Genomic DNA, 125,996 nt, shown 5'->3' with positions numbered 1-125,996 from the left:
GACATTATGATGAACACTTTAACATAAATTATTTCATTTATTCCTTACAGATATTTTTTTAAGGAATTATCATTATCTTTATTTTACAGATGAGGAAAATAAAGACTCAGATCAAGTTGTCCAAGATTATACCGCCAACAAATAGCGGAGTCAGAATTTGAAGTCAGACAGCCTAACTCAAGAGCCATGGTCTTCAGCACCCTATAACATCGCCTCTCAAAAAAATACTATTGTAAACAAAAGATGCCTTAGCCTGTTTTAAATCAAAGATTTCCACATCACATACCAACCAATTTTCAAAATTCCTTGCATTTTCACAGGTTTTTTTTACTTATATCTGAGTTACAGTGGATGTGCTATTTATTACATTGCTAGTTATATTACATTGTTACAATTTTCAGGGTCATTTGCATACCATGAAGTTTTACTGCAAGTATTAATATTCTTAACAGAGATAGTACTTTAAAATCACTTACTTCTGAAATGTTATACTAATTACTGCTGAATGTGGTATGTCCAACATTCCTGGAATTCAAACCATGTTAAAAATCAAATGAAACCTTGTGACAAATAGCCATCTCAGAAGACATTAGGTGGCTATGCAGATTTCCCCAGCAACCCACTCGATGTAACCTCTTCGAGGTCTTCTCTCATGAGCTCAATCTTTACTTAGCAACTATTTGGTATAGTATGGTCTCCACCATTGTTACTGTCTTCACTATTCAACTGGCATTAATCATTTGCCTTGTATTTTTATTTGCCACATATACATCTCCTATATCAACTATAACTTATATTTCATGGATGGACTGAAAGAATGGATTGGTATCTTATCATTCTTTGAATTATTTCTCACAATAACAAGCACAATGCTATTTGTATAAAACAAAGGAAGGAGAGAGGTTCCGGAAGATGGCGGCGTAGGAGGACGCGGGGCTCACAGCGCGTCCTGCCGATCACTTAGATTCCACCTACACCTGCCTAAAGAACCCAGAAAACCGCCAGAGGATTAGCAGAAGGGAGTCTCCGGAGTCAAGCGCAGACGAGAGGCCCACGGAAGAGGGTAGGAAGGGCGGCGAGGCGGTGCGCGCTCCACGGACTGGCGGGAGGGAGCCGGGGCGGAGGGGCGGCTCGCCGGCCAAGCGGAGCCCCCGAGTCTGGCTGGCAAAAGCGGAGGGGCCGGACGGACTGTGTTCCGACAGCAAGCGCGACTTAGCGTCTGGGAGGTCAGAAGTTAACAGCTCTGCTCGGAAAGCGGGAAGGCTGGAGGACAAAGGGAGGGAGAGCTGCTGAGCCCCCGGACGGCAGAGCTCAGCTTGGCGGGGAACAAAGGCGCTCGCCAGCGCCATCTCCCCCGCCCATCCCCCAGCCAAAATCCCAAAGGGAACCAGTTCCTGCCAGGGAACTTGCTCGCTCCGCGCAAACACCCAACTCTGTGCTTCTGCGGAGCCAAACCTCCGGCAGCGGATCTGACTCCCTCCCGCTGCCACAGGGCTCCTCCTGAAGTGGATCACCTAAGGAGAAGCGAGCTAAGCCTGCCCCTCCAGCCCCCGTGCACCTTGCCTACCCACCCCAGCTAATACGCCAGATCCCCAGCAACACAAGCCTGGCAGTGTGCAAGTAGCCCAGACGGGACACGCCACCCCACAGTGAATCCCGCCCCTAGGAGAGGGGAAGAGAAGGCACACACCAGTCTGACTGTGGCCCCAGCGGTGGGCTGGGGGCAGACATCGGGTCAGACTGCGGCCCCGCCCACTAACTCCAGTTATACACCACAGCACAGGGGAAGTGCACTGCAGGTCCTCACCACGCAAGGGACTCTCCAAAATGACCAAACGGAAGAATTCCCCTCAGAAGAATCTCCAGGAAATAACAACAGCTAATGAACTGATCAAAAAGGATTTAAATAATATAACAGAAAGTGAATTTAGAATAATAGTCATAAAATTAATCGCTGGGCTTGAAAACAGTATACAGGACAGCAGAGAATCTCTTGCCACAAAGATCGAGGGACTAAGGAACAGTCACGAGGAGTTGAAAAACGCTTTAAACGAAATGCAAAACAAAATGGAAACCACGATGGCTCGGCTTGAAGAGGCAGAGGAGAGAATAGGTGAACTAGAAGATAAAGTTATGGAGAAAGAGGAAGCTGAAAGAAAGAGAGATAAAAAAATCCAGGAGTATGAGGGGAAAATTAGAGAACTAAGTGATACACTAAAAAAAAATAATATACGCATAATTGGTATCCCAGAGGAGGAAGAGAGAGGGAAAGGTGCTGAAGGGGTACTTGAACAAATTATAGCTGAGAACTTCCCTGAACTGGGGAAGGAAAAAGGCATTGAAATCCAAGAGGCACAGAGAACTCCCTTCAGACGTAACTTGAATCGATCTTCTGCACGACATATCATAGTGAAACTGGCAAAATACAAGGATAAAGAGAAAATTCTGAAAGCAGCAAGGGATAAACGTGCCCTCACATATAAAGGGAGACCTATAAGACTCGTGACTGATCTCTCCTTTGAAACTTGGCAGGCCAGAAAGGCTTGGCACGATATCTACAGTGTGCTAAACAGAAAAAATATGCAGCCGAGAATCCTTTATCCAGCAAGTCTGTCATTTAGAATAGAAGGAGAGATAAAGGTCTTCCCAAACAAACAAAAACTGAAGGAATTTGTCACCACGAAACCAGCCCTACAAGAGATCCTAAGGGGGATCCTGTGAGACAAAGTACCAGAGACATCACTACAAGCATAAAACATACAGACATCACAATGACTCTAAACCCATATCTTTCTATAATAACACTGAATGTAAATGGATTAAATGCGCCAACTAAAAGACATAGGGTATCAGAATGGATAAAAAAGCAAGACCCATCTATTTGCTGTCTACAAGAGACTCATTTTAGAGCTGAGGACACCTTTAGATTGAGAGTGAGGGGATGGAGAACTATTTATCATGCTCCTGGAAGCCAAAAGAAAGCTGGAGTAGCCATACTTATATCAGACAAACTAGACTTTAAATTAAAGGCTGTAACAAGAGATGAAGAAGGGCATTATATAATAATCACAGGGTCTATCCACCAGGAAGAGCTAACTATTATAAATGTCTATGCGCCAAATACCCGAGCCCCCAGATATATAAAACAATTACTCATAAACATAAGCAACCTTATTGATAAGAATGTGGTCATTGCAGGGGACTTTAACACCCCACTTACAGAAATGGATAGATCATCTAGACACACAGTCAATAAAGAAACAAGGGCCCTGAATGATACATTGGATCAGATGGACTTGACAGATCTATTTAGAACTCTGCATCCCAAAGCAACAGAATATACTTTCTTCTCGAGTGCACATGGAACATTCTCCAAGATAGATCATATACTGGGTCACAAAACAGCCCTTCATAAGTTTACAAGAATTGAAATTATACCATGCATACTTTCAGACCACAATGCTATGAAGCTTGAAATCAACCACAGGAAAAAGTCTGGAAAACCTCCAAAAGCATGGAGGTTAAAGAACACCCTACTAACGAATGAGTGGGTCAACCAGGCAATTAGAGAAGAAATTAAAATATATATGGAAACAAGCGAAAATGAAAATACAACAATCCAAACGCTTTGGGACGCAGCGAAGGCAGTCCTGAGAGGAAAATACATTGCAATCCAGGCCTATCTCAAGAAACAAGAAAAATCCCAAATACAAAATCTAACAGCACACCTAAAGGAAATAGAAGCAGAACAGCAAAGGCAGCCTAAACCCAGCAGAAGAAGAGAAATCATAAAGATCAGAGCAGAAATAAACAATATAGAATCTAAAAAAACTGTAGAGCAGATCAACGAAACCAAGAGTTGGTTTTTTGAAAAAATAAACAAAATTGACAAACCTCTAGCCAGGCTTCTCAAAAAGAAAAGGGAGATGACCCAAATAGATAAAATCATGAATGAAAATGGAATGATTACAACCAATCCCTCAGAGATACAAACAATTATCAGGGAATACTATGAAAAATTATATGCCAGCAAATTGGACAACCTGGAAGAAATGGACAAATTCCTAAACACCCACACTCTTCCAAAACTCAATCAGGAGGAAATAGAAAGCTTGAACAGACCCATAACCAGCGAAGAAATCGAATCGGTTATCAAAAATCTCCCAACAAATAAGAGTCCAGGACCAGATGGCTTCCCAGTGGAGTTCTACCAGACATTTAAAGCAGAGATAATACCTATCCTTCTCAAGCTATTCCAAGAAATAGAAAGGGAAGGAAAACTTCCAGACTCATTCTATGAAGCCAGTATTACTTTGATTCCTAAACCAGACAGAGACCCAGTAAAAAAAGAGAACTACAGGCCAATATCCCTGATGAATATGGATGCAAAAATTCTTAATAAGATACTAGCAAATCGAATTCAACAGCATATAAAAAGAATTATTCACCATGATCAAGTGGGATTCATTCCTGGGATGCAGGGCTGGTTCAACATTCGCAAATCGATCAACGTGATACATCACATTAACAAAAAAAAAGAGAAGAACCATATGATCCTGTCAATCGATGCAGAAAAGGCCTTTGACAAAATCCAGCACCCTTTCTTAATAAAAACCCTCGAGAAAGTCGGGATAGAAGGAACATACTTAAAGATCATAAAGGCCATTTATGAAAAGCCCACAGCTAACATCATCCTCAACGGGGAAAAACTGAGAGCTTTTTCCCTGAGATCAGGAACACGACAGGGATGCCCACTGTCACCGCTGTTGTTTAACATAGTGCTGGAAGTTCTAGCATCAGCAATCAGACAACAAAGGAAATCAAAGGCATCAAAATTGGCAAAGATGAAGTCAAGCTTTCGCTTTTTGCAGATGACATGATATTATACATGGAAAATCCGATAGACTCCACCAAAAGTCTGCTAGAACTGATACATGAATTCAGCAAAGTTGCAGGATACAAAATCAATGTGCAGAAATCAGTTGCATTCTTATACACTAACAACGAAGCAACAGAAAGACAAATGAAGAAACTGATCCCATTCACAATTGCACCAAGAAGCATAAAATACCTAGGAATAAATCTAACCAAAGATGTAAAAGATCTGTATGCTGAAAACTATAGAAAGCTTATGCAGGTAATTGAAGAAGATATAAAGAAATGGAAAGACATTCCCTGCTCATGGATTGGAAGAATAAATATTGTCAAAATGTCAATACTACCCAAAGCTATCTACACATTCAATGCAATCCCAATCAAAATTGCACCAGCATTCTTCTCGAAACTAGAACAAGCAATCCTAAAATTCATATGGAACCACAAAAGGCCCCGAATAGCCAAAGTGATTTTAAAGAAGAAGACCAAAGCAGGAGGCATCACAATCCCAGACTTTAGCCTCTACTACAAAGCTGTCATCATCAAGACAGCATAGTATTGGCATAAAAACAGACACATAGACCAATGGAATAGAATAGAAACCCCAGAACTAGACCCACAAACGTATGGCCAACTCATCTTTGACAAAGCAGGAAAGAACATCCAATGGAAAAAAGACAGTCTCTTTAACAAATGGTGCTGGGAGAACTGGACAGCAACATGCAGAAGGTTGAAACTAGACCACTTTCTCACACCATTCACAAAAATAAACTCAAAATGGATAAAGGACCTGAATGTGAGACAGGAAACCATCAAAACCTTAGAGGAGAAAGCAGGAAAAGACCTCTCTGACCTCAGCCGTAGCAATCTCTTACTCGGCACATCCCCAAAGGCAAGGGAATTAAAAGCAAAAGTGAATTACTGGGACCTTATGAAGATAAAAAGCTTCTGCACAGCAAAGGAAACAACCAACAAAACTAAAAGGCAACCAACGGAATGGGAAAAGATATTTGCAAATGACACATCGGACAAAGGGCTAGTATCCAAAATCTATAAAGAGCTCACCAAACTCCACACCCGAAAAACAAATAACCCAGTGAAGAAATGGGCAGAAAACATGAATAGACACTTCTCTAAAGAAGACATCCGGATGGCCAACAGGCACATGAAAAGATGTTCAACGTCGCTCCTTATCAGGGAAATACAAATCAAAACCACACTGAGATACCACCTCACGCCAGTCAGACTGGCCAAAATGAAGAAATCAGGAGACTATAGATGCTGGAGAGGATGTGGAGAAACAGGAACCCTCTTGCACTGTTGGTGGGAATGCAAATTGGTGCAGCCGCTCTGGAAAGCAGTGTGGAGGTTCCTCAGAAAATTAAAAATAGACCTACCCTATGACCCAGCAATAGCACTGCTAGGAATTTATCCAAGGGATACAGGAGTACTGATGCATAGGGGCACCTGTACCCCAATGTTTATAGCGGCACTCTCAACAATAGCCAAATTATGGAAAGAGCCTAAATGTCCATCAACTGATGAATGGAGAAAGAAATTGTGGTTTATATACACAATGGAATACTACGTGGCAATGAGAAAAAATGAAATATGGCCTTTTGTAGCAACATGGATGGAACTGGAGAGTGTGATGCTAAGTGAAATAAGCCATACAGAGAAAGACAGATACCATATGGTTTCACTCTTATGTGGATCCTGAGAAACATCACAGAAACCCACGGGGGAGGGGAAGGGAAAAAAAAAAAAAAAAAAGAGGTTAGAGTGGGAGAGAGCCAAAGCATAAGAGACTGTTAAAAACTGAGAACAAACTGAGGGTTGATGGGGGGTGGGAGGGAGGGCAGGGTGGGTGATGGGTATTGAGGAGGGCACCTTTTGGGATGAGCACTGGGTGTTGTATGGAAACCAATTTGACAGTAAATTTCATATATTAAAAAATAAAAAAAATAAAAAAAAAAGAACTATGTAAAAAAAAAAAAAGAAGAATTTTAACAAAAGAAGTACAAAACTTATACTCTGGAGACTATAAACCATTATAGAAAGAAATTAAATAAGACCTAAATAAATGAAAAGACATCCTATGTTTATGGATTGGAAGACTTAATACTGTGAATGTGACAATATTCCCTAAACTGATCCATGGAGTCAATACATTCTTATAAAAAATTCCAGCTGGTTTGTTTGCAGAAACTGATGAGGTGGTCCTAATATTCATATGGTAAAGCTCAGGCTCCAAAAAGCAAAAATAATCTTAAAAAGGAAAAAGAAGTAGGGGACTCACACTTTTCAGTTTAAACTACAAAGTGACAGTAATCAAGACAGTGAGGTACTGGCATAAAACTAGATATATAGATTAATGGAATAGAATTTACAATCCAGAAATAAACCTTCCAATGTTTGGTCAGCTGATTTTTGACAAAGGTACTTGCACATTCAATGAAGAAAGAACAGTGTTTTTAATAAATGGTGCTGGGACAACTGGACAGTCACATGCAAAGAGAATATTCTTTTGGATCCCTATCTCACATTTTATACAAAAAGTAACTCAAAATGGATCAAAGACCTAATTATAAGTGTTAAAACTATAAAAATGTTGAAAGAAAACATAACTGTAAATTTTCTTAACCTTAGATTAGACGTTTTTTTAATATATGACACCCAAACACAAGCAACAAAAGAAAAAGTTATACCCTGGACATCATCAAAGTTAAAAATCTTTTGTGCATCAAGGAACACTGTCAAGAAAGTAAAAAGATAATTCACAGGACAGGAGAAAACTTTTGCAATCATGTATCTGATAAGGAACTTATATCTAGAAAATATAAGGGACTTGTATCTAGAATGTATAAAGAACTTCTACGATTCAATAATAAGAAGATAACCAAATTTAAAAACGGATGAGGGTTATGAGTGGATTTTTCTCCAAAGGAGGTATACGTTTAGCCAATATTCACATGAAAAGATGCTTAACATCATTAGCAATCAGGGTAATGCAAGTCGAAACCAGATAAGATACCACCTCATACCCACTAAGATATTATCAAAGGACAGAAGTAACAAGTGTTGACCAGGATGTGGAGGAACTGGGACTCTGATGCACCGCTGGTGGAAATGGAAAGTAATGCAGCCTCTTTGGAAAACAGCCTGCACTTCCTCAAAAGGTGAAACACAGAATTACCATATGACCCAACAATTTCTCTCTTAGGTATATACCCAAGACAAATGAAAATATATACCCATGTAAAAACTTGTACATGAACGTTCATAGGAGAATTATTCATAATAGCTAAAATGTGGAAACAATCCAAATGCGTATCAACCGATGAATGGATAAATAAAATGTGTTATATCCATAGAATAGCCTATTTTTCAGCAGTGAAAAGAAACAAAGTACAGTTGACTTTAGAAAAACAGAGGTTTGAACTGTGCAGGTCCATTTATACGTGGTTTTTTTTTTTATAGTATAGCACTGTAAATGTATTTCCTCTTCCTTAGGATTTTCTTAAATTATTTTTTTAATGTTGATTTAGTTTTGAGAGAGAGCTGTCAGCACAGATCCTGATGCAGGGCTCGAACCCACAAACCATGAGATCATGACCTGAGCTCAAGTCAGACGCTTAACTGACTGAGCCACCCAGGTGCCCCACCTTATGATTTTCTTATTAGCATTTTATTTTCTCTGGCTTACCTATTGTAAGAATAGGGTATATAATACATATAACAACAAAATGTATGTTAATTGACTTTATGTTATCAGTTAGGCTTCTTCTGGTCATCAGTAAGCAATTAGCAGTTAAGTTTTTGGAGAGTCAAAAGTTATACACAGATTTTTGACTGCACAGGGAGTCAGCGCTCTTTACCCCTGTGTTGTTCAAGCATCAACTGTATTAATACATAACAGGACAGAGATAAACCTGGAAAACATTATGTTAAGTGAAACTAGTCACTACGGACCACATATTATATGATTCTATTTATGTGGAATATCCAGAATAGGGAAACTGATGGAGACAGAAAATAGATTAGTGGTTGCCCAGGGCTGAGGGAGATGGAGAAATTGGGAGGTGACTGTTAATAGGTATGGAATATCTTTCTGGGATAATAAAAATGTTCTAAAATTGATTGTTGTGATGAATGTGGTGAATACATCAGAATTCACTTAATTGTATGCTATATTGGGTTACTTGTACAATATGTGGATGATAACTCAGTAGTACCATTATAAATATTTCACTTATGGGGTGCCTGGATGACTCAGGTGGCTAAGCGTCTGACTTCGGCTCAGGTCGTGATCTCGCAGTTTGTGAGTTTGAGCCTCGCGTCAGGCTCTGTGCTGACAACTCAGAGTCTGGAGCCTGCTTCGGATTCTGTGTCTCCCTCTCTCTCTCTGCCCCTCCCCTGCTCGTGCTCTATCACTCTGTGTCTCTCAAAAAAAAATAAACATTAAAAATTTTTTAAAAAATGTTTCACCTAAAATTTTCATCTTTATAGAACAGTGAAATTAAGGAAGAGAAGGCTTTTTCAATATGATAAGCTGGTCCCCTTGAGTGGGCCTACTGTACTGTACAAATATCTCTTTCCTTTCTTTTTAATTCTTTTATTTTTAATTTCTTCCATTGCCCGCTTATCCCTCTCTTTTTCCTTCTTATGGTATAAGCCCTGAAGGGTGACAGTAGACATTTGTTGGCTCTGATGGCAACTTACATCTGAGGAGTTGCTTGGCTTCTAAAATAAACTCTAAACGACACTTACTGTTTTAAGATGTAGCTTACATTTTAGTTTTTTAAAAATGTTCCATCATGTTTGAGAAGAAGTGAAAATTTTCATGCAGATCTGTAAAAATCTAATTTCCCTGGAAGCTCCCACAGACACTTGTATGACTCACCATCAATTGGCAGGATTTTCAGCAGCTTCTCTAGTTCCTTATCTGTGAGCTCAATTCCGAGATTTCCCAGAACATTTTTTAGCTCACTAGATTCAATCTTCTCACCTTTGAAAATAAGAAATTTGGTATACATCTTCATTTCAGATAGCGGTAATCATTTCTTTTTTTTTTAAAGTTTTTAAATGTTTTATCACTTATTTTTGAGAGAGAGAGCAAGTGGGCAAGGGGCAGAGAGAGAGGGAGACACAGAATCTGAAGCAGGCTCCAGGCCCTGAGCTGTCAGCACAGAGCCTGATGCGGGGCTTGAACTCACAAGCTGCGAGATCATGACCTGAGCTGAAGTCGGACGATTAACCGACTGAGCCACCCAGGCGCCTCCAGATAATAGTAATTATTTCTAATGAAAAAAGTTATTTTAGGATAATTAATACCATCTCCTTGTTTTCAGACTGAAAACTACAGTAATAAAAACAAACAAACATTTTCAACTACAGAATCAATGTAGATGATAGGTCAAATTTATTTTCTTAATGTGAACAAGAGAGTCTTCTAAAATCAGGACAGACTACTTTCAGATTGAAATTTGATCTATTAATTAAAAAAATAGATGCTTATATGAATTTTTCTTTGAAAAAGTATTTTAATTTAAAAAATAAGAATTATATGATAAATACAATAAATTCATTACTTCCATCAATTTTAGGCTTCACTCTCTAATTTGCTGTGCCATTCTATACTGTGGTTATTAAACACTGGCGAAGTGAATTACATTATTGGCATAAACAACAGAGATTGTAGAATTTGAAAGCAAGAAATCGTATGGTAATTTCATTGCAAAATCAGATAATTTTATATCAATACATGTAACACTAGAAGCAAATATTTCATTAATAAATATAGAGAAATGCCAGAATTTACAAGTCAGTGATGAAGTACCAGGAAATATTAGCAAAAACCAAAATTTAATGTAGATAATTGGAATCCTAATTTTATAGTAACTTTTCAGTCACCTGTAAAATCTGTGATGTTTTCCATCAGTGTTTCTAGAGGAATTTTCTCATCAACTATAAGAGAAGATAAAATCGCAGTATATTATAGATCCCATATATTATGGATCTCATATATTATATAGACTTCAAATATTACATTCTAGATATAATACAAAAGTTTGTGGGAAAACATGGGAAGAACTATAACAGTTGCACTTAACTATGTGTCAGGCCCCATCATAATTGCTAATATTTATTTAAACAAATATTTTTGAACACACTTTTTAGATTATTATTCTACTCAACTTTTATTCTAAGACAAGCATGAATAACAAGAAAATTCTAAACATGAAAACCACGCTATCGCAATGGTGCAGTTTGGCCTATAATATCTCAAATTTATTTGTGTTAGTAAGGGGAAGTTACTTAGAAGTGAATGTGTCTAAAGAATCTGCATTCTTGTATTCAAAACTGGAAAGACTCAACTACTAAACATGATACTTACAGAGAACATAAAAGTCATACATATCACACATATAAAAAACTGGTTTAATTTTGACTTTGTTAACTGGATACTCATAACCTCAAATGACATTCTCTGTGTTTTAGTCATTGATATGGTGTCTCACACTGCTCTTGGGCCTTCCCTTTTCCCTATGAAAAAGGGCATTCCCCCCCCCCCCACCCAAGTTTCTTGTAATTAACCTCTCTCTAGGGTTAACTAGTATATATGATAATATGCTTACCACCAACATGCATGTTTTCAGCCAGATCTTTAAGTTCCGTATCTGCAAGCTTTATCCCCAGGTTGTTCAGAACAGTGCCCAGGTTGTTCATATTGACCTTCCCACCTAAGAAAAGTGACAGTCCATAAAGAATATTAAATGACTTCAAAAGAGAAGTTCTTACACTTTTTTGATACACATATCCCATTGTGAATTTCTTAAGCAGTAGATCATTATTCACAAAATTTGCTTCGGACCAAACAGAAAATGTTTGCTCTAAAGTGAAAAAAATAAATTAATGTTCAACAATTTTAGCACAGAGACAAAATATTTTAAGCAGTCAATTACAAATTTAGAACTATGGCTACTTCCCTTGAGACTTGTCTTGGGGACCAGCCTACAGAAACACAAGGTTTTAAATGGCATTTAATACTGAAATTAGTTTGAGAATTAGGTACAGAAATATGGGCTCAGAGTACAGAAAAGTCTCTCAAGAAATGGATGAAAAAGGGAAGAAAGAGATTGAGTTGTGGCCAAAAAGGGGTGTGGAGAGTTCTAGTTTGCTTATTTTATAGGATGGTGTATGTTGAACATGTAAATGGGCTGAAGAGGTTGAAAATGGCCAGTGGGGCAAGGTCTTAAAAGATATGGGAGACAGTGGAGTCAAGGGCATCCTGGTAAGCTTTGAGGAGGAAGAGGGACTTCTCACTCATCCTTTATACTAACATGGGTGTGCTTAAAGATACCTGAATAGGGAGGGATTGAAGATGTAAAGCTGAGGGCTATCACTCTTGCCAGCCTCAATTTTCTTAATGAATTAAAAAAAATCTGGTTGAAAAAAATGATGTTCAATGAATGCTTAGGGAATTCTGGTACTGGAGGCAAACATTATGTAGTTCTAAACAATAGTAGGTTGACTTTTGATGAATGAACTTCCAATTTAGTTTTTTCTATTTATTAAGTTCTCTGAATCACTGCTAATCATTTATATTTTTTCCCATGTAAACATGAAATTTGATATTTCTCTTCCTGAAAATTTCGAATATGACAAGAAAGTGTGGTGCTTTACTTCCAAGATAGAACATCAGATTCAACTGCTAAAATAAAGATTGAGGTCCAAAAAAGCATACATTTGCAATCAGTACATATGACAGATGGCAGCATTCAAATTCATATCTTGGAAACAGTATAAAATGAAGATCTCATATTCATTTGTATTCTTATTATGTTTCTCACTCACCTTTAAGGGACTTCACACCATCTAGCAACCTGTTTTTAAAGACCTTGTTATCATCTATAATAAAGAACACAATTAAGGTCATAGAGAAATGATGTGGCTATTCACTAAAACTCTAGTAAAACTGAGATTTTCATGATTTGCCCTAGAAACTTCCCTCATTAAAATAAAGTTTGAGAGAAAATTAGGGAAAGTTTATAATATGGTAAGTCTATCTAAAATTTAGCATACAAGGCACTCTATAACATGCACAGCTTTTTTGGAAAATATCACCTCTGACCTTTTATCCCCTTCCGGTCTAACACCACTTCTTTCCCTTGGTTGCTTCCCACAACTGCCTATAGTTATCTAAAAAGGTAAGGGTAGCCTCAGAAATGTAGTCCCCTTGATGGCATGAGTCAGCATCATGGGGATGATTATTCCAAAACAGAGAGTTAAACTGCATAGATGGAAATTTCCCTCTACAATAAGTGAACATTTAAATTATTTTGTTTGGCATTTGCTTGTTTATTTACTGTTGCATCTTAGCAAATGGGGATAGTTTGAGTTTCTAAAAAAAAAAAAAAAAAAGCTTAAGAGGGGACAAAACAAACACGGGGTAAAAAAGAAAGGCAAACCAAGAAACAGACTCCTAACTATAGGGAACAAACTGATGGTCACCAGAGGGGAAGATGGTGAGGGAAGGGTGACACGGGTGATGGGGATGAAGGAGGGCACTTGTGATGAGCACAGGGTGATGTGTGGATGTGTTGAATCACCAAATTGTACACCTGAAACTAGTATTACACTGTATGTTAACTAACTGGAATTTAAATTAAAAAATCTTTAAAAGCTTCAAAGAACACTTTAAGGTCACATCAGTATATAAATGCCTACCATTGAAAGGCAGATTTTTCAGCAGCTTCAAACGTTCCTTATCTGTGAACTCTATTCCCATGTTTTTCAGAATAGCTTTCACATCTTTGACATCAACCTCCCCTCCTTAAAAAAATAGACATCATTACATATACGAATTTAAAGGATCATCTAATGACTCCAAACAGGGAAAATTAATCTATGGCTATATAGATTGAATCGGTACAGAATAAAGAGCATAGGCCAATGAGACCTCTCCAAATATACTGACGATGACTTTCACAGAAAAAGAATTTGATCTCTAAGTGCTAATAAAAGAAGTCACAGTCACAATGACAATGGCAAGGCAACTCTGAACCCTGTGAGATTTACATTATGTATCTGCTATTCAATTGGAATATTATAAATTACTTATTCAAATAAATGTATAAAATAAGGTAAGATCTGTTAGTCTCATTTTTTGTCAGTTATCTGTAGTCTTTATCAAAATTTTACTTCATATATTATTTCACTAGTACAGAGTTTGGCCATTCTAAAAAAGAGAAGAACAAAATAAAAAATATACCAGAAAACAAATGAGTTGCTAGTAATTTAATGAACCAAGAAATAAATGCCATAACTAATATGGCAATTGAGGAATAATGATGAAATGTAATTATTATAAATACTAAATGTTTTAGATTCATAATTTCTCTCTTACCTGTAGTAGCTTTTACTCCATCCATCACCTCTTTCAGACCAACCATTCCATTAGCTACAAGAAAAGGCACAATGAAAATAATGTCAGAAGCCCAGAAGACAAATTTAAGACATATATTTTAAGGAAACAATTCCATTAAAAATTCCTTACATCTTCATTTTACCTGAGACCATTTAGAAAATGCCTGGATCTCAGGGAGTTAAGATGATCTCCATCAATACAAAGGTCTCTTGTATACTAGAAACTGGGTCAGGAAAAGTGTGCTCTTCCTAGTATTTTGGATGCCATTATAAGCCATAGCTGAAGATACTATTGGAGTTGGCCAGGTATTCTGGTAACTTTACTTCATGTACCCACAAACAGCTGAGGAAGGGACCACTAATCCAGCTTGGTATGTTCTAAGATTGCTTCCTGCAGGAGATGTGTGTGAACTACATTAATGTATCAGAGCAGTTGATACGAAATATGGAAGGATGGAAGAGCCTTCACATGGAGGAGAAGTTGAGAAAAATGTCCAGGGACATCATGCTATGTGGGTAAAACTACAAGCAGCTCAACATGGCTGGAACAGTAGAAAAATGAGAGAAGATATGTCCACACAGGCAGATGGAGCTTGAAGGTCTCATGCACTATGATAAAAATCTTTGAACACGTTTTCGAATGAAGATTTCATTAGACAGGAGGATAGATAGAAGAATGGCTTGTTGACTTCTCTATAAATAGATTTTCAGATCCCTATTATTTTGCTTTCTTATTGTTTAGACTATTAGAGTCCTGACAGCACCCTCTGCAGTTTTTGGTATATTTACGGAGAGGTGATGCTGTTTTAGGTTAATTGTAATGAAGATCCAAGATTTATTCTGACTTTAAAATTGGGCTCTCCTCCAAGTGTCCATCAATAGATGAATGGATAAAGACGTAGAACATGTGTGTGTGTGTGTGTGTGTGTGTGTGTGTGTGTGTGTGTATGATGGAGTATTATTCAGCCTTAAAAAAGAATGGAATCTTGCCATTTGCAACAACATGGATGGAGCTAAAGAGTATAATGCTAAGAGAAATGTTAAAGACAAATACTATATGATTTCACTCATATGTGAAATTTAAGAAACAAAATGAGTAAACAAAGAAAAAAAAAAGAAGAGAGAGACAAACCAAGAAGTAGACTCTTAACTATAGAGAACAAACTGGTAGTTACCAGAGGGGAGGTGGGTGCGGGAATGGGTGAAACAGGTGATGGGGACTAAAGAGTATACTTATCACATATATATAGAATTGTTAATATATTATATACCTGAAATAATATAATTTTCTATGTTAACTATATTGGAATTAAAATTAAAGACTTCAGTAAAAAAAATAAAATTGGGCTCTCCTCCAAGCTTTCTAACATGTATCTGTCAATTAAATCTATTTTCAAACATATCAGATATAAAGGAAAAATTAAAAAACGGCCTGAGGTCATCTGTAGTGTTCACCATCAACTTGTAGATTTTTTGACAGCTTTGCAAGTTCCTCTTCCGTGAGCTCAAGTCCCAATTTTTTAAGGGTGTTGTCCAGGTTATTGACATGAACCTTTCCCCCTTAGGAAAGATAGAAGGTAGGAACATGAAAAAAAAGTGTATTATGCCAAAAGTCTGCATGCATATCAACTTTCTATTTATTTATTTATTATGTTTGTTTGTTTAAGGTGAAGTGATTTTTTCGTGCATAGAGAAGGGGTGTACAGAGTTGAAAAAAAATGCAAGTTCCATATGGAACTTCCTACAAGATAAAATATACGCTGTTATCAGTTAAAATGTGGGTAGACTGCAAGAATCATAAATAAGGAATGATACCAAAGTGAGGAGCCAGGATTCATAATTGGAATAAAATTGTCAAGTTGGGGAATGTCAGACAGTATGACTTTTAATTAGGTCTTACTCACCATTGAGAGATTTCACACCCTTTAGCAACCTGTTGTGATATACCTTTCCAGCAGCTGTAAGAAAAGCCATAATTCATGCAATGGGGAAATTAACATGAAATCGCAAAAATGGTGTGAAATAAATAATAATTTAAATAAACAATTTCAAAAATAACATTTTAAGAAGAGTTGTCTCTAATTTTTAGTTTATTTCATCTAATATAATGAAGGTTGGAAACAGAAACCTCTCTCCTTGTGACAAACCTCTTTATTCCAGTACCTGAGGAAGTCTCCTTGCTCAAACATGAGTATAGCTTCCCTTTGCTTTTAAATTTCTGCTTCCCATCTTTATTTTTTTTTCATGGATCTCCAATCTTTCTTTTTTTTTCTCTTCTCATGATATGAACAAATTAGTAGCTTGATAGGTAACAATATGTTTATCTGTTAATGTCAACTCTTGTCTAAAGGGTTATTTAACTTCCAATATAAATTCTAAGCGACAGTGACAGGTTGCTATATACTTATAACTCAATTTAATATTTTTTCTTTTATACTTTTGGGGAAAAATAAATAGAAACAAAGTTGAAAATATTTGCACAGACCTAAAGACCAACAAAAGACCTCCATGACACCTCTATCAATCTCACCATCAATTGGCAGTGTTTTCAGTAGCTTCTCTTTTTCCTGATCTGTGAGCTCAATCCCCAGGCTTCCCAGGAAAATTTTCAGGTTATTAGAATCAACCTTCTCATCTTTTAAGAGAGGGAACAATAGACATATAAGCTTTCGGAACTCTGGTATTATATCAAGTTGTAAAATATGTACTATGAAGTTTAATGATATCCTAATTTCAAGATGAGGTGTTAGGCGAAGATATTCTCAATTGCAGAACCCTTGAGCATATCTTATGGTAATAAAGCATATCTTTATGAGCGTATCTTATGGTATCTTATGGTAATAAAATACCACATTTATTATAAATTGAAGACCATTTTTCCTAAAGCTGGAAAAAAACAACTTTCAGAATAAAATCTGATGAGTGAATTAAGATAACGCAGATTCTTATATAAATTATTCTTCAAAAACATTTGCTTTGGTAAGAATTATTGATGATATCAGGAATACATTATCTTGATCATTTCTAAGCTTCACCATGCCATTTTCTATACATTTCTAGATATTTTTCATTTAAACATTTGTGACCCGAAGCATATTACTTGCACAAGTAACAGAAAACTTAGGATTTAAAATTGACATATAGTCTTGTATCCTAGTGTAGAAACTTTCCTAATGTCAATCCATGATTCATATATTTAAAAATAAAACATCAGAATTTATAAGATACCAGAAATACCACTGAAAAAAACTATTATAAAGGACTGAAACCCTAGATTTACATCAACTTCTCATTTACCTGTAAAAGTTTGCAGTTCCTTCATCGGTGTTTTAGGAGAAGTCCTCCTATCAACTGTAGAAGAAAATTAAAGTCATAATGAGATATAAAAGACTCATGAAATATTGTGAAAGACAATGTCGGAGTAAATATAATAAATCCTAACTTACTATGTGCCAGGCATTATCTTAAGTACTTTATATATGCTTACTTAAGAACTATTTACTGAAGAATATCTTTCTAGGCTATTAATTTATTCAGTTTTCATTGGCTTCATTAATACTAGAAAGAAAAGCCTAAACATAACAACATGCCATTTCAAAAATATTAATTTTACTTATAGTTCTATACTATTTCAAAGCTATATGCATTAGTAATGGGAAGAAATTCAGAAGTACTGTCATCTAAGTGGCCTGCATTTTTCTTTTTAAAATGTGGAAGACTGTCTTCTAGTGACCATAATATGGGTAAAGAACATAAAAGACATTCATACAAAGGGCAATGTTTTCACGGTGACTTGGTAGCTGGCTGCTTATATGCTCTTTACATGCTTTGCCCATATTTATAGCTTCTTACTATCAGTGTAGATTACCATTCCTAAGGGCCCTTTCCCCGCAACCTATATTGTCCAAGCTCTCCCAACATGGAACTATGGTATCTGGAAACTTGCTCACCATCACCAGGGAGATTTTGAGTCAGAGCCTCAAGTTCCTTATCTGAGAGCTTGATTCCCATATTATCCAGTATTGCGTTCAAGTCGTTGACATTGACTTTCCCATCTAAGGAAAGAGAGTCCATGAAGAAAATTATGTAACTTCAAAAAAGAGGTTCATAAACCTTTTAGAGACACATGCCCTGTTGTGAATTTCATGAGCTATATGCTAGTGTTCACAAAGATTACATATCATTTCAGGGGGGGTCATATATTCTCTAAAGCCTATTCACAGACCCCCCTTAGTAGTAAGGTTAATAATCCTTGTTCTAAAATGTGGAGAAAAAAAAACCACAGCAATTTTAGAACAAGAGACTAAGGACCTTATTATGCCTATAGAGAAAGTCAACTATGACATTAGAACGAAGGTCACTTCTCGTGAGATTTGTCTTGGGGATCAGACTACAAAATACAAAGTTTTAAATATCATTGAATAAATGCTAAGTGAATTCTAGTTCTGGAGGCAAACATTTTTTACTTCTAAACAATAGGTTTTGATGACTGAATTCCCAGTTTAGTATTTATCTGCAGCTGATTAAATTCCCTGAATCAGTACTAATTCTTGTCTGTCACATTTTGCTATGCAAACTTGAAATCTGGTATTTTTTCTCTTGAAAAGTTTGGAAGAATCTTGAGAAAGTAGAAGGCTTTCTTCCTAGATATAAAGTAAAAGATCAGCAGCTACCGTGAAGCTTGATCTTCAGTGGGAGCATAAATTTGCAATCAGTATATACGATCAGTATAGCAGCAACCACTAATACCTTGGAAACAGTATAAAAGCAAGGATCCCATATTGGTCTACACTCTCATTATGCCGCTCACGTACCTTTTAGAGACATCACAACTTCTAGCAACCTGTTTTGAAAGATCTTGTCATCATCTGTAAGAAAAGGCAGAATTTAAGTCACAGAGAAATGTGGAAAATCACAGAGAAATTAGGAAAAATGACTTTTCGAGAGTTTTCTCTTATTTTAATAAAATTTGAGAGAAAATTGGGTGAAATTTAGCACATCATGCACACCTCTGTTCTTCTTCCCAATCCTGCCTTTATTCACTTCCAATTATTAATCCTTTCTTCTTTCACAAATCCCAGTTTAACCTTTGTTTTTTCCTTTTTTGTTTTTCCCTATTGATAAAAAGACTCATCATAATGGAAATGCTGCTTCCTAATCTAAAAGTAAAACCACCTAGGGATTCATTTCAGGTATAAGTGGACTTTCTAAAAAAACATTTTTTTTTTTTTGAAATGGATTTTCTATATCCTAGAACTTAGGAAATGGAGGTAATTTTAGAGCTTCTCGCAGACGCAGAAATCTAAAACTTCTTTTTGGGGACAGCTGGGTGGCGCAGTTAATTAAGCATCCAACTCTTGGTTTTGGCTCAGGTCATATCTCACGGGTTGTGAGATCAAGCTCCGAGTCCAGCTCCGTGCTGACAGTGCGGAGCCTGCTTGGGATTCTCTCGCTCTCCCTCTCTCTCTGCTCCTCCCCAACTCACACATGCTCTCACCTTCTCAATATGAATAAATAAACTTAAAAAAAACCACTCTTTGAATACATCAATATTTAAAATGCTTACCCTTAAAAGGAAGAGTTTTCACCAGCTCCAAGCATTCTTTACCTTTGAGCTCGATCCCCATGTTTCCCAGAACAGCTTTAACGCTACTGACATCAACATTTTCTCCTTAACAAAAAGATCAAAACAATGACATACATGGAATTTAAGTACAATCAAATTATTGCAAATAATTAAACTAAATTATGATGCTAAAACAATAGGATTATGAGCTGGGGAAAGTAATGATCACTGAGCTCTGCCCAAATACATGGAGATAATGTCATTTATGGAAACATAATTGCCTTTTTTTAAAATAAGTTTATTTATTTTTGAGACAGAGAGAGACAGAGCATAAATGGGGGAGGGGCAGAGAGAGAGGGAGACACAGAATCAGAAGCAGGCTCCAGGCTCTGAGCCATCAGCCCAGAGCCCGACGCAGGGCTCGAACTCACGGACCATGAGATCGTGACCTGAGCTGAAGTCAGACGCTTAACCGATTGAGCCACCCAGGTGCCCCAGCTTTCTAAAGGCTAATAAGAGATGGCACTCTCACTCTTAAATACTGAGAACAATACTGAGGGGTGATCGGGGGTAGGGGAGAGGGGAAAGTGGGTGATGGGCATCAAGGAGGGCACCTGTTGGGATGAGCACTGGGTGTTGTATGGAAACCAATTTGACAATAAATTATACTTAATAAAAAAACAAGAGAGAGAGAGATGGCACTCTCAACGGCGGTCATGAGAATGTATCCACAGGAGTTCCAACTATGGAGAACATAATTAACCAAGGGCCCCACCTTCTGCTTTGAAATTAACCTGTGTTTTTTTGCACTAATGCCATATGTATCATTGGCACTGGCCAATCACAAGTGCAGCCAAGATACTAGGGGAGCCCTGTTCCTGGAAGATACAGAATGGTGATTCTAACCAGAGGATTCTTGAAAGCACTTTTGCCAGGCCCTCCTCAGACTGCATGACAATCTAGGATGCTTCCGCCCAAACATTTCTTCCTCTTTCCTTCACCTGGTGCCAGATTTGCCCTGCAGTCTGACAGCCTCCCAGCCTTTCAGGCATCCTCCTTATTTTCTCTTACGCAGGCATTTCCCCTAATAATGTCCTGGCATGTTTAACCCTGCCCCGGCTTTTGCTTCTTGGGAGGCTTGGACTAACATACTCAAAATGACAATGACACAAAGTGGGTATTATAGATCTCTTTTGTCAATTTTCAAGCTGCAGATGGCTTATCTTCATAATTCTATTGACATGAAGAATGTATCACCTCTCCTTTAAGTAATTACCAGGGTCTTTTCCAAAGATTCATTTCACCCTTTATTGTACGTTTTGGCTGTCTTAAAATAAGGAAAATGAAGCGTATTCGTGAAGAATACATCAGAAAATTCTCCAATTTCTGGGCTACTGGCTATGAAAACCTTAAACAAATAGGAGGTAAAAATGATAGAATTAGCCTAGCAATTAAGGCATGAAGAAAAACAGTACTGTAAAAATTAGGATCCTATGTTTACATTAACTTCTCAATCACCTGTGACAGCTTTCACGCCATCCATCACTTTATTCAGATCAACTTTTCCATTAGCTATGAAGAGAAGGGACAATTGAGACATGTAATCAATGTCATGAGCTCCAAAAAACATATACAAAGGATATATGTTGATGGAAAATTCCACATAAATTCCATTAATATCATAATTTTATACATACTTATATTAAATCTGTGAATTTCAAGGATTTAAGCTGATCTATTTTTCCAGTGTTTCTGGATCATTGGTATTTATCAGCTCTCTGGTAGCACTTCAGGTACTGCTGTGAGCCATGAGTGCCATAGCTCATATAGGAACCACTAATTCAAACTAGACTGTTAAATGTATACATCATAGAGTATGTAGTGCCTGGACAAGTTAAAATATCAGATTTTAACTAAAGGAAAGGGGAATGCATAGAAAGAGTCTTCTACATGGAAGAGGGGCTGAGAAATATAAAGTAAAACCACACCTGGGTACAACATATACAACATATACATATGCAGTGCATGGAGAACTATAGTCGGTTCAGCACTGCAGAAGAATAAAGTATGGATTTGGGAAAGGAAAGTTCATACAAGAGAGGTAGGTTGGACTCAGATTATTAAGGGATTTGTAAGTAATTTTAAGAAGCTTAGCCTTTATCTACTAGGTTATATAGAATCATTGAGTGGTTATAAGTTCAGGAATGATATGGACCAATTTGCATTTTATTTTAATTTTCTTTAACTTTAAATTATAATTAATTTTATTATTACAAAATTACATTTATATTGAAATATATAGAGAGTGATGTCATCAAGACGGTGACATAAGTTTTTCCTGACTTCAGTCCCCCTCACAAAAAGACCATCTTGCAAGTATCCACAGACAAGACACCATTGTGAAAATCCCAGGATATGGTTGTGAGGCTGATGAATCTCCCTGAACCACAGAGACTGAGAAGGACCACATTAGAAGGGTAAGACAATCAGCTATGCTCTGGCTGCACTGCCCCTCTCCCAGGCTAGTATAGTGCTGCACTGAGAGGGCTTCCCAGAGCTATGGTTTCTCTGGTGGGAAAAAGAGAGCCCAAGGTAGACATCCAGCTCCTCCAGAGTTGGGGGTTGCTTCCTGGAAGGCCCACCTGGGTCCTGTCCCATAGGTATTGGGGAGGGGGGGGGAGGTATCCGTGGGTCTTAACCATTTGAGATCAGAATGAGATGGAGAAGGGAAACATGGCTTACATTAACCAGCACGTGGATCTTGGCAGATTGTTTCTCCTAGCAGCAGTGCCTGAGTAGATATCTGACACAGTGGTTTTGCCCATCTGCAGAGCCAAGATGGTGGTCCCTCTGGCCAGGGAACCATTCTGCTTGAGTTGGGTCCCGAGCCAATAAGCCTTTCTGACCTTGGAGCCTCTTCTATCACCCCATCCAGATGAGGAAGCAAATTCATGGCTCCTGCCTATTGCTGAGTATAGATAGTCCTCTGTCCTGCCTGACCAGAAAACCTATTGAGAGCATCCCAGAGACTGTGTAGATTACCCTACAGCCCCTCTTACAGCAGTGCCTGAGTGAAGAGCCCACTCATTGGCTCTGCCTCTCTGCAGAACTGAGCTAGTGGCACTATCTGGCCAGGGATATTGACGGATACTCCTGCCTGACTCAGGTACCCAGCCAATAAGACTTATCAGCAAAGGAGCCTATGATATAGAGACTGGGCTGGGAAGGAAATTCAAAGTCCTGACCAGGGATGAATATAGCTTCCAGCCTTATCTGACCAAGAAGCCTAACCAGAACACCTGGGAAGTTGCATAGTCCATCCTACAGATCTGGTTATAATGGTGCCTGAGCAGAGACCCCAAAATTGACAACCTAGAAGAAACGGATAAATTATTCCTAGAAACATACAACTTACTGAGATTGAATCATGAAGAAACAGAAAATCTGAAGAGACCAAAAACAAGTAAGGATATTGAGTCAATAATCAAAATCTTCTTCCCCAAAAGTCCAGGACAAATGGTTTTATTGCTGAATTTTTACCATTTAATGAAGAATTAATACCAATCCTTCTCAAATTCTTCCCAGAAAATTTAAGAGAAGGGAACACTGCCAAACTCATTTACAAGGTAGCATTTACCCTGATACCAAAGCCAGACAAAGATACTACAAAAAAATTAAAACTATAGGCCAATGTCCCTGATGAATATAAATGCAAAAATTCTCAACAAAATTCTAGCAAACCAATTCAATAGCACATTAAAAGGATAATATAGCATGATTAAGTGGGATTCATCCCTAGGATGCAAAGGTATTTCAACATGTGCGAATCAATAAATGTGACATACTGCATTAATAGAATGAAAGATAAAAATCACATGATCATCTCAATTGATGCAGAAAAAGCATATGACAAAATTCAACATCCATTCATGATAAAAGCTGTCACTAAATTAGGTAGAGAAGGAAAGAATCTCAACATAATAAAGGCCATGTATGACAATACTCAATACTTAACATCATACTGTAACAGTGAAAGGTTGAAAGCTTTTCCTCTATAATCAGAAATAAGACAAGTGCTCACTCTTACCACTCCTATTCAGTATAGTACTAGAAGTGTTAGCTAGAACAATTAGGCAAGAAAAGAAATAAAAGTCACCAGAATCAGAAAGAAAGAAAGAAAGAAAGAAAGAAAGAAAGAAAGAAAGAAAGAAAGAAAGAAGGAAGTAAAAGTGTGTCTATTTGCAGATGACATTATTTTAAGTATAGAAAATCCTAAAGACTCAACCAAAAAAAAAAAAATAATAACTTGTTAAATTTAATGAATGAATTCAGTAAAGATCGAGGATACAAAATCAACATACAAAAATCAATGGTGTTTCTATATACTAACAATGAATTATCAGAAAAAGAAATGAAGAAAATAATCTCATTTACAACAGCATCACAAACTATAAAGTACTTAGGAGTAAATTTGGAAGAGACACAAATAGAAAGATATCCTGTGTTCATAGATTAGAAGAATTATTAACATTAAAATGTCCACACTAAGGCAATGCCATCTATAGATTCAATGTAATTCTTAAGATTCCAATGGCATTTTTTACACATGCATAAAATATAATCCTAAAATTCATTTGGAACCACAAAAGCTAAACCAATCCTCAAAAGAAGGGTAAAGCTGGACGATCACAATTTTTTACTTCAAACTATATTATAAAGCTATAGTAATCAAAACAGTATGGCACTGGCATAAAAACACACACTTGGACCAATGAAAGAGAATCAAGGGCTTAGATACAAACTCATACATATATGGCCAACTTCTATTTGACACAGAAGCCAACAATATTCAAGCAAGCCTAGAATACTCAATGGAGAAAAGAGTGTCTTCATTAAATGGTGTTAGGAAAATTGGATATTTACATGACAAAGAGTGAGATTAGACCACTGTCTTATACTGTTCACAAAAAATCAACTCAAAATGAATTAAAGAATTAAATGTAAGGCCTGAAATCATACATAAAACTCCCAAGGGAAACGTAGAAAAAAGCTCTTTGATGTTGCTCTTGGCAATGATTTTTTGGATGTGACTCCTATAAAGCACAAGCAACAACATAAAAAATAAACAAATAAGTAGGGCTACATCAAACTGAAAAGCTTCTCTGCATGGCAAAATAACCATAAGAGACCCTTAAACACAGAGAACAAACTGAGGTTGATGAGGTTTGGAGGGGAGGTAAATGGGTGACAGGCACTAAGGAGGGCACTTTTCAGGATGAGCACTGGGTGTCATATGTAAGAGATGAATCTCTGGGTTCTACTCTTGAAGGTAAGACTACACTGTATGTTAACTAACTTGAGAATAATAATAACTAAAAAAAGAATCAACAAAATGAAAAGACAGCCTATGTAATGGAAGAAAATATTTACAAACCATATATCTTATAAGAGGTTAATATCCAAACTATATAAGGAACTCATATACCTCAATAACAAAGAAACCAAATAACACAATTTAAAAATGGGTGAAATATCTGAAAAGACATTTTTCCAAAGAAGATATTCAAATGGCCAACAGGTCCATTAAAAGGTGGCCTATCCTCACTAATCATCAGGGAAATGTAAATCAAAACCACAATGAGGTATCACCCCACACCTGTTAGAATGGCTATCATCAAAAAGACAAGAGATAGAAAGTACTGGTAAGGATGTGGGGGAAAGGGAAGCCTCGTGCACTGCTGGTGAAGGTGTAAATTGGTGCAGCCAACGTGAAGAGTATGAAGGTTCCTCAAAAAATTAAAAATGGAACTACATATGATCCAGAAATTATGACTTGGGTATATATCCAAAGTAAACAAAATCTATGTCTTGAAGAGATAACTGCATCTTCACATCCATTATAGCATAATTTATAATAGCAAAGACATGGAAAAAACCTAAGCATCCATTGATGGAGGAATACATAAAGAAAATGTGGGGTATATATACAATGGGATATGAGGGTATATATGGGGTATGTATACAATGGGAATGAGTTTTGGAAGCGTGTGGGTGTTTAGGAATTTGTCCATTTCTTCCAGGTTGTCCAGTTTGCTGGCATATAATTTTTCATAGTATTCCCTGATAATTGCTTGTATCTCTGAGGGATTGGTTGTAATCATTCCATTTTCATTCATGATTTTATCTATTTGGGTCATCTCCCTTTTCTTTTTGAGAAGCCTGGCTAGAGGTTTATCAATTTTGTTTATTTTTTCAAAAAACCAACTCTTGGTTTCGTTGATCTGCTCTACAGTTTTTTTAGATTCTATATTGTTTATTTCTGCTCTGATCTTTTTTTTTTTTAATTTTTTTAACATTTATTTTTGAGACAGAGAGAGACAGAGCATGAACGGGGGAGGGGCAGAGAGAGAGGGAGACACAGAATTGGAAACAGGCTCCAGGCTCTGAGCCATCTGCCCAGAGCCTGACGCGGGGCTCAAACTCACGGACCGCAAGATCGTGACCTGAGCCGAAGTCGGACGCTTAACCGACTGTCTGCTCTGATCTTAATTATTTCTCTTCTTCTGCTGGGTTTAGGCTGTCTTTGCTGTTCTGCTTCTATTTCCTTTAGGTGTGCTGTTAGATTTTGTATTTGGGATTTTTCTTGTTTCTTGAGATAGGCCTGGATTGCAATGTATTTTCCTCTCAGGACTGCCTTCGCTGCATCCCAAAGCGTTTGGATTGTTGTATTTTCATTTTCGTTTGTTTCCATATATTTTTTAATTTCTTCTCTAATTGCCTGGTTGACCCATTCATTCTTCAGTAGGGTGTTCTTTAACCTCCATGCTTTTGGAGGTTTTCCAGACTTTTTCCTGTGGCTGATTTCAAGCTTCATAGCATTGTGGTCTGAAAGTATGCATGGTATGATTTCAATTCTTGTAAACTTATGAAGGGCTGTTTTGTGACCCAGTGTGTGATCTATCTTGGAGAATGTTCCATGTGCACTCGAGAAGAAAGTATATTCTGTTGCTTTGGGATGCAGAGTTCTAAATATATCTGTCAAGTCCATCTGATCCAATGAGTCATTCAGGACCCTTGTTTCTTTATTGACCGTGCGTGTGTCTAGAAGATCTATCCATTTCTGTGAGTGGAGTGTTAAAGTCCCCTGCAATTACCACATTCTTATCAATAAGGTTGCTTATGTTTGTGAGTATTTGTTTTATATATTTGGGGGCTCCTGTATTCAGCGCATAGACATTTATAATTGTTAGCTCTTCCTGATGGATAGACCCTGTAATTATTATATCATGCCCTTCTTCATCTCTTGTTACAGCCTTTAATTTACAGTCTAGTTTGTCTGATATAAGTATGGCTACTCCAGCTTTCTTTTGGCTTCCAGTAGCATGATAAATAGTTCTCCATCCCCTCACTCTCAATCTGAAGGTGTCCTCAGGTCTAAAATGAGTCTCTTGTAGACAGCAAATAGATGGGTCTTGTTTTTTTTATCCATTCTGATACCCTATGTCTTTTGGTTGGCACATTTAGTCCATTTACATTCAGTGTTATTATAGAAAGATATGGGTTTAGAGTCATTGTGATGTCTGTAGGTTTCATGCTTGTAGCGATGTCTCTGGTACTTTGTCTCACAGGATCCCCCTTAGGATCTCTTGTAGGGCTGGTTTAGTGGTGACGAATTCCTTCAGTTTTTGTTTGTTTGGGAAGACCTTTATCTCTCCTTCTATTCTAAATGACAGACTTGCTGGATAAAGAATTCTCGGCTGCATATTTTTCCTGTTCATCACATTGAAGATATCCTGCCATTCCTTTCTGGCCTGCCAAGTTTCAGAAGAGAGATCGATCACGAGTCTTATAGGTCTCCCTCTATATGTTAGAGCATGTTTATCCCTCGCTGCTTTCAGAATTTTCTCTTTATTCTTGTATTTTGCCAGTTTCACTATGATATGTCATGCAGAAGATCGATTCAAGTTACGTCTGAAGGGAGTTTTCTGTGCCTCTTGGATTTCTATGCCTTTTTCCTTCCCCAGATCAGGGAAGTTCTCAGCTATGATTTATTCAAGTACACCTTCAGCACCTTTCCCTCTCTCTTCCTCCTCTGGAATACCAATTATGCGTAGATTATTTCTCTTTAGTGCATCACTTAGTTCTCTAATTTTCCCCTCATACTCCTGGATTTTTTTTATCTTTTTCTCAGTTTCTTCTTTTTCCATAATTTTATCTTGTAGTTCACCTATTCTCTTCTCTGCCTCTTCAATCTGAAGCATGGTCATTTCCATTTTATTTTGCAGCTCATTTATCGCATTTTTTAGCTCCTCCTGACTATTCCTTAGTCCCTTGATCTCTGTAGCAATAGATTCTCTGCTGTACTCTATACTGTTTTCAAGCCCAGCGATTAATTTTATGACTATTATTGTAAATTCACTTTCTGTTATATTGTTTAAATGATCAGTTTAAACCTTTTTGATCAGTTCGTTAGCTGTCGTTATTTCCTGGAGATTCTTTTGAGGGGAATTCTTCCGTTTGGTCATTTTGGATAGTTCCTGGAGTGGTGCGGAACTGCAGGGCACTTCCCCTGTGCTGTCTTGAATAACTCGCGTTGGCGGGTGGGGCTGCAGTCAGACCTGATGTCTGCCCCCAGCCCACAGTCAGACTGGTGTGTGCCTTCTCTTTCGCTCTCCTAGGGGCAGGATTCACTGTGGGGTGGCGTGGCCCGTCTGGGCTACTTGCACACTGCCTGGCTTGTGGTGCTGGGGATCTGGCGTATTAGCTGGGGTAGATAGGCAAGGTGCATGGGGGCGGGAGGGGCAGGCTTAGCTCGCTTCTCCTTCTGTGATCCGCTTTGGGAGGGGCCCTGCGGCAGCTGGAGGGAGTCAGGTGCGCCGCCGGAGGTGTGGGTCCGCAGAAGCACAGCGTTGGGTGTTTGCGTGGTGCAAGCAAGTTCCCTGGCAGGAACTGGTTCCCTTTGGGATTTTGGCTGGGGGGTGGGCGAGGGAGATGGCGCTGGCGAGTGCCTTTCTTCCCTGCCAAACTGAGCTCTGTCGTTCCGGGGCTCAGCAACTCTCCCTCCCATTGTCCTCCAGCCCTCCCACTCTCTGAGCAGAGCTGTTAGCTTATAACCTTCCAGATGTCAAGTCCCGCTTGCTGTCGGAACACACTCCGTCTGGCCCTTCCGCTTCTGCCAGCCAGACTCGGGGGGGGGGCTCTGCGTGGCCGGCGGGCTGCCCCTCCGCCCCGACTCCCTCCCGCCAGTCCGTAGCACGCACCGCCTCTCTGCCCTTCCTACCCTCTTCTGTGGGCCTCTCGTCTGCGCTTGGCTCCGGAGACTCCATTCTGCTAGTCTTCTGGCAGTTTTCTGGGTTATTTAGGCAGGTGTAGGTGGAATCTAAGTGATCAGCAGGACACGGTGAGCCCAGCATCCTCCTACACCGCCATCTTCCTCTCCGTCCTAACTCTACTATTCACTGATTTAATACAGAATATTTTTCCCCAACATAGAAGAGGTGTCATATATTAATGTCAAATTAAAAAAAAAAGAATTTGCTACCAAGACACAGAATTGAAATTATTTATTCTTATTTATTATTTTGAAAGAGAAAGAGAGACAGAGAGAGAGAGAGAGAATGAGTGAGGGAGGGGCAGAGATAAAGAGAGGGACAGAAATCCCAAGCAGGCTCCATGTTTTCAGGGCAGAGCCCCATGTGGTGCTTGATCTCATGAACCTCAGACCATGACCCGAGGCAAAATCAAAAGTCGGCTGCTTAACCAACTGAGCCACCCAGGCACCCCAGAATTTAAATTTTATTACTAACATGTAGAGATTTAAAAGTCTAACTCTAAGAAATTAGATAAAAAGCGATCTATCAAATGAAGGATAAAATGGTAGAATAAGCAAAGAAATAAAAGTCTTTGAAATATAAATTTGAGTAAAACTTATATTCTTAGATTATATTAACTTCTCACCTGTAAGAGTTTTCACTCCATCCATCAATTTATCAAGATCAACCTTCCCATTATCTATAAAAAAAAAGGTAAAGATAAAAATAATAAAATGATGCAGACTCAGAAAAACAGAGTATGAAAACCTTATATTGTGAAAGTCGACTTCTCTTCGTTGTGCTCTATGTCAATCCTCAACTTATAAATCCATTTCTTCAGAAATTCTATGATAGAAGACGTGCCCTATTCCCTGTCAGAGGTGAGCCAACTATCGTCCATTGGCCAAATCCAGCCCACTGCCACGTATCTTTTTATTTTTTCACCACCTATTTTTATATGGCCCATGAGCTAAGAATCATTTTTACATTTTCAAATGATTGTAAAACCCAAAAGGATATTATTTGTGACACATAAAACTTACACAAATTTAAAATTTTAGTGTCCATAAATAAAATTTTATTGGAACACAGCCACACTGATTTGTTTACACATTGTTTATAGCTGCTTTTGTACTACAACAACATAATTGAGAAGTATGACATCATCCACAAAGCCTGAAATATTTATTATTTGCCCTTTATAGAAACATTGCTGACCCTGCCCTAGAAGATAGAGTCCACTCAGAGGCAATTTATACTCCTGAATTGTTTAGATTCACCCTACTTTATAAACCTGGAAGAAACTATTATTGATGTTGGCCATGTTCTATGACCCTGCTCAATTATGGTATATCCATAAAGCCTACCTATCATTGTATAATAAAAGGAAAAATGAAGTAATCTTTCATATATTCCCAATATAATTTTTTTAAAAAGCCTTTTCAATTACTATGATAATCATGGAATGGCTAGTGACATATGACTGGTGTATTTTTGAAGCAATTGTTAAAAAACTTCATTCATCTCATTATAGGCAAATTTCCCTTTTTTTTTTCTATTTTCCACTACTTTTATTTACTTAGTCATCATACATTAGTTACTGACAAGTGGTCAAGAAGTTCCTAAGAAGAGGTATGGTATTTAACAGGATCACAAAGATTGCCACTGAAACTGCTAGGTTGGCTCGTCACATTTCCACAGATTTTGATGGTAATGAGACAATGAGCCCAAATGGATTAAGATAGTTTATTACTTATACCCAAGAAGTAAGATCAGCATGGTGTTGGATCTCTGACACTTTAGTCCCAGAGTACAACACGGAACCAGCTGGACAGTGGACTGGTGGGACATACGATGAGTTGTTCTGCTGCTGGGGAGCTCACTCAAATGGTACGCAGCAAGTTTTATAGACTTATACAGAAATCTGCAGCTGTATCCTAAGGGAGGGAGGCGGAAAGTTGTGTTCAACTGAAACTAGGGAGATGAATGAGAAATGACCCTGTGACCGTCTCCTGTAGATAGGGAAACAGATGGAGATACTGCTTGGTGGCAGCTCTTCACAAGGCTGTCTACTTCCCCTTGTTCCAGGAGGAACTGTGACGCTTTCAAGAAAGACTTTGGTAAGACTGTGGTCAAGATATATTTATGTGGCCTAGGTGGAGATGTGCAAAGTTGTTAGAGAAGAACCATTTCCCTCAAATTACATATCTAATATTTGAAATATGCTAGGTCTTAAGGGTACAAAGATAATTAAAGTACACTTTCTACTTTCAAGGACTTCGGAGTTTGGAAAAACTGGTATGCTGAGTAAACAAAATTCAGAGATAGTGTACTTTTATGGAAGACTCTGATCAAATTGCCTGAAATTTTCCCATATACACCACATAGTAATTTTCCTTTTCCATAAATAACAAGTTAAATTAGGAGATTATTATCTATTATTGTCGAGCCAAGTATTTTATTTATTTATATATATTTTTAATATAATATACTGTCAAATTGGCTTACATACAACACTCAATACTCATCCCAACAAGTGCCCTCCTCAATGCCCATCACCCTCTTTCCCCTCTCCCCCACCCTCCATCAACCCTCAGTTTGTTCTCTGTATTTAAGTATCTGTTGTGGTTTGCCTCCCTCCCTCTCTGTTTGTAACTATTTCTTTTTTTTCCCCTTCCCATCTCCCATGGTCTTCTGTTAAGTTTCTCAAGATCCACATGAGTAAAAACATGTATCTGTCTTTCTCTGACTTATTTCACTTAGCATAATACCTTCTGGTTCCATCCACGTTGCTGCAAATGGCATGATTTTATTCTTTCTCATTGCCAAGTAGTATTCCATTGTATATATAAACCATATTTGCTCTATCCATTCATCAGTTGATGGACATTTTGGCTCTTTCCATAATTTGGCTATTGTTGAAAGTGCTGCTATAAATATTGGGGTACATGAGCCCCTATGCATCAGCACTCCTGTATCCCTTGGGTAAATTCCTAGCAGTGCTATTGCTGGGTCAGAGGATAGTTCTATTTTTAGTTTTCTGAGGAACCTCCACATTGTTTTCCAGAGCGGCTCTACCAGTTTGCATTCCCACCAACAGTGCAAGAGGGTTCCCATTTCTTCACATCCTGGCCAGCATCTATAATCACCTGATTTGTTCATTTTAGCCACTCTGACCACTCTGATCACTTGGTGTGACATGGTATCTCAGCGTGAGTGTGGCTTTGATTTGTATTTCCCTGATGATGAGTGATATCGAGCATCGTTTCATGTGTCCATTGGCCATCTGGATGTCTTCTTTGGAAAAGTGTCTATTCATGTCTTCTGCCCATTTCTTCACTGGATTATTTGTTTTTCAGGTGTGGAGTTTGCAAGTTCTTTATAGATTTTGGATACTAGCCCTTTATCCGATGTGTCATTTGCAAATATCTTCTCCCGTTCCGTTCCATCGGTTGCCTTTTAGTTTTGTTGATTGTTTCCTTTGTAGTGCAGAAGCTTTTTAACTTGATGAGGTCCCAATAGTTCATTTTTGCTTTTAATTTCCTTGCCTTTGGAGAGGTGTCGAGCAAGAAATTGCTGTGGCTGAGGTCAAAGAGGTTGTTGCCTTTAAGGAAAGTATTTTAAATATACATATGTCCTATTGTAAAAGATAGATTACAAACTGTAAGAAGAATATGAAAATCATCTAGGCCTGGAAATCGGCTAACTTGCTTTTTTTTCCTTATAATTTAGAATATTTATTTTATATCATTGAATGTTTAGAGTTAAACCGATTTTTTTTTTAATTTTTTTTTTTAACGTTTTATTTATTTTTGAGACAGAGAGAGACAGAGCATGAACGGGGCAGGGGCAGAGAGAGAGAGAGGGAGACACAGAATCGGAAGCAGGCTCCAGGCTCTGAGCCATCAGCCCAGAGCCCGACGCGGGGCTCGAACTCACGGACCGCGAGATCATGACCTGAGCTGAAGTCGGACGCTTAACCGGCTGAGCCACCCAGGCGCCCCAAGAGTTAAACCGATTTTTAAAATATCACTCTTATGCAGGGGCGCCTGGGTGGCTCAGTTGGTTGAGCGTCCGACTTCGGCTCAGGTCATGATCTCGCAGTCTGTGAGGTCAAGCCCCCCACCTCGGGCTCTATGCTGACGGCTCAGAGCCTGGAGCCTGCTTCCGATTCTGTGTCTCCCTCTCTCTCTGCCCCTTCCCTCCTTGTAGTCTCTCTCTCTCTCTCAAAAATAAATAAGAAACATTAAAAAAAATTAAAAATTAAAAAAAATTAAAATGTCATGCTTATGTAAACATAAAAATATGCGAGATAAACTTGCAATTACTATAATTTCATATTTAGAATCTAATTCTTTTAAATTGCCGTTCAGCTCTTCAACTCAGAATCACTGGTGTCTGCTTTTGTCTCCAAAATATTGTCCAGTGTGCTATCAACAGCACTGGTGACACAGCATTTCTTAGATGAGGGCTCCACTAGAGTTTTTTATTTAAAGCTAACAAGAAATTAAAAATGTTTTTTGAGAGTAGTTGACACATAAGGCTACATTGGTTTTAGGTGTACAACGCAGTCATCTGATAGGTTTTTACACGTGATGCCATAGCACCACAGGTCTAGCTACCATCTGTCACCATACAACGCTATTACAATATCATTGGCTATATTCCTTATACAGTGTCTTTTATTCCCACGACTTATTCATTCCATTACTGGAAGCCTGTATCTCCTACTCCTCTGCATCCATTTTGCTAATACTCACATCCCCACCTCTCTGGCAATCAGTTTGTTCTCTGTATTTACAGGTCTGATTGTTTTTTTGTTCGTTTATTGACTTTTTTTTAGATTCTACGTGTGAGTGAATTGATATATTTGTCTTTCTCTGACTTACTTCACTTAGCATAATACCCTCTAGGTCCATCCGTGTTGTCCCAAATGGCAAGATTTCATCTTTCTTGACAAATATGGCTGAGTAATATTCCAGTGTGTGTGTCTTCTTTGTCCATTCATCTATTGATAGGCACTTAGGATGCTTCCATATTGTGGCTATTATAAATAATGCTGCAATAAACATAGAGTGCATCTATCTTTTTGAATCAGTATTTTTGTTTTCTTTGGGTAAATACTCAGTAGTGGAATTATTGGATTATATGGTATTTCTAGTTTTAATTTCTTGAGGAACCTCCATACTGTTTTCCATAGTAGCTGTACCAATTTACATTCCCATCAGTAGTGCACAAGAGTTCTTTTCCTCTACATCCTCACCAACAATTGTTATCCTCACCAACACTTATTATTCTCATTGTTTTGATTTTAGCCAGTCTGACAGGTCTGAGTTGATATCTCATTGTGGTTTTTATTTGCACTTCTCTGATAATGAGCGATACTGAGCATCTTTTCATGTGTCTTTTGGCCATCTGTATGACTTCTTTGGAAAAGTGTCTATTCAGATCCTATGCTCATTTTAAAAATCAGATTTTGTTTTTGGTGTTGAGTTGTATAAGTTCTTTATATTTTTTGGATATTAACCCCTTATTGGATATATCATTTGCAAATATCTTCTCCCATTCAGTAGGTTGCCTTTTTGTTTTGTTGATAGTTTCCACCACTGTGCAAAAAGACTTTTATTTTGAGGTAGTCCCAATAGTTTACTTTTGCTTTTGTTTCCCTTGTGTTAGAAGACATATCTAGAAAAATGTTGCTACAGCTGATATCAAAGAAATTACTGCTTGTGTTCTCTTCTAGGACTTTTATGGTTTCAGGTCTCACATTTAGGTTTTTAATACATTTTGAATTTATTTTTGTGTATGGTATTAAAGAGTGGTCCAGTTTCATTATTTTATATGTAGCTGTCTAGTTTTCCGGACAAATGGTCCAACAATACCATTTGTTGAAGAAACTGTCTATTCTCTATTGTATATTCTTGCCTCTTTTGTCATAGATTAATTGACCATGTCATCACGGGTTTATTTCTGGGCTCTCTATTCTGTTCCTTTGATCCATGTGTCTATTTTTATGCCAGCATCATACTGTTTTGATTAGTATGGCTTTGAAGTAGATCTTGAAATATGGAATTGTGATATCTCCAACTTTGTTTTTCTTTCTCAAGATTACTTTGGCTATTTGGGGTCTTTTGCAGTTCCAAACAAATTTTAGGATTATTTTTTCTAGTTTTGTAGAACGCGCTTTTGGTAAATTGCACTGAATTGTAGGTTGCTTTGGATAGTATGGGCATTTTAACAATATTTGTTCTTCCAATCCCTAAGCATGGAATATCTTTCTATTTGTTTGTTGTGTCATCTTCAAATTCTTTCACCAATGTGTTATAGTTTTCAGAGCACAGATTTTTTTCCCTCTTTGGTTAAATTTATTCCCATTTCATTCTTTTTGGTGCAATTAAAGTTAACAAGAAATTTTGACAAGTTGATGTCTGATGTCCATCCTCATTGCTTTGAACTTTATTTTACCTTTGTGAGGGATTTGGCAGTTTCTTTTGCCTTCACTTACACTGTATGGTGTATCATAGGCAATTCTTTTGTGTATGCATCATTAACAACAGGTAGTATAGATTTTCTACTTGTGGGTTTCTTTCTTTCTTAGGTCCAAAAAGCATTTTGTTGTAGCTTTGCAATAAAATTTTGAAAAACAGAATTGTGGTCTTTCCTCCAATGGTGAGATGTTTTCTTCACTAATCATAAATTTATACTTTGCCACTGTTTCCATGCTTTTCCTGTAGACACAACTTTCCCTTCAATTCTTAATGACAGCGCAATTTTTTTGGAGAAGTTTTTAAACAGCAATTAAACTCCACACATGGGGTACCAACAATACACAACTTAAAGTGGTAACGTGCCACAGTGACAGGCTAAAACCAAATTCACAAATGCAGACTCAATGACAAGAATGTAATAACTCTACTATGTGATTGGTAACAATTATAAGATGCATCCTGATTCACATGCTAAAATGTGAAAGTATTATTTACATATATATATTTTTTAATTTTTTTTTAATTTTAAAGAATATATATTTTTTAAATAATGAAATATGAGGCTGATTCTGATTCTGCCATGGCCGTATCAGCTCTCTACAATCTATTTTTCCTGATGATTAGACTAAAAGTCTAAAGAAAACACAAAAAGCAACAACACTAGACTGTAGAAGAGAACCAAAACTTGCAGAAGTGACTGGCAAGGGGAGTGAGCCTTCTGTTTTTGTTTTCTCTTTTCCCTAATGTCTTTGTCCTGAGGGTGGGGCCCCAATCACAGAACTGCGAGGCAGAGCAGGAAGCTAAGATTGATAAAAACTCCATCTCTTTGACCAGGGAAACCTGGAAAAGAGGCCCCTTCAGGTTGGAAAATATGGCGTAATTCCAGAGAGGAGAGAACAATGGAGAAAGGGATCCCCTAATTCTGTGTATGAATCTGTAAAAGTCTTGGGCTCACTTTTGAGTTGTGCATGCATGAGACAGATACAAAGAAAGCATTCTTGCAACGGCTTTGAGAACTGAATTAAGATTTAAACCAGGGCCCAAGTCTCAGACTAACCCAAGTGGCACATGCAGACAGACCCACAGCAGTAAAACAAAGCTTTGTAGAATGAACTGAGACTGGAACCATCCAGAGAAATGGGAGATGGAATTTGTGTTCTGAATCTCAGAGTTGATTACCTGCTAAAACAAAACCCACCAGCATTGTTCAATGAATTTTAAAAGGACCCAGAGTCTACACAACAAAATAGTTGACAAAGTTGAGGATACAATTCAGAATTATTTAACATACAAAAAGTTAGGAAAATGAGATCAATTATCAAGTGAAAAGGCAATCAACACATGCCAATCCTTGGATGACTCAAGTGTTAGAATTATCAAAAAAAAAAAAAAAAAAAAAAAAAAGGCTCTAAAACAAATATTTTGGTCACAGAATCCCTTTACGCTGTTAGAAGTTTTTGGAGACTCCAAAGAGCGTCTGATTGTCTTGTATGCTAAATCGTAAAACAAGTGTTAACAAAATTCAAAGGACTGAAATCATGCAAAGTATGCTCGCTGACCACAACAGAGTTAAATTAGAAATGAACAACCAAAGGAAATCCGAGAAATTCAAATATTTTGAAATCAAACAACACATTTCAAAGTAATCCATGAGTCAAAGAAGAAATTACAAGAGAAATTAGAATGTATTTTTATCTGAATAAAAATTAAATACATGAGACACAGTGAAGGTGGCGCTTAAAGTAAAATTTATAGCCTTAAATAACTATGTTAGAGAAGAAGAGAGATCTCAAATCCATAATTAAGTCTTTATCTTCATCTAGGGAAGTAAGAGCAAGCCAAACCAAAGACAAGCAGAAGGAAGAAAATAATGAAGATTAGAGTGGATATGAGAACAATGACAGAGAAACTCAATGCAACCAAACATTTAGTCTTCGAAAACATCATCAAAATTGACTAGCCAAGAAAAAAAGAGAGAGGACACAGATGACTAAAATTAGTAATGAAAGAAAGGATTAACCTATTGAACTTAACAGTAATTTAAAGGCTAAAGAGGGAATACTGTGAACAACTTTATGCCAGAAATTAAACAACTTACATGAAATAGATTCCAAAATGGACACAAGCTGCCAAAATGGAATAAAAAAGAAACAGAAAATCTGAGTAGTGTTGTAACACACAAGAAAATTAAGCATTGGAAATTTTCTCAGAGAGAAGGGACTATGTCCAGATGGCTTCTTTGGTAAATTATTACAAATAATTAAAGAAATAATATCAGTCCTACATAAATTATTTCAGAAAACAGAAGTGGGAAAAAACACCAATTCATTCTATGAGGCTAGTGCTACCTTAATATGAAAGCTAGACAAAGACATCACAAGACAAACTCCAGTGGTGATGCCTTGTAATGATACTGGGAAGGAATGAGTTTTAGTAGAAAAATCAAGAGCTCAGACTAAGACAAGTTAAGTTACAAGTTATTTGAGCTATCCAAGTGGAGATTGCAAATAGGTAGTAAATAAGCCAAATAGAGATCCAAGGAGTGTTTTAGGTTAGGAATATCTATCAGTGATTCATTACCATACAGATAGAATTCAGAGCTCAAAAAGTAGGTAAGATCACTTAGAGAACCCATCAGAGCCTTGAGTTATTTCAACGTTTTGAAAGAAGGTACAGAAAAGTAGAAGAGGGGAAGATAAGATGGGGAGAAAAAAACCCCAACTAGTTTCATAGAAATGGATCATTCTGCCCACTGTGTGTAGAGTGGATTTAAAAGTAACAAAATTATAGGCAGAGAGAGAGAGAGTTATCTAGCAGTCTAAGAAGAGATAAAAAGAAATAGAAATAAGGGTAGTGATACAGGGCTAAAGAGTAGGAATGGATTTTAAAAATATTTAGGAGTTTAAATAGGCAGCAGCAAGTAATTAAGTGGACAGAGATTTCTGGCAGGGTCAGTGAAGGAGAAAAAAGGATGATCAGTTTAAAAAGATATGGAATATATTAGATTACGAATTTTATCCTTGAACAGCTATTTGGGGTGGACTAAATAGAAATGTCTCAGAAGATTTAGAATAAAATAGTTTGAAGACTGGGGAGAAGACTGGAAAGAATATAACTGATGGTTCAAACAGATGGTTAAAAGTAGGGGTTCATAAAATCACTCAGGGAGAACACATAAAGCAAAAAAGCAAATGGTTCAGATTGGAAGAACTAAGAAATGAAGCGTTAGCAAGCGTATGATCACTTTTAAATTTAATCCGTAGAAGTTTTATTCTACATTCTGACTATTCCTCAGATAAACATTCTGGCTTCTCTGGTTTCTATATGAAAACATGTTGATAACTTTACATTTTAAAAATGAGGCAGGATTTCTTTTTACTTTAGAATGGGTTCTACTCTAAGATACATTTCCTTTCAGCATCAAATAATCCTAATTTCAAAAATTCTCATATGCACATTCACAGGCAAAGCTCTGCAGAAACACAGAGTAATAACCACAGTGCTTACCGTTAACTGGTAGGTTATCTGTTAGACTTTGAAGCTCCTCTCCTGTGAGCACGATTCCCATGTTTTCTAGAACAGTATTGACCTTACTTCTTTCAACCTTCCCTCCTTAGGAAAGAGACACAAAGAATGACAAAAAATATTAAAATATGAAAGAACATTAAATACTAGAAATCTATCAGTGCTCTGTTACTATTATATTGAAAATGTTTTTACTATTAATATGAAAAAACTAGGAATAAGGAAAAATAGAATCCTTTTCAGTACTATTAATATTGCTTTGAAACATGAGTACCAAACTCTATTTTAACATTGTGTTAAAGAGCCTTAAGCTTTACCTTGATGAAACTATGGACAAGAAATAATTTATGAAGGGATTTTGCAACTTAAGCTAAAGACAACTAATTGAATTTGCAGTAGAGAAGGATTTTGAAAAAAAACTCTCAGTTGCCAAAAAACTTGTACTGCTTTCCACTGGAACCTGACAATTACTTTATGCCTGGTTTATCCATACTGTGAAACAGTTTATGAACACCGAGTTTTTGGTGAATATTTTAAGATAGAAAACTATTTGTATTAGTTAAAAAGAATAGATAATTATCTTGTAAACTACCTAGCATGGTAGTTTACAGAGGGCTTTAGTTAAAATGTTAAAAATTTAGTTAAAAATGTTCTGAAGCTGAAGCAGGAGCTGAGGCTCAGAGTGCATGGAAAGGAAAATTTATTATTAAAATTGTAAAACAGGAGGCCTAGAGACTAGAAAAACTAGATAGGTAGGGAAAGAGAACTACAGGGAGGCCGACAAGTATCTGGCTATCATTGTCTCATTGTTAAGGTGACGATTTAGTTGATAAAGACACATAGCAAGATGCTATCAAATGGGCAGCATGGTGGACAACTTCCACATTAAATTAAAAAATAATCCTGCTCCCACTCTTCTGGAGGGCCTAGGAGTGCGAAGAGGCACTCTTCTTTTGACAGGTGACTCCTCTCAATAGGTACCAAGTGGCAGAGCTTTTAAGTCATTTCTTCATTCTCTTTATGTTCTTCTCTTCTTTTGGACTAAGCACTAGGAGGGAAAGCAAAACCAAAACAAATCCTAGGCACAAGTTGGTACCTTTGCCTACATTTTTTTTTTTTGTCTTAACTGAATCTCACACTAAAAACACATTCTTTTTAGGGGAATTATAATGAACATTAATTTATGATTTGGATTCTATCAGGAAACAATGTCCAATATTTCTAACAATAGAAACTATTTTTATTTTCTTTGCTTAACTAATTTTCAGACTACCTACCATTCTCTTCATGTTTTGTTTTATCTACCTAGAATTCAATTTACACTTTCAAGATTAAGTTATGAAAAATACAAGAAAATGTGGGACCTACAAAGATTTAAAAAAACTCATCACAAAATACCTCTTTTAAAATAAAGAAACTACATTTAAAAATCAGCTCATAAAAGGATGGCTTGGGTAAAGCTCTAATGATATAAATTAAAATGTTAAATCTCAAACTGCTCATTAACTCACCTTTGAAAGACTTCAGACCATCCAACAATCTATTTTGATAGATCTTCCCAGAAGCTACAATGCAAATCACACTCTATGTCAGACAAAGCATTATATAGATGCTCAGAAACATAATACATATACTTCAGAATTTCAGGGAGGGTTTTCATTTACTGAGTAAATATGTTCTTATTCATCCTCTAATAACAACAAAAAAATGAGACGGGATACAATAGTGACAATTATGCCATTCTAAACCCCTGACAGAACACTTGACAGTCTCCCTATGCTGGTTTCTTTATCCTTTGATTTCTCTTGTCCAATTCTTCTAAAATTCTCTCCCCTAATCACATTCCTTCATTTTTTTTCTTATAGTTTTGTCATTGGCTAGAGGGCATGGCATGACAGCATTTATTTTGCCCCTGGTGGCCTGGGTTATATAGAGAGATAGAGATATATAGATTGATAGATATAACTTAAAATCTGCCTTTTCTAATTACTTTAAATATATATATATATTTTTAAATGCTAAAAGAGAAATAAAAAAAAATTAAGTTTATATATTTAGAGAGAGAGAGAGTGAGTGGGAGATGGGCGGAGAGAGCTAGGGAGAAAGAGAGAAAGAATCTCAAGCAGGCTCCATGCTGCCAGCACAGAGCCTGGAGCAGGGCTCAGTCTCACGAACTGTGAGATCATGACCTGAGCCAAAATCGAGATTTGGACGCTCAACCGACTGAGCCACCCAGGCGCCCCTAAGAGAGAACTTTTAAAACTTCTCCCATGGTATCATAAAGCTAAGTATTCTAGAAAGCTACTAAAGTATCTTTATGGCTCACCATCAACTGGAAGCTTCTTTAGCAGCCTCTTTTGTTCTTTATCTGTTAGCTCAATACCCATGTTCCTCACAAAATCTGATAGATGTTGCACATTAATGTTTTTTCCTTTGAAAATATGAAACGTGATCATTCAAGAATTTTATAGAATTATTTCAAGTAATAATTTAATACTGTTAAGCATGTTTCTTCCTAACTTGAGGAAGTTCAAAGATATAATAAGATATATACATCCATACAGAATTGAGAAGGGTCATATATCAAATTTGCTTAAAAATACTGAAAAGTATGATTTCTTAATCTGACAAGAAGTCAAAGTCGAAGAGAATAGATTTTACCTAAATAACTGTCTGATTAATGAAATATCAACATCAATTCATTTATACATCTTACCAGAGAATACTATATATTTAAATTTTTTTTTCTGAAATATGTTATTTGCTCTTGATACTGACAACAAATAAGCTTTTTTAAATGAATATAATCTATTGTCAAATTGGCTTACATACAACACCCAGTGCTCATCCCAACAAGTGCCCTCCTCAATGCCCATCACCCATTTTCCCCTCTCCCCCACCCCTCCATCCACCCTTAGTTTGCTCTCTGTATTTAAGAGGCTCTTGTGGTTTGCCTCCCTCTCTCTCTGTTTGTAACTATTTTCTTCCCTTCCCTCCCTCCATCATCTTCTGTTCAATTTCTCAAGATCCACATATGAGTGAAAACATATGATATCTGTCCTCCTCTGACTTATTTCACTCAGCATAATTCTTTCCAGTTCCAAGAATGGGAAAAAAAAGCTTTATTTTGCTGTTGCTTGATATACTCTGACTTGGGAATCTATTAATAATGTTGAAGTGAGTATTATTAGTATAAAAACTCCAGAAAGTTCAGAAGTTATTAGTAAATTATAGGCTTTTAATTACTATATATAAAGGTAAACTGGGGGACATTAGGAGCAAATGTTTCATTAGAAAAGGTTGAAAGCTACAATTTACAAACCAGCAATAGAATGGTAAAAAATATGATTTAAAACTATACTACTATATAAAGTCTGCAGATCTTGGTTTTATATAACTTCCCACTGACCTGTAAAAGCGTTTAATCCACTACACAACTTTTTCATTGTAGCTCTCCCATATACTGTAAGAAGAAATGCAAATAATAAGAAGAGACAGTGAAACACACAAGTAATAGGAGAGGAAAATATTCCAGCAACACTTCCGTACTAATAATATTCTCTACTTTTACCCTCTTCTTGAGAATGAGTGTAAAGAAGTTGAATATGAAAAATATAACGTCAACAGTACAACTATGACTTAATCCTTCTATAAAAAATCAAACCTACAATAGTCAAGGGATAAGATTCAAAAGCCATTTGCTGTCCAGGGTCTACTTTTTAGCTCTAAGACTTTGAAGAACTTTCTTATTTCTATCAGGCCATGACAACGGGGTTATGTTTGGTACATGCTATTCAAAAATGTTTAAACTTGGGTTTCAGCAGTGATTTTCTCAGGTAATGTGTTCTCATTCAATATTCCCTGATGTTTTAACAGACCCAGAAAGATTTATTTCCTCCATTTGGATTACAAGATAAATTATTAAGCACTTTGAAGACAAATCCTTTATATTAGCAATGGGGGGGGGGGGCAGTTATCACACTGATAGACTAACAGATTTTATTTCCAATTTAATATTTTTTTTGAAAATTTTATTTGGGTAATTGTAGATGCATATGAAGTTAGTAGAAAAAAATAGAGAGAGATGCCTTGTACATTTTTGCCCAGCTTCCCTTAATGATAAGACTTACAAAGCCATAGAATAATACCAAAAACAGAATACTGGCATTGAGACAATCCACCGATGTTATTTAGATTTCGTTAGTGTTACTTGTACTCATGTGTATGTCTCTGTATTATTAAATTCCAGACAATTTTATTACCTGTGTAGGTTCATGTATGCACTGCCACAGTCAAGATACTGAACAGTTCCAGTCCCACAAGGACCCTATTATAACCACATCCACCTCCTTCTGCCTCCACCAATCCCCTATCTCTAAATCCAGGCAAGCTCTAATCTGTCCTCCATTTCTAAAATTTTGTTATTTCAAAAATGATATGTAAAGATCTTACAGTATGTAAGCTCTGAGGTTGGCTTTTTTTAGCTCTGGATAATTATCTGGAAATTTGTCCAAGATGTTGCATGAATCAGATAGTGTACTTTTACTGATGAATAATAGTATTCCATAATATGTATGTACCACAAGTTTGTTTAGTCATTTACCTGTTGAAGGAGACTTGGGCTGATTCCAGTTTTTGGCTCTTACGTTCATGTACAGATTTTGTGCGAACATAAGTTTCAAATGTGTAATTGCTACGGTAGCTCTATGCTTAGTTTTGTAAGAAACTGGTACTTTTTCTATAGTGATTGTATCACTACATCCCCACTACCAAGTATGAGTGGTCCGGTTTCTCTAGCATCCTCATCAACATTTGGTGTTGTCATTATTTTTTATTTTAGCTATTCTGATAGGTATGCAGTGATATCTCACTGCAGTTTCAAATTGCACTTCCTTAATACCTAATGACGTCAAGCATCTCTTCATGTGTTTATCTGATACCTGTATATCCTCTTTGGTGCAATGTATTTTCATTCATATAGTTTCATATATTTTCCCCATCTTCTTATTGGTTTGTCTGTATTTTATATTGCTGAGGTTTTCTCAAATCAAAAAAAAAAAAACCCTTTTAATGTTTATTTATTTTTGAGAGAGAGAGAGAAAGACAGAGCACGAGAGGGGGAGGGGCAGAGAGAGAGGAAGACACAGAATCTGAAGCAGGCTCCGGGCTCTGAGCTGTCAGCATAGAGCCCAAGACGAGGCTCAGCCAAAGTCAGACGCTCAACTGACTGAACCACCAGATGCCCCTATATTGCTGAGTTTTGCCATAGATGCTGCTTCTTTGTCAGATGTATCATTTGCAAATATTTTCTCCCAGACTGTAGGTTGTCTTCCACCATCTCCACACAGCTTTCCAGAGTGAAAGCTTTTAATTTTAATGAAGTACAATTTATCAATTTTTTCCTTTTGTGAATCATGCTTTTCGCATAATATGTTTCTAAATCAATGTATTCTTACTAGGCAGCATAAGCATAAATTACATAACTCAAATGTTACCAATAAGAATACAGTGAAAAATATATCTCCTTTATAAACATCTCCATTGTCAGAATTCTCTTCCTTCTAAGGAACAAACATTGACATTTTTTGTGTATCTTTTTTAGAGATATTCTATGCATATGTTTGTATATAAGAATAGAGCTGACTGGTTCTTTTGATGGCTCCATATATTAAATTGACTAGATGTTCTGTAATTATGGAATCAATTTTAAAATGCATCAAAATGGGTATAAATTGCTTTTCCTTGCATTTTCAGATACCATTGTTTTAAGAGAATATATCTTGTTTGTTCAAATATTCTCTTCCCCTCTGTATCAAGTCTGTCTTATGGGAGGATTATATTTCTGTTCCCAATGATACCATGCAATTTGCTTTGTCAAATGAAATATTTGAGTCTCTTCTGAGTAGAAACTTTAAGAACTATCACATGGCTCCATCATCTCTCTTTTTCCTGTTACAAAAGTGACACTGTCCAGACAGGGACTGTTCTTGCATCCTATGCCCTATAGTAGAGAACAGATGGACAGCCAACCTATGGGCAGTATCTAATATTGAGTGTCATGCAAAAAAACTCTGTTGCCACTGAGATTTGGGGGTTGTTTGTTGCTACTGCGGCATAGCTAGCTGATAATAGGAACTGGAACCACAGGGCGCCTGGGTGGCTCAGTCGGTTGAGCGTCTGACTCTTGGTTTCAGCTCAGGTCATGATCTCACAGTTCATGAGTTCGAGCACAATGCTGGGCTCTGCACTGACACTGAGGAGCCTCCTTGGGTTTCTCTGTCTCTCTCTCTCTCCCTCTTACTCTGCCCCTCCCCTGCTTAGGCCATCTCTGTCTCTCTCAAAATAAAGAAACTTAAAAAAAAGGAACTGGAACCACAAGTGTGTTGCTGTCTTAGCAACAACAAAAGTAGTAGCAAAAACACCAAAACTATGTGGCATTGGCTCTGGTCCTGGAAGTGTTTGGTGAAGAAATTGTTACTGGAGCCTGGAATGAACCCATGCCTTGCAATGGTGTTGGTGAGTTTATCAATTTCAACAACTTAGAAGGCAGATAATGTACTGAATATGCTTGTACTTTAAAAGAAGAAGCTGGGTGGGGCGCCTGAGTAACTCAGTCATGTAAGCCTCCAATTCTTGGTTTTGGCTCAGGTCATGATCGCACAGTTTGTGGGTTCGAGCCCCACATCGGGCTCCATGCTGAAGCCTGCTTGGGATTCTCTCTTTCTCTCCCCCTCTCTGCATCCCTCCTCCACTCCCTCTCTCTCTTTCTCTCAAAAATAAATAAATAAACTTTAAAAAAAAGAAGAAGAAGCTAGGAAATACAGTGTTACTAGAGTATCTGGTTGATATTGGCAGCAACGGACAAGTTACTACAAAAAGAAATGAACCCAGAAAACAACTGGCTGGCTAGCAAGCAAGGATAAAGGAGAACAGAGAGAATCCAGAGAGTCTGGGTGTGACATGGCACAAAAAATGAACTAGTTCTCATCTTCTACAAATAGAAGATAACACCTGGAATTTCTTTTAGTGACCAAGGGCATTCAAAACTAAGGCTTCTGGCAAAGACAATATGAAGAGTGTGATCATCATTCCTTTTGTTGAAACCTCTGATTTGATTAACATGGTGCCTAGTAAATCCTCCAAATTTGAAAAAATAATTCAGGAACAAGCATCTTAGGTTGTGCTTCTCCTCAGGGTAGTCTGATAAAACTCAAGGGGTCTACAATTAAATCTAATGAGAAGCACATCTCAAAAAGAATTGTAGATGTAACTACTGGCACATTAAGCAAGTCGTAATCAATCAGATAAAAAGTCAACCCTATTTTAGTGTAAAACTTAAACTAAAAGGTACTCTGTTCATGACTTAAAGTGGGGTTCCTGCCCTCTACAAATAGGAAGTACACTAAGAAAGTTGCCCCAGCCCCCAAGAAGGGGTTATTCTTCAATGCCTTCTTCAGATGTGAGAAGAAGAATAATGGAAAAGGGTAGAACTTCTTCAATCCCATAACCAAGATCCATAGAGAACAATGAGCTGGGAATCTAATCATCATGGTAAGATTTTTCCCAAAGAACTTAAAAATATTTTCAATGCTCACCATCAGTGGGCAGGTTGCATTTGAGATCCTTAATTTCATCTTCTGTGAGTTTCCATCCCATGGTTTTCAAAACTGAATCAAGTTTATTGGCATTAACAATCCCTCCTTAGAAAAGCAAAATGGTCAAGAAATAGCCAAAGGAAAGAAAAATACAGTTTCTATATTTAAATAACCTATGGGCCCACATGGCTGTAGTGTAGGTGGAAATATAAAGGGTGTCCCCTGTCAGAAATATTTTTCTTTTGCAGGCAAGGGATCTTTTTCTAAAATTTTTGTTTGGGGGATTTTAGTTCTTAGAAATTTCCGTCTGCAGAAAAAAAAAAAACAAAACTGAAATCTTGAACTAATTGTCCAGAATGCATTTTATTATAGTCAATTAGCATGCTGTATAGTTTTTGGATTTAAATAACTTAAATAGGCTCATATATAGCATGACAGTTGACTTGTTTTAACAAATACATCAAATTGTTGACATATACTAATGTTATTTTCAGCAGGAACATCAAGTGTCTATAGTACAAAGAGGGTCAATAATAGATAATAATAGATAATAGCTCTTTAAAAAGAACCTCTTTCTTTAGTGGGATCATGGGGACAGGTTTACAAAGCATAAGCTTTAAAAGGGCCTGCATTACTATTTAATAATTCATAGTAATGAAAAACATTATTTTATCTTCTCACTAATAAGTGGGCTCATTTTTGTTTATTTTATTGATTGTCTCAACGCCTAACCAAATTCCCCAAATATTTTCCCTTTAATTTTACTGTTCTGACACAGACTTTATTTTCTCTTATGTAAAATATTATTTAAATTTCTATATGGAGATGATTTGCTCACAGGTCTATATCAGAAGCTAGGAATGATATCAGTATTTAAGGAGGTTAGTGAAGTTCACAATTGGATATCTAGGACATGGTATAATGTGTCTCTTAGAATCAACTGGCTTTGTATTATGCTTCTCACTTACCATTAAGAGACTTCAAACCATCCAGTAACCTATTCTTGTAGACTTTTCCTTTAGCTACGTGGAAACATAAATCAGGTCATACACAAGTAAGTGATGTGGAGATTCACCAAGGCAGCAAGTCATTATTTAATGTAAGGAGGATTTGTAATTTTCTCTAGAAAATTTCCAATTTACTTTCAAATTTTTAAAAATGATATAGCCACCAATGTATCCACTCTATTCAATTATTGACACTTAAGCATGTTAATCTTGTAATCTTAGTGCTTTTTTTTAAAATTCCTTTTCAGCTCTCTAATGTCCTTTTCTGTTCTCTCACCTAGTTAGTACCCAGTATAACTTTTACAATTCCCCATCTATAGAACCACAACTACAAAAGGTACTTCTTAGCCCTGATGGCAGGTTGTGAATAAAGCAGCAACTGATTTCCAACTAAAAATTAATGGAATTCCTTCTTAAAAATCTTCTCTTGAAATGTTTTTATTGTAAAGAATTTTAAATATATACAAAAGTAGAATAGAAACAATGAATCCCCACATACACTCAGCTTACAGTTACTGATGTTCTACCATTAGATAGCATCCTTTTAAGGTGAAAACGTACCATTCATTTTTTTAAAAAAATTATTTGCGTACATAAGTGTATAAATTGAACCATATCACAATGGCTGTACTTTTTCGGTCTTTGTTTTTGTTTAAGTGCCTTTTTCTATTTCTTCCTTCGGAGTCTATGGTGCAGCCACAAGTCCCTAGATGATTCATGTTAACAACCTAGAATATACCTACATATTATCTATCAGTATGTGAAGATACATAATTACATGAGTGAAATCATTCATACTAAGTAGTTTTTGAAAGCATTTTTTCTATGCTATCAGAAAGTATATAGAAGTTCCCATAAACAAAATAAGAAATGCGTGCTTCCTTCAAGACCATATTAATATTTTAAATGCTTACCATTAACTGGCAGGTTTTTTACGAGCTCTACACATTCCTTATCTGTGACAGTTACTCCCATGTTTTCCAGAACATCTCCTACATCACTGACATCAACCTCTCCCCCTTCAACATAACAAAATGGTCACAGATTAGTAGAGAGAAGGGCCTAACCACAGCCCCCCCCAAACCTGTTGACCCTTTGCAGCTTCAGCTACAATAGCTGAATGAGCAAACACACACAATATGTTAACTGTTCGCCACTGTCATTAATTGGGGGTAGAAATAGAATTTCTCTCTTACGCTTAGTAAAGTAATAGACATACTGATGCAGTTTATATAATACAAATTAGGACACTGTAGGCATAAGATCCATTTATTTTGTAAGGATATCATCTCTCCCCTAATCTCTTAACGATAACGGAATTTTATCTCTGTGAAAGTTTGCTGTATCATTAGCTATGCTAATTCAAATTTAGGCTTTCAAAATCAAGAATAGTGACTATTCTTGGCAAATATTCCAGAAACTAAGAAATTTGCTACTATAAATTCACACTGAAAAATTAGTGCTAAAATGCAAATGTTCTAATGTGTAATTCTGGGCAACTGTATGCAGATATTCATCAATATAGAAGAAAAATGGGTAGAATAGAATAAAAAAGGGAATGTGAAAATGATGGTTCTCTATAAAAATATAAATTAGCTAAAGAATAAAGACATTAGATTTATAGAAACTTCTAATTAACCTGTAATAGTTTCCACTGCTTCCATCAATTTTTTGAGCTCCGTCTTCCCATTAGCTGTAAGAAATATCATAATTTGGCAATATTATAAAAAGATAAAGGAGCTAAATTAAGAAATAGAGATTCTCCCCACAATTTAATCTCACCAGCCAAAAACTTCTATGCAATGGATTGATTGCAAAGAATTCATTCTATGGTAGATAGAGGGTTAACCCAAGAAAGCTTTCTCTGTCTTATGCTTGCAGGAATGTTACAGTAGGCTAAGTATGTTGTTTGGTCTCTGATAGCCCTTCTGATGCAAACGCAAGCTTCTTCCCATGGTTGATGTTGAAAACATTTTTCATGTTCTATCTTTTACTAATACTTTTCTTTAGTTATTTCAACTATTAACTTGGAATGGCTGGTTATGTGTTCTCAATCTTTTGTTACCAGCACATGCATAAAGTTTGGGTAAATGTTTCTACCTTTCTATGTTTGGGAAAAAAGAAATCATTAGCTAAAGCTAGAGAGTTATAGCAATATGGCATTGTTCCAATATCAGGAAGGATTGATCAACCCCCTAAGACCAGCTACTTTATTTACTGGGCCAAGTACAAAATGAAAACGTGGGACCCCTTGTTCAAAAATCAGGAAAAAAAGCTTTGCTTTTTTTTTTTCTTCCACAGTCTTGTTCCCAAACTGTCATGGTGGTGTTTTTGTTTTAGTTTTTGTTTATAAGTCAGCTGGTAAATGTTGCACTGTCACAGGCATGGCATCTTCTAGGGTTGAGTGCAGAACCTCACAGGCACCCTGGGTGGTCCCATTACTCAGCACGCACGAGGCTCACTAGCAGCAGACTTCCTTCCTTCCTCCTGCCGCCAGAACCACACATCTGAAAATTGAGTCACGTGTCTCACTTTCCTATGCACTGGTTGCCTCAACTCACTATGGACAGGCGACTCCCAAGAGTAATGCAGCCTTGACATGGGGACACACTAGATACCTGGAAGGGGATGAGGAACAGGCTTGACCCTGCCAGCCCAGAGTGGGGACTGCTGCTGCCATGTCTTGTCACAAGATGCCTTCAGGTACAGGTTGCCAATGCCAGCCCTCCCTGCAACCATGCCCAGGTCCCTGCTGGGGTCAGGGGATGCAGATGTTGCCAGGCATGGTGGTGAAAGGGAGGTTGGCCATACCAGAGGCTGTGGAGTGGTTGATCCAGAATACATCCTGGGGACTAAATGGCAGGGGCAGTAACATGCCTGAACCAGGGTGCCAAGCCCCAGCCATGCTCTAGTTTCCCATCAGACTTCAATTAGGAAACACAAATTCAAAGATAAAATTGTGAAGACTCTCTTGTGGCACTTGGGCAGCTCAGTCGGTTGGGCGGCCAACTTCGGCTCAGGTCACGATCTCACCACCCGTGGGTTCGAGCCCCGCGTCGGGCTCTGTGCTGACAGCTCGGAGCCTGGAGCCTACTTCAGATTCTGGGTCTCCCTCTCTCTCTGCCCCTCCCCTGCTCACGCTCTCTCTCAGTCTCCAAAATAAATAAACATTAAAAAATTTAAAAGCAAATTATGAAGACTCTCTTGATGGCCAAATCAGAGCACTAAACCCCAAGCATGGCACTCTTGAGATCACGGCTCTGTCCAACTAACCTCACTGGTTGCACACCACCATTCCTCAAAGCAAAATAAAGGAAGGCCTACAATTTCACAAATCTATAAACCAAAAGCCTCAAGAGGATAGCTGACTGCATAAACCATAACCCCTGTTCCTTAGGTCTTTCTAACATTTCTGAGTGATGTTTTAAAGCATAATGAGAAGGTAAGTGATTCGACTTGAAGAACATGAAGCTGGAATGGGCAGGTGACAGAGAAGCCAAGCGTGTGCAAGAGAAGCAAAGAAGCCTAAGACTACACCTTTTTTCTTTTCTTTTTTTTTTTTTTTTTAAATTTTTTTTTTCAACGTTTATTTTTTTATTTTTGGGACAGAGAGAGACAGAGCATGAACGGGGGAGGGACAGAGAGAGAGGGAGACACAGAATCGGAAACAGGCTCCAGGCTCCGAGCCATCAGCCCAGAGCCCGACGCGGGGCTCGAACTCACGGACCGTGAGATCGTGACCTGGCTGAAGTCGGACGCTTAACCGACTGCGCCACCCAGGCGCCCCGACTACACCTTTTTTCTATTAATGAGCCAGTTTCCCCATTGCGGAACTTAAGGCTTGTCTAAGTTGTGGTTGGTTGCAGGCTCCTTTAGGCATTAACAGTCCTCAGCTGGGGACAAAGCAAAACTATCTGCTGCAATCTGGTGTTGGGCTTGTTACCTGGAAATATATACTGTTAACCTCAATGAAGATGACTAGGAAACAGTGTTCCTTTATTGATTTATTTTGATTTGATTTAGTTTTATTTTATCTTCTTCAGTTCTAGTCTCACGGAGACTTTTTAGGGAAGGCCTCCTGGGCTTCAAATCACATGGTGCATGTATATTTGAGGCAACTGTCAATGAATACAAAACAAAACACAAAAAGCAGCCAACTACCTACCGATACTCTGATTTCCTCTCAGAGCGTAGAATCATAAATGGAAGTGGATGCCCAGATAGATACTACATCTCTACCGCCCCACCTCCGCCTCACATTTATTTAGGTGCAGCCACGTGACCGGTTCTCCACAAAGGGATGGCTAAGGAAATAACGTGTGCACTCTCTCTCCTTCATGCTCTCCTTTCCATTCCATTATTCGATAGAAACGATGACAAGGCCTTAAAAAGGAATCCAACAGGCAAGGAACCTGGATCCCTGTATCGCTGAATGGAGAAGAGCCACTGTCCGTTACCCAAAGATACTCTCGCCTTGGACTTTCACGGGGGAAAGAATTTAACTTCTGCTGCATTTAACCGGGACATAATTTCAGGTTTGTTTTTAAATAAAAATGTAGTTTACCCTAAATAATACGTGATCTGTTCTTAAATGAAGACTGTTCATCCCTATCTTTGCAAATGCTTCTAATTTCTTTTGGTATACCAAATATCACTAGTTAATATACATTCTCTTACACAAGCCCATAAATGTAAACTCCTAAGGCTCATTATTATCTACAATGCTTACCACTAAGTGGCAGATTTTCTGCCAGAGCTTCACGTTCCTTTTCAGTGAGTTCAATTCCCAGATTTTCCAGAACATTGTCTAGGTTATTGGCTTTAACCATTCCTAAGAAACAAACAGGAAGTAATCATAAAAAAAAATATTACGTGATTTCCAAAGATTATATATAATTTTTTTTCTCACATGCATTTTAGTATGATAAAAAAAACAAAGGAAAAGGTACAATTTATTTGTATTAGTGAACAGGCATATAAGGTTGACTCAGTAAATCACCTAAAATGATGTCAAGAACAACTTAGATAAAATGTTCTGAGGTTGGGGGTGCCTGGCTGGCTTAGTCAGTAGAATGTGTGACTCTTGATCTTGGCGTCGTGAGTTCAGGCCCCACATTGGGCATTTAGCCTACTTAAAAAATATTCTGAGGTTGAAGCATTACTGGGTGACAGGCTGTGATTATGTGTTTAAAGTTACTATTTGTAGTATTAAGTAATACTCATCTGTTAAAAGAGGGGCCAAAAGAATAGCAATGATAGGACTGTCCCCATGGGGAATACAGAGAGAATACTGTGCAGGTCTGTCCCCAAAACAAAGCCAAGGTATCAGCTGAGAGGGATAGTTCAAGATTCAGATCATCAATGTTCTGCTATTGCAATATACAAAAAGTATATTAAAGATGAAAAGACTATAAAAATGGACTCAATGCTCTCAAAGAGAAGTGTCACGAATAACACATTCACCACAAAATTCTCCAAGGAATGTTGCTGACTGGAATTATTCCAAGTATCTGGCATGTCAGGAGGCCAACTGCCACCTGCAAGAGGCTTCTCTCATTAAATAGCAGCAAACCTTCTACCCTTTTCCTCTTTCCCTTCCTACTTCCCCTTCTGGTCTCTTTTTCTAAGGACCTACAGGAAGAGGAAGTAAAAAAGCATTTTGGCCACAATACCATGCTTCTTTTCCACATTTGCTGTTGCTGCTATTGTTGTTAACTGGTCTTTAGGAAAGAATGTTTTATAGAAAATAACTTGAGGGGCGCCTGGGTGGCTCAGTTGGTTGGGCGTCCGACTTCGGCTCAGGTCATGATCTCACAGTTTGTGAGTTCGAGCCCCGCGTCGGGCTCTGTGCTCACAGCTCAGAGCCTGGAGCCTGCTTCCAGTTCTGTGTCTCCCTCTCTCTCTCTGCCCCATCCCCACTCATGCTCTGTCTCTCTTTGCCTTAAAAATAAATAAAATAAAAAAATAAATTAAAAAAATAAAAAATAAAATAACTTGATTTGTGCCATAAAATTATTAAAGATCACTCCAAAATCCTTTGTATTGTTGTTGGGCAAACACTCAGAAAAACTGCCTATGATATTCTGTATATTATGTGTTGTATAAATTAGATTTCAAATGATTCTTTGGGGGTGCTATTTAGAAATATTCTCCAAGAGTGAATGGATCCCTTGCAATACTATACCATGGGTGATTATGCAAAAGTACTTAACATAATGAAATAAAAAAAATCTAAATACAGGAATGTAGACATGACTCAAAACCTGGGGGTAAGATGTTTGTGTTGATATTTGTGTTGACATTTAGCAGACTTTTCTGCTAATCATGGTTCTTAAATACCTTTTACAGACTTCACACCATCCAACAATCTGTTCTTATACACCTTTCCAGTAGCTATTAAAAAAGAAAAACCATAATTTATATCCAAAGGAAAAGAACATGGACACACAGTTTTTGGGCAACTGGGTAATTCTAGGAGCAATCTTTTTTACTCTTTCCCTAGGAAATCTGTTCTATCTCCTCATCAAATAAAAATTATTTTAGGAAAAAAATTGTGACAAAAATGTACCCAGTGTTCAGCAACAAAGAAGACTGCTGGGAAGACTATACTGTGCAGGAAAAAAAAAAAAATCACTACTTCTTTATGTCCCCTCCCCCCTTTTTTTTTTAACCTGTGTCTCACTTCCCTCAGTTTCCTTCCTATCATGCAGGCCTCTCAGGGGCGTGACTGGGTAGTGTTATTACAACCTGCATCAACTCTGATGGCAATATGGTTATGGTTAAAGAGCTGGGTTGACAGGTTGAATCTGTACGTCAGCAAACTTAATTTGTTTTAAAAATTATTTTCAGTACTTTTTAGGAGATACAAAGAGACAACAATTTAGAACTGCTGACAATGACCCCCAAAACCAATGTCCCCGGAAAGGCTGTTCTGAGACTTATATGGCTCACCGTCGATAGGCACCGTCTGTCTCAGCCTCACTAGTTCCTTTTCAGGGAGCTCGATCCCCAGGGCTCCCAGGACCTTTAGCAGATCGTTGGCATCAATCTTTTTTCCTTTCAAAAGACAGGAACATCAGTGCGTGACAATTTGGAATCTAATGATTCCAGATAATGAAAAAATGATCACCTTCAGCTCGGAAGTAGCGAGCGAGTAAAAGGAAACACATACAACTACACAGAATCACAGGGAGGCCACAAATAGAACACAGGTCCTTAATCTCCTAAAAGGCATACTCTCTTAGTGATGGATCTGTGTGCACCTAATGCAGCAGAGGGTAGATTTGCTTTTAAGATTGGCCAGCAAATTAGAATGATGGAAATCATGGAAATTTATAATTTTGGCAGGGGAACTTAGAATTCTGGGGAGATCCTAAATTATGTGATTTTTCTCTTCATATATGCCTATCAAGGTATGGGATTATTTGAATATTAGTGAGGTAAGTGATATTATTGCTTTATTAAAAACATTTGGGCCAGATTTCTTACCAAGACACAGAATTTTCATTGTATTTTTAAAATTTAAGTTGTACAAATAAATACAGCATAAGATTCTGAAAACAAGTATTCAATGAGACATAATATAAAGACATATAAACAGTTTGGGGAAGTCGAGGAGATATTTTAAAAATAGTACAATTTTATAGTAACTTGCCACTCACCAGAAAACATTTTCAATGCATCCATTAACTTTTTCACTTTAACCTTCCCATTATCTGTTAAGAGAGCCATGTAAATCAAATACAAATATAACACCGGCACTCATTAGCAATATGGAATTTAAAAAAGAAAGCAATATATGTATACTCTAATATTTTATCCTATATTCATCTTGAGCCAGAAGTTCTAAAATATTACTAGAGCTTTGAGTCATTGAACTACAGAAAATTAAACCTCTGGTAGTTAAGGATGAGATATAAAATTAAGTCACCGTTTCCCACAGAGTCTGCTTCATGACTCCTATACGTTGGGAAACTCTCCACTGTTTACATCATGCACAAGGAACAGAATTTACAATTTTTGTGTGCTACATATTAATGTTTGTATCTGGCTCTTACAATTGATCTCCTTATGTAATAGGCTGGTACTTAGTAGTTCCTGACTTTTTTGTTTTTTTTTTTTTGACACAGAGTTTCTTACTCCTTTATTCCCTATGAGTAAATTAATGATCACTTCAGTGATTGGCTTGAGATAATTTTAAAAGGAGAGATTCTGTATATTTTTAAATCAATATTTAAAGACATTAACATGAAAGCATATTACAAAGATAGAAATTTGGGATTCTATAGGATCTCAGATTCATTTTTCCTTACTAGACCAAAAACAACTAAGACATTGCATTTGCACAAATTATTATTTTTTGTCTAATTTGTAGATGACAAATATGTAAATAGAAGCTTCATGTCATCTTTGTTCTTTATTATCTTCTGGCTCTAAAAGTACAGAGCAGGCCAATACTCATTTTTAAACAATTTATTGAGATATAATTTGCATACCAAACAAATTCATCCATTTCAAGTATACAAGTGAACAGTTTTAGGATATAGACTGAATTCTGCAACTATCACTGTAATCTAATTTTGGAACATTTTCATATTCCACAAAAGAAACCTCATTATCAAAAAAGAAACCTCATACCATTAATTTGCAGTTCCCATCTATAGCCCCAACCGCAGTCCTAGACAATCACTAATCTATCTGTGTCAGGGAAAGTGTCAGGACTAAGTGTCAGTATATTATATGAGGAAAAGATTTCTAAAAATCCAAATGGAAACATTAATATGTAGTACATACAGATCTGCTTATTCTGGACATTTCCTATAAATGGAATCATACAATACGCGCTCTTTTGTGACTGGCTTCTTTCACTTAGCATAATATTTTCATTGAACCACTGCATTTCAGCCCTAATTCAGCTTCAATTGTATTTCAGTGTTTCTAGTTCTCCAAGGGAGCTGCCTGAGAATGTGGCCTTTATTTAGATCATGGAATTTGAAATAGGAGTGGGATATTATGTAGCTTCAGAAAAAGGCAAAATTCCGTATGTTACAGCCTGAGTGTTTGCAGACCGCTCTGAGAAAATGAATGAGTGCTATCATACGGCTTTGGAATGTGCCTCTCATGTTTAATCTCCCACATTTTCTCTTTTATTTTCCTATTTTTTCTGTATCTCCTCTAGACCGTTTTTCATGTTATTTTCACCCCTAATTATTTATCTATTCCCTCACTTTTTGTAGTCCTAATCAAACAACTATGTTTTTAGCATTCCTTTGGATCCAGAATTAAAAAGATTGATGAAATATGTTAATAAAATGACAAGAAAGAATATTACTTTATTTTCTTTCTGAGCTCATTTTTAAGTTTTTACAAATATCTTCTTACTGGCAAACAAACTTCTTCAGAGATGATTTTATAGAAGCTCACAACTCAAGTTATATTCAGTGATGCAAAAATTTATATGCTTACTCACCATCAACAGGTAGGTTCTTTATCAAATCGCTATTTTCCATTCCTGTGAGATTCATTCCCATGTTTTGCAAAGCAGTGTCTAGGTTAGCAACATCAACAATCCCTCCTTGGAAGAAAGAGAAGAATGTAAGCAACATTGAATAACCTTAGAATGTGACAATAGCTATGAATTACTGTGTGTTATAGATATTGGTTTCACCTTAAAGAAAAAGGTCGAATGTATATTCGGTTGTATCTAAGAGTGTCAGTAATAAAGGTGGAATTAGAATTTCCTCCAATGAGTAATTGTGGGAATCCATTCATATAATTAGCTTTTAAAGACTGTGGCAGAACTTCAAGATGATTTACAGAAATACAGAAAACAAAATTCATATGCTTCTGCCAGTAGGAAAGTATTATTTTTGTTTGCTGAACAGTTTACATGGTTCTTTCCTCTGAATAAATTTTCCCAAAAATGTCTAATAATTTCTCTCATTTTGTGAGACTGAAATATATATATAGTAGAATATGCATGACATACATTTACCATTTTAACCATTTTTCAGGATAGAGTTCAGTGGCATGGAATATACTCACCTTGTTTTAGAACCATCACCCACTATCCATCCCAGAACCTTTTACCTTCCCAAATTAAAAGTCCGTACTCCTCAAACAATACTCCTCATTCCTCCCTACACCCAGCCTCTGTCTCTACGAATCTGACTGCTCCAGGTTATCTTACGTTAATAGAATCATACAGTATCTGTCTTTTTGTGATTGGCTTATTTCACTTAGCAAAATGTCTTCAATGTTCACCATGTTGTAGCCTGTGTCACAATTTCTTTCCATTTTAAGGTTGATGAACACACAGACTGAGCCCATCTCTTGGCTCTTTGAATAGTGCTGGATATACAAATTTGGATACGCACTACAAAAGTCTGAATGTCTGTGTGCCCCCCTACCCCCTGCCATTCATATATTGAAAGCCTAATTCTCAAATTGATGGTATTAAGAGATGGGTCCTAGGGGCGCCTGGGTGGCTCAGTCGGTTAAGCGGCCGACTTCGGCTCAGGTCATGATCTCCCGGTCTGTGGGTTCGAGCCCCGCGTCGGGCTCTGTGCTGACAGCTCAGAGCCTGGAGCCTGCTTCCGATTCTGTGTCTCCCCCTCTCTCTGACCCTCCCCCGTTCATGCTCTGTCTCTCTCTGTCTCAAAAATAAATAAATGTTAAAAAAAAAAAAAATTAAAAAAAAAAAAAAAAGAGATGGGTCCTTTGGGAGGTTATTAGGTCATGAGGGCAGAGCCCTTATGAATGAGATTAGTGTCTTTATAAAGGATAACCTGCAGAGATCCCTTGCCCCTCCCACCTTGAAATGATACAATGCGAAGTCACTGTACAAATACAACCCAAAGGAGGGCCCATGCTGGCATCCTGATCTTGGACTCTAGTCCCCAGAACTGTGAGAAATGAACTTCTGTTGTTTATAAGCCATCCAGTCCCTGGAAATTTATTATAGCAGCCTGAATGAACTAAGACACATGCCCAGAAATGGAATTGCTGAATCATGTAGTAATTTTAAGTTTTTGAGGAACTGCCATACTGGTTTTCATAGTGGCTGCACCATTTCACGCTTCCACCACCAGCGCACAAGTGTTCCAACTTCTCCACATTCTCACCAACACTTGTTATTTTCTGTTCCTTTTTGAAAAATTTTATTTTTTTAAATGTTTATTTTTGAGTGGGGGGAGTGGAGAAAGCATGAGCGGGGTGTAGTGGGGGGGGGCAGAGCAAGGATAGAGGATCCAAAGCACAGCGTGATGTGGGTCTCAAACTCACGAACTGTGAGATCATGACCTGAGCTGAAGTTGGATGCTTAACTGACTGACTGAGCCATGCAGGCGCTTCTGTCCCTTTTTATAAAATCGCCATCCTATGGGGTGTAAGGTGGCATCTCATTGTAGTCCACTATAAGTCTAATTGTTCATTTGTAGGTAGTCAGAATGCACTGTGGTTGCCCGTAGGGTTTTTTGTTTTGTTCTGTTTTGGTGTTCTGTGACTTCCTTACGATATGATTAACCAGAGACCTCTTAAGCAACATTTTAGGACTCATTACGTGCCCTGTGTTTTAGGACCCATGTCTTTGAACAATCACAAAAAATTACCAACTGTTAGGTCTTCAAATTAGCATTTTCTTTCTTTGTCTCTGTTAGCTCTTTTGTATGCTGTTGGATAAATTGGCAGATTTTTCACTCTGACCCTCAGGCCTCTTACTCCTCCTTCCTGTTTGTAACGTTTTTGTCTCTATGCTGGAATCTTGGTAATTTTTTCAGAGTTCTATTCCAGTAATCCAATTAATTCTTCATTTACATCTGCTAATAAAACCATTATGTTTTTAAATTTTTCAGGCTAGACGTTTCATTTCTAGAAATTTTGACTCCTTTCAAATCCATTTTTTCCTGTGCTAGTTTTTAAGAGTATTTCCATTTTCCTTTTGTGAATTTAGTCATTTAAAGCATACTTATTTTATGGACTATCTAAAATATTTGTATCATATGAAGTCTTTGGGGGTTCCATTTTTTATCGTATATATTGGCAAATTTTTTTTAAATATACTTTATTGTCAAATTTGTTTCCATACAACACCCGGTGCTCATCCCAACAAGTGCCCTCCTCACTGCCCATCACCCACTTTCCCCTCTCCCCCAACGCCCATCAACCCTCAGTTTGTTCTCAGGTTTTAAGAGTCTCTTCTGGTTTGCCTCCTTCCCTCTCTAACTTTTTTTTTTCCTCTTCCTCTCCCCCATGGTCTTCTGTTAAGTTTCTCAGGATCCACATAAGAGTGAAAGCATATGGTATCTGTCTTTCTCTGCCTGACTTATTTCACTTAGCATAATACCCTCCAGTTCCACCCACGTTGCTACAAAAGGCCAGATTTCATTCTTTCTCATTGCCAATGTAGTATTCCATTGCATATATAAACCACATCTTCTTTATCCATTCATCAGTTGATGGACAGTTAGGCTCTTTCCATAATTTGGCTATTGTTGAAAGCACTGCTATCAACATTGGGGTACATGTGCCCCAATGCATCAGCACTCCTGTATCCCTTGGGTAAATTCCTAACAGTGCTATTGCTGGGTCATAGGGTAGATCTATTTTTAATTTTTTGAGGAACCTCCACACTGTTTTCCAGAGCAGCTCTACCAGTTTGCATTCCCACCAACAGTGCAAGAGGGTTCCCATTTCTTCACATCCTGGCCAGCATCTATAATCACCTGATTTGTTCATTTTAGCCACTCTGACCACTCAGCGTGAGGTGGTATCTCAGTGTGGCTTTGATTTGTATTTCCCTGATGATGAGGGATGTTGAGCATCGTTTCATGTGTCTGTTGGCCATCTGGATGTCTTCTTTGGAAAAGTGCCTGTTCGTGTCTTCTGCCCATTTCTTCACGGGGTTATTTGTTTTTCAGGTGTGGAGTTTGCGAGTTCTTTATAGGTTTCGGATACTAGCCCTTTATCCAATATGTCGTTTGCAAATATCTTCTCCCATTCCGACGGTTGCCTTTTAGTTTTGTTGATTGTTTCCTTTGTAGTGCAGAAGCCTTTTATCTTGATGAGGTCCCAATCGTTCATTTTTGCTTTTAATTCCCTTTTGGCAAAATTTTTTCATCTTTTGTAATTTTCTGTTTCAAGTTCATTTTAAGAAAAGTTTTATAGGGAAAATTCTTCTGACCATGATGTGAGGATGAATTTCTTGAATACTAGAGTTACTACAATGCTGGTGCAAACTTTAAAAAAATTTTCTTTTAATATTTATTTCTGTTGAGAGAGAGAGAGAACGCACGTGCATGTGAGTGGGGGAGGTGCGGAGAGAGACTGAGACAGAGAACCCAAAGCAGGCTCTGCACTCTCAGCACAGAGCGTATCATGGGGCTCAAACCCACAAACCATGAGATCATGACCTGAGCCAAAGTCACACACTCAACTGACAGAGCCACCCAGGTGCCTCACTTTTTGTTAAATTTTTGTGAGTTCCTGGGCCATGCAGGGAGTGCAGATATGAATTGGAACCAACATGAACATAGGTCCATAGTCATGAATTTTCAAAGAAGACATTTCTTCATGATCTTAGAATCCATGACTATACACATAAACTTCCTTTTACCTACTTGTGCTGATTAGACATTTTTCTAGTTTACCATTTCCTTAAGGGTGAAGTTATTCAAGAGTTCTACTTTTATGTGGATTTTTGCTTCCATCTTAAGGTAAAAGAATGGTACAGGAGGCCATTTCGTAAAATAAATACAGAAAAGATCTTTGGAAAAAACATGAATGTAGTTTTACACACACATACACACACAGTGGTAAAGGCTTCTCATCTGCTTTTCAGATTCAGATTCATCTGCTTTTTTGCTATACCTGTCACTCACCTTTAAGGGTTTTTACACCATCCATCAACCTATTTTGGTACACCTTTCCAACAGCTGTAAGAAAGAAAGAAATCAGACCACACCCATGAGAGATTAAGTTAGGCATTTAGGAAAGACAGACATCATAATTTACCCCCAGAAAAGGCCTAATTTAATTGTAAATAACCAAGAAAACAATTAACAAGTAGAAAAAATTTTCAATATGGCTCCCTGGCTTCTGAGGGAGTTATTATGGGCACTCTACTATGCTGAAACACACACATCTTAATTCCCTAGGCCTCCCTTTAATTTCCCCATTTTCCCTTTCTGGTATTTTCTCACTCTTTTTACTTTCCTGTATGTCCCTGTTTATTCTTGAGGATGCCTTCTGACTAGAATCAAAAGTTAGAATAGACACTTCCTTGACTTAATACCAGGTTAGTGACTGAAGGGGCCAATGATTCTATAAATAAAGTGGCACTGCTGGGGTTACTTCTTAAACTGGAACTGCATAATTCCTTCTAAATCCTGTTCTTATCAAATGGAAATAATTCTAGAACTTCTCAAAAAATAAACACAAGTCTAAGTTCCTTAAAGGCTACATTGTTTTTTTTAAATACTCACCATTGACTGGCAGATATTTCTTTAGTTTTGAGCACTCCTTATCTGTGAGCTCTATCCCCATTTTTTCCAGAATACTTTGAATATCACTGACATTAACTTCTCCTCCTTCAAAGAAAGAAATGTAAGTAGATGAAAAGTTTGGATATGACCTAAAATCTCCAAAATATGAAAAAAAGAAGTCATTTATCTATTTAGCAGATCATGCAACAGCTATGAACAAAGTAGCATGAGACCTTTGCGCCATCAGACATCATGGAAACAGAATTGTTCCCTTTACTCAAAAAATTCAATATCTATAATTATGGAGTAAAGCAATTTTTTTTGAGTAAAGCAATTTAAGCAAGATATAAGTGGCTTGGGGGATTCCAAGTTATTTAAAATATCACAGATATTTAAAATTCAGTGTCTCTGTTATTACCTTAATTATGAGTGTTGTGTCTGGTTTTACTTCACTACTTAATATGTTAATTCAGCATAATGTGCATTTGCCTTTGAGAACATTTAATTCTATTACACAAGTGAAGTAAGTACATTAGTTCAAGTTTGTAGTTTACAAAACACGGGCTACATCTTTTAAGATGTTTTGCAGTACAGACAAGTAGTTAAGTAAAGGGTATGTAAGTGAGATAGAAGGGAATGAAAGAACTGAGCAATATTTAATACTCACGAGGCATTACATGCACATGGAGAACCTGTTCACTAAATATATGCTAGGCTAAATGTATAAGAAGCGTTAAATATTTGCGATACTCTAAAATTGCTTGAGGCACCAAATATTCAAGATGTGGAAAATATTTATGACACTTGTTCAAATGACTCTAATTTGGCAATCCATTGGTGACACCATTTTTAGGTCTTCTGTGTCCTCTGCTCAAGGAACACAAAACCTATGGCTCTTTGATGGCCTTAATGGCAAGCTACAACTATTAGCTACAGGTACTTGTCCTTGTGTCTTTCTTTTTTTGTTTTTGTTTTTTTTTTTAAGTTTATTTACTTTGAGATAGAGTGGGGAGAGGGGCAGAGAGATTGAGAGAGAGAGAGAGAGAGAGAGAGAGAGAGAGAGAGAGAGAATATCCCATAATGCAGGCTCTGTGCTGTCAGTGCAGAGCCTGACATGGGGCTTGATCTCACGAACTGTGAGATCATGACCTGATACAAAGTCAAGAGTCAGATGCTCAACTGACTGAGCCACCCAGGTGCCCCTAACCCTGAGTCTTTCTGAAAGAGTTTGTGTCACAGGCTAGAGCACTTTCCATCTGTGGTCCATCTGCTTGAATCTCAATTCTGGTCCTTATAACCACATCAGCAGCAGGGAAAACTAATGCTGCTGAACAGAGAGAGACACAAAACTTATTATGCACATCACACACCTTAGATTCAAGTAGTGTAGTCCTTCCATTCACTCTACCCTGAATTTGTTAATGTATTCCATATTTCTGCCCCATTTTTGCTGTGTGTTTTTATTTTATTTTGTTTTGTTTTGTTTTGCTGTGTGTTTTTAAATGATGTAATACTGTGTGACTCAAACATTTTAACTGGGTCCATGAGCCTTTCTGTCCTGCGCACTCTGGGCTAGTACTTTGAGGCTACGTTTGCAGAAAGTCAGTTTCCCTTCATGACACTCAGATTATGCATATCGAAGTACTGTTTGGAAGAAACCTCAGAGGATAAAGAATTTTTTATCAAGCATTGCACTTCAGTATATAGTGTAAATATCAAAAGTTAAAATTCCATACAATTTATCACATATACAAGGACTACTTGGAGTAAAAGAGGGTATTAAAAATAATTCGTTAAAATTAATCTCCCTCCGTGGTAAACCATAACAATCGAGGATGTAAGATCACTCTGAAGTTAAACTCTAGGCTAGGAGTCAGCCAACTTTTCTATAAAAGTTTATAAACAATAGGAAATATTCTAGGTTTTGTAGGACTTATGATCTCTGTCACAACTACTCAGCTCCACCTTTGTATGGTAAAAGCAGCCATAAATAATGCACAAACTAATGGGCTGGATGTGTTCCAATGAAATTGTTTACACAAACGGAAGCAGATTTGGCCCAAGGGTCAGAGTTTGCCAACCCGTAGTTTAGACAATTAAAGTAGAAACACTTCCCCAATAAAATGGTAAAATGGCAGAGTAAAAAGGTAGTGAGGGAGAGTTGGAATAGCATTAAAATATAACTTAATGTACGAATTAGGAGCTTAGAGTCACAGTAATTGTTCACTAACCTGTAACAGTGGCCACTGCATCCATCAATGTGCTGAGCTCAACCTTCCCATTAGCTACAAGGAAAGCCAAAATAAGGTAATAAGGCCAGAGAGCCATATATAAACAGACAAAAAATAGGGTAAATTGGGAAATAAGAGATCGAAGTTCATTAGCTCCACTGCTTTATCTGACTCAACTATAAGGATATAAACCCTGGATTTAAAGAATTAACTCCACATTAGTTGAGGGAGAGTCTTTATCTCTTGGACAAAATGGAGTCTTGAATGAACCTCTTGAATTTGAAGGCTGCTCTCCATCTTACTGGCAGGGTGAGAGGTCCCAGTGACTTATTTGGCTGTGTAGCAATTTATCAGCTTTGGTTCAGCCACATTTGTCAGAGGAGTCTTTGGGGACCACCTTTCTTGTCTTCTTACCTTTTCCCAATTTGTCTTTCTCTAGTTTCTTTGTCTATCACAACTGTCTTGGGATTTTTGATCACATAAATTGGTGACCTGTTTCTTCGATTAACACTATATACACTTGTGTGTAAAGATACGTATGTATTTCTCTTTAACCCTAAAAGATGGGTAGATATTTCAGAGAGTCTCCAAACTGAAAGGACTTGTGGTAACATAATAACTAGTTACAAAGGGGATTCAACAGTTCACTGAAAGCTAATGGGTTAATAAAAATTCTACGTGATGAGTCGAATGTGCAGACTTGCTCTCCTATGTCCTAAGGCTTCATGAAGTCCTTGTGTAACACTAGTAATTATTTTTTTTTTAAAAAAGGGTCATGAGTCATAAAAAAAGCAATAAACTTTAGAAGAATATTATGCCTTATTGGTAATAACTTGGAAGTAGGATGGTTCTGAGGGGGGGTTTCAAGAGAAGGCCAAGTTTGCACCCGTGTGCTAAGTATGAACAAGTATTCCCTTGTATACCAATGAAATTGGCCAGGATGTTGCTGGTTGTTTCAAAATGAGTATAATTTCTGCCAAACCTTCTTTGGAAAGCAGAAAACTGCATGACTGATGATTAGGCAATTGTCTTTTTGCTTTGATAACATTTATACCAATGATTTGGAGCCCTTTGGTTATGTACTGCTCAAATGAAGTGTTAGAAGGCCAGCCTATATTTGACGTTCCTCTTGAAGACTTTCTGTCACTTTGAATTATTTGTATTTTTCACTGTTTTTCATTTGTTTAGTCTAATTATTCCATCATTCCATTCATTCTTCAATATTTATTGCCTCTAAATATAAAATGATGTAGGTATGGTTTCTACTTACAAGAAAATCACAGTTCATAAACAAAGAAGAGTGACATAAAGACACTCACTTTTTATACAATATGCTGAGTATATAATAATATATGTGTGAATAGGATGAATTTTAAACTAAGAGGAAGAGTAAATAAAGTGAATTCCAGGGATCAGGGAGCTCTGGAAAAGGTAAACTTTGAGATTAATTTTATAGACAAGAATTGGCCTGGTGAAATATGCCTAAGTATTTTTGTTCTAGGAGTTGGAGAGTATGTGGAAAAGGACAATTGGATAATCAAATCAGATGCCATGGTACAAGCATTAAATAACAAAGAAGATCTGTATATTAACTGAAGAAAATTTCATGAATTATCTACTAAATTTCAGGCACCATATGAGGCACTAAAAATTAAAATATATTTAATAATAAATTTAATATAATTTCTGAACAAGTCAGTTTCTGGGGTGAGACGGACAAGTAAACATACTGTAATAGAGCAGTTGGGTTGATGTACAGCAAATGATAAAATCAGGAGATGCTCCCGCTAAAATTCATCCATTTATAGCTACTGCTTTGCAACAGGGTGGAGAGCCGACTATATAAGAATCTTGAACCCTGCCTATATCCAATACTATGGTTCAGACACTGAGGTGTTATAGGGCAATGTGGAAGCAGGAAATAATATAAGATAAAGCTAAAAGGAAAGCAAGGGTCAGATCACAGACGTATGAAATAGTCAGCACTCCTAATTGGTAGGACTTGGTATTCAATGAGATGTGGCACTAAGAAAAAGTTGCAGTGAAAAATACCAATTCGGGTTTTCTAAAAAATATTTATTTATTTTTTGAGAGAGAGAGAGAGAGAGAGAGAGAGAGAGAGAGAGAAAGAGAAAACGAACAATTGGGGGAGGGGCAGAGAGAGACACACACACAGAATCTGAAGCAGGCTGTAGGCTCTGAGCTGTCAGCACAGAGCCCAGCACGGGACTCGAACTCATGGACAGCGAGATCATGACCTAAACCAAAGTTGGAGGCTTAACCGACTGAGCCACCCAGGTGCCCTGAAAAATGTCAATTTTTAAATTTGTTTTACTGAGAACATGATGGTGCCACCAGCTGAGAAAGGGAATGTATAATTAGGAGATAGTTTTTGGTAGGTATTTTTAAATATAGTGAATTTAAGATCTGAGGCTTTGCTGAGCAAGAATGAATTTGGCAGATACAACCCAACAGGAATCTGGATGTGGTTTTACCCAACCCATATTTGGGGAGGAATTTGGGCTGCAGAAAAACATCTAGAAGTTTTCAGCATATAATGACAGTTGGAAATAGGAGTGTGGATAATACTGTCCACTGAAAATTGTAACACGGAATTGTAAAAGTTAGAGTGATTAATGGGGCTTAGGACACAACTATTTGAGGGATACTAATAATAGGGAAATTAGTCATATTTTTCTTCCTTCCTTTCTATTCTATAGCCTATGAGATTCATTTTGCTTCTTGTAAATTCATTACTGGGTCAGAAAGTAGTTATAATAGTTCTGTGTGTGATGCTTGGAATCCAAAAGAGAAGAGGTTAAAGATATGGGGCTTATAGAAATGAAGAGAAGGCTAGTTTCTTCTCTAAGCTTTGCAAAAATGTCATTTCGATACTAGGTAAAACTAATTATGGACACACTCATGTACAAGTGCAGAAAGTCTCCTGTAAGATACAGTAGTATGTGAAACACGCACCGGTAAGTGGTAGATTTTCTGTCACATCTTCGTGTTCCTTTTGTGTGAGCTTGATTCCCAAGTTTTCCAGGACAGTGTCCAGGTTATTCACCTTGACTTTGCCTCCTTAGGAAACATACAGGAATGAAACATGAAAAAAAATGAGTTTAAAATATTAGAAATATATTTTTGAATGTGAATTGTTATCTGAATATATAGACTTTGTCATTATTACAATAAAAAACAAAAGAGAAAATGTACTTATGTGATTATTACTTTTCTGTATGAACTCCCATTTAACATGTCTAAGAGCATTAAATAATCAACAGAAAAATCAGAATTAGTAATTCTTCCTTTAAACCTTGAATAGAAGCCTGTATTATAAACAGCTCATGAAGGGATAGGCTACATGATTTGATTATAACCAATATTAGAGAGAATAGGAATGAGCTTTGATGATAGGACCTCATTAATTTATTAACTAGCTAATATTAAAACAGAGTGAAGATCATAAGGTAACCTTAAAAACAAGCAGAATCTTAGCACATTTTTAGATAAAATTAATCATTTTAAAGTGAACACTTTAGTGGAATTTGGTACATATTCACAATGTTGTACAGATATCACTTCTAGTTCCAAAACATTTTCATCATCCCCAAAGGAGAGCCCATACATATTAAGTAGTCACTCCCTACTTCCCTCTCCACCCAGCCCCCCGCAACCCTAATCTACTTTTTGTTTCTATGGATTTGCCTTCGATCTTCCTTCATAACAAGTTTTCCTTACACAACTCCCTAAAAATTTGGTAATCCTTTTCTTCATAATTTGCTGTGTATGATTAGATTTTTTGGGTTGTGAGTATGGATTCCTAGAAAGATGTATTGAGACATTATAGCATAAAATATTATGATGATGAAAGTAACTAAGTAACTGGGGTGCCTAGGTGGCTCAGTCAGTTAAGCATCTGACTCTTGATTTCAGCTCAGGTCATGATCTCAGGGATGGTGAGTTCAAGCCCTGCGTCTGGCTCTGCACTGTCAGTGCAGGGCCTGCTTGGGATTCCCCTTCTCTCTCTCTCTCTCTGCACTCCCCCACTTACTATCTTTCTCTCTCAAAGTAAATAAATAAACTTAAAATAAAAGAAAGTAACTAAGTAATCTATACATAGGAAGCTAGACAGGACTCGTATCTAAATGATAAATGTGAACCTTGAAGATTTCAGATGTCTCTGCCTTTCTTATCAGGCTTTTAACCTACCCTTAGTGGATTTCACCCCATCCAACATTGCATTCTGAAATACGTTTCCAGCAGCTAGAGGAAAAGGAACAATTCATGTCAGAAGGGAAATGGTATGAACATTCACTTACTTACAACTTCAGTAAAACAACTGTAATTGAGTGGGAAATGTGTTCTGTCTCGGTATTAAATTTAAAAAGAAGTTATGGAAAAGAAAACTGTCTCAGTGTGACAAATATATGTATTTTCTGGCAAGTAGGCGACTGACAGCTGAGGGAAACACTATTATGTTGGAACAATCACACATCTTTCCTTTTTCGGTTGACTTCCCCTTTTATTTCTTTTCCTAGTCCCCTCCAGTTTCCTTCCTTTTCTTCCTTAGGATATAGGCTGATCAACTACCTGACACTCAGATGGCAAAGCTATGGCTGAAGGGTTTGGTAAACTGCAGACTAAATCCAAATGACAATGCCTTTTCCTAATCAATTTCAGGATTTTTCAGAAAGCCCTCGACAGGTAAAAATTTTAAATTGTTCACACGGGCCACAAAACCAAGTTCCCTGGAAAGTCTTTGTGGCTTCTGTATAGCTCACCATCCATTGGCAGAGTTTCCTGCAGCTTTTTAAGCTCCTCAGCTGTGAGCTCGATCCCCATGCTTCCCAGAACTCTCTCCAGATCACTGACATGAACCTTTTTTCCTTTGAAAATACAAGAACATTAATGTCTGAGAATAATCATTCCATGAAATGGTGAAAAATTCATTCTCATTATAATGCATCCCCCCCATCTGAGGAAATGGAAGGGGAAAAGGAAACACGTTTACACAGAATTATGGGGAAGTCACATAATAGAACATAACCCCTTAGTGTTTACAAAAGGAAGGTCTTTTATTTCTGGGAACAAGTCTGCCCTGCTGAGAACAAATTTGTTTTACAATTGGCCAGCAAATTAAGATACTAGATGGAAAACATATAAATTCAGCTATCATTTATTGTATTTATTCTTGTCTCTGAATAATGTGGCTTTTTTCTACATAATGACAATAATTTGATCCTGTCAAAGCTTTACAGTGTAACTGGAATAAGTGTGCAATGCACAATATAATGATTCCACAACTCTAGACATTAATCCGTGCTCATGATAACAAATGAACTCTTAATCCCATCAACTTATTTCACTCATCCCCTCACCGCCTCCCTTCTGGCAACAATGTGGTCTCTATAGTTAAGAGTCTAGTTTTTTTTTTGGCTTGTGTTTCTGTTTTGTTTTGTTTTGTTTTTTTAAATTTTTTTTTAATGTTTATTCATTTGTGTAGAAAGAGAGAAATACAAAGCGTGAGTGGGGGAGGGGCAGAGAAAGAGAGGGAGACACAGAAGCTGAAGCAGCTCCAGGCTCAGAGCTGTCAGCACAGAGCCCAATGAGGGGCTCAAACTCATGAACCATGAGATCATGACCTGAGTCGAAGTCGGATGCTTAATTGACTGAGCCACCCAGGCGCCCCATTCGTTTGTTTCTTAAATTCCACATGAGTGAAATCAAACGGCATTTGTCTTTTTCTGACTGATTTATTTCACTTAGCATTGTACCCTCTAGATCTACTTAAAAGTAATTTCTTATTGAAAGATTGAGCGACATTGGCAAAAACAGCTGAGCAGTGAGTGGGTTGCTTCATGAAACTATCCTTCCACCGAAACACTAAATGAGTGAGAAAGAACTACCAGAATCAGTTGATTCTGGAACTGATTAGAACTGATTAGAACTCTGGAAAAGAGTCCAAGTTTGGTACATCAACCAAGTGAAAGCAGAATTGAGAAAAAGGTGACTTATAGTAAGAGAGCTTTGTGGCATTTTGACCCCCTTCCCCAAACTGTTTTTGATCATCCATCCCTGTGAGCAAAATATTTTCCAGGACAAAAGTGACAGTCTCTTATTTACCTGTAAAAGGTTTCATTCCATCCATATGCGTTCTCATTTCAACCTTCCCATGAACTGTAAGAAAATGGAAATCAAATACACAGTGGTATTCACGGAGAAATGCAAAACAGGAAGCACAATGGCATTCATTGGCTACTGAATTTTATCCCCCACCTATCCCAAGGAGCACAAAAGGACATGGAAAATAATCATTCTACTTGTTACAAAGGTGCCTGTTTTAACAACTGCTTTCATCCATTGTCATATGGCAAAACTCTAAAGGTGTGAGATTCAAAAGTCACCTTTTCTCATCAGACTTTATTTTTAGCTTTAGACTTTGGAAAACCAAAGATGATTTGGGCCACACCAGGGAAAACAAAATTTAAAACTGGGATCTTATTCACCACTGTTTCAACTGGACTTTTGAAATTATCTCTTTCTTTACTGAGATTCTAATTACTATTTCCTTTCATGTTCACTGACCCAGGCAGACCAGTTTACTCTTGATTTGCATGACGTATGATTTGCTTGAGGGCAATATTCATTTTGAGCTTAACTTCCCAACTCTAATGATGTGCATAGTTTTCATAGTAGACACCCAATTGAATTTCATACAAATTAATATTTAAAAAGACATTAATATGTTAAAGAACAGAAATATCTCACAAATAGATGATTTTTGAGATCTATATTTTGCCAAGAAAGAAAAACGACCTAAAAAACTGTCACTGTTGGTAAGTTACTTGAAAAATTCCTGATTTTAGATTGTAAGTAATAAATTATAGTATACAATATCTAAAAACCCCTATACGGTGGAAAATTTACAAATGAAGGTCCTGGATAACTCAAAAATATTTACTGAAGTATTAGAAGTACGCAGTGACTCTTAGCAGAAGCTGTGTGACACTTACATGTACACAATAACAAGTATTAGAACAGGGAGCAGGATAAATATACATGTATTCATTGGTTGCTAAATCTAGGCTAACGAGAATCTTCCTTGTTTTTCTTCTGGATCTTTTGAGGCAGAATACTCCAAAAGTTATTTCTGTAGTAAAACCATTTAGTGAGGTCAGGAAAGCATGAAGATACATGTCAGTTTTATGGGGCCACTGGAAATTCTCAGAAACAAAGATGATAACACCTATTGGGTGTAAAACTTGCTATTTAACTTGGGTCCTACTTCAACTGAATCTTGCCCTCTCCAGTAAATTCATATCTCCGTCCTGACAGACACAGTATGAGAAAAGCTTTGCCCTAAATGGGGTCTTTCTGTCCCAAATGATATAATTGGGGCTCTATGCTTGAGCCTTAATCTTTCACAAAACTTCTTTTTAAGCTCAATACTGATGGTAACTCTTCAGATGAGCAGATCACCAATAAGCAATAACTTAAAAATTTTAACTCTGGGGGTGCCTGGGTGGCTCGGTCGGTTAAGCATCTGACTTCAGTTCAGGTCATAATCTCACGGTTCATGAGTTCAAGCCTGCATCAGGCTTGCTGCTGTCAGCACAGAGCCCACTTTGGATCCTCTGTCCACCCCCCTCTTTGTCCCAGCCCCCGCTTACGCTCTCTTCGTGTCTTTCAAAATAAATAAATTAACTTTAAAAAAATTCTAACTCTGACTTAAAGAAAAAAGGATTAATCATTCCACATGTCCATTTTATTTCATGTGTACTTTTTAATCTCACAATGATTTTCATTATGTTGGTTGATCTGAAATTATTATTTTAAAATAAGGAACAGAAATCAATGGCAATACCAGAGGATAGTTTCAAATAATAGCTATATTTCCACCCATAATTCTGCTTTTTTTAGCAATATTAAAAAAAATTCCACCATAATCTCAAATAGACAAAAAATAGTTTTCTATTATGAAAGCTGATTGTTCCATATCTAGTCTCATTCATGGATACACCATTGCAAGCAAAGAAAACAAGACAATGAAGACCACTTGCATGGTCCTTCTTGTATACTACTAGTGGTAAAAATTAGAGAATAAATTAAATGAATTAACAAAAATATTTTTAAGGGTACAGTGCTTATCTTACACAATGATGTGAATAAATGCGCCTTAATAAGATGAGCAAGTATTGATTCATCTAAGGTTATATGATAGTTAAGGAATGTTCCAGACAGATACTTCTTAGCCCTACTATAACGTTCTCAGGCTGATATTTAACATTTGCTTATTTAGCTTGAGAATTCTTTTAGCCCCAATTCAGAATGTACTAAACTTTAGACTTTGTCTCTAGCCCATCAAGGGAGATTAGAGCTTTGGGAACAGTCAGTCCTTGAACCATGGAATCCAGCTCAGAATGAGGGGATGTAAGCAGAGGCATAGGTGGGGGCCACTGAGCATTCAGGCATTCCACACATTCAGGCCTGAGTGGTTACTGTTCCTTTTCCCCTCAAGGGTATCTGGAAAACTTGGTCCTATTCCTTTGGTGCAGGAAATAGGTCCTACACTTCATATTCCTCCTTTATCACGCTTTTTTTTTTTATTTAAGAGAGAGAGAGTGAGCGCGCGTGTGCACGAGAGAGACAGACAGACAGAGAGAGAGAGAGAGAGAGAGAGAGAGAGAGACAGTCCAAAGCAGGCCACACTCTGCACAGAGTTGGATGCAGGGCTCGATCCCACATCCCTGGGACCATGACATGGGCCGAAATCAAGAGTTGGACGCTCAACAGACTGAACCGCCCAAACGCCCTTATTCTGGCTTTCTACATGTCCTTGAAAATGGTGAGGCGAAGACAGAAATGCTATTTTAATAACCTCCCACTTAGGGGTACCTGGCTGGCTCAGGTGGTAAAGCATGCAACTCTTGATCTCAGGTTGTGAACTGAGCTCCACCCTGGGCCTAGAGCTTACTTAAAAGAAATTAAAAATAATTTCCCACTTTGGGCTCTGCTCTCTTTTCTCTATAATTTTTAAAAATTTTTTCTGTGTTAAAGCTTCTTCTATTTAATGCACCCCACTCCCTTCCCTCCACAGCAGGGTCTCTCTCTAATTTTGTTCAGTTCTAATAGTGGCCTTGGCCTTGGCCATACTCCAAGTGGAAATGAAGTTATTGAAAATGTCAAGGGGCAAAACATGTTTACTTTCAGTCTGAGTCATCTTTCATGTTTTCCGTCTTCTTAATGCCAAAGTAGAGTTTTCAGAGATTCTTTTATAGAAGCTCAGATTAACCAATTCTAACCAATTCAAACATATCTTAAATACTCACCGTCAGCTGGTAGATCACGTGTCAGATCATTAATTTCCTCTTCTGAAAGGTTCATCCCCATAGTTTGCAAAGGAGAATCCATTTTATCGACATCAATAATCTCTCCTTGTGAAAAAGTAAAGAATATGGGGAAAACTCACTGATTCCAAAATGTGACCACTCGCATTACTCACAGTGCATTAATGATTATCAGTCTCATGAGGAAAACAAGATGTAATATAGTCTATTCACATATATCAAGGGGGTCAATAAGGATGTTAGACTTTGAATAGAAATCTTCCAGGTGAATGAGCAATTTTCAAATCTTTCACAGCAAATGGTAAAATCAAACTGTGGCTGACAATGAGGGTTTTTTTTTTTTTTTTCCTGAACTCCCAGATTAGATGCCTCAACTCCCGACAAAAATCTATAATCAAGTTCTGTTTCCATTTATGTGGAGGACGATGTTATTCAGACCAACCTTCCTCTGGAAACTGAAATCTTGGATAAAATGTAAAAAGCATCTCCTCAAAAGTACTAAAGAGCTGATAAGAGAGTAAGTTACTAGTGCAAAGTCTCATCAAAAGTAGGAACCTAGGGAGGTAAGCAGAGCCCTGTTACTGTTTCTGTTCTAATGATACTTGCTCCATCTGGATTTGAACTGTCATGTTGATGACCTCATGGAGTGTGGGTGATTCTGTCCAAGTGCCCAGCAGCAGCAAAGGCAAGTATTCCTTAGGAACATGCTTCCATCCTTAGCCTCAAAGGTTTCTTTCTATAATTTTCCAAGGAAAATAGCTCACGCTCAAAAGAACCAAACACAGAACGAAACAAGTTACCTGAGAGACAATAAGCAGAAATAACGGGCAGCAGCAACATGCTCATAAAAACTTTAGATTTAGAAGTTATCAGGCACAAATTACAAAACTATTGTGCTTCCTATGTGTAAAGCAATGGAAAACAAGCTAAAAGTATCTGCATCTGCAGGAGATAGGAAACAATACAAAATGACCCAGGATAGCCGAAAAAGAGAAAAAAAAATGTTTAGAAATGAAAAGAAGGGGGAAAGAGGAGGAAGGAGGGAGGAAGGAAACAAGACAGCTGTATGGGAACATGAAGGGGACCTTGAACCACGTGGAACTCATCCTCTACCCACTAGTGAATCTAGGGCTGTGGGAAAGTCCTTTGGGACAATCCTCGGTTTAGTGCCAAGTAGAGGTGGTGTGTCTTTCCCGAGCTTCCTAGTGGGCAGCTCACGGTGTCTACGGGGCACTCTTACTGGTGCACACCGTGCATATGGCATTGTCTGCACCCATGGAGGCCGGAGCTACAGCCAAGTGGGTACATCACCACGTGGTTAAATCTTGACTCACAATAACGCGGATCTGTATTGAATGTGGAAGATTTCGATGTTAAAGTTGAAAGGCTAGTCAGTATTTCTATACCACAGAAAACAAGAAATAAGGGTGCATGATATGCTTTCATATTTCTTCATTATGTTGGGATTTATTTATTTTTTTTTTTAATTTTTTTTTTTTAAACGTTTATTTATTTTTGAGACAGAGAGAGACAGAGCATGAATGGGGGAGGGTCAGAGAGAGGGAGACACAGAATTGAAACAGGCTCCGGGCTCTGAGCTGTCAGCACAGGGGCCCGATGCGGGGCTCGAACTCACGGACCGCGAGATCGTGACCTGAGCCGAAGTCGGCGCTCAACCGACTGAGCCACCCAGGCGCCCCTATGTTGGGATTTAAACTTGGCACAACAGTAAACACGTACATGTGATAAGTCCTCTCATAATATAAGTGGTTTTCAAACCCTAAGAAATCAATCTTCTCACCAGGAAATATGTCACACAGCAAGTGGAAAATGAAAGAAAAAAAACCAAGACAAATACACTCCTACTAAAAGTCACACAAAAAAGATGTTTCTATAAAGAACAGCCAGAACTGGGCGGGGTGGACAAGGGAGCGTGTGTGTGTGCGTGTGTGTGTGCGTACAAGGGCTGAGGAGTGAGGGGTTAGATCTACTCATAGCAAAAGATTATAAAGCTGTTATACTCAACACAATTTAGAGCATGAATAAGCAGACCAATAGAACAGAATGGAAATTCTCAAAATAGACAAGTGCACGTGGAAATCAAGTATATAGTTAGGATGGCATCTCAAATTCAAGGATGTGGTGACAGACTTTTAAATAAATGATTTGGGACAACTGTAGAGCCGTTTTCAAAAAGATAAACTAGATCTGTATTTCCCGATGGAATGCAATGTGAAATAAACGGTATTACTTATGAAGTATTCTTGTGAAAAAATGTTGAAGATGAAAATAACTAAGCCATCAGAGCTGACTCCTGGTTTATGAGGAATACGGACAACAGAGAAACAAGAGAGATGAGAAAACAGACAAAAACGGGTAAATTTAGTATATGGGAAATTTTTCTTTTTTTAGTATATAGAAATGCTACAAGACAATTGGCAACCCAGTTTCTTAAAAAAAAATCAGTGCCTAAAAAGAAAAGACGAAGAAGGTAGAGGAATAGCTGTAGAGTACATGAGATTTAAGTGTCATAATAGATGCAGTGTGTAAAGCTTGTTTGGTTCTTTATTTGAATAAGCTCACTGTAAAAAATATTTTAAAGAAGGGAAATTTAAAAATAAGCTGTATAATGGTATTGCAGTCATGTAAAAAAATCCATACTTTTAAGAAGATGTATACTGAAGTATATAAGGACTAAATGAAAATTTGCTTTGAAATATTTCAGTCAGAAATATAAAAAATAAATCAGAGGGGAGCCTGGGTGGCTCAGTCAGTTGAGCATTGGACTTCGGCTCAGGTCAGGATCTCGCGGTTTGTGAATTCAAGCCCCACGTCAGGCTCTGTGCTGACAGCTCAGAGCCTGGAGCCTGCTTTGGATTCTGTGTCTGCTTCTCTCTGCCCCTTCCCCGCTCATGCTCTGTCTCTGTCTGTCTCTCAAAAATGAATAAACGTTAAAATTTAAAAAATAAATAAATAAATAAGAAGCAAGTGAGATGAATCTTCATAACTGTTGAATCTAGGTTCATTCTATTATTCTTTATTCTTTATCATTCATTATATTATTCTTCCTACTTTGTATACATTTGGAAATGCTCATTATAGCCAAAAGGCAGAAAGAACCCAGATGCCCATCAAAGGATGAGTGAATAAACAAAACATATACACATACAACAGAATGTGTTATTAGGCAACAAAAAGGAATGAAATTGTATACCCATGTTCACAGAACATATTCACAATCACTAAAATGTGGAACCAACTCAAGTATCCACTGATGGATGAATGAACATATATACATATAGTAGAATATTATTCAGTCTTAAGAAGGAAGGAAATTTTGACATATGTTACAACCTGGATGAAACATGAGGACATTAGGGTAAGTAAAATAAACTAGTCACGAAAATAGACACTGCATGATTCCACTTATATAAAGTATTTAGATTAGTCAAAACCATACAGACAGAAAGTAGAATGGTGGTTGTCAGGGGCTCGTGGTAGGGGAGAATGGGAAGTGTTTGTTTAATGGATATAGAGGTTTTTTTTTTTTTAATTTTTTTTAACGTTTATTGATTTTTGAGACAGAGAGAGACAAAGCATGAACAGGGGAGGGGCAGAGAGAGAGGGAGACACAGAATCTGAAACAGGCTCCAGGCTCTGAGCTGTCAGCACAAAGCCCGACGCGGGGCTCGAACTCACGGACCGTGAGATCATGACCTGAGCCGAAGTCGGACGCCTAACTGACCAAGCCACCCAGGCATCCCTAATGGATACAGAGTTTTAATTTTACAAAATGAAAAGAATTCTGGAGACGGATGGTGGTAGTCATTGCACAAAAAATGTGAAGGTGCTTAATAACACTGAACTGGACACTTAAAAATGGTTAAGGTAATAAACTTTATGTTATGTGCCGTTTACCACCATAAATAAATTGGAAAAAAGGAAGAATCGAATATTGATACATGCTACAATATAGATGAACCTGAAACCATCATACTAAGTGAAAGAAGCTAATCATAAAGACTACATACTATCCCACTTATATGAAATGTCCAGAATAGGTAAATCTATAGGGACAGAAAATAGATTAGTAAGTTGCCTAGGGCTTGTAGGGTGGTGGGGAGAGAATAAAAGGGTGATAGCTAAAGGATATAGGGTTTCCTTTTGGGGTGTTCTGGGTATTCACAAAGTCCTTTGATAAAGCTACTAACTATAATGAAATTGTAATTAGTCCCAATAAAGTAAATGATAACCCAAAAAGGGACATTCAGTGACTCAGACTAGAAGGACATGGGGTAGAATGGGGAGATGACAAAGAAGAAATTGGAAGAAAATAAGAAGAGAAGTTTCGGTCTCTATCTCTGTATTGTCTATGAAACCACCTTTTTACCATGTCATTGAGAATTGAAGAGACTGCAATAGGTTACAAGGTTCCTTGAGCGGAGCACGTGGGTAGCTCAGTCACTTAAGCATCTGACTCGATTTTGGCTCAGGTCATGATCTCAGGGTTGTGGGATCGAGCTCCACGTTAGGCTGTGGGCTGACAGTGTGGAACCTGCTTGGGGTTCTCTCCCTCCCTCTTTCTCTGCCCCTCCCCCGCATGCTCGGTCTCTCTCTATCCAAATAAATAAATACAAAATAAATAAACAAGCTTCCCTCAGAATACAAGTTCCCAAACACAAACAAAATAGCAGTACTTCTTATAATGTCAGAAGACAATTGATTCTGTGTGGGATAACCAGGAGAGCGTCTCGGTACCAAAGAACAGTTGGTATAAGATTACTACAAAGGGTTTATTCAAGTACAAAAGTCAGCAAATATTTGAGGCATCTGTTAATATTGTACTATCACTCGCTAGGATTGCCATTCTTTTTATTTGTTGCTCTCATTTGGGGAAGAAACTCCTTTCATTTATTCTATTCATTAATCAAATATTTATTACATAGCGAATATGTAAAAGATACTTTGCTGGGTCGGGGGAGAAAGATTTACAATGAAGGATCAGGCAGGGTCTCTGACAAAAGAAGCTCACGTTTTATAAAAGGCAAGAGTGGTACTCATTTGTAATACAACTAGTTAAGTCAGAGTGAGGTGAGGAAAGGTCTCTCGGTGTTTTAGCTTATATTACTAGGGTAATAACGATAGTACCACAATTGTAAAAGAGTATAAAAACAGAGTTTTCTCAGCTACTGGAAGAGCCACTGGCATCTTCCTGAGGAATAATTCTTCATTGTGTTGAAAAGCCCGATGAATTGCACAGCACTGAGTATCCTTGACGCTCAGGGAATATGATGCTAAGAGCATCCACTTTTACAATCACTTGGTGACAACAGTTTGTAACAACCAGATATTCCCCCAACATATTTCTAAAAGCCCCATGTAGCTGCTTTGGTCAAATACCACAATGAAAACTATGAATTCAGTTTCTGACAAAATCTATGATGTCTGAAGGACAGTCATAGAAATGTCCTACGCAGCACCTGGGTGGCTCGGTTGGTTAAGTGTCTGACTCTTGATCTCAGCTCAGGTCATGATCTCATGGTTCGTGGAATTCAGTCCTGCGTTGGGCTCTGTGCTGACAGTGCAGAGCCTGCTTGGGATTCTCTCTCTCTCCTCGCTCTCTGACCCTCCCCCACTCTCTCTGTCTCTGTCTCTCAAAATAAACTTTAAAAAGAAAGAAGTGTCCTATAAAACTTATAACACACAATATTTGAGTGAGAAAATTGATCTGAAGATATAAATCTAAATATTTTGAGGATATAGGGATGATGGGAGAAAGGAAGTTTTTTCAGAGAGTGTTAAATGAAACAATGAACTACAAACAGAACTTCATTCTGCTCCCTGGAGTTTATAAAAATGAAGAAATAGGACTTTTACATTAGGAATTAATCCCTCCTTAAGATCTGCAAATATCTTCTGAGTGCTTTAGAAATTCTGGTATGCATGTTCACAAGCGCTAACTCCCTTCAAAGACACAGTTATTTCTAAAATCCTCACCATTAAGTAGCAGGTTTTCTGTCAGTTTTTTCTGTTCCTTTCCTGGGGGCTTAATCCTCATTTCCCCCAGAATGCTGTCCAAGTTACTCACATTAACCTTCCCACCTTAGGAAAGCAATAGGGATGGGAAATAAGAAAAATGGAATGTTTCCACAATATTAAAAATGCATTCGTTTCTGTGTATTATTAACTTAATCAGCCCGTGCTAATGATATGAAAAAAGAGAGAAAGTGTAATTTATGTCTTCATATTATCATTTAACATTTTAAATAGTAGTACCAAGACTCATTTGACTTTTCTAATTATCTGGAAAAATTTAATAGGATGGGTAAAACCAGAACCTGTCTCCTTTCACCTTATCTTGGGACAACTTGAGACAGCAAAAGGTGCTAAGGTATATTTTAGCACCTTAGGGCTATTAGACCACAGATCTCATTGCTGCAGACAAGAACAGGAGCCATTCTCATTTTCCTGAACTCCCAGGTCACTTCCACTGAACAATTGCCAGTCCTTCACTTCAGTGTCTGCGGTATAGACCTAGATTTGATTTTCCAATTTAAGATTTTTTTTCATCTTATTTCCATGCTCCCTGTCCCCCTGACTCTTCTCTGGCCTTTTGTGGCCTGTGGAAACCTCAGCATTACTTATGATTCACAGTGAAAGAAGTTGTTGATATAATAAACTTAATATAAGTTTTTAGGATAGCATTCATTTCTATTTAGAGATGTGTTCTGTGAGTTTTTAAAATGTCTTCTTAGTGCCAAATTAGTGGCTTTCGAGAGTCTTTCCATCACTTCATACGCCCAAGACTTCCCAAGTGGTTCAATGCTATATTAAATGCTCAGCATTAATTTGTAGATTCTGTCTCATATTTTTAGGTTCCTTTTCTGTAAGATTCAACCTCATGTTTTCCAGAACAGTGATTGTTGTTATATCAACATGATTGTTGATATCAATCATCCTCACCCCTAGGAAACTGAAAGAAATAACACCAAAATGTAGTCACTCTTAAATGTGACCAAAACTATTAATTCGTGTATAATATACAGTTACAAGTTCTAGCACAAAAAACATAGCTAAATACATTGTTCAAATATTTAAAATATGTTCAATAATAGAGTTAGAGTAAAATATCTTCCTTTGGTCAGTCCATAGAGCAGAAAGCTTTAAAGGTAATCGGTGAGCTTCTCAGTGAAATACACCAGTGGGGATAACAAATTTCATCCTTCCATCCAATAAGCATGATTTTTTTGTTGATGATACCCAGAGAAAAATTTCTTTTTCTGAGTAAATTTCCTTAACCATTACTAATTTTTTTGTTTATTATAATCACTTTTCAGACTAGACTTATGTTCTTCTTTGCCACAAATTGTAAACTTTTCAATAAATTATGGAACTCTATCCCCCAGGATAGAACATACATTGTCTGCAAAAGCACGGGCGGATTAAAAGAAGCATAAATATCTTATCAAAATATCTGAAAAGTGGCAAGTATCAAAATTTAACATCTTATGTATATTTTCATCTTTAAAGGCCTTCATTGCACAGCAAAGGAAACCATCAACAAAACAAAAAGGCAACTACTGAATGGGAGAAGATATTTGCAAATGATATATCCAGTAAGGGGTTAAAATCCAAAATATGCAAAGAACTCATACGACTGAACACCGAAAAATGACAAATAATCCAATTTAAAAATGGGCAGAGCACATGAATAGACTTTTCCAAAGAAGACATGTAGATGGCCCACAGACACATGAAAAGATGCTCAGTATCACTAATCATCAGGAAAATGCAAATCAAAACCCAATGAGATATCACTTCACACCAATCAGAATGGGTAGTATCAAAAAGATAAATAATAAGTCTTGGTGAAGGTGAGGAGAAAAGGGAGCCCTTGTGCACTATTGGTGGGAATGTAAATTGGTGCAGCCACTCTGGAAAATAGTAGGGAGGTTCCTCCAAAAACTAAAAATAGAAGTACCATGTGGTCTAGTAATTCCACTTCTGGGTATTTACAAGAAACAAATGGAAACGCTAATTTGGCAAGATACTATGCCATTTTGTTTGCTGCAGCATTACTTACAATAGCCAAGATGGGGAAGCAACCTAGGTGTCCATTAACAGATGAATGGATATAAAGAAGATGTGGTGCACATACACATAATGGAATACTACTCGGCCGTAAAAAAGAATGAAATCTTGCCATTAATGACAACATGGATGGACCTGGAGGCTATTATGATAAATGAAGTAAGTGAGACAGAGAAATACAAATATCGTATGATTTTGCTTACTTGTGGAATCTAAAAAGTAAAACAAACAAACAACAGACTCATAAATAGAGAGAACAGGTGGTTGCCAAAGTAGAGGTGGGTGGGGGATTAGGTGAAATAGAAGATTAAGAGGTGCAAACTTCTAGTTATAAAGAAAATAAGTCAGAGGGATGAAAAGTATAGCATAGGGAACAGAGTCAATAATGTAATAACTATGACCACAGAAGGCAACTACACTTCCCATGGTGTTTCATAATGTGTGTAATTGTTGAATCACTATGTTGTACACACGAAACTAATGTTATATGTCAGTTATCCTTTGGTTTAGAATAAATTAATGAAAAAGGCCTCCGTGCCAACCATCAGCCTATCCTGACAGATGTATCAGCTTTAAGAAGCATACAAATCAAAATCTCACCAAAATTCGTTATTAAGCAACAGAGAAGCCATCATTTCACAAAGTCAGATTTTACATTTCCATACAGTACAAATATACTCTCAATAATTTTTAAAAATATATGAAATGGAGAAAATAAGGCCACTCTTCATTCATTGGCACCTAAGGCAGTTATTGCTGGCCCTCTAACAGGCAGAACCCCTCCCATCCATTTATTCTTTGTAATTTCTCATTTATTTCCATTTCATACTTTTCAATGCCTTCCTTTTCCTCTTCTCATTTTAAAATTTCAGAATCACAGTGTATTCAAGAATAATAGCCAGGATTTCTCAACCATGGTCGCAGGATTTCTGACTAAAGCCACCTCATTCCCAACTAAGAATGAGATGACACCGTTGGTATTTCTTCGTAAGAGAAAACAGTCATTACCTTGTAAAAGATTTTTTTGGACAATCTTTTTCACTTAGATATGAAATAGAATTATTAGAGAAATTCTCACCATCGACTGGCAGATTGTTCACCAACTCTCCCTGTTTCTTATCTTTGAGTTCTATCCCCATGTTTCCTGGAACTTTTTTCATGTCATTGACCTCAACCTCTCCTTCAAAGCAAAAGAAGGGAGACTTCTGGTATTATTGTGAATGATGTCGTGATTCCACACAATTAAAAAAAAAAAATTGCCTTTGTAGCATTACAGCTAACTGCTGAATGAAAAGAGACCCAGCCTAAAAAAATAGGCCTTTGGGCCTACAGAGAAGGTTTCTCGTTATTTCTAGCATAATCTCTGAATGATAGGCAGGGCAACAGGGCATGCGATTTGAGTATAAACTTTGCAGTACATTAGAATGATACAGATTGCTGATCTAAATAGTTTTATCAGCACTTTTATTGCTTTGAGATCGCCTCTAACTTTACCAAAACTTTCCTTCACTTTTTACTGTGTTAAACTGGAATTTAGCTTTCCGCCATAAAAGAAGGTATGCTAATTATTGGCAGAGATTTCAGATAATGACTTGGGAAACAACAAAGAGCACTGAAGTTTTATTGCTAAGAGTTCTGATAATCTATTATCTAACTGTAGGCATTTATACATAAACATTTTTATAAGATGTGTAAGACAGATTTTAAAAGTCCATGCAATCATGATGTGGAAAGAGCATTATATTGTAATTTAGTGGAAATAATTTGGTTCTTAGATTTCTAGTAGCATCTTACTCTTAGTTGTTATTCTATTACCTGTTTTGGCTTTTATTCCACCCATTCCATCCATTAAGATACCAACATCAAAGTTCCCATTAGTTGTTAAAAAAAAAAAAAAAAAAAAAAAGACTTAGTTGGGATCCAGAAAATGATAGAGCTTTAGAATGAAAACATAAAGTACCCATACTGTAAAAAAACTTAAGGCAGAGTCCAGTATTTCCACTATTTTATTTGAGTCCATTTTTAATTTTTAATTTCAGGCTTTCTGGGGTTCAATTTGTATTTGCAAAATGGACTCGGAGTCTAGGAAAAACATTTTATGATGCCACACTAGTTCATAAACTCTACAGGACAGTTCATGCTCTCTGTGTTCATCTTTGTTCTGGCAGGGACAAGACTCATGCAGGTACCAAGAGTAAAAGAAGTAAAGGCCATAATTCTCATCTCATGTCTTTTACTAACATACTTTCTCCTCTTCTTTCTAATCACTGCGTCCATTTCAGTATGGCTGCTGACTAATTATTACTCTACCACTGCAGTAATTGCTATTAGTTCTTTATGACTCCAAACAATTATTATTTTTTCTTATTCTTTTCTGCTCTTTTCAGTTGATTCATCTTTCCATACTCATGGATTATTCATTTATCAATTCATACATAAAGGGAGACAGATATAAAGCCTCACTCCAAGGAACCACCAAACAGACCAAATAATGACAGTTCTTTGGCAATAAGGCTTTGAAAGAGCTCCAGTTCCCCTCTGCTCCCTCCAGTGGTTTCCAGGCTACTAGTTTTCACTGCAAATAGAAAATGTTATTTTTCAAGGCTATTATGGAGCTGTGAGACAGAGGATGGGAATAGGGCAAATTAAAATATCACAAAGCTCACTATTCTTACTGAGATTCAGTCTTTTTTCTCTTAAATCCTCCCCAGATTGCAGCAAACCTTTGGTTAATTTCCAGTTCTGAAAATGTTAATTTTGACAATTTTTGCCAGTTTGCTCATTGCTCTTATGGAGGAGAGAGTTTTTCGGTGGCTCCTATTCTGCCTTTTATCTGACATCGACAAGTGAGTTTCTGAAGCTAAAAATAACCTCTGGCAATTGTTGATAGTCCCACTTCATTATTTTTTCCAGATGTCCCAGGGAAACTTAAAAGCATAAAGAAAATAAGCAAATAAAAAACTAACTACAAGTTTTTCATTGGTACACAGTAGTACTTGAAAATTAAGGAATGATTTAATAAAAATATCTTTTGGGGAAAAAAAAACTCACCCTATCAGAAGGGTATAAAACCCATGGCAAAGACATAACTAAATAGTATATGAATCAAGTGAAAAAAAATATTTTTCCAGGTAAGAGGCAGTATTCAGTAAAATGTTTCTAGGTGATATTGCTTGACCTCAGTGGATTGTGCTCAGCTAAATATATTCTTTTTTGGTTTATTTAAAGTGGGGATTACTTTGTGATACATCACACTTCAATCCTTATATTTTATTTAATACATACAATACTGACCTTGAATCGTGAAGTCTGGTCCAAGGATATGATGATCCATACCTACATAGAAGTAGCAAAAATGTCATTCATATTGGCTGAAACCAAAGCCCTTGTTCCTGTGAAAACTACTAACCTGACTGAGGCCCCAGCAACATTCTCAGCCTCTACTAGAATACTAAGAATTGTGATACACTAGACATTACGTTCCTTGGGTCAAGGACTATGTCTGTATTTCGTGGTCACTGTATTTCTGGCACTGAGCAGAATACATGATATATAGTGCTCAGTAAATGTTTGTTAAATAAACGAATAAGTATCAACTTTAGATTAATATATTGAGAGAAAAAATAATTCTTATTTCAGCTACATAAGTCCTATAAAAAATGTCAGCTGCAAAACCCAAATTTTCATGAAGGCATAATGATATCTAAATCATTCACCATCAACTGGTACATCTGAAGCATCTGAAGCAACTGGTACATCATTAAGTTCCTCAGCTGTAAGTCTGATTGCCATGTTTTCAAGAATAGAGTCAAGGTCATGGTCATCATCTTGCAACCCAACAAAAGAGAAAGATATGAGGACATTAAAATAAAAATCAAAATATAATATAAATTCCTAATGTATGGTGGTATCAATTTCATCATAAAAAAAGAGGCTAAGGACATTTAAATTTTTAAAGAGAAATACTAATGGACTAAAATTATCTATTCATTTATACCCAAAATATCCTACACTGAAGATAAGCTTACATAACACAATACATCAGAATAAGGCTGAGACACCACTCAGGTTAATTTTAGCAGCAAAACTGCAAACATAATAGTTTTTTTTATATAAACATTTATACAAGGAGATTCAGTTTGGTCACTGTATTTCAAGATATACTATCTTAAATTTTTATAGCTGGGCCTAAATTTTATTATTTCCACATCAAAAATCTAGGTAAACCTAAATATTTAGAACACCTTTTAAAAACAAGACAAAATTATTTAATCAGTATGAACATATGTGTGTATTAAAACTAATCGTGGAAATATATATGAGAATGGCAGGGGGCAATATTTAATAAGAAAAAAAGCAAAACACAAGAGTCTCAATCTGACATCTTTATTTGAATCTCACTCACCTTTTACATCTGCACAATTCAGCAAACTAGTCTTATATATTCTTCTACTAGCTGTAGCTGCAAGAAACACATAATTTAGGTCATAGAGAAAACATCTAGACATGCTAAAACAATATCAAATATCCAAGTTCAGAAATATACAGCATAAAATAATTTGCTCCTAAAATTTACCTAGTATCTTCTAGAAATAATAAAACAAAAAATGTAAACGAAATTCTTAATATGGTAAATCAATTCTTTAGCACCTGAGACAATTATTAATATTTACCAGGCCAAAGAAAAAACACTTCCTTATGTTGTATTTTTTCTGAGTCCACATTTTACCCCCTCTACTAGTAAGTATAGTTCTACATCTCTCCTCGTCCTCCTCTCCAACCCAAGGCATCTCAATGGAAGGAAAAATAACTATCAATATTCCTTAGTCCAAATGGCAAGACTGATGATTGATGAGCCTCTTGATTTAGACATATTTTTAAATGGTAATTTATGTGTTCCTAAATATTAAAAATAATTACCTTTAGAATTATGGATATTTTTAACTCTAACTTCTAAGTGATCTAGAATAAACATGGAGATTTGGATTATAAAAAAATTGTAGGCTATAATTCTAATTCCCTCAAGATTCTACCTGATACTTGCAATGGCTGAACAACTCCCTGGATGACTATATTAACTCTCTTGAAGACTATTCTGATATTTGAAATGCCCACCATTAATTGGAAGTAATTTCTTTAGCTCCGAATGCTCTGGTGAGGACTCTATCCCCGTATTTTGCAAGACATTTTCCAGGTCACTGAGGTCAACTTCTCCTCCTGCAGAACAAAAGAAGTAGAGAAAGATGACATTTTAAAAAATAGCATAATTTCCAATTATTAAAGAGAAATAAAGCATAATGATACCTGCTAAAAAATAAGCAGTCAGTTACAGACACAAAATGAACAGTGTTTCTTTAACACTGGTAAAAGAGATGCTCCCATAATAATGGTTATAAAGTAATATTTCACAATTGAATAAGGTTCATATAATTTAAAAATTATTAGAATAATAAAGATGATCGGTACAAATAACTTAACATAGGGTATGGAAATTAAGCTAGAAATCAATAGCAAAAGCTACTAGGAAACTCCCCTAACTTTGGAAACTAAAGAATGCCTCTCTAAATAAATCATGTGTCAAAAAAATAAACCATACTGGAAGTTAGAATATTTTGAATTGAGTAAAAATAATAATATTACATATTAAAACTTGTAGGATATGGTAAGGTCGTGCTGAGGGAAATTCACAGCCTTAAATGCATGTAATAGAAAAGATGAAAAGATCAATAACCCAAGGTTCTATCTTAAAAAGTTAGGAAAGAACAGCAAATTAAACCCCTCAAAAGGAGAAGAAAAGTTCTAAGGACAAAAGCAGAAACTACTGAAATGAAAAGCAAACTTTAAATAAAATCAATACAACCAAATGTTGGGTTTTGGAAAGACCAACAAAAGTGATACATACCTGCACTAAGACTGACAAAGGAAAAAAAGAGAGAAAGCACAAAGAATAAATATTTCTAATGACAAAAAGGACATTACTAAGAATAGCCAAGAAGAGTTTAAAGAAGTAAATAAAATTGGGAGGATTTATGCTTCAGATATCAAGACATATTAAATCTACATTAAAATAGTAGGTATACTGGTGCAAGGACCAGCAAATAGAACAAAGAACAAAAAGAATAAAAAGTCCAGATATAGCAACACATTTATTATCTTTCATTTATGAAAAAGCTAGCCTTACATTAAAGTAGGGAAAGGATCACCTTGTCAATAAATGGTGAATATCCATTTAGAAGAAAAAGGGACCCTTATCCCACATCATATAGAAAAATCAATTAAGTGGATTATAGATCTAAATGTGAAAGGAAAATAATAAAGCTCCCAGAAGTTAAATAGGAGACGTTTTCATGACCGCGGTGTATGGAAGGATTTCTTCAACAGGCTCCCAAACATTCTAACTATAAAAGAAAAAAGGTTGACTAATTCAACTACGTGTCAAAGAGAAACTTTTGTTCATCAGAAGATAAAATACAAGAGGAGACACCACACGGCACTGCCAATGCCCCTGCGGAGAAGCTGAGATCGCCACCGAATTTGAAATATTTAAAGTGGATACAAAATTGTTTCAGTAATGCAGACAATTAAGTGCGTTGCTGTGGGTGACGGTGCTGTTGGTAAAACGTGTCTCCTGATATCCTACACAACAAACACATTTCTGAATATGTACCGACTCTTGGTGACAACTATGCAGTCACCATTATGATCGATAGGGGGCCATACGCTCTTGGACTTTCTGATACTGCGGGGCAAGAGGACTATGACAGATTACAACTGCCAAGTTATTCTACAAACGTATTTCAACGTATTTACGAATACATTTCTACAAATGTATTCCAGTCTGTTATTCAGTGATCTCTGCCTCCTCACTCGAAAATGTGAAGGAAATGTGGGTGCCTGAGATAACTTACCACTGTCCCAAGACTTTCTTGCTTGTTGGGACCCAAATTGATCTTAAAGATGACTCCTCTACGATTGAGAAACCAAGAACAAAGAGAAGTCTATCCCTCCGGAGACTGCTGAAATGATGTGAAAAGCTGGCCCATGACCTGAAGGTGGTCAAATATGTGGCGGGTTCTGCACTCACAGAAAGGCCTAAAGAATGTATGTGACGAGGCAATATTGGCTGGCCTGGAGCCTCCAGAACCAAAGGAGAGCTGCTGCTATGAACAACTCTCCAGAGTCCTTTCTGCACTGCTGGTGTCAGCATTGTACTAAAAGCAATGTTAAACTAAAGATGAAAAATTAAAATTCATTTCTGCAATAATGACAAGTGCCTTGCACCTACAAACATGCACTTGTGTGAGACAAGGCCCATAGGTATGATTCCCTTCCCCTTCTCAATATTAGTTAATTCAGTAATTGTGTATTGTCAGAAAGTGATTAGTACTAGGTTTTTATCTTGTTGTTTCAAAAATATTTTTTTTGTTGTTTAAAAGCAAGGCATGCTTGTGATGACTCTGTAATCGACGAATTTGGGTTGTTAAAGCTACTCCCAGGCTCCATCCACTCTCGAGTTGCAAATATTTATGTACCCAACATGAAAGCAGCCAAATACATAAAGCAACTATTAATAGATATGTAAAGGAAGAAATTGATAGCAATGAACTAACAGTAAAGGACTTTAACATCCCACTTATACCAAATATATAAAGCAACTATTATTCTGGAGAATAATCTGGGAAATCCAGGTTTTTTCTTTTACCTTTATTGGGGGGGGGGGAGGAGAGAGTATGTGGGGCATTTGTTTTTATTTAGTCATGTTTTTTAAATTCATTAGCCACTGGACAGCTCTTAGAGGGAAGAGGATGGACTGACTCCACATTCCATTTCCTAGATCAAGTTTAGAACACTTGTCCCCCACCTGGTACTCTTAGGAAGGAGTATAGTAAACGCCTCATTTAATAACATACTCATAGTTAAAAGTTGCCTTTTCTCTCCACCCATGAGTAGGTCCAGTACTTGATGAAATTCCTGAAAGTAGGGAGAACCTGTCTGGCCCCTCCTCTTTTCTAGGATGTACTCTATACGTGACTGTGACTTTCAGGGAAATTTGATTGCCATATGCTATTTTTTTGACATTACTTTCTAACTTCTTTCACTGATAAATGAAGAAAAGTGTTTTGGGGGGTATTTTGAAATACATCCAATGGATTGAGTGTGTAATTAAAAAACATTTTTCCCTATCAAAAAAAAAGAAGATAAAATATAAGTGAAAAGTTAAACTATACAGTAAGATATTTATAATTTATATAACCTGCAAGGGACTTGTATCTAGAGTACATTAAAAAAAACAAACAGGTAAAAGATAAATGAAAAATGCAATATGAATTTCTGGGAAAGATGGCAAAGTAGGAGGATCCTAAGCTCATTTGTCTCATGGATACCCCTCGATACACCCGTATCAGTGTAACCAACCCAGAAAACAACCTGAAGACGGTCAGAACAGACCCTCCACAGTTAATTGAAGAGAAGAGGCCACAATGAAAAGAATGGGAGGAATAATGGAGATGTGGTTAGAACCAGACCCCCAGGAAAACCAACCACAAATGTGAGGGATGCCACAAGCACGGAAAAGGGAGAGGAAGAGATCTCCTGCCAGGCACCCCAGACATGGGTGACCTGCACTGTAAAGACAAACCCCCGTAATATTTGTCTTTGAAAGACAGAGGGGCTTAACTTTTTTTTTTTTTTTTTTTTAACTTTTACAATCACTGGAGCTTAACACCTAGAATTTTAAAAATCACTTGGCTTGGCTCTGGGAGAGCTGGAGGGCAAGAGGAAACAGTCTCCATCCTTAAAGAGACAGCATAACAAACAGCCCTGCAGGGATACAGCATAGAAGTGGCAGTTTGAAAAGTGGCTGGGATATTGAGAAAGGAGATTTATTTACTAATCTCAGAACTTCTCCTGGAAGGGCAGGGATTTTTAGGAGACTTCTCCAAGAATAAAAGACCTGGCAGGCACCATTTCTCTCCCCTACCCCCACCCTAATCCAGATACCCAGACAGCTGCAGGAACCAGCTGGAACACTTGCCATGTAGCTTGCTAACACCGCTTCACCCACTCCTGCATTCTCCTGCAGGCTGCTCCCTCCAACCATCCCCACTGGGCAGGAGTCCATCCAAAGCAGCACTAGATGCCTCTCATTTTGTAAGCAGCAGGCAGCTCCAACACTGTCCAGGACCACTCCCAAGTGACTCTTGCCCTGGGAGAGGGAATATAATCACACACATCAGTTTGACTATATTCCCAGCTCTGGGATGGGTACAGACCTCTGACTGCCAGCTCTACCCACCAACGATGATCTCACAGCGGGCAGCAGAAAGTGAGCACCCTGAAGTTTGGTACAACCACAGTTCTGGCAAATGGGGTGAGGCCAGGCATCTGGTCTGACCCAACTCAAGCCCAAGGTGGCCCCAGACTGGCCCTTTAACATCACAGGGACCAAACCTTGTCCACAACAGGCAAAGAAGGCCATTGCAGATGACAACTGATGGCAAACATGACTCAACAATCACAGCCCTAGGGCATGCAACACCCAGAGAAGACACCTGAAATGCTAGTTTTTGGTGAACAGGGGACATTACACAACAGGACACTACAGGGCCTCTTCTTCATAAGACCACTTTTTTCAAGATCAGGGACATAGCTGACTTTCCCAATACATAGAAACAGACACAGGGAGTTAGACAAAATGAAACTGCGGCTTATGTCCCAAATGAAAGAACAGGTCAAAAGCACAGCAAAAGAGCTAAATGAAACAGAGATAAGCAATATACCCAATAGAGAATTCAAAGTAATGGTCATGAACATACTTACTGGATGTGAGAAAAGAGTAGAGGATCATAGTGAGAAATTCAACAAAGATATTAGAAAATATAAAAAAAGAACCAGAGATGAAGAACTCATTAACTAAAATTAAAAACACACTAGAGTGAATAAATAGTGGACTAGAGGAAGCAAAAGAACAGATCATTACTGAAAGAACAGTAATGGAAAGCAACTAAGCTGAAAAGGAAAGAGTAAAAGAACAATATAAAATGAGAAGAGAGAACTCAGTGACACCATCAAATGTAATAACATTAGCATTATAGGGATCCCAGAAGGAGAAGAGAGAGAAAAGCAGCCAGAAAAATTTGTTAGAAGAAATAATAGCTGAAAAATTCCCTAATGTGGAGAAGGAGACAAATCAAGATTCAGAAGACTCTGAGTCCCCAACAAAATAAACCCAAGGAAGTCTACACCAAGACACATAATAATTAAAATGGCAAAAAATAGTGGTAAAGAGAGAACTTTAAAAGCAGCAAGAGAAAAAAGTTATATGCAAGGGAAACTCCTTAAGTCTATCCGCTGATTTTTCAGAAGAAACTTTGCAGTCCAGAAGGGAGTGGTATGATATATTCAAAGTGCTGAAAGAAAAAAACCTGCAACCAAGAATACTCTATCCAGCAAGGCTATCGTTCAGAATAGAAGGAGAGATAGACAAACAAAAGTAAAAGGCATTCCTCACCATTAAACCAGTCTTACAAGAAATGTTAAGAGGAATTCTTTGGAAAGGAAAGGCCATAATCAGGAGCAAGCAAATTAGGAAAGGAAAAAAATTCACGGGGGCATACAAACATAACCAAAGTGGTAGATCAATCACTTATAAAACCAGTATGGAAGCTAAAGCATAAAAGCAGTAAAATCAATTATAGCTATAGAAATCAGTCAAGGAATTCACAAAATAAAAGGAAGTAAAATATGAAATCATACATATAAAATGTGTGTGTGTGTGGGGGGGGGGTGAAATTTAGTGCTTTTAAAATGGGTTCAAACTTAAGCAACCAGTACCTAATATAGGCTGCTATACGCATAGGATATTATATATAAACCTGATGGCAACCACAAATAAAAAAACGTGTAATAGATATGCAAAAAACAAAAGAAAAAGATATTGAAGCATATCACTAAAGGCCATCAAACCACAACGGAAGAAAGCAAGAGAAGAAAGGAACAAAGAAGAACTACAAAAGCCACCAAAAGCTACTAGAACCGATAAATGAAATCAGCCAAGTTACAGGGTACAAAATCAATATACAGAAATCTGTTGCATTTCTACACGTTAATAATGAAGTAGCAGAAAGAGAAATTAAGAAAACAATCCCATTTTCAATTGCACTAAAAATAATAAAATATTTAGGAGTAAATTCAACCACAGAGGTGAAAGACCCACTCATTGAAAACTATAAAATATTGATGAAAACATTTGAAGATGACATAAACAAATGGAAAGATATTCCATGCTCATGAAGTAGAAGAACAAATATTGTTAAAATGTCCATAGTATGCAAAGCAATCTACAGATTTAATGAATTCTCTATCAAAATACCAGTAACAACTATAACAAATAGTCCTAAAATTTATACGGAACCTCAGAAACCCCAAACAGCCAAAACAATCTTGAAAAAGAAGAACAAAGCAGGTGGTATCACAATTCCAGATTTCAAGTTATACTACAAAGCGGTACAAATCAAAACAATATAGTACTGGTATAAAAGTAGACATATAGATCAATAGAAAAGGGTAGAAAGCATGTAAAGCATATTTAGGCATATAATCCACAATTATATGGTCAATCAATCTTTGACAAAAGATTATACAATGGGAAAAAAAGACAATCTCTTCAACAAATGGTGCCGGGAAAACTGGACAGCTACATATAACAGAATGAAACTGGACCACTTTACACCCCACACCAAGGTATACTAAAACGGATTAAAGACCTAAATAGGAGACTTAATACTATAAAAATCTAGAAAAGAGCACAGGCAGTAATTTCTCTGACATCGGCTGTAGCAACATTTTTTCTAGATATGTCTCCTGAGGCAAGGGGAATAAAAGCAAAAATAAACTATTGGGATGCCATCAAAATAAAAACTTCTGCATAGCAAAGGAAATAATCAACAAAATTAGAAGACAACCTATTGAATGGGAGAAGGTATTTGCAAATGATGTATCTGATAAAGAGTTAGTATCAAAATGTATAAAGAACTTACACCAAGTCAACATCAACAAAACCCCAAATAAACCAATTAAAAAATGGGCAGAAGACACAAGCAGACATTTCTCCAAAGAAGACATACAGATGACCAACAGACATGTGAAAACAAGCTCAATATCACCTATCATCAGGGATACACAAATCAAAACTACAATGAGATATCACCTCACACCGGTCAGGATAGCTAAAATCAAAAACACAAGAAACAACAAGTGTTGGTGAGGATGTGGAAAAAAAGGAACTCTCGTGCACTGTTGGTGGGAATGCAAAGTGGTGCAGCCACTGTGGAAGACATTATGGAGAGTCCTCAAAAAAACTAAAAATAGACTATCCTATGATCCAGTAATCACATTACTGGGTATTTATCCAAAGAATACAAAAACACTAATTCAGAAGGATATGTGCACCTCTATGTTTATTGCAGCATTATTTACAATAACCATACTATAGAAGCAGCCCAAGTGTCCATCAGCTGATGAATGGATAAAGAAGATGTAGTGTGTGTGTGTGTGTGTGTGTGTGTGTGTGTGTGTGTATGTATGTGTGTGTGTGTGTGTGTATATATATGTACACATACACACACACATACATATATATATATATACACATACATACACATACATATGTGTATATATATATAATGGATATATGGTATATATATATACATATACATATATATATAATGGACTATATATATAATGGAATATATATATAATGGAATATATATGTAATGGAATATATATAATGGAATATATATATAATGGAATATATATGTAATGGAATATATATAATGGAATATATATATAATGGAACATATATGTAATGGAATATTATTCAGCCATAAAAAGAATGAAATCTTGCCATTTGCAACAACATGGATGGAGCTAGAGACTATAATGCTAAGTGAAATAAGTCAATCAGAGAAAGCCAAATATCAAAGGATTTCACTCATATGTGGAATTTAAGAAAAAAACAAACAAAGAGAAAAAAAAAGAGTGAGAGAAACTAAGGAACAGACTCTGAAGTACAGAGAACACACCGATGGTTACCAGGAGGCAGATGGGTGGGTGGGTTGGGGGATGAGTGAAGTAGGTAATGAGGATTGAAGAGTACACTTAGCTGATGAGGACTGAGTAATGTATAGAGCTGTTGAATAATGTATAGCTGTCCCTAGAATGTACACCTGAAACTAATATAACACCTTATGATAAATATACTTGAATTTAAAAAACAAATAAAAAATGTTTTAAAAATTCAGTATGTAGAACACAGACATCCAAGCAAATAGGCAACAGACATGAAAGGAGCTTTATCGTAGAGGTATCCAAATAACCAGTAAACATGGATGCTCAACATCATTAATCATTAGGGAAATCCAAAAATAACAGTGGTATACCACAGCATGCTCACCAGAATGGCTACAACGGAGAAGAGAGATAATACCAAGTATTAGCAAGGATGTAAAGCAATGGTTGATGTGTCAAATGGTACAACTGCTTTAGAAAATGGATTGACAACATCTAATCAAGTACACACAATCCCATCTAACAACAAAGAAATTTCATTTCTAGGTGGATGGCCTAGAATTGTGCACATATGTTCACCAAAAGGCATATACAAGAATATTCATAGCAATATGTTCTTCATAACTGCTCCAAACTAGAAATGTCCTGTGACGGTAGACTGGATACATATCTTGTGGTATACTGATGCAGTGGAATATCGCACGGCAATTCAGGTACAACGAGCTAGTCAGAAATCATTTTACCTACTACCGCACATTCTCTAAAGATCTCCTTGACTGTAATTTGGTAGACTGTACAATATGCAGCAATGAAAACTAACAAACTGCCGCTACATGCAACAATGTGGACAAATCTCAGAGAATAAGATGTAATACAATGTTACGTGAAAGAAGTCAGACATCATGGAACACAGATCAGATGACTGCATTTATACAAATTCCAAAAGCGGGTGAAACTAATCTGTGGTCCTAGAATACAGGATGCAGTTACCTCCAGAGAGTCCAGAGGACATGACTGTGAAGTGGTACAGTGGATCTTCTGTATTACTGATAATGTATTTCTTCATCCAGGTGATAGATAAATATGTATGTCCACTTTGTAATAATTCTTAAGCTGGACACACTATACAATGTAGTAATTACGTGTTTCATACTTCAGTAAAATATTTATCACAGGAAAAAATATAATTTAGTGTAGACTTGGGATCTCATATTTATAGTAATTTCTCACTGACCTGTAATAACTTGTACTGAATCTATCAATGTTTTTAGATCAGTCTTCCCTTCAGCTAAAAAATAAGACATAATGGAGATACAAAGCAGGTTCTTTAAAAAATTATAAAATAAGAAACCAGAAATAAGCTGAATTTCATTATTCCACATCACCATTTGGGCTCACTTGAATTGCTTAATTCTTAGTTTTATGACATTGATTCTATGTTACTTTTTAAAATTTTTTTAATGTCTTAATTTATTTTTCTTTGAGACAGAGAGAGACAGAGTGTGAGCAGGGGAGGGGTAGAGAGAGAGAGGGAGACACAGAATCCGAAGCAGGCTCCAGGTTCTGAGCTGTCAGCACAGAGCCTGACGCAGGGCTTGAACTCACGGACTGTGAGATCATGACCTGAGCTGAAGTCGGACGCTTAACCGACTGAGCCACCCAGGTGCCCCAAGACATTGATTCTATTTTAGTAAGCTGGCCTTTGACCCTTGAACCATAAAGTCTGGCCCATGGAAAAATATGCTTTTACTCAGCTATTTTAGTCCTTATAAACAGGATAGAAAATACCATCCATGCAAGTTAATTCTCTAAAGGCCCTCGATTCTGGTAATGCTATGACTCTTAAGTATGAGTCTCTAGTGAAGAAAAGTCTATTTTCATCTCTGGTTTACTGCTAATATACTCTGATTCTCCCTGTTGCTCAGAATTGCTGCAAATGATTACAATGTACAATGTATTAGAAGTAAGTATTAGTGGCCCGACCAAAGGCAGTTTTTGTTTTCCTTAGGAATCATTCACTTTTTCGCTCATTTACTCTATCATCTCTCACTCAACATTTATAGGGTGCTTACTTATAGGCCAGACACTCTGCTAGGTACTAGATACAGAATACCCTTTTCTATTCTAAGGTCACATTAAAGTGACAAGACAGGCAAAGAAGCATACATTTACACAATGTGGCAATTATAATGAAAAATGTATGCAGTTATTGTGGAAACACAGAGAAGAGACATCTAATGGAGCCTGCGTATTTAAAGAACTTACTAGAAAAAGTGCCCTCAACTCTAATAAGCAATGGTGAGGAGTAGGTCAAACAAAGGGGAAGGGGAAACTCTCTGAATAGCGGGGAAAGTATAAGCAAAACAAAGATGCGACAAAAAGCATGATATATGTATGCTTGGAATAAAAGTTCAATGTTAGTGAGGGTAAAATACTAGATTGGACAGATAAGGCCAACCCAGATAATGAAAGAACTTGTTTGCCATAAAAAGGACTTGAGACATTCCCAAGTACCAAACTGAAAGCCATTAAAGGATTTTAAATTGGTGCAGAATGTCATCAGATTTGCATCTTATATGGATCACTCTAATGTCTAATATTTTGTGGAAGCCCTTGTAGTAGCTGAAGTCAGGAATGAAAGGACCTAAAATAGGGCAGTGGTAGCAGGGAGTGAGAGAAACTGATGGATTTACATATGGGATTTTTTCCAATGGTTTATTATGAAAATTTGTCAACATATAGCAAAGTTGAAGGAACTGTGCAATAAACACCCATATGCCCACCATCTGATTCTACTATTTAACATTTTACTATACTTGGCTTGTCACATATCCATCCATCTACCCATCTGTGTGCAGCAATTTTTAAATTTAGGTTTATATAAAGGTAAAACTTACAAAATTAGGTGGCAGATAATCCAGATCGTGGTTGACAGGAATTGGGGGAATCAAAAATGAATTCCATATATCTAGCTTAGGTGAATAGATGGATAGGGAGAGCACAAATGAGATTGAGAATACAGGACTAGGAGACTGGACAGGAAAATACTGAATTCAGTTCTAAATTCTAAATTCAGTTCAGTTGAGAAAAAGAAGCGTCCCACGGAATATCCAAGTAGAAATGTGTAGCAGGCATTTGGATACACCAGTTTGAAGCTGTATAGAAACACAGATTTACAGTCATAAGCATGTAGATGACAGGTTGAACAAAAGACAGTGATGAGATTACCCAGGTAGAGTATGCAAAATGAAAATCAAAAAATGAGAAGATCCAGGTTAGGAGGAAAAAAACACAGAAGCCAAAGGAGAATAATTTCAAGAAGGTGAGAATTATCACTGATACAAAAGACAGTAGAAAGCTCCAATAAAAAGTCAATAATGTCTAATGCAACTAGCAAATGGCAGGTTACTGGTGCCCAGAGAGAACTTTCAGTAGTATTATGGGGCTGTGTCAGAAGAGAGGAATGATGGGGAATGTGAGAAGGGTACACAGTGGGCTTGCATTTATTTCCTTTTCCGTCGTTTAACTGTGCTTCCTCAACATTCCCAGATGTGAAAGATGGTCTTGGAATCAGTCTAGTCAAGTGCTTTGTATTCTATATACATTCAGAAAATGGAAGACAGGATTAGTTCTTGTTCTAGAACTACATTTTTCCCTAAGATTTTACATCACAAAATTAATCTGGTTTCAGAATAACTCTTACATAGACCCTCGAGACCAAATTTTCCTGAAAGACTTTTTATATCTAAAATGAGTCACCATAAAGTGGAAGTTTTCTTTTCATCTCTCCAGAATCTTCTTTGGTGAGTTCAAAGCCCATGTTCCCTAGTATCTTGTCCAGGTCTCTGACAGCTACTGTCTCTCCTTAGGGAAAGAGAAAAAAATATGAAAATGCCTACTAATGCTGAAATGTTCCATATATTTTACCCATTCATTATAGACTTGGCAGAAATATGCAAGATCCATGGAACATGTTTCAGTTTAAGGCAGAGCTTCAATATGGTTAGAATTAAGCTCACTTCTCTTAAACCTTTTTGGAAAAATAACCATATACCCCATAAACTTCTAAAGGAACAGAATTACTTTCCAGTGTATAATTTTTATGATAGAAACAGGCAGGGGGCGCCTGGGTGGCTCCGTCAGTTGTGTCCGACTTCAGCTCAGGTCATGATCCCACAGTTCCTGGGTTCAAGCCCCACATCTAGTTCTGTGCTGACGGCTCAGAGCCTGGAGCCTGCTTCAGATTCTGTCTGTCTGTATGTCTCTCTCTCTCTCTCTCTCTCTCTCTCTCTCTCTGTCCCTCCCCCACTCATGCTCTGTCTCTGTCTCTCAAAAGAAACTAAATGTTAAAAATTTTTAAGAAAAATAAATAGGCAGTTCCAGTGAAATGAGAAAATCACCATGGTTGGAGTAAGAACACAAGGGTTGAATATTGTTCTCTACTATATATTATCTACTGGAACTTAGGTAAATAACCTAACTTTGAGTCCTAGTTTTCTGTTGTATGAAACAAAGATGAGACTATCTCTCAGAGCTTCTGTGAAGATAAAATAACACTTATGAAAAGATCTAGAACTCTGTCAGGTATGTAGCAGACGTTTGATACGTTTTGTTTTAATTTTTTTTTTTTACATATATTTATTTTTTAGAGACAGAGCGAGACAGAGCAAAGTGGGGGAGGGGCAGAGAGCGAAGGAGACACAGAATCTGAAGCAGGCAAGCATTCAGCACAGAGCCCAACGTGGGGCTCGAACCCACGAACAGGGAGATCATGACCTGAGCTGAAGTCGGTCACCTAACCAACTGAGCCACCCAGGCGCCCCACGTGATACATTTTAATAACTACATCTAAGCCAAAGTAGCATTGGCTTCCTTTTTTTTTTTTTTTTTTTTTTTAGCTCTAACTAGATCATTGCCTGTGCTAACCAAAATCACAGAATAATTACATTCTTATTCTGCGTTTCACAATTAACCTGCAATAATAAATTCTGTCTCTTGGAAAATTTGTTAAAATTCATATCAATAAGATCAATATAAAAGCCCCAAAGAAAACAACCTACCAAGATAAAATAATTTCAATTATATTGAATCCATATGTTGGAGAGTATCAGGATTCTTTATCACATGATTAGGAAATAAGACAATGAGTGATACATTGCGAGTGGTTTGTTGATTCATCATCAGTCTCACCTTGGAAAGGTAAGATTTCATAATGATACAGCTTCTTGTTAGCTAAAGACAAGGCAAAATTCAAATCACAGAGAAAGAGAAATGGAATTCATGAAACTGCTTAAGTTTCATAAAGAAGCACTTTTCTGATTTGGCTTATACATCTCGAATACCTATCTCCATAATAATATAAAAGCTAGGTTAAAATCTTTTCCCCTTGAAGCAGCTGTGAGTGACATCCTGCCATGTTGAAACATGTGGTACAGGTATGACATCGTAAATTGTACTCATGTATTTTTCTTTTTCATATTCCTTTTCTTCCATAAAACTTTTCTATTCAGCCATAGAATTTATATAACTCAGAGGAAAGAGGGTTTTTTTTTTTTAATTTTCAAAAGCTACTTTTTATAAAGCAAACCTGAAAATCTAACATTTCATTTTACTGTGAACCAGAGGGTTGAAAGGGAAAAAAAAAATGACACAAGGAAGCTCCCTTTCCTCCTTCTTCCCATAGCCTGTTTGGTAAGAAGAGGAGGGGAAAAGTCCGTTAACTACCTGAAGGGAGTGGGTGAGGGGAGGAGAAACAGGTGATGGAGGAGAAACAGTTTCACATCTGAAACTGGTATCACACTGTATGTTAACTAACTGGAATTTAAACAAAAACTTAAAAAATAGAGTTAACCTAGTTTCTTCCGGTTTAAAATAAAAAGTTCCTTTTTGGTTGACCTAGTTTATTTTGGGAAATTCTCAGTTTTTCAAACCTTTCCGCACTTCCGCTCTGAGAGGCCTCCTCGTAGTATCAGGGAAAGCTTGGGGGTCCTGCTGCCCGTGAAGGAGGGCGGCCAGACCTTGGGTTGCCCTCTGGATTCTCGATAGCCTCTTCAACAAAATCCACATTTCATGAGTCCTGACATCTCCTGCTGAAGCTGATGGCCTGAGAAACTTGTGGTCTGTGTCGTTGTGGTCTGTGTCATTGTTGTTTTGTTTTTTAGCAAAGTCAAGGTTCTTTGGTCCTTCCTTCACTAACTTGGTTGGCTAAGCCCTAGCATTCACTGGTGATGAGGTCCTCTGTGTCTCAGTCAAGTATTCTGTTAGTCCCCAGACCATACTGTCTACTCCATAGCCTCTGGAGGGATCACCTCTCCCTTTGACTTGGTGTCCCATGGCAGACCCACTGACCCCCATCTCTGAGAAACCTTCTACATTGCTTACTGGGAGTACGTGGGAAAACTGGATATCCTTCATACCACACAAAGCCAAAGGGGGCAAAGCGGTGGCCTGTTTCCAGCCCTCCCTCTGCCTAAGAACACCATACCGCAATATCTATTCTGGTGAAAATGGCATCCTGTCTGGACACTCAGTGAGGTGGTGACATCCCAGAGTTCCAAATAGGAAGCACGACAAAAGGTCTCCTTGGTTTTTTCTATACCCTCACTCCCATCCCATCAACACATCTAGAGTTTTTCTTCTATCTTACCTCCTATCAGGGTTTGATTAGAAAGAAGGGTTGAGGGTAGAGATGATGGGGGTGTGCAGCAGGCAGCAAGAACACTTGAACCTTCTTTTGAGAGAGAGAGAGAGAGAGAGAGAGAGAGAGAGAGAGATCTTTATCTCTATTTCTCCCCCCAGTTGCACTTTCTTAAACCATAGATTCATAAATACAGAGAACAAACTGTTGGTTGTCAGAGGAAAGGGGAGTGGGGGGGATACATGAAATAGGTGAACAGAGTCACAAAGATGAAAAGTACAGCATAGGGAATATAGTCAGTAATATCATAATAACGTTGCATGATGACAGATGGTAACGACATTTACCATGGTGAGCAGTTAGTTAAGTAGATAATTATTGAACCACTACATTGCACACCTGAAACTAGTATAACGTTGTATGTCAACTATACTTCAATACTTTAAAAAATATTGCTGAGAATACTCTTGCAAAAATATGTTTTAAAAGCATTACTATCTCAGGTGCGCCTGGGTGGCTCAGTTGGTTAAGTGTCTGACTTCAGCTAAGGTCATGATCTCATGGTTCGTGGGTGTGAGCCCTGCATCTGGCTCTGTGCTAACAGCTCAGAGCTTGGAGCCTGCTTCTGATTCTGTGTCTCCCCATCTCTCTGCCCCTCCCCCCCTCGCAAATCAATAAAACATTAAAAAAAGTTTAAAGCATCGCTCTCTCAGTTTTATATCAACTTCTTACCTGTAACAGCTTCAGCTTTATTCATTAGTTTATTAGGTTCAACTCTTCCATCAGCTGTAAAATGAGGTACAAATTACAGAGATCATAATGAGGTTCAAACACATGAAATTCTTAACTGTGAAACAGCATAAGAAATCAACAATTTCCCATGATTTTTACTACAACTGTATTTCTCTCCCCCCCACCCCCGCCCATGCCTTCATATTCTTTTCTGTGCTCCACCCCACCAGGTACATAACCCCACACACCAGTATTTCCATTCAGAATGCTTTTATTACCTGCCCTGGTCTATAAAGTCCATGTTAGGACTACTTCACCTCTATTCCCACTTCTCTGCAAACTAGGGGGTCTAGGACATGAGCAGTCATCTTCCCTGTAAAATTCTATTTTTACAGACTGATTCATTTAGTCCTGTTTCCTTCACATCCAGTTCCCTGTCGATATCAGTTAGGCCCTTCCTCTTTCATGCTCCCCTTGCCTGTGGAGCCCTGTCTGGTCCTAGCTGTGGTTCCCATTGCTCGCTCATCACCCTCCTTGGCCAATCTTATGACTGTCCCAGGTATGATCATATCACCAAAAGGGGGGAGGCAAGATAAGGGCTTTTTATCACATTTTGATTTTTTTTAACATTTATTCATTTTTGAGAGACAGAGAGACAGAGCGTGAGAGGGGGAGGGGCAGAGAGAGAGGGAGACACAGAATCTGAAGCAGGCTCCAGGCTCTGAGCTGTCAGCACAGAGCCCGAAGCGGGGCTCAAACTCACCGACCGCCAGGTCATGAACTGAGCTGAAGTCAGACACTAAACCGGCTGAGCCACGCAGGTGCCCCTCACATTTTGTAATCATATAAAAATAGTAGATAAATTGCTTAATGGGTAGGTTGTTCCACAACTTTCAACATTTTGATATTTTTTAATCAGATTTGCAAGTTAAAGGATTTGTCAGTGTTTCCTTAAATAACAGTAATGCACGTTACCCTATGCATAAAATGTTCTTAGATTTATAAAGTTGAAACTCCTGCCTTTTAATATTGTAAAAAACACAAACAAACTTGTATCTTGTAAATTTTTTCCTGCATTGAGCTATTTAATAGCAGTGTAATACAGCTGTATTTATTCTATAGTAATCCTTTTCTTCAGAAGCTGATTCTTCATCATGTCTTGATTCTGTTTTCAAAGTGCAGAATAGCATTTTAAAAGGAGAAAGGAGGAAAAATTGAAAAAAAAAGTTTAAAGAACAGAATGTTGTGTGCCAGGCCTTTCTTGGTGGATTGGACTGGGTATACATGGTAACGGTGGCAGTTTAGGGTGCTACCCCGCTCCCAAAGTTCGAGCCCTTCGTCGGGCTCGGTGCTGACAGCTCAGAGCCTGGAGCCTGCTTTGGATTCTGTGTCTCCCTCTCTTTCTGCTCCTTCCCTGTTCATGCTCTGTCTCTCTGTCTCTCAAAAATAGAAAACATTAACATTTTTTTTAAATAATAAAAAGAATATTGTGGGATCTTAATGATGCTTTTTGAATCAGTGATACAGAGGAAAGGTTGCCAAAGTATTCCTAGAAACGTAAGTTTGGATCTAAAGTACTAACAAAACAAATACATTTCCATCTTTCTTCCACACCTCCCAAATGGAACTTTTGGAAACCATAAAATTTATTCTCAAGGAAGAGAGCCTAAAGCATAACACTTAAGGTAATTTTTTATTATTTTTTATCATTTTCTATGGTTCTTTCTATAAGAATTTTATATCTAAGAAGTTTACATTAATAAAAAGACTTCTCACAACATAGAACCATGTGAACGATGTCTATGTAAATGTCACCTTCAACTGACAGGTGCTTCAGAATCTTACAAAATTCTTTACCTGACATCTCCATCTTCATGTTTCCTAGAAAAGTGTCTAAGTTGCTGTCATCAACCTTACTTCCTAGGAGAAAAATAGAAGCGGTAAAAGCTACGAGAATGGGAAATGCTAATAATTTTCAATTTCAGAAAAATACTTCCTATTATCTTCACATCGCTATATTCCATTTCAGTGTGAAAAGAAGAGTCTTTTGACATGTATTCAGATGCACACTTTCAGTTCTTCTATCAGAAATAGAAACATGTTCTTTTGATCATTTTAAAGAGAATATGGCTATAAGCACAGGAACATTTAACCCAGTACAGCCCATATGATATTAGACAAGAAGTGTTACTGGCTGATGTTGAGGGAACAGTTAGGAGCCACTATGTAAACTGTGGTAGGGGCACCTGGGTGGCTCAGTCGGTTGAGGGTCCGACTTCGGCTCAGGCCATGATCTCACAGTCTGTAAGTTCGAGCCCTGTGTCGGGCTCTGTGCTGACAGCTCAGAGCCTGGAGCACGCTTCGGATTCTGTGTCTCCCTGTCTCTCTGACCCTCCCCCGTTCATGCTCTGTCTCTCTCTGTCTCAAAAAAATAAATAAACATTAAAAAAATGTGGTAAATAAGGAGTCATGTAGCCATAGAATGGGGAATCAATTTTCAGCTTGTACTCAGAGGAAAAAGTGATTTCTCTTCCAAAATGATACATTCGGTATTCTCTGCCAGCCAATTCATCAGGAAGATATAACAATCATAAATGCAGATGAGCAAAATTAGAGAGTCTAAAAAGTATATAACAGAACTGACAAAATTTCATGGAGAAATAGAAAATATAACAATCATAATTAGAAATGTGAGCATCAAAAACACATGAGAAAAAGGTAGTAAATAACAAACAAGGCCAACATGGTTAATAGTGCTTAAATATTAAGTTTAGATCTGAAACTTTTTGGAAGCTAAGGCATAAAGGGGAACTCGGGTTATTACCTACACAAAGAAGCACACTGGTCTTTGGAAGAGAGATTTTTTTTTCTGATATTAAATTTCAAGGAGTGCCTGGGTGTCTCAGTCAGTTAAGCATCCAGCTCTTGATTTCAGCTCAGCTCAGGATCTCATGGTAAATTGTGGGATGGAGAGCCACATCAGGCTTCACGATGGAGCTTACTTAAGATTCTTTCTCCCTCTCCCTCAGCCCCTCCCCTGCTGGTGAGCACACCTGCCCTGTCTCTCTCTAAAAAATCAATCAATCATCTAAATTTCAAGACACTTTTCATCACTAAATAATCTAATGGGCAACATCTTCTGAAGATATAGTGACACTCTTGATATGGCCATTTTTTTTTTAATTTTTTTTTTTTCAACGTTTTTTATTTATTTTTGGGACAGAGTGAGACAGAGCATGAACGGGGGAGGGGCAGAGAGAGAGGGAGACACAGAATCGGAAACAGGCTCCAGGCTCCGAGCCATCAGCCCAGAGCCTGACGTGGGGCTCGAACTCACGGACCGCGAGATCGTGACCTGGCTGAAGTCGGACGCTCAACCGACTGCGCCACCCAGGCGCCCCTTGATATGGCCATTTTTAACACCAGTTCCCAAAAGCAGTTGATATATACTATTAGGAAGTTGTCTCAAAAAAGGCATTTCTAGGGACGCCAGAGTGGCTCAATCAATTAAGCATCCGACTCTTGATCTCAGCTCAGGTCTGGATCCCAGGCATCTCTACAAAACATCTCTTCATAAATATTTTTTTGCTTATCAAAGCTACATATATGTGCTTATCCAAAAGTAGGTGGACATGGTCAAAGAAGTAAACCTTGAATTTCTGCAACCATAGAGGGCACTTAAAAATGGACGATATGAAGTGGTTTGAATGTGTGTATAATTTTGGCTTGGTGTCAGAGATATTCTTCTCACTTACACGTGCAAAATGTAAATCATTCCTTCCTTTTCAGCACCATCGTGGCAAGAAAGGGCAGCTTATCAGAGAATTCAGAGGCCTAAGGTTACAGAAATACTATGCAAACCCAAAGAAGAAAAGGGTCCTTAACATTATAATTGACAAACATTGTGCTAAAATTAAACTTTGAATTAGTGTATAAAGAGAAACTAGGGGCAAAAACATGGAGCCCATACAAAGAAATAACCAAAGAAAACAACGTTGAAATAACAAAAGATGGGGCGCCTGGGTGGCTCAGTCGGTTAAGCGGCTGACTTCAGCTCAGGTCATGATCTCGCGGTCTGTGAGCTCGAGCCCCGCATCGGGCTCTGTGCTGACCGCTCAGAGCCTGGAGCCTGTTTCAGATTCTGTGTCTCCCTCTCTCTCTGATCCTCCCCCGTTCATGCTCTGTCTCTCTCTGTCTCAAAAATAAATAAACGTTAAAAAAAAAAAGAGAGAGAAAAAAAAGAAATAACAAAAGAAAAAAAACAAACCTGAAGAAAAATTTTCCTAACAGTAACAAAGATTTTCACTCATTTCTTAAAGAAGAATTATTGTAAATCAATATCAGGAACCCACTATTTATCATTTTAATATGTCTCACACAATTACACTTGAGTTAAAGTAGAGTAACTTGCAAACAGTGTAATTCTAAGTGCTGGTTTAGTCATTTTAATTAATGTGATTTTTTTCTTCACAAGGTCCTCAGTGGAAAGATAACTGCAGTTAAGACTCTGGTCTCAGACTAGGCAGAAGAGGTAACTAGAGCTCTCTAAAGGGCATGTTCTCATGTGCTACATACACATTTGACATGTGTGGAGTAAACATACTAGACAATTATGCCAGTGGTAAATCAGTTTAAGACCATCTCAAAATCTAGCTAGGGTTTTCCCAAGAGATCTATAACCTACATATCATTAGCTATCTCCATTCAACTGAAAATTCTTACTTTCAGGTAGAAATGAAAATCCTGAATTGACTAAATTGCCAATGAACCCTTCTAAATTCACTTTCCCATCTTCTGAAAGAAAAAATGCATGTCAGAGAACAAGGAATATGAACAGAGATTGGCAACTGTAATTGCTATACTGAAAAACGTTTGATATTTTGTAGATTCCATCAAAAAGACAGACTCATGCGTATCATTCAGACACATACCCTCCTACCGTATAGATCCTCCTCTGTATGATGCTACTTAAAATAAGTAGAACCCAAGTGGGTAGTTGGTAGAAAAGAGCTCGGATAATCCATGAAGTGGATAAACCCTTTAAGGATTCTTGAAAAGTTCAAACACATGCATGTCAGCTAAGATAAAGGATACCTAGAAATGTTAAATGCTCACCCGTGATAGCCACATTCTTCAGGGATCTTTGAATCGCATCTTGGGATAATGGAACTCCTATATTTTTCATCATGGAGTCTAGATCATCAGGAGTGACCTCATTTTTCCTAATGGCGGCCAAAGTTTTCAAGGGGCCTTCTTTTTCTATATTCAAAAAAATATGCAATATACGAAGTTAAAAAATATGTAATATTCAGTGGGTCCTGAGTGACAATAATTACTACTAGTAGTACTACTACTGCTACTTCTACCACTTATTAAGTATTCAGCTTAGTGCTTGCTAAGCACTATGCTAAGTGCTTTATACACACCATCCCATTTTATCATTTAAAAAAAATTTTAGAATGTTTATTTACTTTTGAGAGAGACAGAGACAGAGTGAGAGTGGGGGAGGGGCTGAGAAAGAAGGAGACGCAGAATCTAAAGCAGGCTCCAGGCCCTGAGCTGTCAGCACAGAGCCCTAGGCGGGGCTTGAACCCACAGACCGCGAGATCATGACCTGAGCTGAAGTCGGATGCTTAACTGACTGAGCCACCCAGGCACCCCTCCACCATCCCATTTTAATACAAAGATTCTGTGAGGTTGTTACCAATATTTCCCTTATTTAACAGATAAGGAAACCTAGCCTTAGAGAGGCTAGTCTGTCTAAGCATACACAGTTATTAAATGTAAAGCCAAGTGTGAAGTGCAGGCTATCTGATTTCATAGAACGTTTAGGCGCTAGGCTAAACAGGGCATTGTAAATATTTAATTTGAGATTGAGGAATGATTACATATAAAGGAATCTCAGGACATCCGCTTATACTCATCTCTGGCATATCAGAGGCTGGGAATTCCATTAAAGCTAGGATAACTAAGCATAAAAGTAATTCTAGCAATTCTCTTGCCAAAAATTAGATAACCAGCCATAGTTTGATGTGACTATTCTTAATTTTTTTCATTCAATGGATACTTGGATATATCCAACACATACATACAAAAAGTCCCCCAAATAATGGAAGGATCAGCACTGCTATCAATACCAAAAAAAGGTAACATTCATTTCTGAAAGTATCATGGTTCAATTGTTCAAGTAAGAAAACAAATTTTAAATGTATTATGATAAACACTATCATATCATAAACATTAATCCTGTAAGAGATTTGCTTATAAACAACATACCTAGGAGAGTTTTATAGATCCCATTCAGAAAACCAGAGATTAAGGACAAAATATTTTGTCAGTTGAAAAAACATACCATTTTGGTTACATCCTAAACACCTACAATCTAGGGAATAATTTCATTTTTGTAGCTACCTAAATTAGGCCTTCTGAATTTTGTTCAGTTTCAATCTCGGGAATTAAAATTTAGAGGAAATTAAGCCATTTCAATTAATCTCAAGAACAAAGGCTCCAAGGAGACCCAGAAGTTCCACAGATATCACAGATATCTCACAGTTGGAGATGTCAATTAAATGAACACATTAAAACCAGATTACATTCAATGCCTCATGGCTAAGGCAGTGGAATAATGAGAAGAATACCTCTTACAAAATATGGAGGAAGCTTGTATGTTTCAACATATTCCTACATGTTTCAATAGTTAATCTTCTCATGATAAAATCCCATTTTTATGAACATATAATAGGATAAAAAAAGAAAAGGTAACATTGATTTTTTTTTTTTTTTTTTTAGTATAGCTGACACACAATGTTACATTAGTTCCAGGTATACAACTTAGTAATTTGACAAGTTTATACGTTACGCTCTGTTCACCACAAGGGTAACCACCATCTGTCCCATTACATCACTATTACAATATCATTGACTGTATTCTTTATGCTGTGCCTTTTATTCCTGTGACTTATTCATTTCATAACTGGAGGCCTGTATCTCCCTCTCACCTTCACCCTTTTTGTCCAACCCTCAAGACCCTCCCTTCTGGCAACCACGAAGTTGTTTCTGTATTTATAGGTCTGATTCTGCTATTTGCTTATTTATTTATTTGTTGTTTGTTTGGCTTTATTTATTTATTTATTTATTTATTTATTTATTTATTTATAATTCTTCGTTGTATTTTTAAGTGAACTCTACACCCAATTTGGGTCTTTTTTTTTTTTTTTAACATTTATTTATTTTTGAGACAGAGAGAGAGCATGAACAGGGGAGGGTCAGAGAAAGAGGGAGACACAGAATCTGAAACAGGCTCCAGGCTCTGAGCTGTCAGCACAGAGCCCGACGCGGGGCTCGAACCCACGGACCGTGAGATCATGACCTGAGCCGAAGTCGGACGCTTAACCGACTGAGCCACCCAGGCGCCCCCCCAATTTGGGTCTTGAACTTAAAAGCTTGAGATCAAGAGTCACATGCTCCACCAACTAAGCCAGCTAGGTGCCCCTGTTTGGCTTTTTTTAGATTCCACTTATAATTTGAATCATATGGCATTCATCTTTCTCTGTCTGATTTATTCCACTTAGCATAATACCCTCTAGGTCCATCTATGTTGTCTCCAATGGCATGATCTCATCCTTTTTATGGTTTCCTTATTCATTCAGCTATTAACACTTAGTTAATCCCTTTTGAGTGATGGAAAAATACTATAAGTTCATAAAATTTAAGTCAAGAAAAGGTCAGGACTAGGATCCCTTACTGATTCATCATCCAGAGTACATTTGTTATATACATGATGTGCTTCAGCATTAGAAAACTGCACAAATGCATATAATCAAAACTAAAGGTTTCCACTCAAAATTTTTATTGTTAAAAAATTCTCACTTACTTTGAACTTTTGTAAAATATGGCATTTTCATTAACTGAGTCAGGAAATCTTTTAAGTTCACTTTCCCCTCATCTGAAAATGAAACATCAAGAAATGAATGGTCTTTAACCCAAAGATACAAAGGGATGAGCTCAAAAGATATGCATGCTTACCAAATCTTCAGAACCAAGTTAGTCCTGTTTTCTAACTCTGATTCTGCTAAACACACCTCAGACTATAAAAAGGAACATGATTATGATAACTCTTGCAGTCTTTTTTGTTGTAGAGCCAATGAGTGTTTTATGAATTTTACATATATTTTAACCACTTGGGACCAGTGTTTTTTGGTATGTGACATTCTCTGAATTTTTCAGCATTACAAGTCCTACTACCACTATCTATGTTACGAAGGAAGAAGATATTCCCTACAAGTACCATAAACCAAACCCCAACCGAAATACCTAATGGAGACTATATATATACTTATAAGCAAAGATATATTAGTAAAGGAAGTGTGCATCTTTTGTTTTTTATTGGCCATGTATTTGGAACTGAAGAAGAAGAAAAGTACCCCTTTGCTTTGCATGTAAGTTAAACCTCCCACTGGCAGGATTCCAAAAACACCACTGTAGCCCTTTGAGGACTGTGGGGAAACCAAACTGGTAAGTGTGTGTCACCACACTAAGGCTTGGCCCTGCATTTCAGGGGCTTGAGAGAGCTGCACAGCTCCTGTCCAATAAAAACGTATGATTCAAACCTCAGGAGGCAAAGCAATGGGATGAAGACAGGATCCCTAGGATAATTCAACATCCCTAGGATATCCAACATCCCTAGGATAATTCAATATGAGAATAATCCAAAGCAAATTCTCACCCAAGCCTAATAGGGAAAATCTAATGTTGTTGAACTCACTGCATTTGATTCCTAATCAATCAGCTCTGTGGGTTTATGAGTGAAAGTAAACACAAGTGTGATATGTAATAAATGACTCAGAAAAGAAATACTTACTATCAAGAGAAATGGATGTAAGCATCTCCTGCAATTCTTCCTCTGGCAAATAAATCCCCAAGCCTTTCAGTATAGGTTTTATATCATCAACAACAACTTTTTCATTGGTGACTTTGTTTAAGGCCTTTGCAAGTTCATTAACCTCTATCAAGAGAAAATACTTTCAGTTTAGATGCAAATTCTAAACAATTAGCTTAAACTATGATTCAAAAAACTAATATAGATACCTAGCATTTTTTTAAGCATTCACCTTAAATATTCTCTTGAGGTACATACACATCTAACTCTCATTTTATACCTACAAAATAGATCACTTATAGGGCAAACTCGTAGTAGAAATTAAGCCTTGATATCTGTCTCCTTCTGTCCATCTATCTTTGCCTCTCAAGTTTCTTACATCCTTTCGGTATGTGTCCAGGGATCTCTCTGCTGCCCCTAGTCACTGCCACCTCAAATCTACCTCTTTCCCGTTCCTTTATTAAACTTAATTTGTCTTATACTGATTCTCTTGTACTTAGATCTGAGAACCTTGGTATACACAAGTAACAGCTAATTAATCTGCTGATAGAATTGTTATTGTTTTTAATATATGAAATTTATTGTCAAATTGGTTTCCATACAACACCCAGTGCTCATCCCAAAAGATGCCCTCTTCAATACCCATCACCCACCCTCCCCTCCCTCCCACCCCCCATCAACCTAGAATTGTTATTTTTTAAATAATTTTTTAAATAATTGATTTAAAAAATTTTAATATTTTTTAATAATTTTTTAATAATTTAACAATAATAATTGTTAACAGAAGAGAGAGCTTTGCTTCCCCCTCCATGTCAGTTTCCTTCTTATTTAATAACAATACTTTAATAGTGGCCTAAGATAGGTAATACAAGAGAATGTCTTAATGATAGTAATTTCTGATGCTGTGAAAGATCCTACAGAGCTTTTTTTTTAGAGGTTAACTATCCTTCCTATCACTTTAAGTAGTTATGTATTCTGTCTAGGAAAAACCCGTATTTATTCTCTAATAGTATATAATCAATCTGAATTTAGCACTTTGGAATATGGATTTATAACTTCTGACTGTGATGACTGTACTTCCTAGGTACAAAATTTGCTGACACTGCCTTTGTATTCAGGTAAAACTTTTCTGCCTAGAAATAGACACCTAAAAATATGATAGCTATAAGGTAGTTAGTAATTCCATTATGTATTTGGGGAAAGACAAACTCAGCCATATTATAATTTGCAATGTTATAAAGTAGGTATTTTATCATTCAGATTTTGTGCATTCCCAAATCTATCCCACATCTTTCTACTTTATTCCTCATAGACATCTAAGTCATTCTCACATGTTTTGTTTGGGCAGGCTAGTCTCCTCATCTAGAATATACATCTAAATTCTCTCCCCAGTCCAGCAACCAGTTCAAGCTCTATCTGCTCCTTTAGGCTTCCCCAGATTATCATAGTTCGTTCTGATATACCATTATATATAATAATGGCATAATATCAGTATATATAAGATGTATTCTTCTCATTATACTTAAATTCTTGTAGCTCTTATGGCTGGTGCCACATGATCTAGTATACAATCTTCTAAATGTCTTTTTTTCTCTAATCTCACCATAATCTCCCTTGTGAGCACAAGACCCTTGTGCTATAATACTTCTACGATCTCTACTATGCATACCAAATAGACTCACTAATTGTTACTTGATTATTGACTATTTAATGTATTTTCTCCTCTGCTCCCTTAATGTTTCCATTCCTCTATCCTATTGTCATGCCTACCTACTATTCTACTTCCCTCCATTCTGTATTACTGAGCTTCTCAAATGAGTAATTTAGTATTTCTTGCCCCTATTTCATCACCCAATCTCTATTTTAAGCTCCCATAGCTCTCTTGGAACAATACTACTTTACATTTGACACTTTTTATAACTTATGGGGTACTTCTATATTAGTTCTTTTGACAGCCACAAAAAAATCTTATGAAATATATAGGACATGTACTATTATCTATAGTTCAGCACATATACCTGTATTTTATATTTAGATGAAGTGATTTGTCCAAGATCATGAGGAAGAAAACATTAGACTACAGGTCAAACATTCTGATGCAGAGCACAATGCTTCTGCTATTACAACGAACAGCAAATAACCTCTCAATCCCCTTCTTTGTCAGATCTAATAATCTTAGCCTTCACTGTCCTCTGTACAATTTGGGTAGCTGACTACCTGCTCTCACGTCTTAATTAGCTTCCTTCCTTCCAATTACAGAATTAGTACACGCCGTGCCACGTGCTTAATGATTTACATTTTAACGGTGTTTGGTCTTAATACTCTTTAATATCAAGTTTCATTTCATTTAGCAATGTATTTTCAACATTTTCCCTTGTCAGCATATTATTCTAGGAGTATTATTTTTAAATGACCACATAGTATTCCACTGCATCCTATCTTCCTAAACCAAAATTCAGTGGAATCTTAATAATGAACCCTCTTAGAATTTTCTTTCAGAAGAATTGGCCCAATTTACACAAATACGTAGGTAGTGAAAAAAAAAAAAAAAAAAGCCATTCATTTCACCACATCCTTTCCAACTCCTATTTCTCCTTATTCTCTTCTTATTCTTCTGGAAGAACTTTAAGATCATGCTGTCAATCATTTCCTCCAACACCTTCCCACAAAAACATCTCTTCAGGAATTATATTACATTTATCAATTAAAGAGAAGTGACTTATGTATGATATGCGACATCTATCCATAAAATGGTAAAATCTTTCACATTTTACCTACCACAATCTTTCTCATTTTACCTTAAGGGGATTAGCATTAACTCAAAGATTGATAAAACAATCAAAGTAATGAAATTGACTAAACAGATTAAGAATCTAGGCTAGAAGGTCTTGGTCATTGCTTTTTCTTCTCTATATCATCTCTGAGATTTATTTCTCCTGATTGTTATCCAGCTGTTACCTCCATGAGGCAATTACATGGCCAAATTGCATCTCCAGCTTTTCTCATGTGCCTATTTCTCTGGATAGTCTCTGAGGTACCATCATTGCTACTAACTTGAAATAAATATACTTTCAACTAGATTCATTCCTTCATTAACCTAAGTTGGAACCCATGGTTCTGTTTTCATTTGTTTCTCTCTAAACCCAGACACCACAGTTTTTTCCCCTTTTAGCATATCTCTTTCATTCATTTTTCCTCACTAGTCCATACTGAGGACCCTATTCAGGTCCTCACCTCCCCAGGCCTGTATTATTTCCAAATTTTTCTAAATACCATTAAATACTTTCCCTCTCTCAATCCAATCTCCACACTGCAATGGGAGTGACTAAATTGATCATATCACTCTGTTGTTTAAAATCATTTCATTGGGGGCATCTGGGTGGCTCAGTCAGTTAAGCCTCTGACTTCGGTTCAGGTTATAATCTCGTGGTCCGCGAGTTCGAGCCCCACATTGGCCTCTGTACTGACAGCTCAGAGCCTGGAGCCTGTTCAGATTGTGCCTTCCTCTCTCTCTGCCCCTCCCCTTCTCACTCTCTCTCTCTCAAAAATAAACATTAAAAAAAAATAAAATAAAAACACTTCATTGGTTTCCATTATATTTTGAATTTGATTCAAATTCCTTACATTTTTTTTTTCAATATATGAAATTTATTGTCAAATTGGTTTGCATACAACACCCAGTGCTCATCCCAAAAGGTGCCCTCCTCAATACCCATCACCCACCCTCCCCTCCCTCCCACCCCCCATCAACCCTCAGTTTGTTCTCAGTTTTTAACAGTCTCTTATGCTTTCACTAGACTTCAGCCAGAAAGGCCTTTCAGTTTCTTAAACATATGTGTTATTTCCTACCCTAGAACCATTCACAGCTTCTTCCTCTTGTCTGAAAGACGCTTCTGCCAACTCTTCCAGCAGCTGATTCCTTCTAATCCTGTAGGTTTCAGCCTAAATGTCACATGTCAGAACATGCTTCCCTGGCCATCCTATTTAAATTAAGTCCCTGCACCTTAACGCTCTACCTCCTCCTTGTACATTTTCTCCTTAACATTTAGCACAATTTGTAGTTATTTATTTGCTCATCTGTCTTTCTTCAGTGAATTCTCTGGGGTCAGAGACCAGTATTTACCTATCTTGGTTACCGGCATAGTGTCACTCATTTGCTGACTGAATGGATTAAATAAACGATCTTCCTGCTTCTAGTGGCTCCTTAGTCCAATCCACTGTTAAATCAATTTTTAGAGACAGCTTAGTACCTGACACTCTCTTGCCCAAAGACTATAGTGAGACCTGTTTTGAGCAAAACATTTAATATCTCCTCCAATGTAGACCTACCAACTATCTCTCATTCCTTATCTTTCAAATCCTACTTACGCCTCTGATCTTTTCTTCCCTTTTAAATCTCTAGGTGTCAATGTTTTCTGGTTTTCCCTCTACCTATCAAGCAAGATGCTACCCTTCCTTCACAGTTCCTCCATTTTTTTCATAGGAATCTAATCTTCACCTAAACTCTTAAAATAATATGCATCACTAATTTGCCCTTACAGAATACTAGTTATATTTTTATGTAAATGACCTATCTTTTCATCTAGATTTTAAGATTTCTCACGGCCTACTTTATGCATATTTTTGTGTTCAATATATGTGTGCTGATCATGATAATACTAATCTGTAAGTTATAGCATTAAATGAATTTTGAAACCGAACCATTAACCTATAATACAGTAAAAAAAATAGCTGCACATGGAGTCCAACACTTGCTGTGGGGTCTTAGGTAAGGTACAATTTCCTCGAACTTTACTTTTCTCTTTCTTTATTGTAAGATTTCTACTTAACAGGATAGTCATAAAGAATAGTTAAAAAATAAATTATGTGAGGGGCGTCTGGGTGGCTCAGTCGGTTAAGCGTCCAACCTCGGCTGAGGTTATGATCTCACGACGATTTGTGAATTTGTGATTTCAAGCTCTGCATCAGGCTCTGTGCTGATAGCTCAGAGCCTGGAGACTGCTTCGGATTCTGTGTCCCTCTCTCTGTCCCTCCTCTGCTCATAGTCTCTGTCCCTCTCAATATAAATATATATTTTTAAAAAAAGAATAATTATTAAAAAATAAATTATGTGAAAGTGCTTGGTAAAACATCAAACACTATGCAAAAATATTATTTGCCAACCATTAATGATATTATTTGAAACCAAAGAAAATAAAGTATACCTTTAGAGACTATGAAATAAAACTATGTACTTTTGACCCTAAGATACTTTTAATACTGAAAATAAGAGTTAAAGAAGAGTTTTGGTAAGTTCATAAAACATTAGGCAATTAACTCTTTTTTTTTTCAATATATGATTTTTTGTCAAATTGGTTTCCATACAACACCCAGTGCTCATCCCAAAAGGTGCCCTCCTCAATACCCATCACCCACCCTCCTCTCCCTCCCACCCCGCATCAACCCTCAGTTTGTTCTCAGTTTTTAAGAGTCTCTTATGCTTTGGCTCTCTCCCACTCTAACCTCTTTTTTTTTTTTTTTTTTTCCTTCCCCTCCCCCATGGGTTTCTGTTACGTTTCTCAGGATCCACATAAGAATGAAAACATATGGTATCTGTCTTTCTCTGTATGGCTTATTTCACTTAGCATCACACTCTCCAGTTCCATCCACGTTGCTACAAAGGGCCATATTTCGTTCTTTCTCATTGTCACGTAGTATTCCATTGTGTATATAAACCACAATTTCTTTCTCCATTCATCAGTTGATGGACATTTAGGCTCTTTCCATAATTTGGCTATTGTTGAGAGTGCTGCTACAAACATTGGGGTACAAGTGCCCCTATGCATCAGTACTCCCGTATCCCTTGGGTAAATTCCTAGCAGTGCTAATGCTGGGTCATAGGGTAGGTCTATTTTTAATTTTCTGAGGAACCTCCACACTGCTTTCCAGAGTGGCTGCACCAATTTGCATTCCCACCAACAGTGCAAGAGGGTTCCCGTTTCTCCACGTCCTCTCCAGCATCTATAGTCTCCTGATTTGTTCATTTTGGCCACTCTGACTGGCATGAAGTTATATCTGAGTGTGGTTTTGATTTGTATTCCCTGATAAGGAGCGACGTTGAGCATCTTTTCATGTGCTTGTTGGCCATCTGGATGTCTTCTTTAGAGAAGTGTCTATTCATGTTTTCTGCCCATTTCTTCACTGGGTTACTTGTTTTTCGGATGTGGAGTTTGGTGAGCTCTTTATAGATTTTGGATACTAGCCCTTTGTCCAATATGTCATTTGCAAATATCTTTTCCCATTCCGTTGGTTGCCTTTTAGTTTTGTTGGTTGTTTCCTGTGCTGTGCAGAAGCTTTTTATCTTCATAAGGTCCCAGTAGTTCATTTTTGCTTTTAATTCCCTTGCCGTTGGGGATGTGTCGAGTAAGAGATTGCTACGGCTGAGGTCAGAGAGGTCTTTTTCTGCTTTCTCCTCTAGGGTTTTGATGGTTTCCTGTCTCACATTCAGGTCCTTTATCCATTTTGAGTTTATTTTTGTGAATGGTGTGAGAAAGTGGTCTTGTTTCATTCTTCTACATGTTTCCGTCCAGTTCTCCCAGCACCATTTGTTAAAGAGACTGTCTTTTTTCCATTGGATGTTCTTTCCTGCTTTGTCAAAGATCAGTTGGCCATACGTTTGTGGGTCTAGCTTCTGGGGTTTCTATTCTATTCCATTGGTCTATGTGTCTGTCTTTGCGCCAATACCATGCTGTCTTGATGATTACAGCTTTGTAGTAGAGGTTAAAGTCTGGGATTGTGATGCCTCCTGCTTTGGTCTTCTTCAAAATTACTTTGGCTATTCAGGGCCTTTTGTGGTTCCATATGAATGTTAGAACTGCTTGTTCTAGTTTCGAGAAGAATGCTGGTGCAATTTTGATTGGGATTGCATTGGATGTGTAGATAGCTTTGGGTAGTATTGACATTTTGACAATATTTATTCTTCCAATCCATGAGCAGGGAATGTCTTTCCATTTCTTTATATCTTCTTCAATTACCTGCATAAGCTTTCTATAGTTTTCAGCATACAGATCTTTTACATCTTTGGTTAGATTTATTCCTAGGTATGATGCATAGGGGCACTTGTACCCCAATGTTGATAGCAGCACTCTCAACAATAGCCAAATTATGGAAAGAGCCTAAATGTCCATCAACTGATGAATGGAGAAAGAAATTGTGGTTTATATACACAATGGAATACTACGTGACAATGAGGAAAAATGAAATATGGCCTTTTGTAGCAACGTGGATGGAACTGGAGAGTGTGATGCTAAGTGAAATAAGCCATACAGAGAAAGACAGATACCATATGGTTTCACTCTTATGTGGATCCTGAGAAACGTAACAGAAACCCATGGGGGAGGGGAAGGAAAAAAAAAAGAGTGGGAGAGAGCCAAAGCATAAGAGACTGTTAAAAACTGAGAACAAACTGAGGGTTGATGGGGGGTGGGAGGGAGGGCAGGGTGGGTGATGGGTATTGAGGAGGGCACCTTTTGGGATGAGCACTGGGTGTTGTATGGAAACCAATTTGACAGTAAATTTCATATATTAAAAAAATAAATTAAAAAAAAAAAAAGATTTATTCCTAGGTATTTTATGCTTCTTGGTGCAATTCAATTAACTCATTTTTAAAGTGAGTTAGATATTTTCAAAATTATACTCAAAAGTTAGATAATTCACACAGGGCATCCATCATGTGACGCTGCAAAATGTTTCTTGGTACCACAATCGAAAAGACAAAGATTCAAGTTGGAAGGATCACTGATCCCAATAAGTTAAATATATGAAGTTCCAAAGGGTGTCTGGGTGGCACAGTCAGTTGAGCGTCTGACTTTGGTTCAGGTCATGATCTCACGGTTCGTGAGTTCAAGCCCCATGTCGGGCTCTGTGCTGCCAGCTCAGAGCCTGGAGCCTGCTTCGGATTCTGGGTCTCCCTCTCTCTCTCTGCCCCTCCCCTGCTCACACTCTGCCTCTCTCTCTTTCCAAAATAAATAAACAAAAAAATTTTTTAAAAATAAATTAAAAGAATAAATTTCCATCAGAATGAGAATTCACATGTTCTCTATGCAACTATAAAAGGGAATGAGAAAGGCCTTTATATTCTGATAGGAACAAATATCCAAAATATATTACTGTATTAAAAAATCAAGGATACAGAACAATGTACATATCATGCTCTCACGTAAAAAGTGAGGGAGGGATATATATATATCATATATATATATATTCATACATATATATACATACATATATTCATATTTTCTTGAATGATCTAAGTACTTCCTGCCTCAAAAATAAATAAAACATTAACAAAAAATTAAAAAAAAAAAAGAAACTAGTTACTTATTAGTTAGTTACTGGGGAAAAGGAATAGGAACTGAATAGACCAGGCAAGAAGATTTTCATTGTGTATCTTTTTTTTTTTTTTTTTAACGTTTATTTATTTTTGAGACAGAGAGAGACAGAGCATGAACGGGGGAGGGTCACAGAGAGAGGGAGACACAGAATCTGAAACAGGCTCCAGGCTCTGAGCTGTCAGCACAGAGCCCAACGCGGGGCTCGAACTCACGGACCGCGAGATCGTGACCTGAGCCAAAGTCGGACGCTTAACCGACCGGGCCACCCAGGCGCCCCGCATTGTGTATCTTTAAATACTTTTTTACTTATTTTTACTTAAAAAAATTTTTTTAATGTTTTATTTTTATTTTTGAGACGGAGAGAGACAGAGCATGAGCAGGGGAGGGGCAGAGAGAGAGGGAGACACAGAATCCAAAGCAGGCTCCAGGCTCTGAGCTGTCAGCACAGAGCCTGATGCTGGGCTTGAACCCATGAATTGTGAGATCATGACCTGAGCCAAAGTCGGACGCTTAACCGACTGAGCCACCCAGGCACCCCAATACTTTTTTATTTATGATCTGTGTGAATGTATTACCTAATCAAAACCCTTAAATTTATTAAAATATTTTTAGGGTCATGTATTTTTGGCAACCTTGTTAGAAGATATATTATTTGCTTCAATTACAAACTTGCAATGTTTCAAACTAGACTTACGTGAACACAGGAAGCTCACCTTCATCTGAATACCCAAAATACTGAGCGTATACCATTCATTTAATCTTGTAGCATATTAGTTATATGTTGATGTAAGTAGTCCATCACTTTTCAACAACTAGCTAAAAGTTTCCTATATTCTAACTGTGTTCAAAACTTCCTAATTATTCTCACCTCTAAAATCTCGAAAACGCTTAATGCTCTTCAGTGCTAAAAGGGCAGTCTTTAGAGAAGTATCTCCCTTTTCTGTGAAGACAAAAACAGAAGAAAAATTAGTAGATTCAAGAAACATAAAGTACTTCCACAGTGAGCTAAATCGGTTCTCTTGCTGCCCCTTAAAGCATCTTATGGTTTTCTAGCTACGTAAACTTTTGTCCTGAATGCAATCTACAGTCTGCCTATTTAAATCCTATTCATATGTCAAAACCAGCTCCTAAGTCTAGATTTCTAAAAAGCCTTCTGTTGAACCTAGATGATACCCTCTAACCACTACTCTTTCCTTTTTCTTTCCTTCCCAAACTATTTTCTGGAAAGAAATGTTCTTATTCATCATAATCATATTGTCATTCACACATCAAACTGGTCTTATCTAGCTTCCACCCTCTCAAAACTGCTTTTACCAAGTTCACCCATTAACTATTTACTGCCAAATCAATGAATACTTTTTTTTTGGTCTTATTTAATACTTTCCTCTTTCATTCCCAAATTAATGAATGCTTCTTAATTTGTTGGTCTTATCTAATACTTTCCTCCTTCAAACTCTTTTTTCTCTTTGTTTTGTTGCTATAGCTTTCTTTTGGTTTCTCTCCTACCGTTCGTTCTAGTTACTTCCTGTTACGTCCTTTATAAACTATTCTTTCTCCACCGTTACTTAAATGTTAGCATTTCAATGTCCTTGGCCCTCTTCTTGTTGCACTCTATAAACCATTCCTGAATTCTCTTGTAACTACAAACTGTATGTTGCTGACTCTCAAGTTTCTATTTCTAGGCTAGACCATTGTCTACTGCACATCTTCAACTCCGTGTCCACTCCATGCCCTCAAACACAATATTTCCTTTTTGTGTGATATATTGAATGTGGTTCAATGAATCCAATGTGCGATATATTGAATGTGATTCAATGAATTCAGTGAATTCAAATGAACTGATGATTTTATTTCCATGCAAATAACAACTCTTTGGGACAGATCAGATACATTTTTTTACTTCCATATTGCCAAATTTTAATTTGATCAGTTCTATATTTATCCCCCTGTGGCAGCTGGAGCACTGACAGTAGACGGAAACTTTCCTCATTCCAGTCTATCAAGGAAAATCTGCAGTTAAAAACTTTGATCAGCAGGCATTCAGAGAATGGTAGGTGGCAAATAAAGATCCTAGTGGATTATTCTAATTACATTTTGTTTTACCTTCATAACTTAAGAAGCTGTAAGAAAAGAGAGAGGACAACTTTCTGTGTGTGTGTGTTTTTAATATAATTTATTGTCAAGTTAGCTAACATTCAATGTATACAGTGTACTCTTGGCTTCAGGAGTAGAATCCATGATTCATTGCTTACATACAACAATATACAGTGCTCATCCCAATAAGTGCCCTCCTCAATGCCCATCACCCACTTTCCCCTGATCCCCACCCCCCCATAAATCCTTAGTTTGTTCTGTGTATTTAAGAGTCTCTTATGGTTTGCCTCCCTCTCTGTTTGAAACTATTTTTTCCCTTTCCCTTCCCCTATGATCTCTTGTTAAGTTTCTCAAATTCCACATGAGTGTACACATAGATCTCTCTTTCCTTGACTGACTTATTTCACTTAGCATAATACCCTCCAGTTCCATCCATGTTGTTGCAAATGGCCAGATTTCATTCGTTTTCATTGCCGAGTAGTATTCCACTGTATATATAAACTACATCTTCTTTATCCATTCATCAGTTGATGGACATTTGGGCTATTTCCATAATTTGGTTATTGTTGATAGTGCTGCTATAAACATTGTGGTACATTTGCCCCTATGAATCAGCACTCCTGTATCCTTTGGATAAATTCCTAGTAGTGCTATTGCTGGGTCGTAGGGTATTCTGCTTTTAATTTTTTGAGGAACCTCCACACTGTTTTCCAGAGAGGCTGCACCAGTTTTCATTCCCACCAACAAGTGCAAGAGAGTTCCCATTTCTCCACATCCTCACCCACATCTGTTGTTTCCTGAGTTGTTAATTTTAGCCACTCTGACCTGTGTGAGGTGGTATCTCAGTGTGGTTTTGATTTATATTTCCCTGATAATGAGTGATGTTGAGCATCTTTTCATGTGTCTGTTGGCCATCTGGATGTCTTCCTTGGAAAAGTGTCTGTTTGTGTCTTCTGCCTGTTTCTTCACAGGATTATTTGTTTTTCATGTGTTGAGTTTGGTAACATCTTTATAGATTTTGGATACTAGCCCTTTATCCAGTATGTCATTTGCAAATATCTTCTCCCATTCCATCAGTTGCCTTTCAGTTTTGTTGACTGTTTCCTTTGCTGTACAGAAGCTGTTTATTTTGATGAGGTCCCAATAGTTCATTTTTGCTTTTATTTCCCTCGCTTTTGGAACTCTCATCACTGTTATTTAACAGAGTGTTGGAAGTCCTAGCTTAAGCAATCAGACAACAAAATGAAATAAAAGGCACCCACATTGGCTAAGAAGAAGTCAAACTTTCACTTTTTGCAGATGACATGATACTCTACGTGGAAAACCCGAAAAACTCCACCAAAAAGCTGCTAGAACTGATACATGAATTCAGTAAAGTCACAGGATATAAAATCAATGTACAGAAATTGGTTGCATTTCTATACACCAATAATGAAACAATAGAAAGAGAAAACAAGAAATCAACCCCATTTACAATTGCACCAAGAACCATAAAATACCTAGTAATAAACCTAACCAAAGATGTAAAAGATCTATATGCTGAAAACTATAGAAAACTTGCGAAAGAACTTGAAGAAGACACAAAGAAGCGGAAAAACATTCCACGCTCATGGACTGGAAAAACAAATATTGTTAAAATGTCGATACTACCCAAAGCAATCTACACATTCAAGGCAATCCCAATCAAAATTGCACCAGCATTCTTCTCAGCGCTAGAGCAAACAATGTTTTAATTTGTAGGGAACCACACAAGACCCTGAATAGCCAAAGTAATGTTGAACAGGAAAACCAAAGCAGGAGGCATCACAATCCCAGACTTCAGGCTCTACTACAAAGCTGTAAACATCAAGACAGTATGGTACTGGCACAAAAACAGACACATAGACCAATGGAATAGAATACAGAACCTAGAATTCGGCCCCCAAGTGTATGGCCAACGAATCTTTGACGAAGCAGGAAAGAGTATCCAATGGAAAAAAGACAGTCTCTTTAGCAAATGGTGCTGGGAGAACTGGACAGTAACATGCGGAAGAATGAAACTGGACCACTCTCTCACACCATACACGAAAATAAACCCAAAGCGGGTGAAAGACCTAAATGTGAGCCAGGAAACCATCAAAACCATAGAGGAGAAAACAGGCAACAACCTGTTTAACCTCAGCCGCAGCAACTTCTTACTCGACATGGCTCTGAACTTTCTGTGGTTTTGACAGTTGTATTAACATCCTTCTTTAATGAACACTGTACGAAGTTTTCACAGACTCTAAGTATGAGTCTAGTTTGAAGTGTCTAGTGTCAATTGGCACAATGGATGCAGAGAAAAAAGAACTAGGATAATTGGATGCGCTAGATATATAAAAGTATTGACTAATGTTATTACAAATTATTTTTATGATATTCTCTTACTTATTTTCACCACTTTCTTTCCTGGTGTATTACTTTATATTGAAGACAGAAGAGGTAAACACAAAATTTAAATAAAAGAATGAAAAATTAAGATGAGGCAAAATTAGGTCTAAAGCAAGCAATAACTGGATTAATTTGCATCTTCTTTTTAAAACAAAATCATTTTATTATAAATCAACCCTCCCATCTCAGTTTAAACTGTTATTTTGGGTTTTATAACATATATCTGAAAGGAATTAGTTTTCACATATTAATTGGTTAAAAGAATGAGCATTTCTGAGAAGTCAGTTTTAATGTAAACCAATGACTATTTGTCTAACAATTTCTTACTTTTTAAACAATTGAAAACAAGAAACTTGAAGATTCATCTAGGGGGCAAACTTTAAAAATGACCACCTACCCAGTGGTAGTGTAGTTCCTATTAATTTTTTTATGTTTTTATTTTATTTCTGAGAGAGAGAGAGAGAGAGAGAGAGAGAGAGAGAGAGAGAGAGGGAGGAAGGGGCAGAGAGATAGGGAGACACAGAATTCAAAGCAGGCTCCAGGCTCTGAGCTGTCAGCACAGAGCCCGACACGGGGCTCGAACTCACAAATGGTGAGATCATGGTCTGAGCTGAAGTCTGATGCTGAGCCTCCCAGGCACCCCTCCTGTTAAATTTTTTTTTTTTTTTCAACGTTTATTTATTTTTGGGACAGAGAGAGACAAAGCATGAACGGGGGAAGGGGCAGAGAGAGAGGGAGACACAGAATCGGAAACAGGCTCCAGGCTCCGAGCCATCAGCCCAGAGCCCAACGCGGGGCTCGAACTCACGGACCGCGAGATCGTGACCTGGCTGAAGTCGGACGCTTAACCAACTGCGCCACCCAGGCGCCCCCCTCCTGTTAAATTTTTTAAAGCAATATGTACATATTGTATATTCAGAAATATGCAAGTACTTATATTTTTCCCGTTAGCTGGAAGAACCTGCAAAATAAATGAGATACTGTGATGTAGGTCAAAGTAAGAAGTGGAAACCCAAACAAAAACATATGTTTCTCATTTGATCTTTCTACCTACCTCACATTGTATTATGGCTGTAAATATTTAACCTGTTCTCCCCACAGAATACTTTTAATTTGCTTACAGTTTAAGTATTCATTTTTCATCAGTAACCAAATGCTCAAAATGTATCCTCTCCTCATAATTCTCATGGAAATTTCTCCAAAATAATATCACTTTTCTCAAACAGTTATAAAGCAAAATTGTCTCAATGATGCTAAACATGGCATGTTATTGAAATGTAAAAGGCTTCCACATCTAACTGAATGAATTAAGAAAAGCTTCAAGGAGGTTACATTTTTACTGACTTGGCGGCATATTTGAAGGTTGACAGAAAGACTCATACGGAAAATGTATATAAGTGAGTATGATGCGTTCTGGAAACTATAAGTAGTTTTTTAATTTTGGATTTAGTTTAAATTATTCTATTTGTGTCTAGTAAGTGTCTTGAAACCTTACAAAAATGTGTCAGAAAGTTTGTGGGCAAAGGTTAATCTTAACAGGTCCAGTAACGGGAACTAGATTTAAAAAGGCCTTGTGCATTTTGTGAAGGAATTTAGATTTATCTATTCTCATTTCAATCTCTTCCCTCCATCATGCCCTTCATCAAACACAATATATCCTAAGCTGAATTCATCTTTGCACTAAAGCCTCCTCCTATATTCCCCAGCTTATTAAAATGCATCACTTGGGTGCCTGGATGACTCGGTTAAGTGACCGACTCTTGATCTTGGCTCAGGTCATGATCTAGTGGTTCGTAAGTTTGAGCCCCACATCAGCTCTGCGCTGAGAGGATGGAGCCTGCTTGGGATTCTCTCTTTC

The 125,996-nt window shown here is 37.3% G+C and overlaps 1 protein-coding gene across 1 annotated transcript; it reads right to left on the bottom strand.

The window, feature by feature from the left end:
• Positions 1 to 9,716: 9,716 nt before the first annotated feature.
• On the bottom strand, positions 9,717 to 101,082 carry LOC145715132 (uncharacterized). Its single transcript, XM_081794747.1, has 8 exons — positions 100,947 to 101,082; positions 29,828 to 29,881; positions 18,255 to 18,359; positions 13,606 to 13,710; positions 12,733 to 12,786; positions 11,514 to 11,618; positions 10,789 to 10,842; positions 9,717 to 9,883 (listed from the first exon to the last, which is right to left on the bottom strand). The coding sequence occupies exons 1-8, from the start codon at positions 101,080 to 101,082 to the stop codon at positions 9,717 to 9,719; spliced, it is 780 nt and encodes a 259-aa protein (XP_081650873.1).
• Between the last annotated feature and the right edge of the window lie 24,914 nt (positions 101,083 to 125,996).

Source organism: Panthera onca, assembly GCF_046562875.1.
Source record: "Panthera onca isolate mPanOnc1 chromosome E1 unlocalized genomic scaffold, mPanOnc1 haplotype 2 h2.Chr16_ul_13, whole genome shotgun sequence".
Lineage (NCBI taxonomy): Eukaryota > Metazoa > Chordata > Mammalia > Carnivora > Felidae > Panthera > Panthera onca.
Note: the sequence above shows the minus strand (reverse complement) of the source record. Positions and strands in the feature narration are given on the sequence as shown.

Coding starts and splice junctions, on each gene's coding strand:
- LOC145715132 (XM_081794747.1), bottom strand. CDS start 101,082: ATGTGGATTTTGTTGAAGAGGCTATCGAGAATCCAGAGGGCAACCCAA. Junction 29,882..100,946: donor CAGAGCGGAAGTGCGGAAAG/GTTTGAAAAACT, acceptor TTTTTTTTATAG/ATAATGGGAAGGTTGATCTT. Junction 13,711..18,254: donor TCAAAATCTCCCTGGTGATG/GTGAGCAAGTTT, acceptor TATTTTTTTAAG/GAGGGGAGGTTGATGTCAAA.